At 38.5% G+C, this 144,179-nt stretch overlaps 1 long non-coding RNA gene across 1 annotated transcript; it reads left to right on the plus strand.

The window, feature by feature from the left end:
- The first annotated feature begins 396 nt into the window (after nt 1-396).
- On the plus strand, nt 397-106,793 carry LOC139045130 (uncharacterized). The gene is made up of 3 exons (XR_011502881.1): nt 397-565; nt 88,574-88,718; nt 105,939-106,793. It is a non-coding gene; the product is annotated as an uncharacterized lncRNA (long non-coding RNA).
- The last annotated feature ends 37,386 nt before the right edge of the window (nt 106,794-144,179 follow it).

Raw genomic sequence — 144,179 nt, forward strand, 5'->3', positions numbered from 1 at the left:
TGAAATATTTTCATTTTAAATTAAAGTCATATTAAATAATTTATAAAAATGAAAAACTTGCAATTGCAATATTCAATGTCCATCTGATTACCAACATAAATCTGTATTGCACTTTCTGTATCTCTAGATCGACATCTATGCAAATGAAGAAGAATAATATGAATTGTTTAACATTGCCAAATGCTCCTCAGCCACCATTTGCTACTTCTGCAAATACAATGCTAATTTATGAGTACCTCTAAACCATAAATTAGCACACAAAGAGAAACAAAAAAATGCATGCTGTGCACCAGTGGGAAATGATACTTCATTACGCAAGAATGTATTGCGTTCATACTATCTGAGAAGAAGGGTTTGACAAGTTAATTAATTTGACTTTCCTCTTACCTAAGCACTTCCATGTCTCAAATTCTTCTCACGTTTTCTACCCATTTCCATCTCCAATGTAAGGAGCAACACAACCCACAAATCTCCATGGTCTGAAGGAAACCCTTGGTTTCAGGGCAAGATATGTGGAGGAGCATTTCCTGGGTCCTGAATGGTGTCGGTTAATCAGACATGACAGGTATGTTTCTAGGTAATACTAATGCTATAATAATGCTGAGTGCAGGACAAGTTCTTGAGTGACTGAGGGGCCTGGTAGTTTAATAAATATTTGTGTACGTGTGCATGTGTGTGCGTGTGTGCGGTGAATGTAAAGGGCTCTCTTAAGTATGAGGCCACAGCAAGGGCCCTTCTTGTATGGGTCTAGGGTAGTAAGGCTGGAAAATGAGTGGGAATTCTTCCCTTAGAGGGTATATTTAAAACTGACATATGAAGGTTAACGGGAGGTGACCATGCAAAGAGCTGGGTGGGATAGAAAAGAACAACCTAAGCCAAGGGAACAGCAAATGCTCTGTGGCAGGAGAGCTCATAGTTTGTTCTAAGAACAGAAAGAAGGCCAGTGACTGGGTGCACAGAGAAAGACGAGCATAGTTAGAGATGGGCAAGGCCAGTCTTAAATGTCCAGAGGCAGTTAATAATGCTAGTGGCCTTATCAGATTTTCCAGTTCTCTCTCAATCTAGCATTTATAAACTAGAACTGAGCAAATCTCCAGGTTCTCATACATGTAAAAAGGGGAGAGCAAGGTCTCAAAATAGAGATACTAGATTTCTTCTAATAAAGTGGTAGGGCTTAGAGTGATTAACTTGAAAAATCTAAACTTATATGGCCATTATTGTGTCCAGAACGAGTAAATAGTTCATGATGAGTCCAGAAATTTATTCTAAAGAGATTTCTGACAAATCCAAAAAAGTTGCTATGTATGGATATTCAACACAGTGTTGTTTATAATGTCGATAAACCTGGAAACAACTTAATTAAGTCTGTGCCCCAGGAAACGAACCCGGGCCACTGAAGCAGAGCATGCCAAACTTAACCACTAGGCTGCTGGGGCTGGCCCTTAATTAGCTATTTTTGTAAATCATGAGTGCATGTTTAATTCTTTCCTAAATAAATTGAAAAAAATATATGAGTGATTTCTCTACTTCATGAATGAGTATATTGTATCAATAGATTTCCAAATAGTAAAACTTACTTGCACCCCATAGATAAGCCCTACTCACTTGTGATACGTATTTTTTAAGCTATTGAATTTGGTATGGAAGTGAGATTGGCTTACAATTTTCTTTACTTGTACTACTATGGGCATGGTATGAAGATTATAGAAGCTTTGTAAAATGAATCTGAAAGCCTTTCCTGTTTGTGTATTCACTAAAATATTTTATATAAGATAAGGATTATTAGTGTTTTGTATATTTGGTAAAATTAGCATTAACCCTTCTATCTGGGTCAGGCTTCCTCTTCGTAAGGGACAGGAAATCTTTTGATTTCTTATTTATGCTCTTATGATTATTTTATAGAGTTTTTTTTATTTCTTCTAAGTCAATTTTAGAAATATATATGTTTGGATAAAATTATTGTTTTCATCTAAACTTTCCAATTTATTGGGTTAGAGTAGCCATCATAATATTCATTTATACTATTTTAATCTCTAGTTTTACCTCCCCTTATTATTCATAATTTTGTTTATTTTTGCTTTTTCTCTTTTTCATTGTTCAATCTTATTTTAACTTTTTTCTTTTTCTGAGGAAAATTAGCCCTAAGTTAACATCTGCCACCAATCCTCCTCTTTTTTTGGCTCAGGAAGACTGGCCCTGAGCTAACATCCATGCCCATCTTCTTCTACTTTAAATGTGGGACACCTGCCACAGCATGGCTTGACAAGCGGTGCATAGGTCCACACCCAGGATCTGAACTGGCGAACTCCGGGCTGCCAAAGCAGCATGTGCAAACCTAACCACTGTGCCACCAGTCTGGCCCCTATTTTAACTTTTTATTACAAAAAGTTTTGAACATATAAATAGTATAATGAATTCCCGTGTACCTACCACCTGTCTTCAACAATTAACAATCTGTTTCTGATCCTGTGTTATCTATACCCTGTAATACTCCCATCCCCAAATTGAGAATCACATTATTTCATCTATAAATATTTCAATATGTGTGTTTAAAAGCTAAGGAATCTTATTAAAAGCGTGACACCCAATACCTTTATCACTCATAACCAGTTAATAATTCTTTAATAATATCAAATATACAGAGTTTGAATTTTCTTGATTCCTTCATGAATACATTTTTTTATAGTTTTTAGTTTGAATCAGGCTCCAAACAAGTCAATAGCAAAATGGATAAGGGATACAAACAGGCATTTAACAGAAGGAGAAAACTTAAGCCCTGCAACTAATGAAAAGGTGCTCAATATTATAAGTAATCAGGGAAATATGAATTAAAATCATAATTAAGATACCTTTCACACCTATTAGATCTGACAAAAATTAGAAAGTATGACAAAGACGTGAAGCTACAGGAATTCTCATAATGGATGGGGAGAGTTTAAATTGGCACAACCACTTTGAGGATAATTTGGCACTATCCAGGAAAATTAGAATCTACTAAATTTGAAGATGTGATATCCCTTTTAGGATAAACCCTGGAGAAAATCTAGCACTATACAATAAGGTGAAATGTGCAAGAATGTTTGTTGTTGCATTGTAGTTTGTAAAAGTAAACTTTGGGGAAAATTCATTGTTCATCAAATAGAAAGTGGACACAAAAATTGTGATATATTCATATGATAGTGTTGTGGTCATCTTGCAGCGGTAAGATGGATTCCTCCATTCAAAATGTGGATGGAATGTCTAGATTTATGATACCACATGCATTAAGAGGGTACGAAAAGGTTTATTATTCATATAATGAGGCTTTCTAGGGAGAGCAGGGAAGAATCCCAAGCTGGTCAAAAAATGGCTTGAGATAATAGGGAAAGGAGACTAGCTTGGGGTTTCTCTGGTGATTAACTCCTAACCACATGGATTAACTCTTAACCCACACTGGAGGGGGTAGTGTTTCCATGCATGCTCTAAGGCAGGGGGTTGTGTAGTGTTTTTTTTTTTTTCAAATTGAGTTGAGTTTATTATGAGCCAATCGCGAGCACCACATAGCCCGGGAGAGAACCTCCCCCAAGGAAGGAAGCCCTCTGAAGAAGCAGGGTGCACAGAGTGGTTATATTCTGTCTTGAAATAGGGAACAAGCATCACATGTGACAGGAATATCTCTTTTACTACAGCCACAGATGCTTTGCTGGCACAGCAGGTCAGTGGTCACAAGTTGAGCACAGCAGGTCGGGGGGGTTGCGTAGTTTGACCCTCTCACTGACGCTAAAGGAGTGAACACTGGGCTTTTGTCAGCTTGCCCAGATGTGGGGCAGAAGCGTAAGGGAGAGTAGTGGGGCTTAAAAATTGCCAGCAGTGAAACATCAAAAATGAAGTCAGACTCTTTATTACAAATGGAATATTAAAAATTTCTGGAACTATACATGTATTAACATGAATAAATCTCAAACACAAGAGTGGGCAAACAAAATTGTTTGAGGAATGACATATACATAGATAACTGTGGTATTTCCAGCAAAATATACATATTTTAAAAACAATAGTACATATTATTTATGAAAACATATTTGCACAGTAAGAATGTGAAAATACGTGTGGGAATGACAAACATGGGGAAAAGAGGATGGAATGGGGTGGTTATGAAGGGGGCTTGAAATATATCAGAAAGGGTGTTTAAAGAATATTGAATCAAAGTGTTGCAAATGTTACAGTTCAATAAAGCTCAAGAGTGGGTAAAAAGATGTTCATTATATTCTTCTCTACATATTTGAAATATTCTACTTAAAAAATTAAGAAAGAAACTTTCACACCCTTTAGAGTGGAAGCTTTATAGTCCAAAGGGTGAAGGAGCAATCTTGCTTCCATGGCCAAGTGGAGCTACAAAAAGGAGTCTGAGTCATGTACCACTGCTGCTCAGTATCACATGGTCTTGCCACAAAATCTGGTTCTGCTGCTGGACTGCTTTAGCGAGGTCTTGATGGTACGAGTACCTCCACTGGCCTCTCTTACCAGGAACCAACTCATCTCCTCGTGCCAATGCTCTGATTTCTAAATTTGCAACCTTTAGCTTGCATTTCTTTTGGTTCTCATACACAGTCACTCTTATGGGCACCAAGTGGCTTCAGGAGCACTAAGTAGGGAATTCTAGTATCTCCCATCTTGTGGACCTAAAACTATCATGTTTCTATCTTCCCTAGGAATTCACTTAGGACAAATATCCTTTTAAACCCTCAAAACACTCAGGCTCTAATGACACCCCTTTCAATTCCTCCTAAAGTAAGTGATCTTCAATAATTCTGGGAGCCCTCCCATCAACCCTCTGAAAGAGTATTTCCAAGGATCTAAGATGACTTGCTTTCTTAGCCAAAGTCCCTGATAAATTTGAGGATATCTAGACCTGCCCTTCTAAGGAAGGACATGACAGCTACTTGCATTTATTCTAAAGTGTCTCTCTTGCTGGAGAGGAGAAAAGAATACGAATTTAATTACCAGCAGGGCATTATAAAAAGTATTTCAGCAATAAAGAAAATAAAATTCTCTTTATTTTGGGGTAAAATGTATTTTGTTTAACTAATGTTTTCCATTAGCCGCACAGGCGCTCCTATCAAAAGTGCATGTGTTTATGGAAATTGGTACTGCTTTGGTTTAAAGCTTTCTCAATCCTTCATCCCTGTCAAAGCTTCAGGTTCTGCCTGGCTTGACCAGTGATGGAAGTGTCTTTAACCCAAAGTTGCTGCAACTCCAAAATCAGGAATGTGTAGCAGCAAGATTTGAACAGGAAGCTCAAGAATGTGGTAATATGATCATATGTCTCAAACCGAGATTCCAGGAAAAAAATTAAAATCTAGGATAAAAATCCAAGAACAGGAGCTGATGGCTTAGCAGTTAAGCTCGTGTGCTTCACTCTAGTGGCCCAGGGTTTGTGGATTCAGATCCTGGGCATGGACCTATACACCGCTCATCAAGCCATGCTGTGGTGGTGTCCCACATACAAAATAGAGGAAGATTGGCACAGATGTTAGTTTAGTGACAATCTTCCTCAAGCAAAAAGAGGAGGATTGGCAATGGATGTTAGCTCAGGGCCAATCCTCCTCACCAAAAAAAAAAAAACTCCAAGAAGAGAGAGGGGGCAGGGGGCAAGGACTGGAAGGAGGAGCTATGGAGACAAGCACAAAGAGAATTTTGAAGAACATCTGGGGTTATATGTGTGCTTGAGTTTTAAATCCTTAGCATGTGCAGAGGAGTGGGTGGCTGGCCTCATCCAGCATGGTCAGGCTGGAACTGTTAAGTTATAACTGTGACTTTCCCTGGAAAATAAAACAGGGACACTGAATGCCTGAAAATCTGAAGATCAAGACATGCCAACTCCCAAAGTCCAGTCTTTCCACCTACCTCCCAGTATTAAACCAAACTGGGGGAAGGTACTTAGTGAATATTCAGAAAACCACTCAGAAAACCTGTGGAAGGGCATCTCCAGGTAATTAGGGCAGCTGTGTGACTGCCACAGCAGGGTGTTATTTTGTTTGTTTGTTTATGGTGATCCTTCCTGGTACCAGCTTAGTACCATGTCACCTAGTTCTGAGCAGCCAGCTGCAGGGTCCTCAGGAAATAGATTTACAATCCAGAAGTCTCATGTGATCTGCTGTTTTATCTAAGGCCAGATGCTGGCAGAGAAAAATATGCACAGGGCTGGAGAAAAGGAAGATTAAACAAAATATCAAAACTAAAACCTGTTTCTCTGCCTTCCAGAGGTAAAGAATTTTTTCTTTTTAAAGAACTGTTTTTCTTATTAAATTACAGAAATCTCTATCTATCGCCTCCTTCTAAGCTTTATGATGAGGTAAGTTATCACTTTAATGTAGATCCTTTCATGAGATTTTTCTATTCAAATTTATGATCTTTCTCAGCAAGTTTTGAGATTCTCAGTATCTCTCCGTGTCTTTTAAAAATCTCAGGCCTCTGTCTCCTTCTTCTTGGCCTGCAGCCTTTCTAGATCTTTTATCCCACATTACTCTATCAACTCCGGCTGCTGACAGGGAACTCAGCTGCTCGGCGACTAAAGCTGCAGCTTGCACTGATGCTCAACTACTGGTGCTGATGCTGACGTTGATCACCATCCTTCGTTCTCATCACACACTCTCCACAATAGGACCGTTAGGTCCTTCTTTATATTTATTCATTTTCTCTTTTTCTCATGCTATTTGTGGCAGACACCTGAAAGAGTTTCCATCTCAATTCAGCAATTCAAACATATAAATTCTTTCTGTGGTCCATAAATGTTTATGTTGTTTCATTATAATGGTGTGCTTTAGTACCTGGACAGCACCCTGCTTCCAAAGCAATGCATTCTCATGTCTGCGCAAATTGTTATGTTCATCTTGACTGACTCATGTGGCACAAAAATAAGCTTTCATGCCAAAGCATGGACAGATCCAACCGACTCAACTGACCAAAAAAAGAGCACAAAAACACCATGACACATATCACTGTGTTTTCTAAAGCGTTTCTTTTCTCATTTTTCTTGGCAATGTATGCAGACTTAATCTGACATTCTGTTTAATGCATGTGTGCTGGAGAGTGCAATGTTACAAAGGACGAGTGATGTCAGCCCCAATTACACAACTCACAGGAGATACAGCAGGCAGGGCATAGCAAAAAGGGAGAGGGGCTGGAGACATTTGATAATTTGCAATTATCGTTGTCTGTGTTATCATTTTACTCTCCCCCTCTTTGGTCTCTTATGTGGTATCCTTTTTTAAAGGCCTTTTCCTCCCCATCATCTCTATAAATGCTGCACATACCATAGCATGATGGAATAATGTGTTGAAATATTATTACCTATGGTTGATCCTTCTCACAGTTCTGGAGGTTGGGAAGTCGAAGATCAAGGCACTGGCAGACTCGGTATCTGCTAAGGGTCTGCTTCCTGGTTCATAGATGGCCATCTTCTCACTGTGTCCTCACGTGATTGAAAGAACAGACTTCTCTGGGGTCTCTTTTACAGGCACAATAATCCCATTCCTAAGGGCTCCACCCTCATGACCTGATGACCTCCCAAAGTCCCACCTCCAAATACCATCACATTGGGCGTAAGGATTTCAACATTTAAATTTGGGGGAGACACAAACATTCAGTCTATAGCAGTCCCTCTCATCTTCCCGTTTCCCTTCCCCCCGCTTAAGCAGCTGTGTGGCCCTGAGTCAGTTGCCTACAGGGCGGGCTGTGGTCAGCAGAAGTCAGACATCCAGGGAGTTCCCCAGGCTAAGCCCAGAGGAAGGAAAGGGTTTCAGAATAAGGAAAAAAATGTCGTGGTCAGAAGTAGCAGCAAAGCAAGGGGAAACTCCTCCCCCTCAAAAAAAAAAAAATCCATGTAAAAGGGAGGAGGGAGGACCAAGGGGCAGAGTTCCTCCAAGTCTGAAGAAATTTGAAGGTAGAGACAAGACCCCTTCAGGTTCACTCCAAGGAAATATATGTGAAAGTCTTCTAGAACAAACATAATAATACTAGGAACAATAATAATAGTAGCGTTTGTGAGAATCCTCTGTATGCTTATACTTTGTTTACATCTGTCCTATACTGAGGGTATGAGCAAAGATTAGACCAATCACAGCTTTCATAATTCAAAGTACTTCCTTTTCTTTAATTGTTATATAACACAAAATAAAATCATCATGAACACTATCAATGCATGGTCCGAGCTCCTCAAGCCATGAGGCATTGTGATTATTCAGCACCTTAGATTTCAAAAGCCCTTTTTCCTATAGCAACAAATCATTATTTTTCAGGATGGCAACATTCCCTTTTCTTTATTACACTCAATTTTCCCGTGACCTCCAAGTGTTCCAACATGCGTCTGACTAAAAATGGTGTGCGCTTGACTCCTTGACTTCTAATCAAACTCAAATATTCCTAGATTATTTGAGATATAGAAAGAAACCATTAAGTACTTGAAAGAAACTCTAAATTATGAAGGAGTGAAAATTATTCAGATATTTTAGTGCAGTCTAATACATGCAGTTTCCCTCGTTTATTTTAGATAACTCCCTTATTTACATCCAAGAAGGCTCACCTTTTTCCTTCAGAAAGCGTGTGATATACCAAGCTGCTTCTCTTTTTGAGGTTAGAATAATGCTTTCTCTGCACCCAGCTGCATTTACACACCTTGTAATGCATGTCCTCTCCTGCCAGGACAATGCCTAACTTCCACGCCTGCAACAACAGGGTAATTAATTACACACATCTTGCAGAATGCCCTTTCCTTACCTATGGATAATTAATTCCCAAAGCTTTGTGATACTTGGTTCTTCTCCACAGTCCTGGAACATCCTTGCTCCTGACCCCATCAAAGACCACCTGACCAATGAAGCCTAGGGATACAGCAGCTCTAAATCTATAAACCTGCATGTCTGTGTTTCTTTTCACTTACCTGTTGGATTATCATATATTTGAATTCTTTGGGCCTCGTTCTTTCCCAATGATACAGGGATAATATTTTGCAAATATTAAACTAATCTGTTTTTCATTTCTTCTGTATATCATGCTCCCTTGTTCCCTTCTACCATCGGTGATGAATCCTCATGTGCATTTCCTCAGGGAGGGCACCACCAAGTACCCACAGAACAAAGAAGTTACTGACTGTAGCAAGACAATGGTCTTGAAAAAAGCCAAGCTTTGTAGAGATTTCTAAAAGGGATTTCTAAATTTCAATGCTCTTCCTTCTATAATACAAGTACTGGACCTGGAGGAATCAGTCATTGAATTTTATCTAAGCAAGGGTCCAGCCATCTAAGAAGAGGAAGCGGAAAGCCTCCTTCCTTTTCTTGAATGGCAGGTTGAAGGGAGGCAACATGGTCAAAGATAGCAGCAGCAAGGACCATTGCTTTCCCCCTCTCTTTGAATGGAACCATCTATACATGTGGTACAAAGAGGTAAAAAAAAAATCCACTCCCTCCTTTGTTCCTCTCCACACCACCTTAGAGGAAGGCGGCCTGGCTAGTGGCATACTTCCTTGTGTTACCAGAGAAACTCTACAAGTGGCCACTTACACTATGATGCAGGAAAACAATGCAACAATGACAGTGAGAGTTGAGTAGACAGTGAGCCCGCGTCAGCACTTTTGGCTCTGCATGGTGTGTGTGGTATACAAGGAATTCAGAAATGTTCAATTAATGGGCTGCAAAGATCCTGAGAAGTTCAGTGGATTGCACAGGGACTTTGCACACTGGAGAATATTGCCCAGGACCACCCCATGCTCCCTGAGAGTTGGTAATCCACTTTGTCCACCAGTACTGATGAGGATTATTTTAGGCTGGTTACTGTTAAAAACTACAGATGAAAAGGAGGCTCTGAGGAGTGGAATTTGCTTGCTCTTTGATGAGAGACATTTGCGTTTGTCAAGGAAGTCTCCATCTGTGGGGGTGTGTCCCTCTCTGCACCAGGAGGAAGGGGGGATGACCTTATCTCTAGAAACTCTTAATGGGGATGGCAAGGACTTAAGTCTTGTTTATTGTGCTTATCTGGTAACCTCATGTAGCTGACTGCCCCCACCACCAACATCCTCCTTTGTCTTTAACTGAAGATAATATTTAAGGTGGTGACTTCTGCCATTTACTTAATCTGGTTTGATTCTTATCTAAAAGTTATAGGACCACCCAATAACCAGACCCCACCTGCACTGATACCATTTTAACAACTTTTTTACGTATTCTTTCCTTTGTCTTATAAAGAGATAACTCACATACCTATGCCTTAAATTTAGCCCTACTCTCAACTCATGTTTGCAGCAGCAGCTCTGACTGCCCATTGGTCCTGTCCCCATGCAGCAGCAGCAGCTCTTTACTGCCCATGGTTCCTGTCCCCATGCTATTCCATACTGTTCTCTAAATAAAAGGGCACTACTTTCAGACCTTGAGAGTCCAAGAAATCTTTCTTTCGACTCTTCGGCTCGCCGACCCCACATCAGTACCGGAACTCGGGGACAGCCTCCACCTAAAAGAATTAGTTGGCTCCTCAGCAGAGTGGGTATCCATCCCACCTGGCACTCATACCAATACTCTAGACTTTCAACATGAAAGGAGTAAGGGTGGGAGGGTGTCCTTCATTCTAATAGAAAGACAGGTCATGGGTTTCTCACCCTACATGGAGGTAGTAGTGCACGCTGGGGTCTCAGACGGCTTTGAAGAACTAGGAGCTGGTCTGACAAATCCAGCTTTTTACCTCATCTTAGCTCACCGAGCAATGCTAGGTAGAAGGCCTTGTAGCCCATGATACCCACACCTCATCAATTTGCACAATGGGAATATATCAAAAGGCTGGTATTGTCAATGACAAGTGCGGGCCTGGCTCCCTGACTAGAAGCCGAAAACCCAGCCCTCTTCTGGAAAACTCATTTTTACTCCCTACACTAACTATGCACTAACTATACCCCAATTGCCACTTCTGTGCTTCTGATTCCATGTAAATACATCCATTAACAGGTAATTCTAGACATAGAAGAAGAAAGGCAGAATTTATGACTCGGAAATAACCTCAGGCCTAGTTCCTGCCCAACATCTTTAGTTCCTTTGGGAACCAGGAAGGCTGCTCAGGATGCTCTTTCCTCTCCATACCTCCTTGCTGTTTACATAAGACTTAATCTTCAAGACTCAAGACAAGTGTCATCTCCTCTAGAAATTCTTGCCCTGTATCCTTTATCAAGGATGAGTTAGGGGCCAGCCTCTCTTCACTCTATGCATATTTCTATATAGCAATTAATTATTATATTATGTTGAAATTGTCTTCAAACTTGCATATCTTCCTACAAGATTAGAAAGAATGGTTTTTTTTTAGCTCTATATCCCTCTCTATATGTTAGCACAGTGCTTTGATATTACTATAAAGTCTCAATACATATCGTTACATGACTGAATGAATGATTGAACGAACAAATGAATGACTTCGTAGCAGTTCCATCTGCCAATCCAAATATTGGGGATTCAAAATGCTATGTAAATTTGGAAGAAGTTTTGATTTAAAGTATGAAAAGGTGTGATGGTGCAAAAGACTCTGCTATGCACATAATTTCGCTTGAAGAGAGGCTTAAGCAAAGCTGGAGATTAAAAAAGAAAATGAATAAAATAACCATGAATGAGCTTCAGATACACGTTAGTAGTACAAAACACGTGAACTAAGACGGTATGTATCTTATTGGAACAAATCAAGAGAGGTAATTTAATGGTCTGCTAAGTTGTATGTCATCTTCCCCTGGTGAGGTCTCCTTTGTGGTGTCATTTCATTACCTGTACCTGTTCACTCTTTAATCAATTGTCACAGAGCTCCAGGACTCTCTGGAGTGAATATAAAGCTATCAAACTAATTCTGGAGTCTGATCCTATGCAGGTGGACCTCTTCTTAACACTGCTGTTAAGACTCAAAGCACCAAGGCTTTGAAAATGGAGATTTGGAGATGAGAGGGGATGGCCACAGTTACTCCTTCAAAGATTATACAGAGAAAGGGCTCCCCATAAAGTCAGTGGGTTATCTTGGTAGCAGTATCATTATAAATGAAGCATTGTTTCAGGTTGTTTCTTGGGATGTAAGGGCGTAACGCTTGAAAGAACACCTAGTGGAAATCCTTTCTACTGTGAACTATGTACTATTTTATAGATATGTGACTGTGGGTGAACAATTCTTATATTAAGCTGCCCTAAAAACTATTTTTGATTTTAATCTAATAAAGTTTAAATTGTAAGCCAATTCTATTTAAAATGTCAATATAGCCATAACTTTTATCCCCTCCTGGCACACTATATGTTTGATGTCTATTTATTTTCTTTCTCCACTCACTAAAATTTCAGCTGTATGATATTTTCTTCAGCATCTAGGAATAGTAATTTCTCAATAAATAGTTGTTGAGTAAACAGTACTTTATTTTTAACACACATTAACCACATCTTTCTCATTATTTCACTTTCTTCCTCCCATCACTCTACATTCCTTACATTGTTTTCATTGTGTTCAATTTTGAATCTTCTATTAAATTCCAGATTTTTCAGTCATGCCAACAAGAAACATGCTTCTGAGTATGAGCTTTTTACTGAATACCAAAAAATAAATATGAGGCATTTCTATGTATTGTGTGTATTCAATGTCAAACAACCAGTCAATTTATGGAAAGTAAACTGGTTACGTGGCACATGTAGAAAAATTCTGCTCCAACATAAGCACACATCTACATACATGCCTACTCCATTCCAATTATTTGATTTTTTTTTCTCTTTTAACAGAACCTGTTGATATTGTGTAATCATTGATTCACTTTATCAACATTGCGAACTTGGTTTCCTATCTAAGGAAATAATTGGGGCTCCTCAGCCTTTATCCAGTTAAGTCTTCTTTCAATAAGATATTAACGTTAGTACTTTAATATGCAATGCTTATGGAAATGATGGCTTCTTGAACTCTTACTATTACCTAAACTCAAACAACACAGCAAAGTAGGTACTAGTCCTTGAGGATAGACTAAGTCCCTAGGCACTTGACACCTATCACACTTGAACAGTTGACAGGGCATTTAAGCAGTTGGCACAAGCTGATATGAGAACTGCTTAACTTGCAGAGTATCTAGTGGAAAGTTGAAGTCTGCTGAATTGGATATCAGAAACCCAGAGAGCCAGGAATCCTATTTTAGTTCTGGTTCACACTGTGACAAGCTACATAGCCCTAGGCAACTTGGCACCTTTCTTAACAAGTAGTAGAAATGATGCCCACTGATCTCAGATGTATGGTGAGAAATAGTATTTTAGGAATATCTTGAAATCTAGGCATACACAACATTTTTCTTCGCAAAATATTTTTTCATATATTTATCAATCTAGGACATTCAGTCAGAAATCTTTAAATTTAAAAAAGTCTCCATTTTTTGTACTTCCCTCTTCGTCTCCTGCATTGCTTCCTCATGTTTTTGATTTACAAAGAAACTATTTTCCCTTTTATTTCCAACAACCTTTATGTGCTGATAGATCTGTTAACTTTTGTGTTTTGTTTGGCCTGTCAAGCAAATTCCTGAAAGACATTCTAATGAACTTCAGAAGCAACTGGTCAGCGTATCTTAATCCGAGTTCACCACAGTTACTTGCTGTCTTTCCAAAAGGCCTTAAAATATTTACAAGTCGACATGAGGTGGGGGAGTGCTTATTCAGTGGATAAGTACTTTACATTTACAATGAGGAGTATGCAGGAAGGGAGAGATCCATCAGCTTTTACACACTGAAGCGTCCTTGGGGACTGGAACCATGCTTGGGTCATCTCTGTATACTACTTGAGACCTAGCATAGAGTTTTGCACTAGGAGATACTTAAAATGTTTGAATTCACTTCATTTAAATAAATGCACACAATTTACTTTGCTTTCTTTGATGATCCATTACAATTTTTCAAATATGGTTTTGAGACTTTTGAAAATCCTAGCACAGATGATGAATGAGTCTGTTTGTGTACGTAGGACGCGGATGATTGTTCTACCACTGGAACTGATTTATGGCTCATTTTTGCCTTTTAAACAATTATAATATCCCTTGGAATTTCTATATTCTGCTCCTGGGGTATTGTCTTGGAAATAAGACTATTTCTGTGTCCCATGATTTTCTCAGAGAAACAAACATATCTTGTGTACATGGATTTAATAAAATGACAGCTGTACAAGGCTAGAGGGAGGTAACGCTGATTTAGGAATTCAAAGACAAAAATTGGAATTAGAGCTAGCTGAAATGTAGCATTTCTTATACACAGTTGACTTTGGATTAAGTTCCGTCCCAGGAAATTGCTATTGAAGAATCTTATGAACACTTTAATTTTGTTCCGAATCAGTCACTTACCCATGAGAATAAAACTCTATTGTATTATAGCCACATCTGGTCAAAATAAAAAGCTCAAAAACTACAATATATACTCCATTTTACCAAAATATGTTTCTCTCCAAACTAACCATGCTGACATGTTAGAATCAGTTGGTCATTTATCTTTCCTCTAGACCTAAAAGAAAGTTTTAAAATGTTATTTTTGAAGATCTATGTAAAAAAAAGTTCAGTAATCTGCCTTGTGGGTTTTTAACATAATCAACTTTTTAAAATGTTAATAAATAGGATTAGTATAATTGTCCTAAATCTTAAAAAAAGAGAAATTCCCCAGGTATGTCAAATTTGACCTAGCATCCTTGACTCTGTGATTTGGGTAACCCTGCCCTATAGGAACTTGACTGGAGTCTGCAGTTGGAATTCACTAAACTGTACCTTCAAAGACCTGATACTCACTTGCATGCATTCACGCCTTCCCCTACTAGCTTATAACCAGGTAGAACTCCCCTTGTCCTTATTCTGTCTTTACCCCTCAGGCCACAGATCCAGCTATAGGAAACTACTTTCCGGTCCACAGCCACGCTAGCTTCTTTCCCAATACTGAACATTCACGTGGCTTTTCCATTTACTTAGAATGCTTTCTATACTTTCTTCACATTTAAGTCCCATTGGTCTTGCAAGGTCATTCGGCATAATCTCCTCAGAGAATCCTTCCCTGACTCACCCAGTGTGGTTTAGGTGCCTCTCTTATCCCAATGTTCAACACTTAATACCCTGTATTGTGAAGATTTATTTTCTTGTCTTCTTAAGAGAAGGGACTGTGTCATTTATCTTGCCTTCTATGGCACATAGTGATTAATCAGTAAATGTTTACTGAACACCTCTCTGAAGGAAAGGATACCTTTTCATTTTAAGGCTGCCCTTGACATCCATTTTCTCCAGAATTGATATTATCAACATTTATGGTATAAACAGTGATAGTTACTCCCACCTTTTCACAGCTGGGGCAGTCATCGGGGACGTGGACAAATGGTTATGGGTTCTTGCCCCTTGTCCATTTAATGTTAGCCACTTACTTCATGTGACCATGACAATGCTTATTTCACAAACAAGTACTGAGTCTCTGCTATTAGCCTGGCACTAAGGAAACAAATATAAGATGTCTTTGTTCTCAAGGAGTTTAGAGCTGAGTTGCGATGAACATCAAAACAAATAATCAGTGTTCAAGTGGAAGTGTGTTCAATGAGGATATGTAATGAAAGCACAGAAGAGGGAGCATTATTCTCTACCTTAGAGAAATCAGGAGAAACTTCATCCAGAAGGTAACATTTAAGCTGGGTTCTCCAAGCAGAGAGAAGTGGTATTTCCAGGCAAAGAAAACAGCATGTGCAAAGGCATGAAAGAGTGAAATTGCTGTAGTGCTCATGGCTTGACTAAGAGCCAACCATTCTTTTCCAGCTCAGGCCAACACCTTGTTAAGTTGGAACAGCATTTCCTTCTTATAGCAGTGATCTTCCATGGAGCCGTTATTTATTAAAAGAGTAAATTGGATTTGGTGAAGATTTAATATTTTAATGTCATGGCTTGGAAATCTGTCTCCACTGCATTCAAAGGCAAAATATCTTGGTGGTGAGGAACTATTCTACTCATTCATTGAAGCCTCCTGTTTGCCTCTGATGAGGGAACCAGTGCTGACGCTAATCCATGAGTCAAGTATTGTTGTTATGGGTCACCAGAAGGCTTGACACCAGTCCTCACCTGTTCCCCTTCAGTTGTGCCAACAGTGAGGTGAGAGTGAGGAAGGCAGCATGGTAGGGAGCAGCTACTAGGTTCTGCATCCTCCATCTCCACATCCACCCCCATCCATTTTATGCCAAAAGAGGTCCATGGAGAGGGACTTGGTAGATCTTCCTGACTGTGCTATCAGTGAAATAAAGCATCTAAACAAAATTTAGCACTTTCAGAAGTTAAGAAGGTGGCAAACAATAAAACAAGGTGCCTTGTCATAGTGAGAAATTAAATAACATTGCCAGTGCACAGTGAGCTCAATAAATTATTTTCCAGACTAGTCATGATATGTCTTTGGATCATCAGTCCCCAGAAAGCACCCTTAAGATCATGGTATTAAAATAACTTTTTGTTAAATGAACGAAATGGGTGCCAGGATGGAGGGGTTCTGAAGATGATATTTGTTCAAGATGAAGGTTTTGCTTCATAAGTAACTCAGTTGTAGCTTGAAACCAGTAGGGAAACAGAGAGAGGCAGTACAAAAGTGGTTCAACGGCATCACAAAACTACTTTGTGATTTGTCCTGCAGTAATGAAACTACCTCATAAGAAACACTGAACTCCCTGGGGTGAGGGAGAGCGGCACGTGTGAGCTTTCCTCCACTGGGGAAGACTTGTGCCCATGAGCATGTTATAAAGGGACTCCAGCGTGCCACATGCATATTCTTTCTAGGTTTCTGAGATAAGCATGACAAATTTTCTGGACAAAATATAATACCATATGATAATCCCAAATATCACTGTGACAAAACATACACTTAATGTTTCTCTTCTCCCTGGGGCCTTGCTTCCCTGACTCGCAGGCCAGAGTTGCTGTGGCCATTCATTCTAGTGCCATATGAATCAGGTAAAGCAGAGTCACCAGATTGTCCTTGATTTGAAAGCACGAACAGATTTTCCTCTTTATTTATAAATTCTACAAGTTGTATTTGGGAAAGTGACTGTCAGAGATTAAATCTGGAATATTAGATTGTCATTTTTATCATTACTTTTCTAGCCATAGACACATTAATTAGCGCGGTGACAGGTTGTATGTTGAAGGCTGCCAAAAATGGTCTACACTGCTTTTGGTGGCAGAATAGCCACGAGAGACAGGAGGTGTTAGGTGTTTGAGAACAAAGTGTTCTTAGTGATTTGTTGGACTTGAATTCTTCCACATATTCCTTTTGGATAGAAGAATTCAGGGATTCAAATTTGTACAAAAGACCAGAATGAGATAGTTTTGTGTTTTTAGGAAAAGGATCTGGCCATGTCACCTGAGAAGGGGTTCATTCATTCTGACATTTCAGCCTTTTGTGCCTGATGTTGGTCCTGCTGAATTTTCTCTCTGTCCTGCTTTTTTATTCCCCACTTATTCAAATCCTCTCTGATTACTGAAATATACTGATTTTGCATTGCCTAGCATAAACCCATGAAGCTGCTTCTGATTATTCCAGTTTACACGGATTATTTTCTTCTGCAAATAGCTATTATATTTCTGACTTATAGTACATAGTGTTTAACTTGTAGTATATTCTTAACTGGTTTAAGTGTTTTAAGGTCATCTCTTATAATCGAGAAATACTGCATTATACAAGTTTTAGATCTTCTATAGTACGTAAAAAGGTCCTGTTGATTTCTAGACATTTAGTTTAATAAAAAGAATCTTTCAAGGTCACCAAGAACAGTATCTCATATTTTGTAAAATTCTTTTTATATTTGAAAACATTTTTACATATATCGTGTTCTCTGATTCTTAAAGCAACCTTGTGTTGTATGCAGACCAAATAATTTAATTTCCGTGTAAAAAAATACACAGAGAAGTGAATAGTGATCAGAGGAATTGACAAAAGTTCCAAAATTTGTATGTGGTAGAGCCAGAGCTAAATCATAGGTCTTCTGACACATAATATTCAGGGAGAGATATAGCTAGCCTCAATTTGTAGAGTGGCTTGTTGAACTAGTGTTAGAATACTACCATTAAGTTTGACTTTTGGACATTTAAAAGGACATTTCTTGACAATGAAAAATGGATGAGAAAGTTTTATGTAGCTCTAAGGAGGAAAGGCCTATAGAAACCCTTGCTCAGTTCACCCAACTGCGAGAAACTTAAAAGCCAATTTGAACATAGTCCCAATTTGTCACATTATTATTTTTTCCCAAGAAATTAAGGAAGGAACTATATGTAATTGCCAGGTCAAAATAGCACCAAATGTGTGTGACCTAAAACAGCAAATTGTGGCAAAGCCTTTCCAAGTACTACACACGAGGAAAAATATGTCTTATTAGATCCATATTACCCAAGACAGATTAGCCATACATGGCACACAGGAAAGCTTTTTTTTAAGGGGGAAACAAATGGGAAACAGAAGTCTAGTTTTTTGTAGAGATTAACTGGAAAATGGCATTTAAAACAGAAATCTCTGTTAGTTTTAATTGCTATCTTAAAAAATTATTTTAATACTTTTAGGTTATTTGAACTCCAAGTACATTATAGAAGTTTTTCTACATAAAACTCAACACAATTATTGCATGCTGTGCTCACCAAAGAAAATGTGAACTAATTCTCTATCTCAAATTTTTTTGATGTTGAATCTTATTCTTTGAGCCAAAAAAGATGCCTTTTGTTGGATTATGCCATATCTTTAGGCTGAAGAATACAATAGCTTTAATCTCCCTCCTGGCAAGAGCTATCAATAAGTAGCTAAATTTCCTAATGTAGATTTCATGGCTTCCATTTCTCATAGCGTCACTCAGATGGAGGGGGTAATTAGCAATTTGATTAGCAGCAAAGAAAGAAAGGACAGAAGTGAGTCCTGGAGAAATCACAAACAATACACTCAAGCTTCCAAATAGTTTAGTTAAGATTATTCAATCTTACAATATAAAGGTAGAAAAGTCTCTGAATATCAATGAGTTCAAACTTTCATTTTCAGATGAGGAGACAGAGAGGTTAAGAATCTTCTTCAAGGACAAACTTTTGAACAGTTTTTAAATCTCAGCTACAAACTTAAACTCATTTCTTATCTAGCATTCCATTCCCCTGCAACAAAAAAAATGTTCCCCTGAAAAAATGATCAGTGATCAAATTATGTTTGTAAATAGTATGTATTTACTATTTAGCCTCTCTAGATATTCACAATTCTCATCAGAATTTTATTACAAACTCTCATGCACCTTATAATTCCCCTAATGCTAATTCTGTGGCATTCCTCATGTCTGCAAGTTTAAATTCATTTAACATGATCATTAGATAGATGTTGGTCTCCCTTGAATGGGCTGAAAGCTACATGAGGGCAAGGATATTTTCCTATTTTTGCCCGCCATTTGATCCCCAGCATGGAATATGTTGATATGTTGACACATATCAATAAATACTCTTGTAATTGTTGTCCATATCAAAGGTGCTAAGGAGCTGTACAGTAAAGAAAAAAAATTTTTTAACTCAAAATTTCCCAAAGCTAGGGCCTGGCCCTGTGGCCAAGTGATTACGTTAGTGCACTCTGCTTCAGTGGCCCAGGGTTTTGCCAGTTCACATCCTGGCGCAGACCTAGCACCGCTCATCAAGCCATGCTGAGGCGGCGTCCCACAGAGCACAACTACAATATACAACTGTGTACTGGGGGGCTTTGGGGAGAAGAAGAAGAAAAACAAGATTGGCAACAGATGTTAGCTCAGGTGACAATCTTTGGAAAAAAAAATTTCCCAAAGCTATTTGATAAAATCCCACTTATGTTTAAATTTAACACCTATCAATATCTTGTTTTTATCACAAATAGTGAACATAAATGTCTAATGCATTTCAATGCTATGTTTTCCTCTTCCCTACTCTAATCCACACACATGCTTAAACAAGTGAAGTTTAAGTATAGAGCAGAACTTCTTTTAAGAAAGAGTCTGGGGAAGTCATTAACAGTCAAATTCTTGGTTAATTTGGGGTTAAAAATTTTGTGTACACTAGACGTAGTCACACAATTGATAAATGCTAAATCTTCTATTGTAAAATATTGGCCAATGTCCTTTTGAGATTCAAGTGGATCATAAAGTTTATGTACCAAAGCATACCTGGGTTACCTAGAGGGCAGGCCTAAGTGGCGTTACTTTATTAGAGTGTGCAAATCCAGAGAATGGAAGGGAGATACAAACGCGGCCAAGTAGGAAGGAGAGAGAACCAGCAGGAGGATATCTAAACAAGTTGGCCAAGTGATTTGATCCAGGAGACCTTGTCCCTAAAAAGCCATATAACCTATATCTCAGGACCTTCCCTGGGGGTTGGGGAGGGAGGCAAATGAATAATTTTCCACTAACTTCCACTTCCTACTTCTGAGTTGTGCATGTGTGGCTACCAAGCATGGTTCTTTGGGGTACCCCCATCCATGACAATAGAGAGAGAGAGGATATTAGGGTATGCCGCATGATGCTGTTAACAGATTGCACCTGCATGAGGTTGGCTGGAGCCCACTCAGATCTGGGCCCTGCAGTGGTGTCTAGAACAAGAGACAGTTTGACTGAAAGAATGGGAAAGATATATAATGGATGTGTGATACATCTACAGGTAATGGTACAGTCAGAAGTTAAAAGGTACAATTTCTCATCTAGTATTGCAGGATGTTTAATGGCTCAACTTTATTGCAAAGGTGGACATTTTGATGCAGATACTTTTACTAGAGACTACTTGAAATGTCCTGTCAAAATGTAAAACCTTTAACAAAAACTTCCAGGTGATATAAGCAATAGATATTCTTGATTCTCTTCCTTATTCCTGATTCTGCAGTATCAAGTAGCTCAGGAGTAGGGAGCGGCTAGGAGATATATTGCAAGGAGGAGGGTCAGGAATAGTTTAGAAAAATGAGGTAAAATTGAAGGAGGAAGAGAAGCTCATGGAGAAAGAGGAAGATGTGACATTCAGAGAGAAATAAGGAGAAGAGATTGGGTGAGAATCAGGCACACTATAGCAGGCATTACATGCTTCACCTTTTTGGGTTTTTTTTTTTTTTTTTTTTTGGCTGAGGAAGATTAGCCCTGAGCTAAGCTCTATGCCAGTCTTCCTCTACTTTACACGTGGGATTCTGCCACAGGATGGCTGGTGAGTGGTGTAGAGCCACACCCAGGATCTGAACCCACAAACTGGGGCAGCCAAAGTGGAGTACACTAAACTTAACTACTAGGCCACTGGGCTGGCCCCTTTTTAAGTATTTTTAAGGCAGTCAAATGTCCCTGGTATCCAAAATGTGGTCATTTTCTTTAATAGCTGAGGATAATGTGTCTAATCAGTTATGTGTCCTTCGACGAGTCTTTTTACCTTAACTGGTCATTTCTTTATCTGGAAACTGAGGCATCTGGATCTCACCGGTAATTCCTAAGGTCCCGTCCAACTGTACAATAACATAGTTATAGCGAACATTCCCTGAGAGTTTCTGTTCCAGTGAAAACCCATTTGGTGAGTTTTGTGGTTTAAACTCATTTAGCGATGCCCACAGGACAGGTAGCGTTCGGACTGCAGCCCTGCTGGACCTCTAACTGTTCCTTAAACCTGGGCCAGAAGCATTAACAGTGCCCAGTACTGGTAGACCATAACTCAGCTTCAGTCTGAGAAGCTTGGCCCCAGGGACAGTCACAGCTTGCTATCTGCGGACTTGTGTTTCCATTTTTGTTTTGCTCTAGAAGCCCATGGGAAAAGGCCTTTGACTCCAGTCCTTAAAGCTTACTTTAACAGAGTTCTTCTTGGAACAAAGATTTTCACCTTTTTGCCCTCCTTATTATTGTTTGGAAGAAGAAAAGTCAGAACAGAAAATAAGTAAGATCTGAGAAAAGCGTAGTCAAGTAGACCCTTCCTTAGGTTTGTGGTTTTGTCTTTTTCTCTTTGGAGAAATCTGACATAGATGTGCTGTTGTATGTTTAATGTATGCATGTTTCACACACTCACTCTACATTCCCTACGGTGTGACACTGTCATCCTCCAGCAGTCATTTTAGTTGGAATGAACTTTCCAAGTTAGAATTGGTGCATATTTACCTATAACCCATATCTAAGAGAAAAAAACTTAAGCAAAACCAAATGAAGTTATAGCAATGTCAAATCATGTACCAGTGTGACAATTTTTAAAACAAAACGTTGGTAAGAAAATTACAAATAAGTAATGTGTCTATAAAATAGAAGTAATCAGACGAAAATGTCAGAATTAATTATGAGTATTGTTCTGCATAGTGTGACCCACTTAATATTTGAGAGATTCTGTCTTGGCTTCCCCTAACGTGTCGCATGGCTAAAACTGTTGCTACAAAAAGAAGGTGATGTTCTCAAAGCAGTAGATAATATAAAATCCAATTAAATGACAGATATAACAGACATGAAGCCCCAGCTGCATGCACCAGTATGAAAGGAGCTTTGATTTCTTGTATGGGCGTATTAATATCGCCTCAATTTTTCTTGAAATCTTTCCTAATCAATGGCACACATTTGCAAGGCAGCTGGCTGGAGGTCAGGGTGCAGTCTGTGACCAGAGAATAGGTTTTCTTTCATGTGGGAATCAGACTTGCAACCCTGGCTGCAGTGGCGCTCTTCTCTGACAAAAGTAACTGGTGCTGCTAGAGCCCAATAGGAAGCTCCTGCGAGATGTCCCAGTCCTTTATTATTACAAAATCAAAATGTGTCCTTAAGGGGTTCCCTCTGCTCCTAAGTAAAGAGAATTCTTGGCTGATTTTTATGTCTCTGTTCCAAATGAATAAACACAGACACACTTAGTATTTACTTGGCAGTATGCTATGGAAGTTGCACTGCAAGTTTTGCAAGTATGGAAAAACCACATAATCCAATATTTTAGACCACAGCCTTGAAAACAGCTGAGACTCTAGTGTAGTTACTCTAAAAATCACCTTAATTTAATTCTTACTAAGAAAAACAGCTATCCTCTTTTGATTTCCCTTGGAAGCTTGTTCTCCAAAGTGCCCGATTTCATCCATAGCATTAATTCGTACTCATTGTATACGGCCACAAATATATATTCTTAAACTTCTCTCTAAGTAACTGCTTGCACCAAGGAAGCAACATCCTCAAAGCAATACCATTTTGTGCCCTCACTATTTTGAGATGGTGCATGTGAAAGAACAAATTTTAGAAGTGTATAAAGTGCCACATGAGCATACGGGAACATTATCATTACAAAGCTATCTGTTCCTATTTTTAACTGAGAGAATGCTTTGAAATCTCCACCTAAGAAGTTTGGGAATGGATATAATGTACAGGCTAAAAGTGTTGTATCTATTGTTATGTGAGGCAGTAGTTATTTAAATTTCTTGTGGAAACAACTACCGGATCACCTGAGGATTCTTATTAAAATGTTGACTCCTGGGCTCTACACTTATACCATCTGCATCAGAACCTCTCAGACCTGAATATCTGTGTTTGACGTGACCGCCTGGTTCCCTATGCAACGGAAATCATTCCTCTGAGGGGAATCATGCTCTTGGCTCTCTTTCGGGTCACTCAAGGGCTAGAGATGCTGCCCTAGTGTTAGTCAAATCCCAGGACATCTTGCTGGGCAGGATGATGGAGTTCTCTGCAGTGTTGTAAGCTAGAGGGGGTAAATATTTTTTTAAATTTTTCCCCTGATGAGAGCAGCAAGTGGGCCCAGGCTGCTGCCTCTGAGGAGATCTTGGATAGCCTTCCAACTTACTTGTGACTCCTCCCAGGAGGGGACAGTGGAAAGAGACCCTGGGGTTTGCAGCCAAAGTCTAGCTCATAATGCTGCTGTGTCATTTTGCCCTGCATTGTCCTCAGGGCCAACATTTCCCTCTCTGGGATCAGAAGAGATACAATAGAAGGGAATGGCAGAATTAGGGCCTAACGCCATCATAATCTAGGCTCAGAGGACTCAGGCTTGAGAGGATCATTATTGTTTAGGGCAGTGGTTCTCATACACGAAGATCAACTGCAGGGCTTGTTAAAACAGTTTGCTGGGCTTCGTCCCCAAAGCTTCTGATTTAGTGGGTCCAGATGGACCCAAGAATTTGTTTCTAACAAGCTTCCAGGTGATGCCGCTGGTCTGCAGACTATACAGTTAGAACCACTGGTTTAGAGTAAGCCTCCAATTGCCAGCACATCTGAAACTGATACTCTAGGCAAAATACACGAAATGTGAAGTTCCCCATTAACCAGATGAGTCTCGCCACGAAACAAGCACAGCTGGATTATGCAAGTTTATTTTCTGTTTTGTTCTGTTTTGCTTTTGGAATTCTACCGTCAGGCACTGGAAGTCACTACCTGGTTGACTGCCCTAGATTCTGTCATTCTTTACCTTGCTCTGGACTGTTTTACCATCTCCGGTCAGAGGCAGCCACGCCAGATTCATCTCAGGGGACTCTTGTGGCTTTTCTTCAGCCAATCTGAATCACTCCAACCATGTGCTCTCAATTTATTCATTATATAAATCATGGTCTTCAGAAGATTGTGTTTCGGAGAGTTGAAGTGAAACCAAAACAAAAGATGAAACACATATACACACATAGACACATTCACAAAACAGCCAGGGTCTTCTGTAGCTCTCTTTCCTGATCAGGGCCCTCAGAGACCATTAGCTAAATCCTTTATTGTATTTGTGGATTTCAGAAAGTAGAGTGTGGCAGAGTTAAATATTGAACAAATAAAGAGGGATAGGGCCCTTATTATACTGAGTATGAGTCATAAACCTGGATAGAAATAGAAGTAGAACTCAATGGAATTACCTCGTACTCAAAGATTTAGTAGGAAATAAAAAGATCCATGTCTGGAATGATTTGGCTCCGAGAACTAGGTTTGCTCAGCAGCAGACGGAGTATCCCAGTGAAGGGTGAAAAGCCCTCTGAATCTGTCATATGAATCGACACCTATTGTTGGGGCTTTGAAAGAAAAATCTCAGAAACTCAGTGAGGAATGAAATCAGCTTAAAATTCAGTTTTTGATCTTTTAGTTAGAGTAGGAACTCTGGGGAAAAGGAAGAAAAGTGAGCAAAAAGACTAAGTAGCAGTTTTAACCCTTCATATGGTAGGAAAGAAACCAACCCTAGAAGCAGGCCAAGTTTTAAGACCTGAGCTGGATGAAAGAAGTAGGGACACATTGGAGAAAACAGTAAGGGAGCATAGACAACACAATCTCTTTTCCCATGGAACTCTCTAGGTCAACCCCAGGTGACTTTCCCCTGGCCCAGAGATGGCATTCTTTCTCTTCCTAAGGCATATTGATAGAGCTCCAATAATCTTGCCCTTGCTCTTCTTCATGACCAACGATCCCTGGCCTTGCTCTTTTTGCATCAAAATGGTCAGAACTCAGACAGGACTTTGGAATGGGAATATGTAAAGCAGTCCTGTTTGGCTTCTGGGTCATTTGCAAGGACCACACTTGAGCAAAAGTCCTCCTCTATTCTCTCCACGTACACAAGCACACACATACACATCCATATGGTTCAGACCAGCACGTGGGTTCTGACCAGAGCACACATTACACATTGCAGTTCAGTTTGGGGGCCATTTCTCAACTAATATTAGTTCCTTTGCTTTGTCTTATTGTCTAATTATTTGTTTTAGTCAGAGGCCTTGCAGTGATGGGTGGTTGATCAAGACCAAGATTTGGGTATTAGGATACCTATTGGCATTGCATTTTGACATTCCCTTATTCTCTTTGCTTGGATTCTGTAGAGTTGGGAAACAGTCTTTTTTTCCTGAGATTCTAGCACAGGAAGAATTAAAATAAAAATTATCATTTGCTCCACTCAGAAAGTTTCACTCTTAATATGATTCCATCACTCACCTAATTCCATCACTCATCTGCTGAAGCCCAGTGCTATTAGAAAAATAATAGCATTTTTATTTAGGAAAGATGCTCAGCTATTTCCTTCCATTAGGAAAAATGCCAGGGCCATTTCCTCCCATCTACTGGAATTCAAAGATAAATCTCTCCCTACACCTCTGCACATACAAAGAAAGGACTCACGGTTAAATTCTAACTTCAGAAAAATGACCAGCCATTTTTTAGTTGTAAGTATGTCCCATGCAATATTTGGGATATACTTACACTAAACATTATTCACTGTTTGTAAGAAATTCAAATTTAACCAGGTATTCCATCATCTGGCCACTCCATAGTCTACTCTGTGATTCTCACCCTGACTGCACATGAGATTCACTCGAGACACTTTCAAATAAAACTTGTGCCCGGGGCCCACCCCACACAAATTAAATCAGCAGTTTTAGCAGTGGAGTGCAGAAAAGAGCATTTTTTAAAAAGCTCTCAGGTAATTCTATTGTGCAGCCAGAGTTGAGAACTGCTAGTCCACACACATTTCACCATTACTCAGTTCCTTCCAAGTGTCTGTTCTGGTTGTCTGTAGTTTAACATGTCTTCATACCTTCCTACATCACTTTTTGACTCTTTGAACACTCAGAACCTGAATTATTGGGTTGAGATAAATTCTAATTCCCAAAACAGCAGAAAAGTGTGTGTGTGTGCGTGTGTGTGTGCTCATGTTGTGTGTAGGCTCTAGAGCAGGGCCCAAGCTAGTGTACTGTTCAACAGACAGTGTTACCATACAGCATCTTTGAGCAACGTGATGGCACACTTTGAACTGTATGAACAGCACAAACACTTCAATGCCCATATTCACTTAAAGTATATATGAACATCTGAGTATTTAATAGAGAAGGACTATTAACAACTCCATTCTTTAAGATTGGCTTTGGAGTGCTTTTTGGAACTAGCTGCAAGTTGAGGTCTCCTTAGTTTATCAATTATCCTATCCAATAATAAAAGGTCATTTGTTTGAATTTTACACGTATTTCACAGGAATTATTAGGTTCAGTCCATATTTTCACATGACAGTCAACAATGCATAAGCTATAAGAAGATTACCCTTCACAATAGGACTGTAGATATGAGCCTAATTGAAATGAATGTGCTAATAATTCTTTCCTAATTATGGCCATTAGCTGCTGCTAATCTTTAAAAATCCATAATACGGTCCTCACTGTTTTTTTCCACCTAACCAAGCGCCCTTATACTTGTATGAGAAAACTACAGAACTGAGAATTAATGGGGCATAAATTGGAACTCTGCCTCTCTGCAAGGAGAAAAAATTCTCAATTGTTAATGCTCTTGGTACTCCAAGCCAGGGTGGATCCCGGAATTAGAGGAAGTTTTCCAAAAGAGGAGAGGGGATTTAACAGATTTGGAACGTTAGGCCCAGTCAAGTCCCTGTAAGACATAACTCCTTAACCTCAGCTGCGTTGTGTGAAAAGACATTTGTGCATCACAGAAACTTGTTTTTGTTCCTGAGTTCATTTATGCGATCTTCTGTTTATTTAAGTGAAGTACAAAATTTAGTAATATATAGGCTTCTTTTTTTATGTTGTTAGATTGCATTCTAAATAGATTGATTAGATATATACAACTTCAAATACTTATTTTTTTAATCTCAGATAAAACGTTACTTTTACCCATAGTTTAGACAGTTTGTTCTATTTAATTTTTAAAATCTTCTTAATATGATAGTTTTATGATGCACATAAACTAGAAAAAAATGAACATACAATATTTCTTAATCAGACATGAGAAGAAGGATGGTGTCTTTTCAGACATAAAACCTTCACTCCTCTAAATGATGACACCTGCACTTGAAGCTCCTGTGAGGAGAGGACTGCCTTCCGGGGAAGATAGTTCATGGGAGGGAAACATGATCCATCAGAAAAGCTGCTTACGATAAAACATTTTGACAGCTCGAGTAATTAAACGGGTTTCCCAGGTGCAGAGAAGTATCTTAAATGCCCCTCTGGCTATAATAGTGCGCAAATTTATCCTTCAGAGAAAATAGTCTACTATGAAAACAATGAAGGGAAAGGAAAACTAACTAAAATAATTTTCTCAAGATATTAGCAATTTACTTATTAACACATATAGATAGAATGAACTGGTATTTTGCTTACCTTAACACTGAAAAATTTAGAGTCTGTTCCTTTTTAAGCATTTGGGGGAAAAGAGATGTCAATTTAAGCCACAGGTTTCTTGCTAAGCATGCATGTACTTGCCTTCATGAAGCCATGAATTAGTAAGGAGTGGCCCAGGAAATATTCAGATCTCCCCATTCTCTAGGATCTGGGTTATGCATGTTTTAAAAAATAGTCTGCCAAACCATTTGCTTCTACCTAATTGAGTTTAGTATACTGACCATGGCAGCTACACCAAAGGTAAGGATTACAGTAGGAAAAAAAGGTAAACTTCAACTACACACAGACAATTGAATTGATTGGTTAGAATCCTATTGCTTTTAGCCAAAGGCTGTTGTAGAGCTTATCTAGTAAAGGATTTGTTGCTAGTTGTGCAATTGGCATTCAATAATTGTTTAATGAATGAAGGAACAGAGCAGAAAGATGTTAGGGATTCCCAGGGAATTGCGGTTTTCTTTGTATTTTCATGTTTCTCTGTTTCATTAATGGGGGATTTGTGGAAATAATCCCTTTATTTAGGCATGTCATGTTTGAGAAGCCTGCTTTTGTGTTTTTCAAATATATTGTGCATGCAAGAGCTATTCCTTCAACAAACATTTATTAAATGCCTGTAATATATGCATTTAGATAGTGTAAGGGGTAATCTTTTTGACAGTTATGACTTCAATGTGCATGTGGGCACATGCATAGAGAGAAAAGAGTTTGGCTCATTTTATTTCAAAATTAACTATAGATAACATTTATAGAGAATGGAGCATACATAGGAAGTCAGGCATCATAGTAAGCATTTAAAAAAACTGTTTCAGGGGGGCTGGCCCTATGGTGTAGCAGTTAACTTCAGCGTGCTCCACTTTGGTGGCCCACGTTCACAGGTTCAGATCCTGGACGCAGACCTATACCACTTATCAGCCACGCTGAGACAGCGACCCACATACAAAATAGAGGAAGATTGGCATGGAAGTTAGCTCAGGGCAAATCTTCCTCAGCAAAAAAAAGTCTCATTTAATCCTCCAAAAAATGCTATAAAAAGTTCTCATCAAGATGGCGCTGTGAGCAGACGTTGAACTCACCTCCTCCCACAAACCCAACCAGGTTACAACAATTTTAGGAAGAATCACCCTGGATTGAAAACTGAAAACTGGATAAAAAGAACCCCCACAACAAGGGACAGTCCTGACGAAAGCAGAAGAGGCAGTAACTCCGGCCAGAGAGGAAAAAAGCCAGCTTTGGGAGCAGTGGAGCTTCTCAGCTGGCCAGGCGGGAGCCAGCATAAGGTACGAGCCCTCCCTGGAGGAGTGAGGTCCGGAGCGGGGGCAATACTGCTATAACCATCCTTCGGACTCAGCCCAACTGAGATGGGGGTCTTACTGTCTGGCTTTGCTGGCTATTAACTGCAGCGAGGATGCCCCAGAAAAGCTATCGGCCGAAAGGCAAAAAGATTCGTGTCTTAAAGGGCCCACGCACAAACTCACTCATTGCAGAAAACTAAAATCACCAGAGAGAAGGCTGACTGTCCTTTGGTGAAACAAGACTCACCTGGTGGGCTCTGGGGGCATTTTGGTGAGAGAAGGATCCTCTCCAGGTACTGAGACATTGGTGGGGGCCGTTGTTCTGAGCTGGTCCAGGCATGCTGATACAGACACCGGTGGGTGCCATTGAGGTGCGTCCCTTGGGCTGTTAGCCCAGGGGTCTGCCACACCCACTAGAGCACAGATTTAATCCAGTTCAGCCAGGGCAGGCAACCCACCCTAGGGACTGGCCCCACCTAACAGCAAGCCCTCAGGCTACTTTTCAGCCTGCATTGACTCAGTGCCTTGATCCTCTACAGGCAGGCAAAGGTGTCTGCCTCTGTTGGGGCAGGGCTTGTGTGAGGACCAGGTGAACTGTGGGGGGCATTGGGGCACAGGTGGGGGCCTCTGCAGTGTGGCGGTGGGGTACGCTCCAGGGGGTTGAGAAGTGTGCACGGACCAGGACTGTGCTGACAGTGTATGTTGTCCAGAGAGGGGTGAGGCTTATCAGAGGCAGAAGACTTGTGTTTCACAAATAGCCATAAAAAGGATCAGCCCCACCTTCCAAAGCCTGAAACAACTGAGTGCCTCCAAGCCAAGGGCTAGCCCTACTCAGCCGCACTCCTAAGAGAACTGACATCAGCCTTGTTGGCCTCAGGCCTATCACAACTGTACACCCCTGAGCCTAGCAACCAGCTGCACTGGGTACCAACCCAATTAGGAGGACAATTGCAATAAGAGTGTGCTAATAGGCAGGACCACGATGGCAGAGTGAGTGGTCTTCTTTGTCTCTCCCCTGTCGAATCTACAACTAATTGGACATTCACCGATTAACAAAGGATATCGAGATAGCATCTCAAGACGCCTAAGAGTCTTGTGCTACTATACATTGGAAGGCAGATGGACTTCCCCCCAGGAGGAGGTGGGAATAGGTGAAAACTCTCCGACCCCCAACCACCGACCCCCGATGCCCGGACAGCCTAGTTCCTGCAGGACGCTCTCTTCCAGCAGACTCCCCCATAGCATCACCACACACCAAGGGCGGGAGTGTGCACTCACCAGCAGAGCGACGGTGGAAACAGGTGACAACAGCCCTACTCAAGCCCCCCGCGATTACACCTAAGCCCAGGGGGAATCCCCAGGGTCCTGCACCCACCGGCAGGGAAGGACTCCATTCGCCATTAGCAGGGAGGCTCCGCCCAGAATACAGAACAAAGGGAAGCTCCCAGCAGACCGATTCCCCAGCATGGCACCAGACCGCAAGCTGCTGCTGGGCCCATGGTCTCCAGCACACGGCTCGGTGCAGGGGGCGCTCAGACTTCCCATGGACGTGCTTGGGGATATGGTTGGAGGTCCAGCGCCCAGCTCTGTGGCCCGGGGGAGGCTCTGGGGTCCCACACGCCCCCGGCAGGGAAAGCCTCTGTTCACCATTAGCAGTGAGGCTTCTCCCGGAATCCAGAACAAAGGGAAGCTCCCAGCAGGCAGACTTCCTGGCAGGGCACCAGACTGCAAGCTGCTTCTGGGCCCACAGTCTCTGGTGCACAGGTCGGTGCAGGGGGCACCCGGACTTCCCGTAGACGTGCTTGGGGAAAGGGTTGGAGATCCAGCGCCCAGCTCTGCGGCTTGGGGAGAGGCTCCAGGGTTCTGCACCCCCCCAGCAGGGAAAGCCTCTGCTCACCATTAGCTGGGAGGTCCCGCTCAGAATCCAGAACAAAGGGAAGCTCCTGGCGGGTGGATTCCCTGGCACTGCACCAGACCTCCAGCTGCTGCTGGGCCCATGGTCTCTGGCACAGGGGGTGCCCAGACTTCCTGTGGACGTGCTTGGGGACTGGGTGGAGATCCAACACCTGGCTCTGCAGCCCAGGGGGATGCTCTAGGGTCCTGCACCCCCCCAGCAGGGAGGACCTCTGCTCGCCATCGGCAGGGAGGCCCCACCCAGAATTCGGAACACCAGGAAGCTCCCTAGAGCAGAATTCCCCACAAGGCAGCAGCTTACAAGATGCCGCCAGGCCCACAGACTCTGCCCGTGTCCCAGACGAGGCAAGGGGCTCCCAGAGATCCCGTGAGAGTGGAGTGGGGCAGAGAGGAGCTCCGGTGAAATGGCTACATAGCCCGGGGGGGAACTCCAGGTTCCTACAGCAGCCTCAGCAAAAGCCTCTGCACAGCACTAGTGGAGAGGTCCTGACTGGAAATCGCAAGGCGGGAAGGCCCTGGGGCAAAGGTAGCACAGCTAGGTGAGCTAACAACAGACTGCAGAAGATACCCATAGCTCTGCTGGGACCTATAGTGGACAAGTGTTCTGTTGTGGGCTCTGTTAGGGACAAAGCGGCAATTATAGGTGATTCTGCTCCTGGCTGCTGGGAAAGCCCACAACACTGCTGCCGACCACAAGGAGGGAGCACGTCTAAGTGGGCTGCAACAGTAGGCACCATCAGCCTGAGGCCCCCTTGCAATTGCCCCCACAACTGACGAGGGACCCCACAGGACCACTGTGAGTACGAGGAGGGGTCCAGGTCCAGTCAGTAACAGCTGACAGGGTTCCTGGTTGGTACAATCTAAACAGCTGCCCCCACCCAACATCAGTCACAACAAGTGGAAGCAATGACTAAACTCTATCTCTATGCGGAGGCACAAATCCATGCCATCAAGCAGTATGAAAAAATATATTAAATCTCCAGAACAGAAGGAAAATGATAAGCACCCAGAAAGCAATCCCAAAGACAATGAAATCTATAACCTAAATGATGATAATTTCAAAACTGCCATTATTAAAAAACTCAACAAGTTAAAAGAGAATTCAGATAGACAACTCAATGAGTTCAGGAGCTTTGTCACAAAAGAGCTTGACACTCTAAAGAGGAACCAATTAGAAATACTGGAGATGAAGAACACAATGGAGGAGATTAAGAAAAATCTGGACTCCCTGAACAGTAGGCTCGATAATATGGAGGACAGAATTAGCAATTTGGAGGATAGGAATATAGAAATGCTGCAGACAGAGGAGGAGAGAGAACTAAGACTAAAAAGAAATGAAGAAACTCTCTGAGAATTATCCGACTCAATTAGGAGATGCAACATAAGGATTATAGGTATACCAGAGGGAGAAGAGAAGGAGAAAGGGGCAGAAGGCCTGTTCAAAGAAATAATAGCTGAGAACTTTCCAAACTTGGGAAGAGAGATGGAACTTCATGTGACAGAAGCCAATAGAGCCCCAAACTTAAAATTAACGCAAGAAGACCAACCCCAAGGCATATAGTAGTGAAACTAGCAAAAGTCAATGACAAAGAGAAAATACTAAGGGCAGCCAGGCAGAAGAAAATAACTTACAAAGGAAACCCCATAAGCCCATCAGCACATTTCTCAGGAGAGACCTTACAGGCTAGAAGAGATTGGAATGAAATATTCAAAACTCTGAAGGAGAAAAACCTGCAGCCAAGAATACTCTACCCAGCGAAAATATCCTTCAAATATGATGGAGAAATGAAAACTTTCCCAGATAAACAAAAATTAAGGGAGTTCATTGCCACAAAACCTCCTCTTCAAGAAATGCTCAGGAAGAACCTCATTCCTGAAAAATCAAAAAAAGGAAAGGGGTTACAAAATCCAGAACAAAGGAGATAAGCAGAAGGACAATAACACAAAGTAACAGCTCTCCATCAGGACAAAATGCAAACGAACCGGAAAACAAGTGATAAAATGGCAAGAGTAGGCCCCCACGTTTCAATAATCACTCTAAACTTGAATGGATTGAACTCTCCAATCAAAAGTCACAGAGTGGCAGGATGGATCAAAGAACAAGATCCAACAATATGCTGCCTCCAGGAAACACACCTCAGCCCCAAAGACAAACACAGACTCAAAGTGAAGGGATGGAAGACAATACTCCAAGCTAATAATGAACAAAAGAAAGCAGGTGTTGCCATACTTATATCAGACAAAGTAGACTTCAAAGCAAAACAGATAAAGAAAGACAAAGAGGGGCAGTATATAATGATAAAAGGGACGCTCCACCAAGATGACATAATACTTATAAATATATACGCACCTAACACAGGAGCACCAAAATTCATAAAGAAACTATTAACAAAACTAAAAGGAGACATCATCAGCAATACAATAATAGTAGGGGACCTCAACACCCCATTAACACCAACGGACAGATCATCCAGACAGAAAATCAACAAGGAAATTATAGAATTAAATGAAAAATTAGATCAGATGGACCTAATAGATATATATAGGACACTTCATCCAAAAACAGCAGGTTACACATTCTTCTCAAGCGCATGGAACATTCTCAAGGATAGACCATATCTTGGGAAACAAAGCAAGCATCAATAAGTTCAAGAGTGTTGAAATAATATCAAGCAACTTTTCTGATCACAATGCTATGAAACTAGAAATCAACTACAAGAATGAAGCTGGGAAAGGGCCAAAAATGTGGAGACTAAACAACATGCTACTGAGCAAACAATGGATTATTGAAGAAATCAAATATTATCTGGAGACAAATGAAAATGAAAACACACCGTACCAAATGATTTGGGACACAGCAAAGGCAGTCCTAAGAGGGAAATTCATTGCAATACAGGCTCACCTCAATAAGCAAGAAAAATCTTACATAAACAACCTCAAACAACACCTAACGGAATTAGAAAAAGAACAAACAAAGCCCAAAGTCAGTAGAAGGAGGGAAATAATAAAAATTAGAGCAGAAATAAATGATATTGAAACAAAAAAGACAGTAGAAAGGATCAATGAAACAAAGAGTTGGTTCTTCAAAAAAATTATCAAAATTGACAAACCCTTAGCCAGACTCACTAAAAAAAAAGAGAGAAGTCTCAAATAAATAAAATTAGAAACGAGAGAGGAGAAATCACAACAGATACCGAAGAAATACAAAGAATCATAGGAGAATACTATGAAAAACTATATGCCAACAAATTGAACAACCTAGAAGAAATGGATAAATTCCTAGACTCATACAACCTACCCAAACTGAATCAAGCAGATATAGAGAATCTGAATAGACCAATCACAAGTAAAGAAATAGAAACAGTAGTCAAAAACCTCCCCAAAAATAAGAGTCCAGGACCAGACGGCTTCTCTGGAGAATTCTACCAAGCATTCAAAGAAGATTTAATACCTATCCTTCTCAAACTATTCCAGAAAGTAGAGGAAGATGGAGCACACCCTAATATATTCTATGAAGCCGACATCACCCTGATCCCCAAACCTGACAAGGACAACACAAAGAAGGAAAACTACAGGCCAATATCACTGATGAACACAGATGCAAAAATCCTCAACAAAATTTTGGCAAACCGAATATAGCAATACATCAAAAAGATTATACACCATGATGAAGTGGGATTTATACCAGGGACACAGGGATGGTTCAACATCCACAAGACAATCAACGTGACACACTACATTAACAAAATGAGAAACAAAAACCACATGATCTTCTCAATAGATGCAGAGAAAGCATTTGACAAGATCCAACATCCATTTATGATAAAAACCCTTAATAAAATAGGAATAGAAGGAAAGTACCTCAACATAATAAAGGCCATATATGACAAACCCACAGCCAACATCATACTCAATGGACAAAAACTGAAACCCATCCATCTCAGAACAGGAACAAGACAAGGGTGCCCACTTTCACCACTCTTATTCAACATAGTACTGGAGGTTTTGGCCAGAGCAATTCAGCAGGAAAAAGAAATAAAAGGAATCCAAATAGGCAACGAAGAAGTAAAACTCTCACTGTTTGCAGACGACATGGTCTTACATATAGAAAACACCAAAGAATCCATAGAAAAACTATTGGAAACAATCAACAACTACAGCAAAGTTGCAGGGTATAAAATCAACATACATAAATCAGTAGCATTTCTATATGCTAACAAGGAACTAACAGAAAAAGATCTCAAGAACTCAATCCCATTCACAATCGCAACAAAAAGAATAAAATACCTTGGGATAAACTTAACCAAGGAAGTGAAAGATCTATACAACGAAAACTACAAGACCTTCTTGAAAGAAATCGACGAAGACATAAGGAGATGGAAAGACATTCCATGCACATGGATTGGAAGAATAAACATATTTAAAATGTCCATACTACCCTAAAGCAATCTACAGATTCAATGCCATCCCAATCAGAATTCCAATGTCATTCTTTACAGAAATTGAACAAAGAATCCTAATATTCATATGGGGCAACAAAAGACCCCGAATTGCTAAAGCAATCCTGAGAAAGAAGAACAAAGCTGGAGGCATCACAATCCCTGACTTCAAAACATACTACAAAGCTACAGTAATCAAAACAGCATGGTACTGGTACAAAAACAGATGCACAGATCAATCAAACAGAATTGAAAGCCCAGAAATAAAACCACACATCTGTGGACAGCTAATCTTTGACAAAGGAGCTGAGGGCCTACAATGGAGGAAAGAAAGTCTCTTCAACAAATGGTGCTGGGAAAACTGGACAGCCACATGTAAAAGAATGAAAATCAACCATTCTTTTTCACCATTTAATAAAATAAACTCAAAATGGATCAAAGACCTAAAGATTAGGCCGGAAACAATAAGTCTTCTAGAAGAGAATATCGGCAGCACACTCTTTGACATCAGCTTCAAAAGAATCTTTTTGGACACCATAACCCCTCACATGAGGGAAACAATAGAAAGAATAAACAAATGGGACTTCATCAGACTAAAGAGCTTCTTCAAGGCAAGGGAAAACAGGATTGAAACAAAAAAACAGCCCACTAATTGGGAAAAAATATTCACAAGTTATTTATCAAACAAAGGGTTAATCTCCATAATATACAAAGAACTCACACAACTCAACGAGAAAAAATCAAACAACCCAATTACAAAATGGGCAGGGGACATGAACAGACATTTCTCCAAAGAAGATATACAGATGGCCAATAGACACATGAAAAGATGTTCATCATCACTAATCATCAGGGAAATGCAAATCAAAACTACACTAAGATATCACCTTACACCTGTTAGAATGGCAAAAATATCCAAAACCAAGAGAGATAAATGTTGGAGAGGCTGTGGAGAAAAGGGAACCCTTATACACTGTTGGTGGGAATGCAAACTGGTACAGCCACTATGGAAAACAGTATGGAGATTCCTCAAAAAGTTAAGAATAGAAATACCTTATGACCCAGCCATCCCACTACTGGGTATCTATCCTAAGAACCTGAAATCAGCAAGTCCAAAAGTTCCATGCACCCCTATGTTCATTGCAGCATTATTCACAATAGCCAAGTCATGGAACCAACCTAAGTGCCCAGCAACTGATGATTGGATAAAGAAGATGTGGTATATATAAACAATGGAATACTACTCAGCCATAAAAAAGGACAAAGTCGTCCCATTCACAACAACATGGATAGAACTTGAGGGTATTATGTTGAATGAAATAAGGCAGACAGAGAAAGATGAATTCTGTATGACTCCACTCATAGGTGGTAGTTAACACATGGACAAAGAGAACTGATCGGTGGTTGCCAGGGGAAAGGGGGGTGGGGGGAGGGCACTAGGGGTGAAGTGGTGTACCTACAACATGACTAATAATGATGTACAACTGTAATTTCACAAGGATGTTAACTTTCATAACCTTAATAAAAAAATTTTTAAAAATGCTATAAAATAGTTTGTATTATCATCCCCTTTTTAAGATGAGAAAACTAAGGCCTGGAGAGAGAAAGCAAGTTGCCCAAGGTTACACAACGCTGGAGTGGGACTCGTAACCAGACGTCCTGACTCCAGAGACCAGTGTCTTCATCACCTCAAGGTAGTGCTGCCTGGGAGGACGTATTTATGAGAAGAATGGCACAGCAAGTGTAAAGCAGTTTGTACCATAATTATGATAAGTTTACAGAAGAAGAGCTAGAGAGTCGTAAAAGAGGAAAGTGTGAGAGCACAATAAAACGCTAAGGTGATTATGTTGGTGCTTGATTTTGCACAGCACCAAAATAACTGCAACAAAAAAAGAAAAACCACCCTGCTAGTGGATAGAGTACAGGACTTTGAAATAAAAGATAATCTATCTGAATCGTAAAGTACAAGTACGTGTTTGTTAGTGGACAGTGGCAGTTTCTGCATTCCTGTCAGAGCAAACTGTATGCGACTGGAAATCACCTGGATTCTGCCAACAACGTGAGTCTGACATAAACGAGAGGTGAGAAGGGAGAAAATCATGAAGGCGCCACTAGGGTATGTTAAGAATTCTGGACCCTATTCTAGCCAAACAATAAATGAGATGATGGATGCAAAGGATAAGAGGGAAAAGAGCCCAATAAATGGAGCTATTGTTTTCATTGATGTAGTTAGGATTAATACTAAACACTTGGGGAAAATTGAAAGCGTTTTAAAGAAGCAACAACTAAAGGGAGTAACATGATCAACATAAAATTTGCAGCAAAGAAGGATCAGAACAGAAATAGACATGTACATGTTAAAACTTCAGTCAACAGGTGCTTACTGAGCACCTGCTGTTTGCCATGCACTATTCTAAGTGCTTTCCATGAACTGGCTATTTCCGTCCTCTCAAGAACCTTAGGAGCAGGATACTATTGGTATTTCCCTTTCACAGATGGGGAAAGTGAGGCCCAGAATTCACACAGCTGAACAGTGATGCAATCAAGTGGCCACTCCAGACCTTATGTTTAACAATTACCAGTTGCTGTTCTCAAGCATCTCTGTCTTTCTAGGGGCATAAAAATATTTAGTGACACGGTGAGGAGAGCTTAAGTTGTAGACGTCACTACTTGAAAGTGTCGTCTACCTTAAAAGAATACCCAAAAGGTTAGAATACTCATGAAGTTCATGTGTCTGCTTTTTCTACTATATGCTAGATATTTCCCTTGACCTCTATGCCTTGATCATTGTGAAATTAATATTTTAGCCAAAGAAGTAAAAAGTATTCCGTAAGAGGGCATTTCAACATTAGTACCTGTTTTTCATTTTCCAAGATATGTATTTGAATAAAAATAAAGTGAAGAGGGAAATAGGCCTAATTCTTAAATTATATTTACTTTTTATGGATAAGTGAAAACAATCCTTTGGGTCATCAGGAACGTTCACTGTAAACCCTCCTAACGCTGGCCCCGTGGTAAAGTTTCCAGACCCTCTTGACAGCTGAGCCTCAAATATCCGCCATCAAATTCCCTCTAGATCCTTTCGTCTGCTTATTTAATTGCCCAGCTGACCCAAAGTTCCACATTTTAAATCTCTTAAGTCTGTTTTTACCTAAGGGCATAGAGAGGGACCACTTTAATTTATTCCTGTTCCTGCTCCCGCATCCTGTAATATGCTCTCCGAGCTGCACGTGATCATTTTATCTTCTCATTGAAAGTCAAGGAGACTGCAAAGTCGGTTAGCTTACCAGGAGCAGGTGGTACCAGGTGTTAGAATACGTGACTCCATTACTTTAGGAGAAGATACAAATCACCCAGGAAGGGTCCTTGGGTCCACAGAGCAGCTGGGCTAATAAGGAATAGAGGTCTCAATAAGGGTAGCAATTTTTGTTTTCGGAATGAATAATCTTTCTCACATACATAGATTTCTCAAGGCATCTGTTTATGTTTTTCTTCTTTAAAAAATGTCACAAAGAGACTGGGATTCTATCACTTGCTAAGTGTTAAACATACAGTTTAACAAAAATGGTCTTTGACTCGAGTTTAAGATTCCTCGACCCAGATAATATAAGCTGCAAACACCATGAAACTCGCTCTCTATAGTCCACACTTCTATTTCTGATATATTTCAAGGAAGGGCAGTGGCTCCTAATCATTTGAAACAAGAGGGCACATGGGTCCCCATGAGCTGGTCTGGCTTATAGATGGCACCAAGTGAATCAGCAATATTAATTTTAATAATCGTAGCTACTAATTAAGTACCTACTAAGAGCCAGGCGATGTACACAAACGTGTTTCTATTAACCTCCTGATACGCACTTTACATCCCTGTTTCTAGATGAGTAGATTGAGTTTCAGAGACATTAAATAACTGACAGCCAGTTAAGTATAAGCCAGGTCATTTGTGATTCCTGTGGTCTTGGTTGCATGCTGGTTCCATGATATGGCAGAAATTCCTCTAAGATATGCAATAATACCTATTCAGTGGTCAGCCTGTTCAGATGGAATGGAAGCCTTTTTTTTTCTTTAATAGAAGAGTTCTAGACCCTTAAATCCCACTTTGGAGGATTAGTCTGAATTCCTTCCCATGACGCAGAAAACTCCCACTTGTTAACATGCAACGTGATATCTGTTGATGATCCCTTGCTAACAAAGTGAAATTAAATAGAAAGAAACAAACAAACAATCATGGATGGAGGGGAGATTATTTTTGATCACCTAGTATGTATAGGCCACTACACCAGATGCAGAGACAGAGGAGGTATCAGGGACAGAGCACTCTTCTCTGCCTCCATCTAGCATTAAAGGAGACGGGTGACACGTTGATTATGTGTAAAAGCGTGATTGGGGATACGCAATAGAGGTACCACTGAAGTTCTACAGGAGATTTAAAGACAGAGAAAACACTTGATTCTGCTGAATGGAATCAGGAAAGACTTGTAAAGGAGTGATGTTTGAGTTGAGTTTGAGGGATAAATAGGAATTTAACAGGTTAGAGAAGATGAGGAAAAGGACCACATGTTACACATTTGAAGCATATTTAGGCACTAGAGCTGCAATGTTGAATAAAGGCATGGTGTTGGTGGGAGATATTTGGATGATACTACGTCTCTCATGGTCTGGTGGGAGACAGCTATTTAGATGGTTTGGTGTGTGTCAAGATGTCAAAATGGAACTCCTTCTAAGTCAGTTTCCTTGAAGCCCCAAAGGCCAAGAACAAGTACCTCTACATTTTAAAGGGAGGTACTGGACCATCCATACAGGAAATGGTAAGAGTCGGTACAGTAGGTCTGCCAGCATTAATGATCAACAACCTCCAGGAGGGAGAGAGGGAGAGAGAACAAGAGTGAGACAGACAAAGATAGAAAGACAGAGAGAGAGATGGAGAGGAGAGGAACAGAGAGGAGCAGGGAGAGAGGGAGGGGGTATGTGTCTAGGAGGAGAGAGCAAGTATCAAAAAGGAAAAGTTTGTGGAGATAATTTGCATATTTTTTGTATCTCCCATTCCCTCCAGACAGTCAAATGTCTCATATGGCCTGAGGGACTGGAATCTGGCTCTTACTAAGAGAGTCTAAAGGATGGAAATTGAGGCTACAGTTGCCCCTGCCTGAGACCAAGGTCCTCCGATGAGAGGGAGCTCATTGGAGCCATCTAAAAAGCTATGGAGTGGAAAGCAGGACTGAGAGAAGAAAGCCCAGCAGAGAGGTGGCTGTGCCGGAGGGAGGAGAGCCATGAGTCAGAGGGAAGAGGCATGCCTTTGTCATAGCTATTGCAGCTAGAAGTCCCCAACAGGGTGTCACCTAGTAAACCACAGAGGGGCACCCATGCAATAAAGAAAAAACACCCAGCAGTGATATGCCTACCACAATGTACCACATAGTCAGTCCCCTTTCCACTTATTCTCTTTCCTCCTGAGCTTGACCCTGGAGTGGTCATGACAGTGGGACAGTGGCCAGGAGGCTATTGAGAAGCCAAAGCTAATGCCATCCTGTCCCAGGGCCAACTTCCAGGCCTTAAACCTTGTATATCTGGTGGTAGGAAGTGAGGGGAGAAGCTTTCATTTAAATGAAGTTTGGAGTTCTGATTATTGGTATGGATTGAACATTTCTAATCCTGAAATGAGGCAGGTGCTTTTTATGAAAAAAATTGTCAAGAATACAAATAGTTCCCAAAGCTTTAATCCAAAACAAAATTTAGAGTATCTTGAGTCCAGAGTCACGTTTATAAACCCTGGACACATATAAAATGACCTTGGAAGCTTTGACAAAATCCCAATGTCTTCCAATGAATTAACTGCAATTTTTTCAGCAAGTTTTTCCCTAAATAGTCTTCCTAATAACTGAATTTTGATCCATAATGTGGAGCAATGAGTTCAAGAGTTCTCTTCTGACCCAGAACAGATGTGCTGTCCTCACTATGGTGTCATGTTACATAGTGCTCGAGGCTTCAGCCTCTCCAGCGTTTACTGCGCACAGGAATCATCTAGGGATCTTTCTACCCTGCAGAGTCTGATTCCGTGGGTCTGGGGTGAGGCCTGAGAATATGCATTTCTAAAATGCTCCCAGGTGAAGCCAAAGCTGAAGGGTTAAGAATTCAGATTTTGGGAGCCAGACAGCAGGAGCTGGGTCAAAATTCCAGCTCTGCCATTGATTAGATCTGTGTCCTTGGGCAAGGTACTTAACCTCTCTGTGCCTTAGTTTCCTATTCTGTAAAATGGAGGACACGGTAATAGTATATGCATCACAGGGGTGTTGTAAAGATTAAATTAGTTAGTAAATATAAAGCAATTCAAGAAGAAAATACTGTGTGTTTGCTATGTCTTAATGGCTAAAACTGCTTCCTCTCCTAGGAAATGTACTTATGTTTTTGTTTTAATTTTATTTTTGTTTGTTGTTAATGAATCCACACACTTCAAGATTTAAAATACCCTAAAATGAAGTCCGCTTGCCATTCTTTTCTTCTGCCTCCCACTTCTCCTCCTACCTTAACAAACTTTACCAATTTTAAAAGGACTTTTTAAAATGGGCTCAGCTAAGGACTTTTCTGAGTTTTTCCTTCATTGGCCAGGATCCTCATTGTGTAGATTTCCAGAACCTAAGGACTATAAGAGCCTAACCTCTCCACCCACTGACTACACTCCATTAGGATAAAAAAGTTGATTCTGGTCTCTCTGTCTTACCTGAAAAAAATCCACGTACACAGGGCAGCAACCGAACTGGGATTTTCTCTCTCTTCAAAAGAGAGCTAAGGCTATTCAAATCACCCTAGGACAATCTAATTGACTTGCAGGACTGAGGCCATGCTGTTGATCCTAAACTTTTATAAAGCTCTCTCTGAACCTGAACCCAAAGAACCTGCCCCAATCCAACTGCTCTCACCTTCCATCTGTTAGAAGTGGCATTACCTTTGATCGTGGAGCTCCTTGGGCTGTAGTCCAATCCCGCTTTCCCTAGGAATGGTCCCTGATTATTCTTATTCCACTGATTTATTAGTGAGCTCCACTGCTGCACAGGAGGCTTGATGCTGCAAGCCAGTAGCCTCCACTGCTCCTGGGAAATGGCTGGGCTTTCCTTACTTGGTGATGGCTGAAGTAGTTGGGAGATTCAGGACAAGCTACTCAACCAGAATTGGGGCTTTTCATAAATGCCAAGGGCACACTCACAACATAATCCTTTAGCTGTATTCTTTTATTTCTGAATGACTGAGATGCCTCATTCTAGAATATGGTGGGTTGAGATCATTAAGCTGAAAATTCACTGTGCTGGGTGAATAAGCCATTTTAATACTTCTGAAAGAGATCTGCGCTCTGAAAAGTAATTTCCTTATGTTCAACATTACAGACTTTTTGGATTTTGTCCCAACCCTAACAAGACATGTTGGTCAAGAAACGGGTAAATGGGCTGTATCTTTCTCCGTCAGCCTTAAGGGAACCTGCTCCAAATTCCTCAGCTGGCACACCAGGAATGCTTTTGTTGGGATTCAGGTCCCTGCTAAATTGGATGTGATTTGCCTTAACTTGTCCATAACCTGCTGTCAAAGTGCATGCTACCTGTTTAGATGGCTGGTCACATTTTAAAGATCTTTTAACCTTTATTTGTTCTGTCAAGTTAATTATTTGGGGGAGCTAAACGCCGAGATTGGCAGCAGATCTAGTGGGACATGACCTGGGGCAAGTGAGAAGTAAAAGAATTGCTTTCCTCTGGGGAAATGTAGTGCAAGGATAGACTCTGGAGGAAACCTTATACACCTTTCTAACATGGAAGTCCACACCATTGATTGAATAATAGTTGGCCCTGCTGCCTTAGGTTGGCTGTCCTGAGCTTGGTAAAAAATATCCTTTTCGTCATACTTTAGCCTTTAGCATAGACTTTCTGGAACCATTTTCCACTCCTAGCTCACTTCTGACATTAAGGATATGAAAGAAAATGAGAGGAAGGAAAAAGCTTTCAAATCTTATTAAGGACCTTTAGTTATCCAAGGATATTTTATCATCTTTATGCTATACACTGGTTTACTTTATTCAAGGAGTTCTGTGTGGACATTTGTTTTTACGTAAAAAGCACAGGTTTTTATATAATTTGTTGCCAATATTTATTTTTAAAGAGTTCATGATGATTGAACATTTGAAATTGAGCGTTCACCTAGCAAACTTGTTCATTCAGGATTTTGTTTTGTTTCGTTTGTTTTAGCTGCAAATGAATTATTCCATGGAACTCTAATATATGACTCCACTGGAAAAGAAGGGGTGTGGGGAGGTTTGGCACCCATCCAATGTGCTTCGCTTTTGCTTTCTGACCCTGGGGCAACCTCTCAGACAACGGGTCTGCACCCTAAAGGCTTTGTGGAATACAGTTCAAAAACCATTGTCTTGATATGTGTATGATATGATTCAATTTACCAAAATCATTTCTGTGTAGGGTTACAGGAACACTTCTGTTGGTGAAGTTAGACAATTTTGTATTGTTACATATGAGTTGCAATAACTCAATGAGCAAAGGTGGTTCCAGAGTATGCAATTTTTAAAGTTTGTCAGTTGTTGCATTTGGTACATTGCAAGCTAATGAAAATTACTGATACTCTGGGAGAAATAATCAGAGGACTGTTTATTGCAATGACACAATGTAAGGAACACACTAAGGCAAGCTATTTCTCACATTTCCATTCTTTTAAAATGCATTGCTTTATCATGCATCCATTCTTGTTTCTACAGAAACTGATTTGTACTTGCAAAATAATAAATATTCATCTCATATGGATTTTTAAAGGTGACTTATTTGTAAAAATCAATAACTGTCTTTTGCCAGCTCGTGGACTGACATGATTGCCTTCATTTTCAGACATAAAATGACTGCATTAAAATAACATTAAGAGGGAAACATTGGCTGACACAGGAAGAGAAATTCTTAAATGAAAACTGCTTCAGCCAGCTTTAATCAGTTACTATCATGCTTTTTATTATGGTGCAAATGGGCTCTATTAAAAGGAAAGTCAATTCTAGAAGATGATGCAAATAATTATAGCTGCCTTTAGTCTCTAGTTAGTGTTACTAACTAATGGTTTCAAAATACGAGCTTTATTTCAGAAAGAACATTTGCCTTTAACAAAGAAATGGAAAAATTGGGCTTTGTCTATCTAACGTCAAATATGCAGATAAAAGCTGAAAAAATAATTAGTGTATTTTTTGGATGTTTCAAAAAATTGAAGCAATTGACTAAATTCCTTCATATGGGTAAAACAAAAGTTCATTAGTTCAGCAATTCCCAAACTGCCCCTTCCACTATTTGAGATTATAATGTATATTTGCGTATTAAAGACCCTGAGAAATTTTCCAGTAAGATCTATATCTATCTTGTTTATCCTATATTTTTTCCTCACTAGTTTGAGCTTGGGAACATTTTTAAACACATAGGTTAATATTCTGTGTTACAGCAACCCATGAATTCCCTTTTGAGAAATTCTGAATGAATTTATAATTCATGGGTCTATCTTTTAACAAATAGCAATAAACTAAAGACCCAGCCACTCAATCATAAAAGTGAAATTATGGAATCAGAAGTTTTGAGTAAAAACAACAATTTAAAAATAAAAAATATTTTCTCTAAAAAGTGTTGATCATTGAAACATTCCTCTTGAAATACTTGGTTTTCACTTTTCTAAGTTCTAGTGAGATTCAAATTGGCTTGTGCTCAATGATGCATTGATACATTAATTCAACTGCTTTAGCTTATATATTTCTATTAACTCCTGTGTCACAGGAATTGCACTGTTTTTGCCTTTGTCTCCTCTGGAAGCTACAGAAGTGTGCTAGTCAGTAGTTCCTTCAAGAGAAAACTTGCTCAGCTGTAAGGAGTGTCACGAGCTGACAGCCTCCAGCTGGTACCCTTCAGGATCTGCCTGAGCTTTCAAGCCAAGGCCACGCTTTTCCTGGGCAGCTCCTAGTGATCAAGCTCTGCAGGGGAACTGGGGCCTGGCCATTTCCGCCCCCTGTAGGCCTTCACTAACAGGCCAGATTTGCCCTGGAGCTCCCCAACGTGTTGACCAAGTTTTTGTCAGATCTGCATCATGACTTGAAAGCTCACCCTGCCGAGTCAAGTCCTGCTTCCTCCTTCTCCTTTTATCACCCACAGGCATTACTTCCAATAAACCTTTTGCACTCCTGCCTCAGCATCTGCTTCCAAAAGGACCTGACTGACACTCTCCTGTTAGTCTCCAAGATACTTTAGAGGCAAGATCTTATCATTACATTTTAAGTATCTATCTATCATACAAGGGTTAAGTAATAAGCACTCGATAATCAGGTACATTTTCAGTATAATTTAGGTCAAAAAGGAAGCATAGATATAGGTATAGATTCTAATGGAGATGCCATATTTGAGACATTTTTGTTACCTGGGTCGTATGTAAGTACCTGAGTGAATGCTGTGTAGAAATTAGTACAACGTTTGTGTGAAAGAGTTCAATTTATTATGGTTCAAAGTAACCTTTATACCTATTTCTCAAAGGACTTTTAGTCTGGGTGACCCCAATGAGAAAATTTAGTCCCCCCACCACCTATGGGCTCAGGTTATTAGAATATTATATCCCATCTGTGCAACTGGAAATCATTTTAGGTATTTTAATTCAGGAGACAGATTTTGAAAAGATATCATAGGAGGATTAATTTAACATTTGTGTGCAAAACAGATGAAAGAGAGAAGAGGAAAAGCAGAATCATTCTGGGAGACAATTACAGCAATCATGGTTTTGGAGTATCATCATCAAACAGATGCTGCCTGATGCCTAAAACATGCCAGACATTTTACATACATTTCCATGTTTAATCCTTAGAAAAAGCCTGAAGGATAGGTATTAAGATTAAGGGAAGAAAGGCTCAAAGAAAAACTTTGTCCAAGTTTTTTCTGGTAGAAAGTTGGTAAGTGAAGATTTGAACCTTGTTCTATCTGATTCCAAAGCCCATAGTCTTTCATGGATGTCACACTGTCTTCTGTGTGTGGAAATAAGGACTTCTTTGAGACTAGCATTGTTTTCAATAACTTTGTCTAGTCAAAAAAAAAAAAGCAGAGGGGAAGCTGGCCTGGTGGTGTAGTGGTTAAGTTCACAAGCTCAGCTTCGGCGGCCTGGGGTTCACTGGTTTGGATCCTGGGCATGGACCTACACACCGCTCATCAACCCATACTGTGGCAGCATCCCACAAAGAAGAACTAGAAGGACTTACAATCAGTATATACAACTATGTACTGGGGCTTTGGGGAGAAAATGCAAAAAAAACAGGAAGATTGGCAACAGATGTTAGCTCAGGGCTAATCTTCCTCACCAAAAAAAAAAAGCAGGAGGAGGGGGATGACTACTCTGGGGCTTGGGCTCCAGAACAGATAGGTAAAGAAAGACAGGCATGATCTGACAGGTAATATGAATACAGGTAAGCAAGAGGTCATCGCCAGGAAGTCTGGAAATTTAGAAAAATGAAAGTCCATAGAGAGAGCTAAATCATGGTACTTGATAAGGCAACAGAAGGGTCAAAAATGCTGTAATAAGTAAACTGAGTTGAGAGAGACCAAAGAAAGATATAACGGGGATCAAGTACAAAGATCAAGTTCGGATATGAGAGCAGTCTTCTGGAACAGGGGTGGGCCAATCGTGACCATAGGCCAAATCTGGCCTCCTGTATGTTTTTGCAAATAACATTTTATTGGAAAACAGCTACACTTATTCATCTACTTATTTTCTGTGGCTGCTTTCACATTACAACAGTAGAGTTGAGTAGTTGCAACTAAGACCATATGGCCCAGAAAACCTAAAATATTTACTCTCTGACCTATCACAGAAAAGTTTGTTGACACCTGTTCTGGAAGGTTCTTATAATTGGGCTTGTGATCGTAGATCTAAAGCAGGGGTCACTAAGCATTTTCTGTAAAGGGCCAGATAATATGCATTTTAGTTTTGGGGGCCACAAATGGTCTCTCTACGTAATCTTCTTTTTTGTTTGCTTTCAATCATTTAAAAATATAAAACTATTCTTAGCTCCCAGGCAGTGCAAAACAGGCTGCAGGCCAGATTGGTCCTGTAAGCCATAGTTTGCTGATCCTCACATAAAAGAAAAAGCTTTGTATCCTCTGCCCTTATCTCATGCTTTGTATTAAACACAGGCAAGAAATAGGTGAGTGCCTTTAATCAGAGAGAAGCTGAGTTCAGCAAGTGCTTAGTTTCAGATTACAGCTGAGGCGATAGACTAGGCCATCTGGGAAAGAAAATTTTGCCATTACAAACCAAATTCTGCTTTTATTTACTGGTCACGTGAATTTATAAAATGGCATTCCTCTCCATTGGATTAATTTGACTGTCTTACACTGACTTGAGACTTTATCACCACTCCGTATGTGTATCCATCCAAAGGTTATTCCACCCTGCTCCGTCTTGGAGGATTTAATATGCTTCAACAGGATGGGTTTGGACAATGCAGGACCCTCGAAGTGAGATGTGACTGCATCGCTTGAGAGTAAGCAAGGTCAGCTTGGCTTTTGAGTCACAGCCCATCCTTTGATCTCCTTGCAGGTATCAGGCACAGTTAAGTGTCCTGCCCTGAGGTCTATCCACGCTACACTCCTGGAACCTCCTGGGGGCACTTTTTCTATCAGACAATCACCTTTTATGGATCAAAGCTCAGTTGTATAATAATTAGGGAAGCAGATAGAGGCAAGAGAGGTCTTACTCTCCTCCAATAGCTGATCACTCTACCCTTCTTTGTGATTCTAGCATTGTAAAACACATAAGAATTTTTGTATATCCACATTTTGAACTGGTAATTCATCTACAATGATGATATAAACAGCTAAAATTCATTGAATTCTATGTGCCAGCTACCTTACTCTGTATTTTGTTTCTTATCTTATTGACTCAACAGAGACCTCCCGTTAAATGGTCACTGTTCTTATCCCCACTTTACATATGAGTAAACCAAGGCTTAGAGAGATAAAGCAACTAAGTTGAAATCTAGCAAGTGTCAGTGCTTGGATTTGAGCCAAGGCTGTATGATCCCAGAGGCAATCTATTTCCCACCATGCTGGACTACATTTGTAGTGAAGTATAACAATGTCCTTTGTCAATCTGATGCCCTTCCTGAAGGGGGTTTTATGACATTTTAAATGACTCTCAAATATCGTGAAAAAGAAAAGATAGAAAGAATTAGGCAAAAAGAAAAAAATATGGTATGTTTTAATAATTTTTTTTTTTTTTGAGGAAGATTAGCCCTGAGCTAACATCTGCTGCCAATCCTCCTCTTTTTACTGAGGAAGACTGGCCCTGAGCTAACATCTGTGCCCATCTTCCTCTACTTTATATGTGGGATGCCTGCCACAGCATGGCTTGCCAAGTGGGGCCATGTCCTCACCCAGGATCTGAACTGACGAACCCCGGGCCACCAAAGCAGAACACGCGAACTTAACTGCTGCGCCACCAGGCCGGCCCCTGTTTTAATAAATTTTTGATAGTTTTGAAAACATAAATTTATGAATTATCTTCCTACTACATTACTGAGACTCTCTAGAGGTTAATTGGTTAATTACATTTAAGAAATTAGAGAAATGTCCAAAGTATGTAATATAAAAATGAATTACTGTTGAATTAAAATGTCCTTTATTATATCATTAATGACATTTCTCAGATCCTTTAATTGTGAAAAAACTTGATCCTTTCATGTAGTATTCCTACTTTGTTATATATATATTATCTCACAAAAGGTAACAGAATGTCAGAGACAAGTTATTTGGGAAGAATTAGACTGATGCTAAAAAATTGAGAAATAGTCTGAATTAGAGGTGATGAAATTCAGTAAGAACAAATGCAAGGTAGTGCACTGAGAGCTGATTGATTCTCCCCACAGACATAAAATGAGGGTGCATTCGGAATAACAGTATAGGAAAAAAGACTTAAGAGAGACCAGAAACCAGGTACTGAATCATAATGTATTGAATTTCATATGTAGACTCTTCCAGTGAGAGCACATTGACAAAAGATAGCAGAAATATTTTCCTATTCTTAAGTATTGAAAACTCCACAAGGAAGAAATTTGGTAATGAGTTGATATCCATGACCGTAAAGCATACGTATACCCTTACAGTATGTAAGGCATTTTGCCTCATAATTAATATACATTATCTCATTTGATCATCGCAAAAACCCTACATTGTCCTTGTGCTTGGTGATGAGTAAACTAAAGCTTAGAGAAATGTATTGGTATCTTTGTTAAAATATGATTATCTGAAAGAACTGAACTGAAACCACAATGGTCTAGTCTTCTTTAGCGATGCCAAAGTACAAATTTTTAAGTGAAAATAGGACTGTGTTACAAGATAAACTGAGACATATTAAAAATTTTAAGAGTTTGAGTAAAAGTTGATTCGAATCAGACTGCACCAAACCAGAAGCGTTAGAAGGGCTTCACTGACAGGAGCTAGGGGAAAGACCTACAGAGAAGCAGTGAAAGGAAAATAAAGCAGTTATTTGATTGGCTATAGCTTAATGTTGGCTTATTTGGGAAAGCCTAGTCGGCTGCGTGTGATTGGTTGTTCTTAGGTTTCAGTTTCTTAACCTTGAGTCATTCAGGCTTAGAGACGGGTTGGCTCCTGTAGGGTACTAAGACATCAAAGTCACCTCAGTCTAATGGCCTCCTTGTTTAATTAATTTGACAACTATTACACAAATGTAGAATGAACGTGCCAAAGATCTATTAAATCATTAAGGAAAGGACCAATAAGATGGTAAAACATCTTAAGAAACTGGATATTTATAAGCATTTTTAAAGGGAATTTTAAATCAAGACTTCTAGGATAAATACAAAGCTAGATAAAGTCCTACAGAGCAATATAAAAAAAAATTTTTAAAAATAGCCTTTCGAGTTATCATTCTACTGGACAATTTATTTGCATCTCTACCAGACAAGGTCTACAAATCAATATGTAACTTCACCAAGTATGAGCCCTTAAATAACAGTAAATAACAAAGTCAAACACAGGTACATCCCCTAAGCACTTAGATGACCTTTGGGTGTGCAGGGTGACCACCTTTCCTGGTTTTCTAAGAAGTGAGGGGTTTCCCAGACATGGGACTTTCAGAACTAAAACCAGGAAAGTCCTGGGCCTCCCAGGACATTTGGTCCCTCTAACGATGCCTCAGTGTGACATTGAAAGGACATACTGCATCCTCTTGACATTATACCGAGATAACTTTTCTTAAGAGTTAGATTGCAATAGTAGTATTGTCTTGTTAGTGATTTCAAACCTTGAAAAAGCTTAAAATAGATAGGCATCTTTCTGGTTTACCATAATTTGCACTGCACTCACAAAAAATAATGCTTTCTTTTTAGTTATTTATTAAAATGCTGCTACTCAGGATAGCAAGTCCTGTAAGAAGTGCCATCGTAGGTTTTTACCACTGCACGTGAGCTGAATTTAGTCATCAGTGAAATGCAGCACGACATGTCTTCTTTATTCAGGTGATGTCCAACTTCTCATACTTTTTGTTCACTTGCAATGCAAAACTTATGTGTTGTATAGTAATCACTGTGACTTAGTTACTATCCTTCAATGGAAGAAACTGACCCAAACTAAACCAATGAAGCTTATCAGGTTTTTTCCTTTTTTTTTTTAAAGGGAAAAGGAGGAAAGCCTAAGAGAGATTCTCTAAAGCCACCAAATTCTAGAATACTGCAATCCACAATTGCCAAATTTATGGCTATCCACCTCTTCTATGCTATTTCTCCCTCCATCAACTCCAGCACTCCTGCCATAGGTTCGAATTGCTGCACATTCTCAGGTTGTCATCCTGGAGACTGCAGGCCCCATGGGGAAGTCCCGAGCAGTGGGTGAGGAATGACCGAGGGTGGTAACCAGGCCGATGGACCTACTGAGAGCAGCTCAGATTGCAGAACCTGGAGACCCAGGATGGCACAGGAAATACAACTGAGAGTTCTTGAGACCCCTAGAAGGTGGAGTGCTCCATTAAGGGCTGAGAGCTGGCCTGCTGGAAGAGGCTCTGCTATGGTGGCTGCCTCCCAAGTACAGAAATTCTTCTCTACCTTCCACCAAACTTGCATACCCAATAGTTTTGTTAATGGTCTTGCCATTAATAGAAACCACCCCTGATGGAGGGCCATCTATAGTCAACTATTTTTACTTGCACCTGCACATTGCATAATACAATTTGAATCAAATTACAGGATGACACCAATTATGGAGAGAGCAATGAGAGAAAGTAGACAAAAATAAGGGAAAGTAGAATGAATCAGAAAAAATATTCTTGCTAATATTCTCCAGTTGGAGAGTGGGGCTGGGGCAAGGGTGGACCGAGGGTGGACATAAGTATTACCCTCCTTGCAGTCACTTTTCTAACCACAGAAAAATAATACTAATGATACTAAGACCAAAGAAGGGGAACTAGGATTGCTGTTACACAGTGAATTTTTTTCTTCTCTTTTCTTTTTTTTCTGATCTAGCACTAGCAGGAGAGAAAAATAATAATCTCCTAGGAGCCATTGTCATTGCTGAGGACCAAGAACAACCAAAAAAGTGTCTGTGTAGGAATAATAAACTCAAAGATAAGAATCACAAGACATCTCCGCAACCCAAATTCTCACCAACTCATCCATCTATTCCCAAGTCAGGGAAACAAGTGAAAATCTGAAAAGCTCCCAGCTCAAGTTTAAGGACCGTCCTTCACCCTGGCTGAGCCGGTTCCCAGCTTCAATGAACTTGAAGGAACCGTATGTGAAGATACAGTTCTCTGACCACAGTCTCCCCAAACAGTGGAAGAGCAGAACACACACCAGAAAGTGTCTTCACTAAACCGTCCAGTCCAATTTCCAAGGGGTGGGGCCAAAGGTTTCCAGGTCAACACGGAAAATAAATCTACCCAGACTATTTTTAGGCTCACACCACTTTCCAGGATGCAATATCAGGGCCTATTCACCTGCCCAATCTACCTTCATTCTGTGCACTTGATGGTTGGAGTCACAAACTCTGAATGCATGTAGGACAAGATAGCGTGACATCTAACCTAACTCTACCCCCGCCCCCGCTCAAGGGTACTAGCCACACAGCAGAGGGAAAACTGCCCAGTACTGGGTCTGGAATCAAGCTATGATGGGGTGGGGTTGCGGAAGGTGGGCTTGAAGAACCATCCTGCTTTTTCCAGGAGTACCAACCTCAGGACTTTATTTCTCTCATGGCAATTGCCAACCTGGCTCCAGTAGCCTTGCAGTTTAGAAGATTGCACCCCTAAATCAGAGAGAGGTGAACTGGCAGACCCAGTTGTTGGTGCCACTGTGACTTGTGTTTTTCTCTGTCCTTTTAGGTATTTTATGGGGAAGTCAAGAAAGGATACATCAGGAGCTGCTAGACAAAAGTCATTAGTTAGCTTTAAACTGCCTGATATTGTCATTTGATACTATTTGCCCATTAAATATGTTTATGCTGGTCAGGAACATTATACATTGTGCTCACATTAATCTTTCTTCCCAAGATCAATGTTTTTCTTTATTTTTTGGCAGCCTCTAGAGGGGAAAAATCAATAAATAAACTGTTTTAATTAAGTTTAAAAAAGAAATGCCTCTTTAAGGAAAAACCTTAATTGGTTAATTTTTGTCTTTAGGACCTCACCTGATGTTATAAAGAGACTGCAGCTGAGAGAAAAAAGATTCATCAAATGGGTACAAATACTACTTACACTAGCCTTAGAAAGTAGAGGCTTAAGTGGGGAATATTGACTTCAAATTTCAATTTGTCCCCACTTATTTTTCCCCAGCAGGTCCACATCTTCAGTGTCCTTTGTACCTGTTAGTAGATGTTCCGATAACTATCTATGCCTTTACTTCTTTTGGAAGCAAAAGAAGATTCAGTTGGAATCCCATCTTACTTCCACCGTCCAGATCTAGACAGTCCTAACTCCACCCTCTGATTCTCCAGAGAACCTTCTCAGCTAAATATCACCATGCTGTTATTTCTCATTTCTGCAATAGTTATTTAATTTATATTATTTCATCTATACCATCTTATATTGCCTATATACACACGCACACATTTTCCACCCAAGAATATGGAATACTTTCTTGAAAAAGGACTGAATCTTTGATTTACTTCATATTCCTAAAAATACTCCTTAAAACAATGCATTATTTTTTTTCTGGATTTGTAGAATAATGTGTTCAAAATAAATAGACTTTCCAGATAACTTGAGTTTTTATTCTTTGGAATTTCCAAGGACGATGGTTGAAAATAGAGATGATAGGGATGTTACTTAATTGGACAAGATGCTGGCTCATTTGACTAATTACCCTGCTTCCTTTATTTGAAGATCGCCTCTACCTTATGATTATTTGCTTTAGTTTATGGTTTTACTCTTAAAGGAAAGTTGAGGAGACTCATGGGGCACGAGACCAGTTGCAACTTACAAACTTTCAGTTAAGCATGATGCCTGCAGCAAAAGATAAAAGTCAGAAGTAGGAATGTGGTAGTGGAGGCAAGGATGGTAGGATAGAGAATGAAGGCTCCGCCACAACCTTTAAAAAGAAAGAAAAGACAAGGAATCCTCCATGAAAAAGGGCAGACAGAGAGAGGAAACAATGTATGGGAACCAATGAAGGAAAAGAATAGATTTCACATAATCATAAAGGTTTTTTTACTAGACAGGAAAAGAAAGAAAGCTAGATAACAATTCAACCCAAGAAATATGGATGAATAAATTAGAGTAAGTCTTGTATCTATCTGTCATCTTGAGATTTCTCTTGGACTACCTGGTCATGGCTTTCATTATTTTCTCTTACCTAGTAACTTCCAGTTCTCAGGGAAAAGTTTTGATTCTCTGACTCCAAATATCAAGTATAAACAAAATTATTCTAGATTCAGGACATCTGGATTCAAGACATCTGTGTTAGCATCCTAGCTCTGCAACTTATAGCTGTGTCTTTAGATCATTCCTTCAACTTATTCGAACTTCAGTTTCTTATTTGTAAAGTGGACATAATGATAGTGCCTAAACTTGAGAGGATCTAACAAAATCACATGAGAAAATACCTTGAAAACATAAACCTTTACGCAAGTGTAAAGACTCCTTGATACTTACTTTTTAAATTTAATATGGATGTTTCATTGTTATCTAAAGTGTAGTAAGTCTGAAAGCACATTACATCGCTTACCACCCAGAATTGGTTATTTTTCCTTATATTTTTAATGCTATCATGCTATCGGTTTTCTATTATTGTCCGAGTTAGGGTTCTATTTGAATCCTTCTCATCTTTAAATGTTCCCTAAGTCCTGCCCATTCTTTCTTTGCAACATCGGAGGAGGTGTGGGTCCCTTTCCATTTTTACTGCTTCTGTGTCTCTCTTTCTCTGGGAAATTACCTTTCCCTCCTGGATTGGAGCCCATCTTGCACACCACTGTTCAACTCATCTGCCTAAACCACGGCTCTTTCCATCTTACCTCTCTTTATAGACTCTTTCAGTAGTTCCCCCATTTAAAGTAAAATTCTGTGCCAGGTTTTATGACCAGCCACAATTTTGCCCTTCTGTAATCTTTCAGAGAGTGTTCCCAATATGAACCCTCTGAACCTTCCAAATATTTTGCTTCTGTCTAGAATAGCAAGGAAACTGATTAATAGTAGTATGGGAAAGGGTTGGGTTTAAGACCCTGAGACCATTGACTGTTAGGAGTGGCTGAGATGCAGCATAATGTCATGGGATCAGGGCTTCCTGAGGATACCTGTGCTTTTGCCTACTTTTTCCATTTTTTAATATATAAATGATCTATATAATTTTAATTTCTTTTAAAAAATCATTTCTAACTGCAACAATGGACTTATGTCCAGAAACAATATGGGAACTTGGATATGTAGAGTTAAAACTCATCCAAATCAAGTAATTATAGTTTTTAATATAAGTCCTTATATAAAACTAGCCCACAAATACAAAAACACACACACACAGAACCTTTTAACATTATAATTTTATTTCTCTGAGTAGTACAGAGAAGAACACTCAGCAGCATTGTTGCAGCATACTAAGTCTTAATTTTTAGGTTGCTAACCAACACCAATTTGCACCAAAGGAACAGAGTTATACTTAATGAAAGAATTAAATAGATGGATGTAAGTTTGATTTTACCACAAACAACAATTCTATTCCCTGGGATGTAATTTTTTTTTTTGAAACAGCTCACTGAACTCTATTTATTTTATAGGTTTTTTTGTTAAACCATATTGTCCTGCAATTTAATGCGGACAAGTTGTTAAAGATATCTTAATCCAACCTGTCACTTTTTCTTCTCTAACTGGTCCCCAGATGGTGTCAAGTCTACCTCAGAGATGGCTTCAGAATGATGGCCATCTATCTGGAGATAGGCCAAAAGAATGCCTGTAAAGCATCAATAAGTGTCTCAGAAAGTGGCAGTATTCCACCTTCAGCTTGTGGAAAAGGTCTCAAAGTTTTTCATAGATTATGATGATTACCGCCTGGAAAGTTTTCAAAGCAGGAATAATCAATAGTCCAAGAGAAACTAAAATCCCCTCCTCTGGTAATGTTGAAATTAGGAAACAATGTATTTTTATTAAATCTTGTGCTATATTTAAAGGTCTTGGCTACTGTTAAGTTCTATTCTGAACCACTGTCTACGACACCTGGCTTAGACAGAGATAGTAGATGGAGTCTGGCACCCAGCGGTGGAGACTGCAAAAGATGGTCTCTTCCCTCAGTTACCTTGGAGTCACATAGGAAATCTCACATCACATAGGTGTGAACGGACGTTGAACTCTTTGACGCTACACGAATTAGTGATACAGATAACTAAGTGGTTGTGCAGAACTAACGACTGAGCAAATGATGGAAAATTTATCAAAGAGGTTTGAGTATGACTCACCAGGGTTGAAGAAGGTGGTGTTGGGGCTCAGTCAACCTTAAAATTATATTCAATGCTTTTTATTTGATGCCAAAATGTAACTGAACATTGTTTATTATGATGTATGAAACTAACCAAAATATTACCTCCAGGTTTTTTTGCCTTTATGAATGAAATTTAACTTGGTAAGACGATATCTTTTTTTTTCTTCTTCCTTCCTTCCATTTCTTCCTTCCTTCCTTCTCTCCTTCCTAAGTATACAGAAGGACATTCTGGCCATGAATTGTTTGTGAAAGTATATTGTTCCTGGATCATAGATTGTTTACAGGAGTCATGCACCTTGTACATATTTAGCTTTAGTCATTAGGCCTCTGGAAATGATACAACATAAGATCTTGTGTGAGACAGACATTCTTTTCTGTGTTATTTTGTGTGTGTGTGTCTGTATTATTTATGAAAGGGATAGATTGCTCCTGAGTTTCAAATCATGAGATGTAATGCTTATAGGGATTTTATATAATATTTCAAAACATGGGCCGATAGCCAAAGAAAGTATTCCCTGTTATGATATTACTGCTTAATAGTAAACCACTAGGAGTCTCTCTGCATCGCCGGGTGGTACTAGGACTAAGTCAGCACACGCGAGCTATGGGAATTCATTTAGATGGGGTTCTATTGGATTTCAGCCCCTTGTTTCTCACTGATTCTGAGGTGAGGCAAATGGACAACAGAGATGTTGCTTTTCAGCAGATCATTTAGAGTCTTCAGGGTGGGTTTCCCCTCAACTGTGTGAGAACATAAATTAGTCACAGGAGTGCCCCCGTCACTGTTGATTGGTCTAGTTTCTTCTACGGGAACCCCATGATGGCTGTATGTCACAAGCCCCTGATTAGGCAGACTGAAAGCTCCTTGGGGAAGAAAGAGGGTATGTCTTTCACAGATGCTATTACTCAACTCCTATGTCAGTGTTCTGCATACAGTAAGGGCCTAACAAATGCACCTGTAAGGATAACTGTGTTAGCTTCTCCAAAGACAGTTGCCAGGACTATGTGACTTGAGACTTTCTGTATTTTTCCCCCAAACAGTATTCACTAACGAAACCATGACCCAGTAAAAGTCTGAACAGAAGTCCAGTAACAGGGCAGTCTGTGTAGCTGCTGCTGAGAATCTTTCTCAGTTACATCAGAGGCTTGAGAAGGCACCAGCTCGTTGCTGTTTGGTTTTTGTTGTTTTTCTTTGGTTTGTAACATGTGGAATTTCACCTGAAGTCCATTTGGCAATGTCAGTAGTGTTTCTCTCGCATACTGTAAATTCCTATGGACATTGGTTATCTAGCTGTTTTTCCTTTATACCACAGGGAATTCTCAAAAGCAGAATAATGCTTTAATAATAGCTGTACTTTGTGCTTTAAGAGCATCAAATATTCTGTAATGTATTTGTATTACGTTTAAGAGAAAAGAACTTGAGGGGTCAGGAAGAAAAAGGAAAGACATGGCTGAAATTTCAGCAGAGGCCACCCAGGATGAGCAGCTCTTGCAGCTGGAGCTGGTTCAGCCACAGTCCACTAAGGAAGCCGCTAAGGAAGATGCGGGAGGAGGTTAAAGCATGAGTTGGGGGAATCAAAAGATCTGTGTCCTAGTCTCTCAGTGAGCTCTTCAACTTGGAGAAATTACAGAACTTCCCTATACCTCCATGTTCTCCTTATAAAACATCTTTTTAGACTTTCTTAGTTATAACACAACCATTTTTCTAAGTACATTTTTTTTCTTCACAAAGTACTGAAGTAATTAAGCTAGCCTCTGTGAAAGTCCTGGAACAAGAAGGTTCTTTACCAGAGTAATCTCTTCATCTGCTCGTTGTAGTCATCTATAGGATGACACATCTCAGAAACCGGAAAGGCAGGAGACAGAAAATACAGCTGAGAGATGAACAGGTTATTTAGTCTAGCTTATGGGAAATGCAGAAAGCCAAGGCCAGCACATTATAAAACTTCTAGAATTTGTTGATTCGTGTGAGCATTAAAGCTCTTTATTTGATTTTAAAAATGAAACTTTTTATTTCAAGCTGCCAACCAGAAGCATTTGCATCCTAGACAAATAAAAGAGGACCACATGGCCTTTTTATTGGCAGGTTACGAGCTGTGATAGAGAGATGAGAAACTTGCTTCTACAATCACTGTATCTGCGGCTGTGATCGCCTCATGCTGAAGATGATTTGACATGATATAATTGATCATACAAATTATTATCTGATCGATCTCCCATACTTTGTTGAGCTGCATTAAAAGATATGGATGTTTTCCCACTTGTTTGTTTCTTTCCTTTGAGAACTACAACAAATAATCATTTTATACAAAGACACCTTAAAAGATCAGCCATTCTTAACCATTCATGCAGAAGAACATCTCAAATTGTTATCAAGTGGAAAATAATTTAACTCTCCCTTCTTTCACAAAGAAAAATAATAATCATTGGGCTGAGAAAAGGTATCAACAATTTCTGGTAAATTTTTCACAGAAAAAAGTGTATGATATAAAATTACTAGGGTAATACTGATAACATCTGCTTGGACTTTGGAAATAAGATAAATTTACAAAACATTATTTTAAAACGTTTTTTTCTAAATTTATTGTAAATAATATTTTCAGTCAGCAGCAATATTTTTTTTTGCATTTTTAGGGTGCTCATCTCTTGGATTTTTTTTTCCAAAATTTTATTGGCCCTAAAAAGATGTTTACATTTTGTCAGAAGCTGTCGAGATGAAAGTTTGTGGCTTTTTAACAAGTACAGTGTTAGCGTTATTCTTTGTTCACTGAACATCCACAGTTCTCCTGTGACAGGCTGTCAAGAAACATGTCTCTCAAAAGACAGGTTACCCCCTCAGAGACAATGAGTGACGCAATCCTCAGCGATGCCCTAGACCCCGTCGGAATGCCCCTTTCTGCTCCTGTGTGCAGTGATGTGCTGTCTGAACTGTTTGTTTGCTCTGCCATACGATAGCATTAGCAGATGTAATGGGAACAGATCAGTCATTTGTGGAAATATTTACAGTAGTGCTTTCAAAGGACCATTCAATCCACATTGCAACTGATAAATCATGTAGCAAGGACTATTGCTAAAACCACGTTGGCCAAAATGTCATCGTACAAGGCAGTTAAAATGTGTTAACGTAATAGGTGTATGACCAAAGATTAGAAAACACTGGCTGTCATGTTTGAGCAGATTCAGGCACACGGATTTTCAGTAAAGTCGAAGTAAGTAAGCATCTTACAATGAAACGGCCAGGTTAAGTTGCTTTAATTTAAGAGGAAGGCTTCCCTGTCACCTATTTTATTCTGCCAGGCAAGGAAACTCTTCGTATCCAAAATGCACCCTCTTTGACCTGACAAAGCCTTTTTAATATTATAAATATCGTTTTCTGAACAGGGCTTGAAATCACACTTCACAGCACTAGAATGTGACACATTGCAATGTGAAACTGAACCAGTCTTATCTTTTAGGTGCTGATAAATTTTCTATCAAAATGAGAAAAGCTGTAGAAGATGAGTTAATTTAGCAGATGCACATAGTGTGATGTCGGCCACAAACAATCGTTTGCCGCCCTCCTCACCAACCTTGCATTCTTTTGCTAAGCACCTCACTGCGCTCTAATTATTGAATGTCTTTTAGTCCCAAAGCTCCCCAGAAGCAGGTCATGAAATATTAGTCCCAGCCAAAAGACGCTGGCAAATCTTCGTCAAAAGTTTGCCAAAGGTATTGAGAAATCCTCAAAGGACAAGGAGAGAATGCTAAATACATTCAGCTAAAAGCTCAGGAATACCACAGGGATGTAACTTTGGGGCACTTTTTAATATTTTCATTACTCTGGGCGACTTAGCACAGTGATAATTTACTAAATAGGAGCAATTTACTAAAGAGACTCCAGAAATGTAAAAGAATTATTGTACCTCTGCAAAAAAGTACACAGCGTTTGCTCTGAAAAGACGAGACCCAGCATCTCCAATAAAGTTGATTTACTACTTAATGCACATCTGAAACAGCGTGGTGTTGGTTCAGAGAGCAGTTTGTAGCAATTTGATTTACACTAATCAAATGAAATGGTGCATTTTCCTGACACATAAATGAAGTACGCATTTTAAAAAATTACTTAAGAAAATAGCTATTTGAAATGTTTAGTCATCATGATGGAAGCCCGTGGACATTTCGCACATTAAATTGATGAACTTTAGTTGTCTCTAAAGGTACGTCTTGGAATCATCCCTCTTGTAAGTGTGCTTTAAGAAATAAGAAGTTCACCCTTCTAATTTTACTTCACTTCATATCAAAAATATTTTTTAAATGTATGAGACGTGGAGGGTAGATGAGAAAGTTCAGCCAAATAGGAGTTCTAAAAGAAAGAAAACATTATATAAGAAATGATGCCATTAAATGCTTTTCTGAAAAGATGGGTTGGGTGTTTGTGTGAAGGCAGAAATTTTATCAGGTTCGCGTTCCACACACAGGTCCTGAGCACCGGCTGTAAGCCAGGCACAGCGCTAGCTGCTCAAAAGGCAGCATTGTATACTACTTGGTCCTTTTATTTAACAAACTCTGACTTATTATTGGAGATAACTTGACGTTACAGAGTCACCTAAGAGGGCACCCAAACCAGATCTGGCAGGTTAGGGAGATCTCCCAAAGCCTGAGCTGAGCTGGAAGAACAAACATTTAGTCATTTTTCTGGTTAATAGTAGTGTGTGTGTCTGTTTGGGGACAAGGGACAGTGAGCATAAGGAACAGTCCAGGCAGAAAATGCGGCTTGTAGAGGAGCATGGGTATGTGAGTATGTCCTCCAGATGAGATGGGCCTCCTGAGGTGGGAGAGGACAGGGCAGATTGGGAGAGACGAGAGACAGAGTGGGGTTGGGGGGGTCGGGTAAGCAAGTGTCACACCATGAAGGACTCACAGGCTTTACCAAGGAACCCAGAACTAATTCCGAGGGTCCAGAGGAACCATGGAAGGCTTTTAAGCAAGGCAGTGACATGATCATATTTGTCTTTTAGGAAGAGGAGTAAAGAAGAATTGAGATGGATAAAAAAATGGAGGCAGGAAGCTACATTAGAAGGCTGATGTAGTAAAGAAGGAGAGAGAGATTGGACGGATATTAACATGGTCGAATCAAATTCAACTCAAGACAAATTCTGCATGGGAGATGAATGAGAGGGAGAACTCAAGTGAAAAATCCAGTTTGGAGTTTGTTTGTTCTTTAAAGATAACTAGAGGGATAACATTGACTTTAACCAAAATAGAAGAGGAGTGTCAAGTTTAAGGGGGGAAGACGATAATTACTTTGTGTTTAAGGCAGGTCTGGAGATTATCAGAGAGATTTGGGCTGGGATATAGATTTTGAAGTCACTGAAGTGTGTTTTTATCCCCCACCCCTGTGGTTTTTTTTTTTTGCTGAGGAAAATTGGCCTGAACTAACATCCATTTCCAACCTTCTTCTTTCGTATATGAGCCACCGCCACAGCATGGCCACTAGCAGATGAGTGGCGTAGGTCCACATCCAGAACGGAACTCAGGCCGCTGAAGTGGAGTGCACCAAACTTAAAACAACTAGGCCACCAGGGCTGACCCCGGTGTTTTTATTTTTAAGAAAAGAGAGGTTCAAACAAGTTCCTATTCTGAGAATGAAAATGTAATGTAATGAAATATAATGAAATGAAAACATGACGGAAAGTTTGAAGATAAAACCAAAACAGAAGATGGTGATGGTTCAGTCTCTAAACAGGCAAGTGATGATGCTACCCAGGGAAGGAAGAGGTGGACCTAACGCTGAGAGGAACAAGGGAGGAAGAAGAGACCTGACGCAGAAGACTTTAAAGGTTGAGAGGATCAAGGCACAGAGTGGGAGTGGGAGAGGGGCATTCACACAGAAGTGAATAGATTGGTGTTTTACTAACAAATGGACTGTAACTCTAGCCACATCTCAATCCATTTATGCGTCTCTAGCCAGGTTCCTTAGCCCCTGATTGGGTTGCTCTGAAGGTGATATTCTACACTGGCTCTTAGATTTTTCCATTTTTCCCAGACTTTATCTGCAGGGCTAACGTGTTTATAATGCACACTTTACTGGATGTGTTCCCTTTCCTGTTCCTCTTCTCCACACCCCACTAATGTTTCCTGAAATCACCCCGCAAATGAATGATTTTTATTCAAATCCTTTCTTCAGGTTTGGCTTCTGGGGAACTCAAACTGAAACAAATAAGGTGCATAAAATAATGCCTGGCGTACAGTAAGCACTCAATAAGTGGTTTTATGTGTAAATCATAAGGGAAGGTAAGAACAAATCATATTATCTACAGAAAGTGCTTAGTTTAGTGCCTGGCTAGAATGTGCTCCATAAATAGCCATATTATTGTTCAGAGCTGGGAAAGGTCATTTAGTTTCTAGGATCTGTGCAACACAGAGTTTAAGAGAATCAACGGCTTCTATTCTGGGATTAGTCAAGAGAGGCGCGGGCTGCCAGGAAGCATTCTTTGATTGGGTTGAGGAATAAAACGTCATGTCAGATGCAACAAGGCTTCCTTAGAGTGCTGTGGGCAAGTCTGTGAAGCCAGTAGGGTAAGAGAGGAGAATGTGCATGTGAGCAGGGGAAAATAGAGATAAGCAGAGGTTTTCACTTTGGGTGAGTGACCAAGGATGACTGGAAGGCGAGGCAGAGCAGGATGAGCTGACCCCATGGTACCACATACAGTTTCTTCACTGTATCCCAGGCTGAGATGGCAAACCTAATGGAGCTAGCAGTTGACAGAAGGAGCTGGAGTTGGAAGGCAGAGCCTGTGGGTCGGACAAGTAATAATATACATTGGCAGGTGTGTGTCTGCAGGTTGAACCAGGACGAACAGTGATAACATAAAGGAAGAAAACGAGAGCATGCTTGTGAACCTGTCTTCTCTTGGTTCTATTGTGCATGATATTCATGTCTAGGCTCCGTAACCTCCCGTGCTTTGAGAGTAATAGTCTGTAATTACAAGCACACATGGACTGACTTCCTACTATTGCAAAACCAGTTATGTGCAGTGATTCCTTAAATGCTCCATTAGAGAAATTTGGACATGGAGATGCGGGGGAGAATTTAGTCCCTACCATTAGAATCTAAGTCCAGGCCCATGAAGACAGCCCCTATGTGCTGCCTCAGAGAGCTGCAGTGAAACGATGGTTCATCAAGCAGTTATTTTGCACCTACTAAGTGCATGGATGAAATGTGTCCGGGAGAAAACAGCGTCAATGGGGCAGGGTAGCTGCAGGTTTGCAGCCGGGATTGCTTTGCTCGTGCAGCACTGTAGCCGTTGGGAAAAGAAGGGAAGCCCCACTGCTTCCATAAGGCAGTGACAATTAGAGGATATTGCTACCTCCCTCTGTCCAGCTGTGACAACTCCCCTCCCAACCCCCACCCTGAACCCCACCACACGTGTCTGAGGTAATGGATTGCAGAAATAAGGGAAGACAGAAGGAGAAAAGCTAAATAAGATTTTTAAAGAGAGAAAAAAAGTGACAAGAAAGGAAACAGTAAAATAAAAGTGAAGACCCAGGAGTGACAAAAATAGAGAGAGAGAGCATAAGAAAAAGATGGTGTTTGAAAATGTGCCTTTTGCTTATGTCAGGATACTTATTTCTACACCCATAATGCAGAATCGACCTAGAGGACAAAATAGCATGTCATCTAGCCACGTGGAGGGAAGGAAGTTGCCGATATTTTCCCAAACCCATTAGGGAAAATGTGACCAGCAGAGGCCTTACATTTCTACTCCTGCTGGAATAATCTTTCAAGTCAGAAAAAGTGGAAACAATGTTCAGCGTTTGTAAAACTACGTGGGTGAAGAGAGCTAGGTTCTGATTTCAGAAACCAAATCACAAGCTCTTTGCATTTAGCTGTGATGAAAATGGAAGGTTTTTATTAGGTAGGTGTTTGTAAAGAAAAGTTCAAATAAGCATTAGGGGATTTTAAGCCCCTGATGAGGTAGCGACCTGCTACATTATTTAGAACACTGGGCACTCAAACTGCCGCCCTTTTGTGTGCCAAGCCGCTGCCGACTGATGTAAGGGCCTCAGAATTTCTCCCTCAGGAGGTATAATCAATGAAAATCCTTTACCAAGACTAGTCCCTGAGGTGTGTCCTCCCCCTGCTAGATGGCTAAGAGATGATTTTTCACAAACCATATTAGCTCACTGGAACAATAACAGTAACGCTCCTCGTAAGCTGCTAAATTTTGCAAATTAATGAATGACAACATGATGACATAAGTCAATGATACATATTATGCTTAGTTTTAATTAAGTGCTTGATTTGCACGTTGTACCTCTGCGCATCTGGATAAAAAGGCGATGAAAGTTGAAGCACCAAACATCATTAGACCTCCATGATATATATTGCGTTTCTGTATAAAGTGGAATGAAACTTTCCGATGTTTTATAATTACTACAGTATATTAGTAACATTTTATTATGCAATTAAAACATTAGCTACAACAAATATAAATATGTTCATGTGTTCTTAATTAGAGCACTTTAATAATCACTGTTCAGCTGTGTAAAAGTAATTCACATACAACTGGAAGCACTTCGCATGAACTAAGTTAATATAAAAGTAGGATTGCAAACTTTTCAATCTGCTTTTTCTGTAAATGGAAATTATTATATGATTGAAATGTATTGTCAAAGGGATAAAACTGACACTGAACATCAATCTAACCTGGTGGCTCTCGGTCTCCTGACTCTTGGTTCAAATCCTTGCTCTCCCACAGATGAGCAGGATACCCGGAACAGGTTGCTTCACTTCTCTGTGTCTCAGGTTTTGATATCAGGAAAATAGGAATGCCAATGGTATTTAAAACCCTTCCTAGTCTTGTTGTAAAGATTAAATGCATTGATTTATCATGGCACTTAGAACAGCACCTGACACAGAATAAGAGCTGCATGAACAACGGTGATTAATATCATTATTATTGCTTGATTGTCAGAGGAGCTATTAATCTAAATTATCAAGATTGGGGTCTTTAATAAGCTTTCTCAAAAGATCTCAAAGAACCTCTAGGTAAGCAAAGCAAGTAATCAACAGAAAATTTTTTTTTCTCTCAGAGATGCAAAGTAGGAGCCTGATGAATCAATTATGTCAGGTCAGTGCTGAAGGTCTGAGACTGCCATGCAGAGGGCGGAATGAAACAGTCAGCAGAGGAGAAGCAGGGGTCAGCTGAAGAAAGAAAGCTCTTCGTTCCTCTCCTCCCTGAGGAAGTCCCCCACCCCTTCCTCACTCCTCCTCTAGAAGGGGTCTAATGGTTTAGAGTTGAGGAATCTATTGGGGCCATCTTTATCAGGGGGCAATGGGGAAATGGGGCCACCGTGCATGGCATTCTTCTTGTAGTGCAAGGGAAGGGCTGACTCAGAGCCTGTTTTCTTGAAGCGAAACCATCACTTGCACTCTCTTCTCCAGTCTCTCTCAGTCAACCAGAGTGTGGTAAAATTCTGCTTCAGGCTTTTAGGCACAGGAAGAAAAAAGGCCCTGGGGCTATGTGTTCCAGCCTGGCTTACCAGAGCATGTCTTGGACTTTGGGACAAGAGCACAGCTCACAGTAAAGTGATAATCTGCTCCCGTGGGCTATTGTTCCTTGCTTGTATCTCTCTGGTCCAGTTGGCTGTGGTCTGGGATAGGATTTACACATTCCTAGATCCTTTCACTGAATCCTTCTAAAAACATGCCAATTGCAACACAATCCCTAAAATCCTTAATGGGGAAACTAAGGCCCAGTGGGAAACAGTAACCTGCCCAAGGTCACGTGGCAGTGAGTGGTAGCACTGTGGTTTGAAGTCAAGTTTCCTGGTTCCCAGTTTAGTATTCAAAAATTGGGTATAATAGTTACAATAAAATAGGCAGAATACAAAACACTCCCAACACTTGGAAATATAACTTTTAAAGTGCGCAGGCATACCATCCGCTTTTGTATGGAACTGAGGCCTCAGCCACGCTGTATTCTTTCCTTCCAAAGTCCTTCTCTGAAGAGCCTCCTTTTCTTAGCCAGATTCCCACTTAGGCAATTACATCCTGCTTATATAAACTGTCTTTCTGTCTCAATTGGACAGAGCACACTTCCATCTAATTTATCTTGCTCCCTTAATTGGCTTTGCAGGATTGCTATGTGAGCTTCCAATCGCTGCGCTTCCTCTCTGCACTGCAGGCTGCCCTTAGGGAGCCATTGAATAAATTACTTTTTTCAGTGTGCTAAATCATGCCCTAGTGCCCGGAAAGAGTTAATTCACCTTAGAGGTGAGCAGTTATTCACCCAAGAACCAGGACTGTTACTGACCCAAAGGGGGCTGTAACAGTCTGGGCATATGGCCAACTAGCCGCACACTGGCTCAGCAGACATTTAGGAGGTAGATGCCCAACCATTGTTCATGCCCCACTGGAAGTGACTCAATGATGGGGAACTTGTGACTTGTTCAGTGGAATCCCAGGTTTCCCTACGAGTAGAGGTTCGAAGTAGTTCTGCCTAAGGACGCCTATTTAGATTCACACCTGACTTCTTTGTCAGGGTGCCCTGTCCAATTGAGATGTAAAGACTGTTTTTGTTCTCTTCTGGCCGTAGGAACTCCTGAGTGTAGAAGTTGGCTCTGCAATGGCCCTGCCCAAACAAGGTATCATATTCCTCAAAGGGGCATCTCAGGGGTTCCAACTGTAGGAAAAAATTAGTAATTATAAGGTGTTATTTCATCCTCTAGGACTGTTCAATAGAAATATAATACGAACCACACAGTATAACTTTAAATTTTCTAGTATTCATATTAAAAAAAGTAAAAATAAATAGATAAAAGTAATTTTAATTGTATATTTTATTTAACCCAATAAATCCAAAATATTGTCATTTCAACATGTAATAAATATTAAAATATTATTAATGAGATATTTTACATTCTTTGTGTTTGTACAAGTCTTTGAAATATGGTGTGTGTTTTACAGTTAAAGCATATCTCATTTTGATACTAGCCACATTTTAAGTGGTCAATGACCACATGTGGCTAGTGGCTGCCGTATTAGACAGCACGGCTCTAGAGATCACCTAAGTTGGTCTAGCCTTGGAGAGGACCACATCTTCCTCAGCTCCCTGCCTGTTTGTTTGTTTTATTTTTCCAGGCAAATCCAAATGCCCTGAGCTTGTTCAATTATTTGTAAGTTTGGTCCTGCATCTTCAGAATGTTCTACAGACTTGACCTGTTTTTCACAAACATGTACATTATGAGACCTTTGTATGCTTTTTATACCCCAGAACCTCAATTGCTGAAATAAAGGCCAGACTGGAAAATTACAAAAATAGAGCTATGGCATTTCCAGAAATGTAGAAACTGTAAGAGGCAGAGAATCTGCTTTCCTTTTTTTTCCTGGAGGTGGAGGGGAGGTGAGAAATATTGGGAAAATTAACTAAAATGAAGTTCAACAGTTCCAGGAAACATTAAGAATCTACTATTTGCCAGGCCCTTATGGGCACAATGATGATCAAACCATAATTATAGCAACTGAGAAGCTTGTAGTTTAGCAGAGGAGACTGTCCCAGAATGATTTGATATGATATAGAAGTGGTCAATGAGAGGTAAGCATAGACTCTATTTGAGCAAACGATGTGGTGTGTAACCTAACCTGGGATATAGAGACACCTTCCTGGAGGAAGACGGAATAAGAAAAGTAAAAGGTTGGATGCTCTAAAGAGAGGAACTGGAAGCAGGGCACCACCTGAGAACTAGAGCTTGTAAGTCATGCTGTGAGCTCAGACGTCTTTCTGTAAGTCATGGGAAGGCATTGGGAGTTTCTAAGAGAGTCACTCAATTATGTTTGTGTTTTGGATGGATTACCCTGCCTGCTTCATGGAGGATAGATGCAAGGGATGGAAGAGGGGGCATTGGGCTGGAGCACTAGAAAAGAGGCAAAGAGACAATGTTGGGGGCTGATGACAAGGGACTGATCAAGTGGAAGAGGCTAACCTAAGGCAATGGTTGACATACCCGAAGCATATCAGTAGGTCTGAGTTATCAGTTAGATCCAGCAGGTAAGATTCAAAGCAATTAGCAGAGATTTCAAAGAGAAAGTCAATTGAGATGTGAAGACAGTGAGTTGTGTTTTTGAAGAGCTTGAATGTGTTCTGCCTCCGCAACCTCACCGTGGTCTTTGCCAACAGGCAGTTAAATCCACAGGTCTGATGCTCACATGTGTAGATAGTAAATAATGCCTGCTATTTACAGATCATTTAACGAGGTCAAGGACTCTACATTCGTAAGACCATTTAATGACCAGAATGACCTTATGAGGCATAAATTATTACGACCAATTTTACAGATGTAGGAGATCAGGCATAGCTGTCACAGTTAGTAAGTTAATCGGGTCACACAGTTAGGAGTCGGGATTTAAACTCCAGGCAGTCCGAGCCCACAGCCTCCAATCGTACTCAAAATTTTATCCATAGAGAAAAATTCATGAGTGGAGATGATATTGCCCAAGACGAAGAGGAAAAGAAATCAGGAGGTCAAGGACCAAACATTTTATCACTCATTATAAATCTAAAAGTGCATTGCTTTTCACAAACATTTAAATATATGATGAATAACTTATATGCTTACAAGTTTACCATGTTTGGTTTGAAAGCTTGAAAGAAGAGATTGTTAATAAATTATAACTTTGTCAATTAAATACATTTCCCTTCTAATAAGTTTTAGTTATAAAGTAAGGTATAATTAATTGCGGTAATTTATTTTATATCCTTTTTGTAACAAACGGTTCTATTGTTGAGTATTTACAATATCTGGAATATCTTTATTCTTGCCAATTTATAAAGAAGCTACATTTTTAGAACAAAGGAAACTAATAATATACAACTAAAAAAGTAAAACTTAAGACAATTTTAAGACTTGATAACTTCCATAGTGTGAAGTGGACACAGAAGGCTATCACTGTCAGAAAAGAAACCTCTTCAACCCACTGTCTGCCACCAATCTCTCCACCCCACCTCCTGCCATTCTTGTCTTTTCAGTGGTAAGAAAATAAATGATGATGAAAAAATCAGTTACATGTAACTTTCCCATAGCATGATTGTCTATATCTATTTATTTTCATTTTCTGACAGTCACTTTCAGAGCTACATGCTTGGTGCCCCACTTGAACTTGAGCTTCTGAAACCCAGTGCTTTATAGGACCATGGTCCCCACTCTCCCTTTCTGGCTCCAGTTTCTATTTTCTGTAGCAGGAGTCTATTTAGATACTGTCAGACATTGCTATCTAGATACAAAGCAACACACCACTAAGGACCCCAACACTATCACCCACCTGCCTAAGCGTTGATTGTCACCCCCTTACACTAATGCCACCCTCACCCACCTTAGATGGCCTGGCGAGAGCTCCTTTCACATCCATGACCTTTGGATATTGTAATTAGATGACTCTCAAGATCCAACTCTTACAGCCTGATTAGTCCTCTGAGAAATGTTCTCACATACTTCTGGCTTCCCTCTTTCAGTACCAGCCTGCCATGGAGTTCTCAACACAGCTCTTGGCAAAAGATGTTCATACTTTTAGTGTAATTTCATTGCAATTGCTTTCACTGTACAGGAACTATAATCACACAATATTGTGTCTATTATAGAAAATCTTCTTATTTGCAGGCATTTCAGAAAGTATTTTGAAGAAGTATATTCCAAGTGACAAAATAAAAGAATCTTTTCTATTTGCTTAAAACTCATAAAGCAAAATTTTCCTACTTATTTTTTTAGTAAAAAAGAAGAAGTGGCCTTAATAATTCAATGCTAGAATCTCTCCTAAAATTCAACGAAGTTATATTAAGTTGTTACAGGACTGATAACTACAAATGGAGTGATAGGTTAATCAGCTAGGCTTATTTAACACAATTGTCAAGGCTCTTTCTGGCTCTTTCTTTTTTCTTCTCAGTTCTGCCAATTAGCCATCTCAGTAACTCATATCTAGTCTTAAGCAGATTTGGAATTTTTCTATTCATGAGTCTAGTCAGGTAGCTGCCCAAGCGACATTTTCTGAAGGAGCCCAGATCTAACAAACTACCTCATGTGTCAGGGTCCCAGTGCATCTGTAGTCACCATTAAGTAGCATTGGGAACAGAAACCTATGACTTACTTAGCTAATAGAGCTGTGATTCATTTGCATGAGCAACCACATTTGTTTACCCCTCATTACAACTTATTGCCACCACAGCGAGAAGTAGAGTCTTCCATTTATTTTTAGGATGAACAAATATTTATTGAGTGATTATTGCCCATACTCCAGGTAATGTGCAGGCACTGAAGACATGCAAGAGAACATCACAACATAGACAAGATCTCTGCCCTCAATGAGTCTCTATTTTCACGTACACTGATGAGGTGAGAGAAGTATTGGACCGTGTATCAGTGTATAGGCTAGGTTATGCTACAGAAAAATACATCCCTTAAACTTAATGGCTTCTGAGAACAATGGCTTATCTCTCACTTTCACTTCATGCCCTTTGCAGGTGAGCTGGGGCTCTGCTCCCCATCTCTTCGCTGCGGGACTCAGGCTAATAGAGCAGCCAGTATCTCAAATATTACTGGTCATTAGAGCCTAGAAAAAAATAACATAAAAAAAAACACTCTAGAGGGTCTTGCACTAGTAATTCAATGCTGTGGCCTTGAAAGGATACTTACTTCTGCGCCCAACTCAAGGACCAAAAGTAGTCATGTGAGCTTCCCTAACCACAAGGAGATGGACATGATTGGGAGGCAGAGAGCTAGAATATCGGAAAAGTTTTAATGGCTGCCAGAGACCTGCAGGTTCTGAGGTTGAGGAGGAGACAAGTGGAAGCCTTCAGTGTGGCGAGCTGCCCAGGCCCCAGAGAACAACCACCGTGGAGCTCTAGGCATCTAGGACGAAGCCTGAAAGTATAAGGTGCTGGAAAGGGGGGTAAAGGAGCAGAGGAAGAGGAAATTATGGTTATGGATTAGCCACCCTGTCTCAGTCACTCTCATTTATTTTATTGTTTAAACAATGAAATTTAAGGCATTGAGGAGGAAACCCAAAATGTTTTGCAGCGAACAAGGAGCTAGAGGTATTCCAAAGGTAAACAATTTAGAGCAACCTGACTTAGCAACACGGTACCAGATATGACATGGTACTTGCAAACTGATAGCTGTGACTCCTAACTAGGTAAATACTTTCTCGAGGTTTACCTGAATATTCTAATGGAAATCTAAGGAGAAACTATAAGAATGTAACTCATAGGGCGGGCCCGGTGACTGAGGGGTTAAAGTTCCGCACTACACTTTGGTGGCCCAGGTTCACGGGTTCAGATCCTGGGTGCGTACCTACTCCACTCATCAGCCATGCTGTGGAGGCATGCCATATACGAAGTAGAGGAAGACTGGCACAGATGTTAGCTCAGGGGTAATCTTCCTCAAGCAGAAAAAGAAAAGAGGAGGATTGGCAACGGATGTTAGCTCAGGGCGAATCTTCCTTACAAAAAAGCTATGCTTTCACACCCACAGCTTTAATTCAGAAACATATTAGGACTTTGTGTGACTCTGTGTGACTTGCTTCCAGCCTTCTGACAATATTCTTCCTACTTCCATTATACAAAGTGTTGAGAAGAGAGGCATACAGCTTGGAATGAGGCCAGCAAGAGCTCTAGATTTTCCTTCACTTTCCCTTTTTTCTCTTTTCACTCATTTTTCTTCCACACTTGGATTCCTAAATTACTTCTTCCTATGTCTCTCTGATACCTCCTTCTCCCTAACCCATCTGTTCATTCTTCTTCTGGTACTGAAAGGATAGAGCACTTTTTGAATTTTGCTTGCAGTAATATATTTCTTCATTTGGTGTTTTTATTTTCTTGAGATTTTTTACAAGTATTGCTTTGTTATATCTTAGAATTAAATAATACAGTAGAAAGTTAAAAGACATGGGTGATGTTATGAAGTAAACACATTTTGGGGTAAAGCACTAGTATATCGATTGGTGTGTTAATATTCAGATAGCTCTAAGCATTTGGAAACAACTCCCCAAGGTAAGACATCAATTTCAGGCCAGGTTTCTTGGATTGGATATGAAAAAAACAAAGATGAATTTGGACGGTTTTACATTGTCACAGGAATGTCACACTGAAAACAAATAGGACTATATCATAGGATTCCTGAAATGGAATGAATCTTTGGAAGATAAAACAAAACTGCTTAGAATGCTGTGAAATTACATTTTTAGGAAAATTTGGAGGAGAACATATAATTACAGTCAATAATTGATTATCAGAGGTAATTTTGGAGGGTGGATGGAAATAAAGTAGATTACAAACAACCCAAAACCATACGCAGTTCAAATAAAACCACAGTCAACTCTTCATTGCCTCGAAGTAGATAAGCCCGTTTGTAGATCAATTAAACATTAGATAAACTACAACTGGGATCTGGGAACAATCTCATTTCCCAGTGTGGCTGAATAATTAGGTAATTATGGAATTAGAGTTGAAGGATGGCTCTCCAAGGTGTAGGAGCTGAGGAGCCAAACTTTGAGTAAGGCTGTTAATAGAGAAGATCAAGTGTGCCAGATTGTGTGACTCCAGCCCTGGAATCCTGTCCCCCAACCACTGGGGACTGATAATAGAGCTAATGCCCCAGGGCTTGATTACACACCCCTGTAGGATAAGTGACCTGATCCCAAATCTCTGCTGGCAACTTAACCATCTCCATCTGAAAACTGGCTAATCCACAAACTCATTACTCCATAGCCAGCTAAACCACCCTCAGATAACCAAGAATTAACTGGATTTGCCTGTGTGTGTGTGTGTATATTTTAATACGCAGTAATTAGAAACAAAAGGAACTATTTTCCATACTTGAAGGCCTAGAAATTCTACGTAGGATAAAACAGAAACATTTCTTGGTCCTTATCTCTTAATCCAGATGTAAAAATACATATAGTATTGAAAAGCATCCCTATTAATTGCTTTCTTTACTCCAAAGTTGAAAACTTTTAAGTCTTCTGAAACTGGTGGTTATTTTCTAAGTGAACAGAAATTTACTTTTCAGTGTAATTTTATCATTAATTGACTCAAATAACATGCATTGAGCACCTATTTTACATCAAGTCAAAAAGCGTCTACTATTAAAGAATATAATGGGTTATGGCTTTGTAATAAGAAACCTATATTCTTTTTTTATTTTCTCTAAAGATTGGCACCTGGGCTAACAACTGTTGCCAATCTTTTTTTTTTTTTTCCTGCTTTATCTCCCCAAACCCCCCATGTACACAGCTGTACATCTTAGTTGCAGGTCCTTCCAGTTGTGGGATGTGGGACACCGCCTCAACGAGGCCTGACGAGTGGTGCGATGTCCACGCCCAGAATCCGAACCCTGAGCCGCCACAGCGGAGCGCGTGAACCCAACCACTCGGCCACGGAGCTGGCCTGAAACCTATATTCTTAACACCAAGTATCTAGGACATTATAACCAAAAACTGACAAGTGCAACAAAAAGCATGTACTGCGCCTGTAGGACTTAGAATAAAAACACTACAGGAGTAATGAATCAAGGGTTTATTCTCTAAAACATGGAACTTGTTGTAAACACAGATTTTATAATAAAGGGCAATTTGATCAATATAACCAAATTTCAATCTTATTGAAATAGAGCTTTTCTATTTGTGATAAAACAGTGAACTAATTAGTAGTATCAGCCAGTACTTTTCAGTTTCCTTCTCAGACTGAACCTTCTCTCCTTCTCCTTGCTACCCCAAAGGGGATATCTTAATCTAGAACATGGGATGGAACAAACCGTGGCCTGTGAGCCAAATCCACACTCAAACTATGAATGGTTTTTGCATTTTTACAACATTATAAAAAACAAAGACTATGCATGTGACTGACAGAGTCTAGAATATTCATTAGCTAGCCCATTATAGAAAAAATTCACTGACCCCTAGTCTAGAATATTCCTAAACTCCAAATTAGTGCCTGCCAACTCGTATCTCTGCCACAAGTCCTCCGTCTCCATCTCTCTTGCTAACTATGCTAGTTTACAATTCCATTGCCTCTTGTCTAACGTGGTTCTCTGCTTCCAATCTCACCCTTCTCCAATGATCCACGGTAATGTCACCAGAATAATCTTTTAAAGAGCAAAAGTCACCATGTCCTTCTCAGTAAATCTTTTCTCGACATCCCACAACCACTACAACATACGTGCTTGCTTCCACTACTCCTTCCTCTTACACGGATGTCTATGCAGCACACTTCTACTAGTCCTTGCTCTTATGTGGATGTCTATGCAGCATACTTCTTGTAAAGGATTAACTTGCATATCACCTTTCCCACTAACCTAGGAGTTCCCTTGAGGGTAGATGCAGACACAACGTCTGCCACACAAAAGATGTGTGTCAAAGACTAAGTGAGTGAATGGGTTTAATTCAGTGTTTTCTGAGTGTAGAAAAGATCCTAGGACCTTCGATGTCTTTGGAAGAGAAGAGGATAGGTATGTGCTACCAAGAGAATGGTTGGCAAAGGACAGTACAACTAGGAGAACTGAAAACCAACTTCTCATCTGCTTTTCAGCTAATGTCTCCTTTCATGAATGCATTTGAATATATAAAATTTTAAAAATGTTTAAATTATGCACGAGGCTAAACTGTGTACTTTACATGTTTTCACAGTTATTTTCACTTCGTAAAGTTGGCATAGGTGTGAATATAGAACTGAAAATTGACAGAATGGGTGCATTTTTTGTGTGTGGAGAACAAGGATTAAAGGAAGGCAGGAAGACAGAAGGAAAAAAGGAAAGCCTACTGCTAGCTGCTTCCCTGCTTCTAATTTTTTTCCCCCAGCTCCAGAGACAAGGCAGTTGCTTTGCCTTCTCAGCATCCCTTTTTATTAGCCAGGGTTGACCAATCTGCACTACGATAGAAATTCACTCTGAAATCCCATGGCCTTAACATAAACAAAGCTTATTCTTTGCCCATGTTATATGCTCACTTTTGGTCAGCAGGGGCTCTCCTCCACATGGTCACTCAGGGTTCCAGACTGGTGGTGGCCCCACCGACCAGACTTGTACCATCTGGGATATGTGGTCTTCTTTTAAGAGAAGAAAGTACGTGAAGACCTTCTACCCTCCTCTTCTATGCTTCATCCCATTGCTCAGAGCTCCTCTCATGACCCTACCTAAGTGCAAGTCACTGGGAAATACAGTCTCTCTTGTCTCAAGAATGAGAGAAGAACCATATCCTAGTAAACACTAGCAATGTCTACACACTCTTTCAGATAAACTAGTTGTCTTGACTAAGGCAAAACTCCCCAAGTTGTAGTATAGAATTAGAATTTCTGTTTATTCAGTTTGAGGGAAGTTCTGCTCAGGGATTATTGATTTTACACACATTTGGCCAGCAATCCAATAAACTCTTGCTTTGGTTCCAGTCCCATCTTCCTATGCCTTTGGTTTATGTTGCCATTTTTTTCCCTAAGCACTCAATTAACTAGTGAAGAAAATAGCAAGTATTTACTCCTGGACTAAGTACCTTCTCTGATCTTCTAAACAATAGCTCTCTAGGAGTTCCTCAATTCTCCTGATATCGCACTAGAATACTAGCCTGAAAATTAGAAATTAGAGAAATAGCTCAGGACCCTGAATACTTTTTTGTGTATGTGGTGAAGACTGAGATATAAGATAGGGTGGAAATAGACTACTGGGAGATGGAAAACCATGAGATAGATCTCTATACTTCCTCGTTAGTATGAACGCAGGTGGCGAACCACCACTTCACATCCCAAAGGTTTTGTCAACCATCTTGTAGTCTTCCTTTTCCTTTCTTGGCTGCTCATTTTAACATAGTCCCACCTACAAATGTAGGGAAGGAGAAGGTCATGTCTTATCAATTGTTGCAGGCCTCCCAATCTCAAAGGATTGAGTGGAAAGACAACTTTTATCTGCGTGCTCCGCTTTGGTGGCCTAGGGTTTTCATGGGTTCAGATCCCAGGTGCAGACCTACTCCACTCATCAGCCGTGCTATGGAGGCATCCTGCATGCAAAGTGGAGAAGGATTGGCACAGATGTTAGCTCAGGGCTAATCTTCCTTACAAAAAATAAAAAAGAAAGACAACTTTTAAAATTTGTACCCCCATTCTTTGCCCAGATATCTGAAAACCTGAAAGTAGAATGCATATGTGTTGGGTAAGAGGAGATTATCACAGTTTATAACAGCCCAAATTGAAAGCATACATAAGCATAATTTGTTAATCAAATGGACTCAGTTATTGTTCCTCCTTGGGACTATATGGTTAATTCAGTTCTTGCTTTGGCCAGATTTCTGGCTAATCACGCCTCCTGAAGAAAAAGAAATCAGAAGACCCTACCGGCTTTAAAAAAAGGAAAAGTAAGTGCTATCCCCATAGCCTAGTGGTTCAGTTTGGCGTGCTCCGCTTCTGCAGCCTGGGGTCGGTTCCCAGGCCACTTGTCAGTGGCCATGCTATGACGGCAGACAACATACAAAATAGAGGAAGATTGGCAACAGAATAGCTCAGGGCAATCTTCTTCACCAAAAAAAAAAAAAAAAGGAAAAGTAAGAAAACAGGTGCGTAGAGACTTAGCAACACAACCTATTTTCTGGGAAGAAAACCAAGGCTTCCTGCCCCCTGAGAGGAGGAAGATCTTACATGAGTTAAGAGCATAATGCACTCCTAAGAAGCCCAGATGCCAGCCACCAAGCTAGTCTGCGGATGAAGACATTTTTCTCTGCTTGCCATATTTGCTTAGGGACATTTTCTCTTTCTTCTCTGCCACGTGTTTGGAGATGGACCTGGGATAATCTCCTCTTTGTGAAAGTCTCCCCAGTTACTCTGTCCTCCGCCACCTCTAGGGAGGGCTGCCAGGGAGATCACAGGATGCCTCATGTGTACACTTAGTTTGGCCCTCACTGTGTCGGCCTGCACAGCACGTTTCAAAAATTTGAGTTAATTGTTAATGTTTAAAATTCAGACTTCAGACAAAATTCAGAATACCTGACCACTCTGGTCATACTAGGACTGCATGCCCAGATGGGAACTCTTGGCTGGTGCTGAGTAGCAGCTGCTCCCTTTAAAAGAGGCAAGAGCCCCTGCATACTCGAGTTTCTCTACTCCACTTTGTCTTGCTAACAACGAGGCTGGGCATCTAATGTCAGATTTGTCTTCATGTTTTCCTTGGACTCCCAGCCTGTTTTACTTCATCATTTTTTCTGCCTGGCCCCTTTAGATATTTGAATTTGTAACCTCTGGCTAGTAGAACCAAGTCTTAGTCAAAGCATCAAAGATAGGGTATTTTTGGAAATATTTTACATGCCCTAGAAGGCCAAGATCCAGGTATCAGCTTAGAGAGAAATCTAGGAGATCACTTTCCTTGCCTCAAGCTTAGGCAAAAAGAATCCTGCAGGTCAACATGTGGTCTAGCCCAATGTGTCAAGGTATGCAGGAGTGTGGAATTAAGACCGAGCTACTGTGCATTTGACAAAAGAATTGCACATGTGTTATCTAATTTATTATGGCCTTTGGTGGCATGTAACAAATATGAACATAATCCAGAATGGTCGGTCTAACCAAAAATGGATTCTGTTGGCTCTATAATTGAAAAGTATAGGAGTCTGGTTTTAGGTATAGCTGGACCAAAAGCTCAAATGACACCATCAACATGAGACTTCTGTCTCTATCTTTTGGCTTAACTTCCTCTGACTCCATTCTCAGACAGCCACCCTGCCTCATGGTCACAAGATGGCTGCCAGCACTCCCAGGGCTACATCCTTTCAGATCCATGTCCAACAGGAGAGAGTACTGATCTTTGTCCTAGCATTCCAGCCAAAGCCTAAATACATCACATCAGCTCTGATTTGGGCAGATTCGTCTCAGTCTCTGTGGTCAGGGGAATGCTAATCAGGCACAGTGACAGGTCAGGTGCTCTACCAGAGAAGTAAAAGTGGCTTGAGGTGCAGTGTAATCCCCCAGATGGAAACCCAGCTATGGTCCCCAGGAGAGGAATGAGTGAATGATGGATAGATAGCATCAGTAGCTGATTTCAACTATCTCTGGGCAACTTGTTAAACAGCGAATTCTCACTGCTCGGATATTCTGATTCATGAGGTGTAGAGCTGGGCCCAGGAACCTTCTTATTTAACAAGATCCCCGGGGATTCTGGTGCAAGAAGTTATTAACTCAAACTTTGTGAAACACTTTGAGACTGCAGCATCTTACAACTAAAAATAAATCTATAATTATATGCCGGGAACTATATTAGGTATTTTACAGGCATTATTTCAAGTAATCCTTAAACAGCTCTATGGAAGTACAATCCTTATTATCCTTGCTTTTGGATGAGGAAGTAAAGCTTAGGAAGTTAATTTTCCCAATGACACATAGATAATAAGTGGCAGAGCCAGGATTCAAACCCACAACCATCTGGTTCTGAAGTTATTGTTGTTTCTACTCTGTCATAACGTCTGCATCCCTGCAGGTTTCTGTGCTCGCCATAGATTGAAGGATGATTCATGACTCCAGGAGTCTGATCTTACCATTCTTTGACAAGAAGAACAGACAACTTACTGATGTTCACCAATATGAGTCACTGTGTTAGGCGAAGTTATGTCAAACTTCAGTGTGTTGTTCCTACACTGCTGTATGCTATATGTGGCCTTTGGCAATTACATCAGCTTTCTGAGCTCAGTTTCCTTCTCTATAAAGGATTATTGATATTATTTCATAAGGTTGACATAGGAATTAAATGAATAAGTAAAAGTGCCAAGACCATCCCTGCCCTCAGTAAATATTGGGTATTTTTTTCCATCTGTGTGGTGAATCATAAACGATCAGATAACAATTTCTTTTCCTATCACTTTGTTGCTGCTGCTGCTGATCTACTGAGAAGTTTCACTGTGGGCCCTCATTACCCTTGGCATGGATGCCAACCAATTCTGGCCAACCTGTAGACTTTAGAACGTTTGTGATGCGCACGGCAGCTGGTATTTCAGCTTGAGACAGGTGCTCTGGCATAAGAAAGAGAAGAAAGAACAAATATTTATTAAGTGCCTATTATGCAGCAAGCATATTTCAGAAAATACTTTGCTAAGTTTTTTTTTTTTCCATTTAGTAAGTGACATATCCCATTATATTAGTTTCAGGTGTACAAATAATGGTTCGACATTTGTATGCGTTGCAAAATGATCACCACAATGAGTCTAGTTAACATCCGTCACTATACATAGCTACAAATTATTTTCTTGTAATGAGAACTTTTAAGATCTAGTCTCTTAGCAACTTTCAAATATGAAATACAATATTATTAACTACAGTCACCATGCTGTGCATTACATCGCCGTGACTTACTTTATAACTGGAAGCTTGTACCTTTTGACCTCCTTCACTCATTTCGCCCATCCCCACCCCCCACCTCAGCAACCACCAATCTGTTCTCTATACCTGTGTGCTCAGTTTTTTGTTTTCTGGCTTTTTTTTTTTTTACTTGGTATTTCTTGTCTTTTTGATCATGGCCATTCTAACAGACATGAGGTGGCATCTCATTGTGGTTTTGATTTGCACTCCCCTAGTAATTAGTAGTTTTGAGCACCTTTTCATGTACCTGTTGGCCATCTGTATGTCTTCTTGGGAAAAATGTCTATTCAGGTCCTCTACCCATTTCTTAATCAGATTGTTTGGGTTTTTGCTACTGAGTTGCATGAGTGCTTTATATATTTTGGATATTAATCCCTTATCAGATATACGATTTGCAAATATTATCTCCCATTTTGTAGGTTGTCTTCTGGTTTTGTTGATGGTTTACTTTGCTGTGCAGAAGATTTTTACTTTGCTGTAGTCCCACTTGTTTATTTTTGCTTTTGGTGTCAAATCAAAAAAATTATCGCCAAGACCAAGGTCGAGGAGATTACCACTTATGTTTTCTTCTAGGAGATTTATGGTTTCAGGTCTTACATTAAGTCTTTAATGTATTTTGAGTGAATTTTTGTGTATGGTGTAAGATAGAGGTTCAGTTTCATTCTTTTGCCTGTGACTGTCCAGTTTTCCCAGCACCATTTATTGAAAAGACTACCCTTGCCTCATTGTATGTTCTTGACTCCTTTGTCATAAATTGACCATATATGTGTGGGTCTATTTTTGGGCTCTCTATTCTGTTCCATTAACCTCTGTCTCTATTTTTATGCCAATACCATACTGTTTTGATTACTATAGCTTCGTAATATGGTTTGAAGTCAGGAGTGTGATGTCCCCATCTTTGTTCTTTCTCAAGACTGCTTTGGCTATTTGTGGTTTCATACAAATTTTAGGATTGTTTGTTCTATTTCTGTTAAAAATGGCATTGGAATTTTGATAGAGATTGCATTGAATCTGTAGATTGCTTTGGGTAGTATGAACATTTTAACAATATTAATTCTTCCAATCCATGAGCATGGGATATCTTTCCATTTATTTGTGTCTTCCTCAATTTCTTTCATCAGTGTTTTATAGTTTTCAGTGTATAGGTGTTTCACCTCCTTGGTTAAATTTATTCCTAGGTATTTTATTCTTTTTGATGCATTTGTAAATGGAATTATTTACTTAATTTCCTTCTGATCGTTCATTGCTAGTATATAGAAATGCAACTGATTTTTGTATACTGATTTTGTATCCTGCAACTTTATTGAATTTGTTGATTAGTTCTAACAGTTTTTTGGTGGCGTCTTTAGGGTTTTCTATATATAATATTATGTCATTTGCAAATAGTGACAGTTTTACTTCTTCCTTTTGATTTGAATGCCTTTTATATCTACTTATTGCCTGGTGCTTTGGCTAGGACTTCTAATACTTTGCTAAGTTTTAACAACAATGCTACATCATGTAGATGAGAACTCTGCAGTTTGGAGAAGTTCTTTGCTCAAGGTCACTCCCCCAGGCAGGTGGGGGATCCCAAATTTGAGCCCCATCTCATCCTAGTGACTCTGCAGCCTTTGGGGTTTTCCACATGTGTTACTTCCTTGTGAAAGTGAAAGCCTCATCATCGATGTAAACTATTCACCTGGTGTTGCAAACTATTCACCTGACTCTACTTGCACAGACTTTATTAGTGAAAACTTTGGTTTACTTGGCATATTAATGCTCAAAACCAGAATGGAAAGAAATCGTCAAATATGAAGGAGCCATGGCAATTTTACTGATAAGCTTTACAACACTGGAGAAGTATTGGTTATGACAATAATAAATACATTTTCTTTTAAATACAGTCCTAGCTTACCTTTTATTATTCTAGGATAGAAATTAGGAATTCAAATTAAATGAATGCTAATATAAGTTATCTAACAAGGAAAATGTCACATGGTTTTTAATACATATCAAGTTTTTCTCTTTTCCCTGAAAAGAGAAAAATCTTCTGAAATCCTCAGCTGAATTAGATCAGGTTCTTATTAGAGAAATGGAATAAATTTGTGATGAAGATAGGGCTTTGCAAAGTTGCCTTTCTCATTTGCTTTGCATTCAGTTCCTTTAGAAGAATGGTGGAAAATTCAGTTGAATGGAGAAAAAAATACTGCAGTTCCAGAACTTGATCAGTTATCTAACAATATTAATGAACTGAATATATTTTCTCATGCAATCCATTTTATCTTTCCAAGTCAGTTATCATTGTTCTTTCTGAGGCTCAGGAAGAGATTTTTGGGTTTTTCTAAAACTTCCTAGAGTTGAAATACTCTATCCCTTCTCTCCATAGGCCATCAATATTCTGAAAATGGCAGTAAATTTTATTTTCAACCTATAGAAGCCACTCTCATTATGTATCTGGAAGCAAAACCAACATTTTTTTCAAATAATGGATTTCAAATATTCATTCAAAAAATATTTCCATCATTATAAAATGCTAAGTGGCTAGAAGTAAGTTACACATTCTCGAAACGACTAGAAGTTACTTCCAAATTTTTAGCAAAGGTGTTATGGAATGGTACAAACAACATGAATGCTATGCTCTTTCTTCACAGCCCAATCTCAGATTTTGAGGAGTATGTATCCAACATAAATATATACATATATATATATTCCTCAAGTTCTTCTAAAAGTCAATATTTTTTCCCTGGAAATAGAATTATAAATGGCAATTGCATTCCCAGATTAGCCTAGAGAAGCCTAACCGTTAATACCCAGGATGTGAATGCTGGAAGTGGGGAGGAGGCAGAAGAGGACAAGAAATGATCCTCTCTCAGGCACAAACTTACCTTTATATAAAGCTGTTATTTAGGCAAAGATTTCCTTTGACATTCTTATTCTTTTTCCTCATCTCCTCAATGACACCCTAGCTCTCCTCTTTCCCGAGATCTAGAGCCTCTGTGCCCACGTTCTGTCTCATGTGGAATCCTGCCTGGACTTGACCTGGACCTGAATGATTCTGGGCTCAGGAACTCACACACTTCAGAATGGTAATCTTTTATTCTTCTAATTAGACTGATCTGTGGAATCGTATCTCTCCAACCTTCCTAAAATATATATCCACCTTAAATCTAAGGCACACTCTGATATAGTGGTTCTTCAATGTTATTATGCTTAAGAGTCACTTGGAGAGACTGTCAAAAATGCAGATTTGCAGGATTCTGCCAGAGATGCTCTGATTCAGCAGGTCCAAAACAGAGTCCAGGAATTCACCTTTTCAACAAAGACTACAAATGCTCTTGATGCAGTAGTTCAGCAAACTAAATTTTGAGAAAAACTATTTTTATTAATGAAAATAGGAAAATAAAATAAAACATTTTGATGGACTAGAGGAAGAAGTCTCTCTTCGATGCCCTCTCCATCTTGGCCCTCTCCGCCTCACCCTTGTCCTCTTTCTCTTGAGGATATGACACCAAGGCTTCCTAGCCTAGGACTCTGCCCCTGAATCGCTAAGTGGTCCCTACTTTATCTAAATTGTTCTTCTTTGTGTCTCTTTGAAATCAAATAGAGTACCCCCTTACTCCACTCCCATCGCACATGTTTCTACTTTTGAGGGCTACTGTATCTGCAGTGAAAGAAGGTATTCTAGCGTTTGGAAAAAGAAATTGAAAATATGTGAAATAGTTGTTTAGCGAATTGTGTCTAAAAGGTATTCAAGTATTGTTTATGCTTTTGTAACAATTTTTGCAAGCTACAGTCTGCCTTAGACAACATTGTTCCCAATCTACCTGTACTGGGTTGAAGAGTTTCTCCCCAATTTCCATCCACCTGGAACCTCAGAATGAGACTTTTTTGGAAGTAAGGTCTTTGCAGATTTAATTAGTTAGGATGAGGTCATAGGTCTTACCGTATTAGAGTGGGCTCTAATCCAATGACAAGTGTCCTTATAAGAAGAAAAAATAGGGACATAGAGACAAGACACAGACACAAAGGGAAAAGGCCATGTGACAATGGAGGTGGTGATGCATCTAGAGGGAAATGCTGGCATTCTTTGGAGCTAGGAGAGAGACTTGAGATGGAGTCTCCCTCAGAGTCTCTTCAAGGAATCAACCATGCTGACTCCTTTGCTTTGGACTTGTCTTCTCTAGAACTGTGAGAGAATAAATTTCTGTTGTTTTCAGCTCCCTAGTTTGTGGTCATTGGTTATGGTAGCCTTAGAAAACTAATACACTATCTTTTCAGTCCCTTATCCTCATCATCAACTTGGGGAGAAGCTGCCACATCCTGTCTTTCTCTAGCCACCCTCCTGGAAGCGCCTTCCCTTTCTTTCAGCCAGTCAAATCCAGGTAATCCCTCAAAAAGGACTCAAATAGTTCAAATAGGACTTTTTAATAAAACCGTCCCTTATCACCCTGCTCAAACTCAGATATTCAGATATTTCTCTGATTATCTACAGTAAGCATTATTTGAACAAACTGTTAATTACATAAACTCTTAGCATTATGACACTCTTTGTTGACTTGAACCATTAGTTGAATCATGTATTGTTATTTAAATGCTTTGCTTTTATATATTATCTTCTCAATGAGATTATAAATTGTGCAGTGAAGGATTAACTGTGAAAAAGCAAGGTTTGACCTTCACACTTGATTCCTGGGAGGTAACCTCCAAACCCTTGGAATATCCTGCCTGATTAGAGTATCCTTGTTTACCTGGGGCCTTGGTCTATGCCTGACAATCTGCTCTAACCATGTAATGTATGGTGAGGGCCTTTGGCCACATGGCATCAGCTCAACCTCTGGAGAGACTAGAGATGAAGATAAGCCACATGGATGATGACTAAGCCACAATAAAAACTCTGGACTCCAAGGCTCAGGTGAGCTTCCCTGGTTGGCTAAATTTCCATGTGCATTTTCACACATTGTTGCTGGGAGACATAGGTACTATCCACCTGACTCCACTGGAAGAAGACAACTGGAAGCTCCAGAGCCTTGGTGACTCCTGAACCCTGCCCTATGCACCTCTTCCCTCTGCTGATTTTACTCTGTATCCTCTGGCTATAATAAACTGTAATCATGAGTATAACTGCTACTGGAGTTCTATGAGTCCTTCCGGTAAATTATCTAACTTGAGAGTGGTCTTGGGTACCCTCAACTTCCAGTTTGTGTGAGAAGTAAAGGTAGTCTTGGGGACTCCTGAGCTCTGCATATACTAATAAAGGAAAGGGATTGGGCAATGTCTTATTTATACATATATATAACCATAACACCTAACACAAAGTTTAGTACACATTGTTGAATAATTATTTAATTCTAATAGCAATTTACTGTTTAATCTCTCCCCCAAACTCCACTACCATAGACCATTACATAAAGATGACTACTTAAATATGGAGCAATGAAGAGTGGAAAGGAAAAATTTTCTGAGCAAGTGTGCTAAGTGTAAGGAATTCTACATGATGACAACAATGATCATTTACTAAGAACTTAGGAAGCACCAAGAATGGTGCTAGTCCTTTGCTTGCAATACCTCTTAATTCTGATACTGACCATTGGAAGTATTGTTGTTAATTTTGCCTCCTTTACTGATGAGAAAACAGAAACCCTTTAACAAATATGTATAACTAACACACTAATATCGACTTTTTAAAAATCCTTGAATCCCTTATCTTTTTCTAGCTACCACGCTATTTCTCCAGGCTGCCTCACAGTCAATTTCACAGAAAAATTCCTCCAACAAGTTGACTACTTTCCTCATCTCCATTTCCTCACTTCTCACACATTCCTTCACCCACTTCAACTTACTTATCTCCACCTTTCAGCAGAATCGTTCTTGTCAAGGTCTACGAGTATCTTCACGTTGCCAAATCCAACAAAAGTGCCTCAGTTTTCATAATACTGATTCTCACAGTTTACTATGTCCTCCTTTTAAAAGTTTTTTCTCTTTTGATTTTTCTATGTTACTTGTTGATCCTAATTAGTCTCTTTTGATGACACCTGTTCCTTTACCTAAACAAACTTTTAAATGTTGGCATGACCCAGGGCTCCTTTCGGGGCCTTATTCTATCAATTGTCTCTTTAGGTGACCTCATTCCCTTGATTTGCAAACATCTATAAGCTGATGATGCCCAAATTTACAATACCAGCCCTGACTTCTCCCCTGCGCTCCAAGCTCAAAAATCTTTGTTTCCTCCTTTATGCCACTGGTCACACCGTCGTGTGGAAGAGACTATAGATGTGGAAAAGGCTGAAGTTCACTCTCCTGGTGCTTCTATGTTTTCATAGCATCAAAGAAATCTTTGCTTTTCTTGCTCTAATCATCACCCAGGATATTTGTGTTCCACTGGAGTGGATAAGAAAATTGTGAGTCAGCACAATTGTTTTTTAATAATTAGGGAAATTTTCATGTACAACACATAAATGTACATGAGTAATATATTGGTATTTTATGCAACATTTTGTAATTTTTAAATATTTAGATCCAATTTAACTTTCTAAAAGTGTATGTGACAGCTAAACAAAGTCACCAGTTTTGATATTGATCTTAGAATAAAATCCAAACCCTTTTAGTTGTCTTCACCATTACCAAGTACAGCTCTTGCTCCCCACTCCCCAACCCATATTCTAGGCACACGGCCCTTCTGTTCCTTGAATGTTATTTCCTACTCAGGACATTGGTACATACATGCTTTTCCCTCTGCCTGGCATACACTTTTTTTCCCTGATCCTGCACAGCTGACTTCCTCTCAATCTTCAAGTCTCAACTCAAATGTCATCCCCTCATCAAGGCTTTTCCTGACCCCTCCCCAACTGAAGTAGGAGCCCCCACTTACTCTGTATCACATGACTGTGCTTACTTCCTTTACAGAAATTACCACAATCTGTAATATTTTCAATTTTCTGCCCATGTCCTGCCTTCTTCCATTACTATTAGAATGTAAGCTTGAGACAAATAGGTTTCTTGTCAGCCTTACTCACTACTGTACCTCAGCACCACAGCTGGCCCTCACAATTACTTTGTTCCATTAATTTGTTTTATTAAGCACTTGTGCCAGGATTTGAGTTGAACTTGACTCCAGAGCCCAAGCTCTTAAATACTCTGCTTGACTAACATTTCACCTGAAGCACGTGACAGTAGACAGTGAAGGATGACAATGGTTGGCATCAGTCAAGAAAGATTTCTTGCAGAAGATGTGAATGATTTGGTTATAGGCAAAAACTTAAAGGAGAACATTACAGAACAGGTGAACATGTAAAAGTGGAAATAAGCTGGATTTACCGAAAATATCAAGTAAATATATATATTTAATTTTAAATAATATTTAACATATTATATAATTAATATTGCTATATTATATTAATTAAATAAATTATATATATATATATATATATATATATATACACACATACACACACACACAATGGGCAAAGCTACAACCTTCAAACTCAAGTTGAACTTAAACCCAAAAGTTGTTTAAAATAAAAAACCCAGTAACTGGGAATCTTCCCCTTTATTCATGTTTGTTTTGAGCTATTCCATAATATTCAGGATTACTGGTACCTGGTAGAAAGAGTAGGTGTGGGGGCCAGCCCTGTGGCCAAGTAGTTAAGTTTCTGTGCCTTCTGCTTCGGCAGCCCAGGGTTCACAGGTACAGACCTATTCCACTCATCTGCCATGCTATGGAGGCAACCCACATACAAAAGAGAGGAAGATTGGCACAGATGTTAGCTCAGGGCTAATCTTCCTCACAAAAGAAAAAAAAGAAAGAGCAGTGGGAATTGGGGGCAAGGGTACGGTCAAAGATTGAACAAATAAAATGTTTTCACTTTAAATCCAATCAGTCTCTGAAACATTGTAGCTTATATATTTTCATCTTGTTTCCAAGAATATTCCACTTTCGTTTTGAAGTCTGGTGTTGTTAAATAGGAAAGCCTAATTAATATATAGAAGAAAGTATTATTCACCTCACTCAAATGCTTAGAAAAATATACTTAGCTGTACAACCCATGATTCACAAATGAAGCTGAGAGCCAGCGACAGGCTACAACTCCCACTCAGAGATAATGAAGCATGAAATGGCACTGTAGAATTAAAATTACATTGAAAGAAAGTGTCCTTCCAAAACTCAAGCAAAGAAATAGTGTTGAAATATTGAATAAAATTACATAGAGTACGCTTTACACAGGTTATTAGCCGATAAATAGTATGTTGTTTGTAGGAGTTATTTTCTTTTCACTTTATGTGTCTTTGCTTTTCCTGAATGTTACAATATTTCCTAATAATTTCTTGTGGGAACAATTTATTGATATATTTGATTTAAAATCATTTTCAGAAAGAAATGCATCTGGGCCCGGAGTTTTATTAAATCAAGTAGCTATTGGGGTCAAATTCTAAATGTACATTCCTTTGAGTTCCCCTCCTAAGACATTTCAGACCTCTCTGCTTCTTGAATTGTCATATGTTTTGGTTGTTTGAATTTGTTTATTTACTATCCCATCAATAACCTGAAAACTTCAGCTGTTCCTTAAATTTTTTCCAGATATTGAAGAAATTTGTTCATGATCCAACACGTAAATAACTTATGTATACCAGGCTCAAAGGAGTTCTTCATGGCTCTCTGATCGTGTTACTTAAGAAAGAAAGAAGAAAAGTATCTTTATTCCAATATTTGATTTAACTCCCAGGTATGTCATATTATGCTTGCAAACTAATTTTATTCTTATTCTACTTGATTTTGCTGTTGTAATCATAGAAAAATTACATATACCCATTCATGAATTTTGCTGATTTAAAAAAATTTGCATAAGAATAATACATTTTGTGTAGTAGGATATAAAAAATTAATAGTGATTTTATTTTTCTCCCTAAATAACAGGAAATGTTTCCAATTATTTTTTAGAGCAGGACATTTGGTACAGATTATGTTGCTATAGCAACTTTAGAACAGGTTTAATTTGGGCCACAGTGAGTGCACCCACTTGTTTTAAATTCCTCATTCAGTCTAGTCTGGTATTTATATGAAGAGCTGCATTTATAAACACTGCAGCAGAAGTACCTAAGTGGAAAGTTGTCGAGGGATACTGTGCCTCAAATCTCCACTTGCATTCATGGCATTTATTAAGAGTGTTTATCATGGTACCAAGAGCTATAATATTTATTAAGAAAAAAATTAAAACTTTCTCTAATTTTACTCAAGATTAAAAGCTTTGAAAATCATGGGGCTGGCCTGGTGGCTTGGTGGTTCAGTTCATGTGCTCTGCTTCAGCAGCTGTGGGTTCAGAGGTTCATATCCCAGGCATGGACCTACACATCACTGATCAAGCCATGCTGTGGCAGCATCCCACATAACGAAAATGAAGGAAGATTGGCACAAATGTTAGCTCAGCAACAATCTTCCTCAAGCAAACAGAGGAAGATTGGCAACAGATGTTAGCTCAGGACCAAACTTCCTCAGAAAAAAAAAAAACTTTGAAAATCAATTTAACCTTAACAGATCTCTGAAAGAATTTTGACCCTAAAACAAACTTTACTTTCTAGTGTTAAGCCTTACAAAAGTCTTGGAAATGAGATATTTATTGTGTTTGCCTGAAGAAAGATATTTTCACGTATTCTGCAGTAGCTTATTTCTACTGTAATGATAGCATGTACCTGAAAGAATCTTGCCAGTGTTTACACATATTTGGGATCAAGATGGTTTCAGATGAGGATACATGGGGTTTCCCAGTTCTAGGAAATATGTACTAGTCTTCAGGTTTTAATCTCATAAAGGCTAAAATCTTTAACTTGTTATTCCAGCTAAGATTCAACCTCTGTTACAATTGAGGTACTGTCTTATCTTCACACCCTTTTACCTCTGCCTAGAATTTATTTCCTGTCCCCTTATGTTAGGATTCAACTCAGAAGTTAGGTCCTCTACCCAGCCTTCCCTGATTTGTACTGCAGAGTCACCCTCTTCTCTAGAATATTGGGTCTGGACTGGGCTCTGCTATTTCACATACCTATTTGCATATTTCCCATTTCTAGACAGAGAGTTCCATGAGGAATACCTGCTTAAACTTTGTGCCTTCTTTCCCCCAAACCAAAACAAATTGAACAAACATTTGTTTTAATGAATCAATGCATAGCTACTGACCACCTGCCGTGAACCGTAATGAGTGTTAAGGATTTAACTGGGTTCATTTGGAGCACTAGGACATATGTACATCCTGAAATGATACGAAAAATACAAGGCAATAAATTCATCCATAAAATGGATAAAATCAACATAAAATAAGCCATATAAGAGTTTAAAAGACAGTCAACTAGGGAGATCAGAGAAGGTTTTAAGGAAACAGGAAGATTTGAGCTAAATAGTAAGTCTAATTGGGAATTGGGCAAGTAGCCAAAGAGTATGGAAGGTTTTTTTCTGAGACAAGCAAAAGCAAAAAGCAGTGGAAACAGGATAATCAATCCAGGGACTGTGAATACACAAATGTGGCTGGCTCTAAAGCTATCTGAAGAAGAGAGATTCTTTATATTCCAGAAGAGTGGCTTTTAAAGAAATGACTGTGGAAATTATATAGACACGTTTTAAATTATACACTACAGAGTTCCAGTGTCCAGACCTAGAATTTGTTCTGATATTTATTATTAACTATTACTTCCCCCCCGGGACATTTTTAGAATAACAACGAATGAAAGAGTCATGACCAAGTAAAATAGGAAATAACAAATTCTCTCTCAAATCTACTATTTCTTGATAAGACAGTAGTTAATAGACATTTCACACAAGACAGAAATGCAATGAAACAGTATAATTTAGGAAAAGGTAAATTTAGTTATTGCCTCTGCCCTGAGCAACTAGTTCCATACTTTTAATTTCAATTTTTTAATCTCTTCATTGACATGACAAAAATACCTAAAACAGAAGCAAAACATAACTGTTTACATAAAGAAGAATTGAGCTAATGATAGAGAAAAGATTCGAAGATCATCCCCATGATTCAAGAAATATAGCAAAGGGAGGTTCTTATACTTTGCATTATATAACTACTACAGCAAGAAAATAAATTTTCTAGAATAAAAAGAATAAGCTATTGACATTTTTTATCTAAAGTAGTCATTATATATGCTCAAAAGTAGTAGAAAACAGGTGAAATTTAAAAGAAATCATTTAAAGGAAACAGTGTGGGAGGCTGTAAATCTAATTTAATGAGAGGTCAAGACATGCAACTTTGTATAAAAGACTGATTCTGAGGAGAAACATTAAATAAACATTACATGAGAGTCAACTATTACAGCAAATAAAGATTGGATTTCAAAAATAGTAAGGAACACAGGTGTAGGTGTGACAAATGCAACAAATATAAAATCCTAATGTTTAACCTTTAAATTCATGACCTAGGAGGCTGAAACACACTATGCTGGGTATGAAAAGCATAAACAAAATAGCATAAAAAATCAAGCACCAAATTATCAAAATATTATGATTGAGGATCAAAAATTGCTAGTCTATTACCACAATAAGAAAAATAAAAGGTAGGGAGCTTGGTTTTAATAACATGATATTAAACCAATTATGAGAAGTAAAGTCAATATAAAATGGGATGGGTAATTCTATACTCTTGCCTCCCAATAGCATTGAGGCTTAATGAGATGACAACACATTGTTGTTTGATACAAAAGGTAGGTGATGAAGCTTCAATGGAAAAGTGTTTTATTAATGAGGAAATATGTTTTGTTTGAACATTAAAAATTCTAAGCTTGGAATTTCCCATACTAGAGCCCCAGGAAAATAGTCTTGCTATTTTAGAGGTTTACATTGCTGTTTCAAAAAATAATCACAGGCCAGGATTCTCTCTAACCTATATAAAGCAAATAAGTAATAGTCAGTTTGGGGTTTTTTTTTTTTGTAAGTCTATGGAGAATAGACACTGTCTCATCTTTCTGAACAGTATCCATTGTCTCACATCTCTTTGCATCATTAATTAGAGTCCTAGCTTTGTTTAACGATAAAATTAGAATGTGATGTGTAGAAAATATGACAATAGTATAATACATATGAATCACTTACCATACTCCAGGCACTGGGCTAAAAACATGTTCAATGTTGACATATGAAGCATGCTCGTTACAATACCTCACATGATTCTCAGTGTGATTGCGCTATTTATTGATTCATTGTCTCAGCTCCAAATTTACCCTTTTTTTCCTGTTCTGAAAAAATAGAGCTGAATCCTGCAAATATTTTTCTCTGGCAAAGTGGCACCAGGTTAAGCTTTGTCAGTAGAAGGTGTCGGGGGGCCGTGAAGGGCAAGGGAAGCTCCCCTGCTGGGTCTGGAGTGCTCCCCTTGCCACGCTCCAGGAGTGAGCACACCTTCTCCAGCGCCTGGCTCCAGCTAGCAGCACAAGTGGCCAGAAGTTTTCCCCAGCACCCCATCATTCAGACAGCTGGACAGTGAAGTGACGCAGGAAGGACCTGCCCATGGACGGCTTTCCAGGGACCTTCTTGGGCCACTCTGCAGCCAGCAAATGCCCCTGGTTCTCCCCTGGGTGCTCTCTCTCAGCCCTCAGGTAGTGGCTGCTCCTTAGAACTGCCTTTGCTGCATTCTGTGGCCATCTCTTTACTTCTGACTAGCCAATCTTCTGCTCCCTCCAAGCCCCTGTTAAAACTAATAAGCCTTTATATTAAACTTACTCTATTCAAGTCTGTGAGGCTTCTGTCTTCTGCTTTGGAGCCTGACTGGCACAGTGCCTGTGAGGTAGCAATTAGTAAGCCCATTTTATTGAGAAAGTAACTTTTCCAATATCATGTAGCTGATAAATGGAAGAATGGGATTTGAACCTTGTTTTTTCCTAACTTCACAGCTCAAGTCCTCAACTATTTATGACCAGGTATAATTAAAATTAGCTCCACCTTTTATTCTTAGAAGTGTCCCAGTTTGTTTGATAAATTACATGGCCACCCTAATTATATTAGACATTTCTCATTTTGCTTAAACCAGCAGTTCTCAAGCCTTTTACCTCATGACACAAATGAGAATAAAAGTCACATGCATGTCACATTCTCTGTCCAGTTCCTTTAACTCCTTTCTCTCACACTCTAGAAAGCACATGCCAAGAAAGATCCAGGAGATGTCAATATGGAGATAACCTCGAATCAACTCTAATTTGTTATGAAGGCAAATCTTCCATGTATTGTGGTACTTTGTCTGCCTTCAGTAATTAATTACTTATGATACCTTATGGCTGATTGAGACACTATATGTGCTGAAAAAAATGGTTGTTCTAATCCATTCACTAAGGAAATATCCTCATATGTAAGCAAAAGCTTCTCAATTGCTTTATATAGTGTGCAATTTATTATGTACAATAAAACATACAAATTTTTAATATCCAACATATGCTTTATTAATATACAAAGTGTATTGCTTTATTAATATACATTAAAAAGTGATTATTCCAAGGGTGCAAAGTTACATCTCAAGCAGGACAAATGCTTTGATGCTTTATCACTATCCTCAATATTAACTTTTTACATGTAAATAACTCAGAGTGGGGACTCTAGATAGCAAAGACACACACAAAACTGTATGCCTCACCAAGAATATCCTACAGCAAATTAAAAGAAATGTGATGGGACCCTGCCTTTACATCTTTAGATAGGCTATTAAACATTTTCCCAGTAAGCCAGGAATAAAGGTTCCTTATTAATATGCTAAGAATTTCCAAAGCATTCCTATGGTTATAAAATGCAGTTTATTCTAGCTTTACACCTGATGACAAGGATTTGAACTCCACTGAAGCTGTAGGTCCCCCCACTCCAAGGTTTAGAAACCAGAAGATTCAGAAGAGAGATTGGATGTGTGGTAATTTGGGAGGACAGCAGTGGTACATCGTAGTTGCTCAATAACTAAATCAATGTTTTGGGTGGATAGATGAATACTGTTCCTTCATACAACCATTGTCTGCAGTTACCCAATGTGCTTACCTCAATACTGTGTGGCCTAAGCATCTAAAATGGGCAAGGCATTGACAATCGCAGACTCCCATTTGGAGGTGGAGAAGCACTTGGAGAATCCAACCTTGTCACCTTAAGGATTGTGTGCCCCATGTGTTTGAGTGGGGATAAAAAGACTGACATTGGGCCTTGCTTCACCAAGAGTCTATCCTCGGACTAGCAACTATGACCCATCACTCTTCAAGGCTTTGCCACCGGGCTTCTCGACAGAGCTTTGGCTTCCGTGAGCCACCGCATCTGCTGCATACTAGTGAGATCTGCCTCCCTTAAGATATTTAATATCTGTCATAGAGGCACCAGATGCCTGACAGCAAAAGAATACTAATGAATGCTGTAGAAGCAGCTTCAGGAAAGATTATGGAAATGTTTACAGAAGGCTTAAAACGGATGTTATGTTAACTGTTCACGTGGGTTTTGTTTGATTGCTTCTACAAATAAGATATCGTTGTTTATGTCATTATTTGGTATTATCTGGTGATTTGGATTCTTGCCAGATATTCCAGATATTCTCTACTCTTTCCTAGAATCACAGAACAGTTGATAGATTGACTATTACCTGGATGTTTAGCAGTGTATCTCCAGTTCTCAAGCTGCAGCTCTCAGCTGGGATATTCATTTGAAAAATACTTTGTACGTTTCAACTTAGTAGCTGTTTGTGCATATTAAATTGTGAGAGTTTACTTCTGTTGTTATGCAATCTCGTTTTAGTAATATGTGTTTTTGAACACAGGACCATAATATTCTCATAATAAAAATAAATATGCATGCAGTGACAATACATTATATGTACCTTTTAGAGTTGTTTCCAATAGAGTGTTTGTTCGTAAAGATCTTTGCATATTTAGAGCCATTATTTCTCCAAATTATAATCAACAATTTTTAAAGAGAAAATTGGAAATCCATACTATGGATTGTATAGAGAATAATAAACTTAACATCATAACAAGAGCTACTGCATTTATCAAAGGAAGTTGGAAAGTATTCAAATAAAACCTTAGCTGGATTTGATTTTTTAAAAACAGCTACATGCCTTTTATTCCTCTAAATTAATTGACATCTTCTTGATTATAAAAGCAATAGGACTAGGAAAATCAGTTCTATGTGCTTCTCTTCTGCCACACTTTTACTGAGATGACAAGAGAGTAACCTCCAGGCCCAGTTTTGATCCCTCAGCCTGGTGCTTAGGCAGTACCAGTTTTTGTTTGTTAGATTATTTCAGTGTCAAAGCCATGCCTGCGTGCTCCAAGCATTTCAGCTAGTAGTAAGGTATAGAGAGAGGATGAAGGAAAATTTTTATTTAAAGAGCATAATATCAGTAACACACATATGGGGTCGGGGACTCAGGTATGAATACCTAAGCTGTTAAAGAGAGTGAAAAAAGCAACAAGCAATTGTTAAATCGTAAACTTTCCATAATTACCAGTCCCTCTGCCTTGGCTATAACAGGCAAAATATTCTGCATCCCATTATATATCCTGCAATCCATCCCATCCCCCATGAGACAGAGATTAATGCTGCAATACCAAAGAAGGAAAATGTGATTACACTAGATTTTATTGTAATACCATTATCGATTTTTTGCCAGAACAATGTAGGATGCGCAGTGCTTTACTTCAGTAAGTTTTTATTTTGCTACATTTCTCCCTAGAGATTTGAGAACCTATATGTCTATAAAACTGCAACCTTGAGTCTGCAATTGGAAAGCCTGTCTGTTGTTCTAAAATTTCCTTTAATCTGACTATACAGGTAGGCATAAATTATCATAATAATAGAATGTATACACTTAGTACTATAAATTTTCCGTCACTGGGCTCCTGTCTTAAGCGTATCTTAATATTTAAGGTGTGTCTAGACACACTGAGATTTTTCCTCCATCTTAGTCATTTTTATTCGTGTGATGAAATGGATTCTGCAGTATTATAGATCTCTAACTTACCCCAAAATTAATGATGCCAGCCTTCCTTGCACCACCCTCTTTAAAATAGAAAACATATTTCAGTTAGTCTTATTGAAACAAAGCAAAAATGTTTTCAACACTTTAGAGCTTTCTGTCTTCCCATCATTGATTACCATTTAAAAGATACATTTCCCTCTCATATTTGTGCTTCTTCCGTTGCCAGTACTAATATTTTCTTAATACAGTCAAACTTCATGATAAATTATTACTTACTGTGTGGATTTCAGATGTCTTCTGAAATCTTACATTTTCTGTAACAGGGAAATTTTGTTAATGCAAGTGTTATTCCTTGCCCACTCTTCTATTCTCTCCCTTCACTCTCTCCCTAGGCCACTCCATCTATGCTCAGGGCTTTGTATACTACCTACATGGGCAGAGTTTCCAAGTTTGTGTCTCTAGCTCAAATCTCTTTTCTCAGTTCGGACTCCTGCAGTCAACTGTCCAGTTAACATTAGATGTCTCGAAGGCATCCCACGCGTCACACATCCAAAGTGAAGTTCTTGGTTTCCCTTCAAACCTGCTCCTCCTCCTCTTCAACATTTCAATAAATGTTGTCAGTCTCCACCCAGCTGTTTATGCCAGAAAGCTAGGGATTACCCTTCTCCTCATTCCCCACATCCTGTCCTTCATCAAGTTCCCATGGTCTGTTCTGCAAATATATTCTGAATCCATCCACGCCACTCCATATCCACTTCCACTATCCCTGCCCTAGCCACCACCTAGAGCCTCACACTTGCTCTCCCAGTGTCTGTTTATGGTCCTCTTACCCATTCCCCACATAGGAAGCAAAATATTCCTTTAAAATACAATTTAGACCATGTCACATCTAAATTTCACTTAGAATAAAATGGAAAACCCTTGATGTTATATTTCAGATCAAATCTAAACTTCTTTCTCTGGTTTGTGAAGCCTGGCCCCTGATGATCTCGACAATATTACTTCCTGTTGTCTCCCCTCTGCCAGATACACACCAGCCGCACTTCATCTCCCACCTCAGGGGCTGTGAATGTGCTGTTCACCTGCTATGAATGCTCTTCCTTCTGCTTTTTAGATTCCTGGCTCCTTTTCACCTGGCTCCAGGCCTCAGGTTAATTATCACCTGCCTAGAAGGGTTTTCTTCCTGACCACCCTATTTAAGAATGATCCCCCTGTATCACCACCATTAGTTTCTTTCACAGCACCCCTTCTGTTTTCTTCATAACGCCTTCAAAAATCCATAATTATTGAATTAATTTATTTACTTTGAGTTGCCCATCTTTATCTCTAGGCTAAAAGTTCAGTTAGGGCAGGGATATTGTCTATCTTGTTTGTCTTTACAGCCCCAGAGTCTAACACAGTGTCAGTCACATATGAAACAATAAAGAAACAGACAGACTGATGTTTTCCTGGATCATCACTTAACATAGTCTTGTCTATCACTGCTCATTCACTTCTGGCCCCATCATCTGCTTTACTTCCTTTATTCAAAGTAAACATTTAAAAGTTATTTCAATTTCTATCACCTATCACTGTCAACTTATAATTGAAAAATAACCTTTAAGGTGTTATTAGTTCACTAATCTTCTAAGTATTTTCTTCTATAACTTAGCTCATTTCTTCACATACCAAGTATGTTGGTTTGTGTTCAGTAACAAATGGCCACAAAATATCAGTGGCTTAATAGAGTGAAAGTTTGTTTCTACTCTTGCCTGTAACTCAGGCACATCAGCGAGGTCTCCGCTCCACATAGTCATTCGGGGATGTGAAGAGACGGGCAGAGGTCTCACTACCTTGGAGCTGCATGGTGCTTCATTGTGCCTCCTCGGTTTTTGTGGAAGGATAAGAGTGACATTAGAAACCGCACATACTGGACCCAGCCCCATGGCCAAGTGGTCAAGTTAGCATGCTCTGCTTTGGCAGGCCCAGGTACGCCGGTTCAGATCCTGGGCATGGACATACACACTGTTCATCAGGCCATGCTGTGGCTGCATCCCACATAGAAGAACTAGAAGGACTTACAACTAGGATATACAATTATGTGATGCAGCCCTTTGGGGAGAAGTAGAGGAAAAAAATAAATAAATACTATCTTAAATGTAATTTGTCCTTTCAATCTGACAAAAATATGTATGCATAAACATATAAAAGAAAAAAGTTCCAATGGATTCCCATTGCTCTGTAGACCAACTTTTCACTGTAACTGTCTGTCTTTCCTCAGTAAGTAATGTCTTGTCCACTCTACTCTTTCAAAAATAAATCTTTATTTGTGCTAAAGACTTGGCTTAGTATTAGCAGTGGAAATCTGAAAAATATATAATCCCTGACTTCAAGAAATCCATATAATGAGGGAAGGCTGACTTGTAAATGGTTAAGAACAGTGTGATAATGCTTGCACTAAAAATATCCACAAGAGCTCTTGGAACAAAGAAGAGAGATAGGAAAGGTTTCATAGAAGCCACAACATTTGATGAGAATCTTATAGAATTGTATAGGAGGGAGCAGGGAGAGGGGAATTCAGTATAAGTCATTGGACCAAGTTCCAGAAGTGTGTTTGTGCCCAACTGTATTGCAAACCAACAAATCTCATGCACATATCTTTAGTCAGGCCAGTCACTCTTCCTGGGAAGCACTCCAAAGAAATCTTGGCAGCCCTGATGAGAAGTTCCTTAGGGGTAGAAAACAGTTAGAGGTGCTCTAAAAGAGAGCACAGCATGTACGAAGTCCCAGGAAAATGAAAGAGCATGGTGTGTATCAAATTGACAAATACCAAAAGTTTGCCCTTACCCTCTGTTGGTAAGGGTGTGAGTAGATAGACCTCTGACACTTTGCTAGTAAGAAGGCAAAAAGTACAACACCTATAGAGAAGCATTTGCAACCTCTAGCAAAATTGCATACACATTGTTGATTGACCCAACAATTCCCTTTCTATCTCAAAATTGACACTGGCAAAAATGTGAAAAGACATTATATACAAAACTATTGATTACAGTGCTATTTTTAAAACCAAAAATATAGAAACAATACTTTCAATTAACAGGGACTCGCTGAATAAACTATGATCCATATCTGCAGTATAGACTTTGCACCTTTAAAAGGAATGGGGACTATCTTTATCTACTCCTATGGAAGATCTCCAGCATATATTTAAGTCAAAAAGCAAAGTGAGGAAGAGTGAGTATAGTATGCTGCCATTTATCTAGGCAATGAGTGACACGACTATTTATATTATATAAATTGAACATTTGAAGTTGCCATTTTTAGATTAAAAAGCAGTCAAATGTCAATTTGATGTTGTTCTGTTTAATGTATATGCGTTACCCTGTATTTTTAAAAGTGAAAAGTAGAATGTAAAATGGTGTCTTAAAGACAGAATGACATATTCCCCAGATTTGCCCTAGACAGTCCCAGTTTACACTTGTTTCCAAGGGGTAACTATTAATAGAACCCCTTTTCACTCTTGAAAGTGTCCCAATTTAGACCAAAATTTTTTGGTCATGTAGGGGGGATGGAGGAAGAAAAAAGGTGGAGAGGACACATGGGAATGAAGAAATGAGGGTGGAAAGAGCACAGATAGAAATTTGACTTCTTTGAACATTGTTTTGTCAATTTAACATTGAAAACATAAATACTTTAAATCAAAAGTTAAATGAAATAAATGTCTAAATGTGTTGTTGATACTGTTGATATTATTCTAAGATAGCTTTGTGTGTAGGGCAGAAGAAAGCAAATGAATAATTATATTGATGTCATTAAGAACCAGGATTTTAGCATAGGAGAAAAGATGGTACAGGTATAAGATCAACAGGTTCAGTAAATATTCAATAGCTCTCAATTTGAATTCAGGTTTTCAGTATGAACTCAGGATGTGTTACATCTTTTAAAAAATATTTTCTCAGAGCAACTATAGATTCGCAACAAAACTGAGAGGAAAATACAGAGATTTCCTATATGCTCTCTTCCCTCACACATGCACAGCCCCACTATTAGCAACATCACTCACCAGAGTGGACTGTTTGTTACAGTTGATGAACCCATACTGACAAATCATAATCACCCCAAATCGATAGATTACATTAGGGTTTACTCTTGCTGTTATACATTCTATGGGTTTGGACAAATATACAGTGACATCGATCCATGATTATAATATCATATAGAGTATTTTCACTACTCTAAAAATCCTCTGTTCTCTCCCCATTCATCTCACGCCTGTCAACCACTGATCTTTTCACTGTCTCCATAGTTTTGCCATTTCCAGAGAGTCAAATAGTTGGAATCATACAGTATATGGCCTTCTCAAATTGGCTTCTTTCACATAGCAACATGCATTTAAGATCCCTGCATGTCTTTTCATGGCTTGATAGCTCATTTATTTTTAGTGCTGTATAATATTCCACTGTCTGGATGTACCACTGTTTATTTACCACTCACCTACTGAAGGGCATCTTGATTGCTTCTAAGTTTTGGCAATTATAAATAAAATTGCTAGAAATATCTGTGTGCAGGTTTTTGTGTAGACATGTTTTCAACTCCTTTGGGTAAATACCAAGGAGTGCCATTGCTGGATCATATGATAAGAATATGTTTAGTTTTGTAAGAAGTCACCAAACTGTCTTCAAAAGTAGCTGTATCATTTTCTATTCCAACCAGCAGTGATATCTCATTGTTGTTTTAATTTGCATTTCCCTGATGACAGATAATGTATAACATCTTTTCCTATGCTTATTTGCCATTTGTGTTTCTTCTTTGGCGAGGTGTCTGTTAAGATCTTTGGATCATTTTTTAACTGGATCGTTCATTTTCTTATTGTTGAGTTTTAAGAGTTCTTTTCATATTTTGATAATAATCCTTTATCAGGTGTATCTTTTGTAAATACTTTCTCCAGTCTGTGGCTCATATTCTCATTCTCTTAATATTATCTTTTGCAGAGCAAAATTTTTAATTTTAGTGAAGTCTCACTTTTCAATTATTTCTTTCATTGATCGTGCCTTTGATGTTGTATCTAAAAAGCTGTTCATTGCATGACCTAAAACTTTCGGTACATTGTTGAAAAGTAGTAGTGAGAGGGAACATCCTTGCCTTGTGCATGATCTTAGTGGGAAAACTATTCTGTCATCATTAAATGCAATGTTAAATGTGGGGGTTTTTTGAAGATAGTGTATCAGGTTGAGAAAGTTCTCCAGTATTCCTAGTTTACTGATAGTCTCTATCGTAAATGGGTCAAATGCTTTTCCTGCATCTGTTAATATGATTACGTGATTTTCCTTTTTAATCTGTTGATGTGATGGGTTACATTAATTGATGTTCAAATGTTGAAGGAGCCTTGTACACCTGAGATAAAACCCACTTGGTTATGGTGTATAATTCTTTTTATACTTTTGGGGATTTGATTTGCTAATATTTTGTTCAGGATTTTTGCCTGTGTGCCCATGAGAGATATTGCTTTGTAGTTTTTTTTCTTATAATATCTTTGCCTGATTTTTGCATTAGCTGGTCTCATGGAATAAGTTAGAAAGTATTCCCTTTGCTTCTATCTTCTGAAAGAGATTGTAGACAATTGGCATAATTTATTTTTTAAATGTTTGGTGGAATTCACCAGTGAACCACTGTCCCTGGTGCTTTATCTTTTGGAAGACTGTTAATTGATGATTCAATTTCTTTAATAGATATAGGCCTATTTAGACAGTCTATTTCTTCTTGTGTGAGTTTTGGTAATTTTTATCTTTCAAGGAATTGGTCCATTTCACCTAGGTTTTCAAATCTGTTAGCACAGAGTTGTTCATAGTATTCCTTTATCATCTTTTTAATGTTCGTGAGACCTGTAGTGATGTTCACTCTTTCATTTCTGATATTAGTAATTTGTCTCCTCTCTCTTTTTTGTTAGTTGATCTGGCTAGAGGCTTATTAATGTTATTGATCTTTTCAAAGAGCCAGTTTTTGGTTTTATTGATTTTCTCTACTGATTTCCTCTTTTCAATCTCATTGATTTTTTGCTCTAATTATTATTTCTTTTCTTCTGCTTACTTTGAGTTTAATTTACTCTTCTCTTTCTAGTTTCCTGATGTTATATCTTGAAAATGAAAAAACAAAAAACATATATCCTAGCTCTGTGCATTTAAAAGACCTAGAAATAATAACCAATTCTGTAGCACTGAGCATCCCTACTGTCCACATTGTGGTTGCTGCCATGAATTCTTCCTTAAAAATGCCAACGATCCTTAGAGAAATAGATGCCTCCAGGTCCAGGATAGGAAAAGTCCAAGAAAGCCTGGATTGCTTGTTATACCAGAAAGCAAAGAAGCTATCAATGACTACTAGAGTCTAGTAGAAGGATTCAGAAGGCAACTTAAATAGACACCCACTGGCAAATGGGGGTGGAAAGAGGGGAATCATGCATTTAACCTGCCTTTCTTTAATTAACTGTACCTCAGGGTAAACAATTACTTCATGTTGGAAAGCTTCTTTTTATGGAAATGTTCCTACTAATAAATAAAGGAGGGTTTTAGAATTAGGATATTACTATTTTGCAGTTCTTAATTAACTAATGGACAATGGTCATCAACAGCTAAGATTACACAAGGAATTGCAATCATTTATCATATCTCCTGAGGATGTACAAAACATCACCCTCTGAAGTAGTCTGATAATGCATTTAGACTTAATAATCAATACACAGGAAACACAGGGGACACCACAGGGAGGCAACCAGCACATTCCAGACAGTGGGAAATTGTATAAGAAAATTACCTGGGTTTTTGAATGAACAAATGTAGGAAAAAAAAGAGAGAGAGAGATGGAATATAGATTTAAAGATACTTAAGAGACATGTCAAACAGTTGCAATGTATGTACTTTTTTGTATCTTGATTCAGACAACAAAATATACAGAATAAAAAATACAGTCACTTATAAGATAAACCAGAGAATTGTGAATACTAGCTGGATACTGAATTATGTTCATTTTTCAATTTGTGATAATGATATTTTGGTTGCTTTTTTTTAAGAGCACATTTTCCATTACCCAAAGAATGCAAGCACTGTAAATAACCTCCTTTGTGTGGCTATCTAACGAAATGACTACTTTTCTTAAATTACTCTAAAATAACACTGATTCTGGAAGGCTTTATCAACTAACACCATAGCTTCAAACATTCAGTGCAATCTGATCTTCATAAGACACTTAATAGTTATATCATATAACTATGGTTAACGTCCTTTACGAACAAACAAGCAAACAAACAAAATCATCAGAAACTCTGTTGGTATTTCCTAGAGGTCAAAAGAAGTAATTTTTTCTTCCATGGAGCACACGTCTCTTGGCCTTGCTCCATTTTCTCCTCCTGAAGTATCCCATCTCCACCGAGGGACCCAGAAAGGCTAACAACAAAAAGCAAAGGTTTAATTCTGGGATGGCTGTGAGCAGTGGATGTTGTGGTGTCACCTTGCAAATAATGACCAGAGAAAAATCCAGAATATCTGAGGGTAGTTGGACCAGATTGCCAATTGGAATATAAGAAAGTCAGTTTACATACCAGAATGGGGTGGTTACAAACAGGAGGAAAGTTGAAACAGGTGTTGGGAAACTAAGTTTAGCTGAGTAATAAGAATGGAATCCAGGTTAAAGATAGAGTCAGGAGAAACAGATGGAACGAGAGTTGAGCAGTAAGCAATGTTGAATAACCAGAACAGGCACAGCATCAGAAGAAAAACTAAGAAATAGAAATCAATTCTCTGAAGAAGCCACAGAGACCAGAATCTTACAGGCTTGTAAAAGAAATTTCCTGGAGGCACAGGGTAATTTTTGAAGCATTGGCCAGAAACTTTTATTCAAAACTTTACTTGCCTTAAGAGAACTTTCGTTCTGAATGGCCAGTAAATTATACATTTTTTACTACACACAATTATACATTATTCATTATACATATTGGCTGTGCAAAAACTTAATATTGCCATATCATAGAGTTTAGGTAAGGATTAAACAAAATTAGGTATTTAGAGCACATAGCACAGGGCTCCCTACAGGTTTCCTTCAATACAGTAACAACTTAACTAATGTTGAAGGGAGATTGTGTACGTAAATTACATCTTATTGAAGGAGGTCACTAAATCCTGTCATTTTTACTCCTTTAAGGTCTTTAAACTTATCCTTCCTTGACATCTCTGCTGACACGACCTTAGTGTAAGCCAGTGGTTCTCAAAGTGTAATCCAGGGATCCCTGAGGATGCCCAAGATTCTTTCAAGGGGTCTGTGAGGTCAAAACAATTTCATAATAATATTGTTGTTATTTGTCTATTTCAATCTCATTGTCTCCCAAATGTTTAGCTGAATTTACCAGAAACTACAAGAATGTGATGACATCATTACTCTGATGACTAATAGAATATGAATTTATATGCTCTTGTGCTTTAAAATTCCCTCACTTTTTGTTTATAATACGGTAAGGATCAGTAGACAGAACCCACATAACCATAAGCTCTTTGAAGTCCTCATGATTTTTAAGAGTGTTAAGGGTCTGAAAACCAAAAAGACTGAGAACTGCTGCTTTGAGCCATCCTGTGTTGCCTTAACTTTCACAGCTGCCTCCTAATCTATCCCCACCTCTTTCTAATGTCTCCAAAGTGCTCATTCAAAAGTGCAAATCTGATTGCATTGCATCTCTGTTTAAAATTTTTATATCTCATAACATATAAGATGGAGAAGTGGCAGAGCACAGTGGAACAAACAAGGGAGCCTTAGGTTTCACTTAGGGCTGAATTCAAATTCCATGGATGGCAGACTTGGCTCATTGCCCTCCAGTAACCATTTCCCTTTCATCATTTTTCTAATAAATCTCCTGAGCTTTAGCTTAACACATGGCGTTACCACTAGAAATTACTCCCTTGAAGATGAGTGTGGTCATATGATGGGCATTGGGAGGTGAATAGAAGTAATATATATGTGCAACTTCTGGGTCAAGGTGTCCAAAAAAAGAAGCTGGTTTCCTTCCACTGATTTCCTCTTTCCTACAAGCTTCAAAGGGGGCTACTGGGTGCTGAGCCAGCTTCAGCCATGTGGATGAAGACCAGACTTACCTTTCATATTGTCTGCCCAAGTCTCTATTGTATCATGGACAAAAACAACCTCTGTCTTGAGTTAATTTTGACCAAGCAGGCAAAAACTTGGGCTTACCCTCAACCAAATGCCTGCATGACCTGAACCCCTGAGGTAAATTTGTATAACAGGCTCTTTCTACATAAAAATTTTTATCTTCCTTCACTGGGTTCCCATTAACCTGACCATGGTCTGAATAATCGTTTACTTTTCATTTATTCTTTTATTTAATATTAATAAAGTATGCTGAGCACTGTGCACAATAAGTATAGCAGTATTTAGTCAGCATTCAATACATCCATTAACACCATGGGATCCAAAATGAAGAAAACAGTGTCCTGGTAGTCAAACAGGGCAAAGTGACACTTGATGAGGTCCTGCTACTTGTGGACAAACCCAGAAACAATGTGACTGGGCTCATGGCTGTTGATCCTCAACAAGTGATAGGGTTCCAGACTTATTAGAGGGGGATAACTAAGAGGAAAGTGGGACACTAGTTCTTTGCTCAGTACATGAAGTGCAAAGTGGAGTTTGTGCAAAGGGGTACCTGTGTGTGACTAAAATAAAAAGTGAGCACATCTTTCATCAAGCCTGGGCTGTTCTAGAATCCAGAGCAAGACTGAATGTGCAAGGAGGAGATGAATGATCCGAGCTCATCAAGAGCTGAGGAGGCCAAATAAGAAGAAACTCTTCTGCAATAACAGGAGATACGTGGGGGTTGTTGGAATTATACCTTTCATAGACATATTTTCCAAATGAAAAGGGTAACTGTTTTCCTATCCCATTTTGTTTAAAATAGAATGTGGCCCATCTGGGGGATTTACAGTGTTATTATTACACTTTTACTGAAAATAATTTCAAATGTTATATTGTTTTTAGGTCAAGCCATATGAAATTGCTGCTTTGTGGATCAAATGTGAAGCTAAAGACTCACAGGACTGTAGAAAGATAGGCAGAGTGAAGGCCAGGAAGGCCTCCTTTGGGAAATCTGGATATGCAAGAATTGCAGGTAAGCCACTGCCAAAGGTCTTAGATACATGCAGCTTCGAAGCGGCTGATACTCAGGAGGATATCCAAAGGCCGAAGGTAAAATCTGACCCCTACCATCTACCAAATGCTCGCTCTAAAGCTAAAGGAAAACGGCTTTTCCTTCTCTTCTTCCCTACAAATCTCAGGCAAGTGCCTCTTATTGATAGTTTCTAACTAGCATCCTGCTGGCAAGGAAGTCTGGGGAGTATAGCTTCTAGGTTTTACACACTGTGGAAAGGTGGGAAACCCAGAAGAACTTGAGTCTATGTTAGTGTCATTTTTACTAATTAGATTACGCATAGAGTTTCTGGAGTAGAATAAATAAGAGTCCAAAGCAGAAGGAGAAGGTAGAGGAGCTGTGTGTCAACTCAGACTCTCTCAAGGGCTCCGTCTCCTCCAGCTCGTTCTCTGTTGTCAATAAACAGAGATACTGCTAAGACTCAGACCCCAGATGGGGGCGTGTGCGTGCGTGTGTGCGCATGCATCAGCATGTGTGTACTTCCTGTAGGATCCACAAAAGAGAGACTTTCAAAGTCATTTTTCTATTATTCTCTACACCTCCTTCATTCAAGGAATAAAAGTCACATCTACAATTTTTAAATTGAGGGAGTTAGAATTGTTTGAAAGTATATAACACATTAACTGAGAAAGAAAAATATCTGGGATTCTAGGCTATGACATTAAATACATACTTTAGTCATTAATGTCCATTTAAAATAGTAACTGATGGGTTATTGCTAATGAAAATATAATTTTCCATTTGGGAATTATGCCCCCAGATTCGCTATTTCGACTTTTCAGATTGATTATTTAAGAAACTGGTGGCAGGTCCAAGCCATGGGGCTTTCACTGCAATTACATCTGATTCTTGGACATTATATTAGTTCTGGACTATTAGTATAATAATGGCTACCAATGTACTTTTCACTTGTATTTTCCTAATAGCATCTATCTATGGAAGGCACCTAATTTGTCATAATGGAAAGTTGGTGTTTTTATGATACATTTAAAAAGGGTAATTCCTTATGACTTGACCACAATAGTTCATGCTGGGAAATTGTCTCATTTTTTTTCAATATGTCAATGTTAATCCATTTTGCAATCTGTTTAAGCCTGGTTTGGTAGTCAGTCATTAAAGCCATAATAGTAAATGTCTCACCCATTGTCCTTTAGAATACATATATATCAACATAAATATACATATATTATAGAGAGACATAAATTTGAGGAGAATTATCTGTGAGGATAGTTTAGTGTTTCTTGGAATTACAGAATTGTTTATATTGACATTTGATATAATTTTCAAGATTTAAAAAAAGAGAGATGAGTAAAATTACTTGGGAGAAATACCAATGTATAGCTCTCTTCAGATTACGTACTTTCTTTTTCTTTTTTCCTGGATCTAAATATTCAGGCCTATTGTAGAATGTATATTTTAAAATGAAAATTCAAACCACATTTAGTCCTGTTACCTAGAAACACCACCATTTAAAAAACCTATCTTTTCTTTTTTTTTTTTCATTTATCGGTGTGTAGAAGTAGATATGTACATTGTGGGTGTGCAAATGTGAGTAAAAATTTGTGTGTTTTCTGTAAGAATTCGAATTAGGCACATACTGTCTTTTATTTGCCATTTAAATATAGGCGACCTCATCAGCATTTAATGTTGGGAGGTGATATCTGAGGGGCGAATGCTTTTTACTGCTTTTTGTAGATAATCTAAAAGTTTTATAAATCTAGGATTTTCTTGATATGGGTGAATTATATCAATAGGTTTTCAAATGTTAGGCCAGCCTTGAATCCTTGGGAAAAACCCCATTTGGCCATGGGCTATAGTATCTTTTAGATATTTCTGAATTCTGTTTGCTAATATTTTGATGAGGATTTTTGTGTCTATATTTATGAGGGACATTGGTCTATAGTTTTGCTTTGTTTTGTTTTTGTACTGTCTTCATCTGATTTGGCATAAGGTTAGTTAAAACTGACCTTATCAAACAAGTTGGGAAGTGTTCCCTACTCTTCTGTATTCTGAAAGATGTAGTGTAGAATTCATGTTAATTCCTTTTTAAATGTTTAGTAGCATTTTTTTAGTGAAATCATTTTGTTCTGGAGATATCTTATTCAGGAGCTTTTAAACTATGAATTCAATTTCTTTGATGCTTATATGGCTATTCAGATTCTTTTGACTTGGTTGAATTTTGGCAGTTTATGGTTTTCAAGTAATTGGCACATTGCTTCAAGGTTGTTGAATTAAGGAACATAAAATTGTTCATATTATTCCCTTATTATCTTTTTAATGGCTGCAGGATGCTGTAGTGATTTTTTTTAATCAGGTAAATTTTACAAAAGGAAAATGCACAGATCTAAACAGCAAAGTTTGATAAGTTTTGACAAATATATAGCAAAATACCATTGCCCAAATCCAAATGAAGACTATTTTCCCACTCTTGAAAGTCCTCTTGACTTCTTTTTCAGTCAATAATTAGCATCTCTAAGGAAACTATTGCCATGATTTCTATCATTCTAAAACAGGGGTTGGCAAACTACTCCTCAGGCAAGTTAAATCTGGCCCGCTACTTGTTTGCGTAAATAAGATTTTATTGGGACAAAGTCACATCCATATTTTAGTGTACTGTGTACTGCTCCTTTCATGCTATGAGGACAAAGTTGAGTACTTGAGACCGGGGCATTATGGCCACACCGTGGAAGTTGGTCTTTTCTGGATTTTTCAGTATTCTTGCAGAGACGCAGCCTCCTGAGCAATGGAAACTGACATGCCATAAAAAAGGAGAATGCCTCCTTTTGTCCCCTAGAAATTTGCTCTTCACATTTGAAGAGCATGTGTTTACATTCCAGAGGGAGATGAAACTGGAGTCATTTGATTTCACTTCAAAAGATTGTAAAATAGAGACCATCCATCCTCTTTTCTCCCCAGTGAAGCTTTATTTACGTTGAGGACATAAGATTCATGTCCTTCTCTCAAGAGTGGAGGGCAGCTATATAGCAGTTCCCCTAGAAACTTCCAGAGTCGTAATTCTGGGGTTCCTCTCCTGTGGTAAGAAAATTTCCTTTTTGTATTGTAGGCCTAAACTTCTGGCTTTCATCACATTCTCCTGAAAGGAGAAAATGGAGTGGGGAACCTACGCAGTGATTTTTTAAGTAATAATAGTCTGCTTTTGATCTAGAAACTTCGTGTTTGCTTTCAGAACAAAACAAATGAATACAGATACTAAAAACTTATCACCACAAAGCCTAAAATATTTATCATCTGGCCCTTTACAGGAAAAGTTTGCCAACTCCGTTCTAGAGTAGTATTACTCTTCTTGAACTGAAATTCATGGAATTAAAAGTTTACACGCTCTCCGGTTTCTTTTGTTTTAGAGATATATCCATATTGTTGTGTGTAGCAACAGTTATTCTTTTAATTTCTAAGTAAACTCTATTATGTGACTATTCCACAATTTGGTTATTCATTTTCTGTTGATGAACATTAGAGCTGTTTTCAGCTTTTGGTTATTATAGACAAAGTTATTATGAACATTCTTGTACAACTCTTGTAGACATATGCTTTCATTTTTCTTGGGTATAATTTCTGAGTCATAGGAAAGATATATGCTTAACTTTATTGAAAAATCTCATTTGGGAGCTGGCCTGGTGGTGTAGCGTTTAAGTTCTTGCACTCCGCTTCAGCAGCCCGGTATTCGCAGGTTTGGATCCTGAGCGCGGACCTAGCGCTGCTCGTCAAGCCACACCGTGGCAGCCTCCCAAATAAAATAGAGGAAGATTGGCACAGATGTTAGCTCAGAGGCGATCTTCCTCACACACACACAAATCTCATTTGCCAAAATTGTTTTTTACACCATTACTGTCAATGTATTAGAATCGTAGTTGATCCAAATTTTTATCAATATTTAGTATGATCAGTCTTTTTGATCTGAGCCATTCTATGGGTGTGAAGTGGTATCCTCCTAGATTTTAATTACATTTTTCTGATTACTAATGATGTTGGGCTCCTTTTTCTGTGCTTATTAACCGTTCATATGTCTTTTTGAAGTGTCAAAGTGTCTACTGTTTGTCTTTTTAAGTTTTATTTTCAGCAGTTCACTTTATATTTTGGATGAAAGTCATATATCAGACATGTGTACTGTGAATATTTCCTCCCAGTCTGGGACTTGCCTTTTCATTTTCTTAAGAGTATGTTTTTATGAGAAGTTTTTGCTTTTGATAAAGTCTTATTTCTCAAGTTATTATTTTGTGTTTAATGATTTCTGTGCCCTAAAATATCTTTGCTTACTCTACAGTCAGGAAGATACCCTCTTATGTTTTCTTCCAGAAGCTATAACCTTAGATTTTACATTTAGGTCTATGAGCTACTTAGAATTAACTTTTTTTAAAAAAAAAATTGGCATCTGAGCTGACATCTCTTGCCAACCTTCCTTTTCTTCCTTGCTTCTTTTCCCCAAACCCCCCAGTACATAGCTGTATAGTGTAGTCGTGAGTGCCTCTGGTTGTGCTATGTGGGACGCCGCCTCAGCATGGCCTGATGAGCAGTGCCATGTCAGCGCCCGGGATCCGAACAGGCAAAACCCTGGGCTGCCGAAGCGAAGCACGGGAACTTAACCACTCGGCCACGGGGCCAGCCCCTGAATTAACTTTTATGTATGGTGTTAGGAACGGTGTCAAAGTTGTTTTCGTTTTCCTGTAGAACACCCAGTTTTTCCAGCAACAATTTGTTGAAGATGGTTTCCTTACCTGCTTTAATTTCTTTGGTACCTTTATTGAAATTCGGTTTGCCATATGTGGATGAATCCACTTCTGAACTCTCCATTCTGTCTGCTGATTTGTTTGTCTATTCTTATGCTAATGCCACACTAATTCAATGTTTGTCGCTTTATTGTATATCTCAAAAGTAAGTTGTCTTCTAACTATTTTTCTTCTTCAAGATTTTCTTGGCTATTATAGTTCTTTTGCATTTCCATGTGAATTTTAGAATCATCTTGTCTACTTCTACAAAATAGTTTGCCAGGATTTTGATTGACTTTCTAGATAAATTTGGGGATAATTAACATTCAAAAATTACTGAGCTTTTTCAGCCAAGGGTCATAATATACCCTTTCAATTATTTAGATGTTGCTTAATTTCTCTAAGAAACATTTGGCAGTTTTCAGTGTACAAGTCCAGTAAACCTTTCATTAAATTTATTCCATAATAGTTTGATGGGGATTTTTTTAATACTTTTTTTTTAAAATTTGCCATTAGTCTTTGCTAGAATGTAAAGACACTGTTTATTTTTGTAAATGGACCTTGTCTCATACAACCTTACTAAACTCACTTATTAGATCTAATAGTTTACTTATAGATTCACCTGGGTTTTCTCTGTACGTAATCATATCTTCTACAAATAAAGACAGTTTTATTTCATCCCTTCCAGACAAAACACATTTGCAGGCTGGATGCATCTCACAGGTCACCAAGTTGACTCCTTGAGGAGTCTAAACTTTTCAACGTGCAAGTGAAAAAACTGAGGTCCAAGAAATGACACGCTTAGTTAGTGCTTCTCTGAGCCTCGAACATCATCCTCTGATTTGTAGGCCAGGAGTCTTTCTGTGACAAAACCGCCATTATGAGTATAGGACAACTTTCAGAGTAAATGTGCTCCTTCTATTCCTGGGAAGATAAGTTTAGCCAACTTTCCAAAGTGGCTCCAGTCCTAGGATGCCTCTTAGTGGTGTCTGCTCCTCTATACTAAAAAGGGTGACTTTCCTAAATTCTTGTAAATATTTTTTTTTATTTTTAGAATTCAAAGAGAATCCTGAAATATCTGTAGGTATCGGTCTCTTGCTTCTGTCTCAAATTAGCAGATAGCTTTCAATCCACATTCACAAATCTTATTTTAGCCCAAGAACTTTTCTTGGCTTGGTTTTAATTTTTATTAATTTTCCTCTGGTTATTCCTCTGGATTTTAGTTCTTACTAACTACTTCTAGCCGTTCATTGAAAAATATTCAGTCTGTATATTCCTGGCACTGTAGTAGCTCCTGGATTATAAAGTGTCCAAAAAAAAAAAAAAAGGTCCATTTCCTACCCTTATGATACTTGAAGTTGAGTGAGGGGACCACTATTCAGTTTTGTGCATGGCTCAAATTCTCAATTTCTAAACTACAGCTCAGAGAATAGGGAATAAATAAAATATTGCCCCTCTCCCCACCACTTTTTTTTTCAAGCAGGGGACTCTGCTGGGTCACACAGGCAAATATAAGCTTGCCATTAATTTCATGTTTAGTGGATCTTATCCCAAATTCCATTAATGGCATATCAGACAGCATCGAGTTTTAATATTACTGAGAGTTTTCATCTCTTTTTGATGGGAAATCAGGAGATGTGTCAAAACCTATAAGACAGACATTATTTAAAGACAGAATTTTAAATTGTTTTAATACAATTCATTTTTCTGAATATTATTCCTAATTTCTAATGCTTTCTGATATCTTTTGTTAGATTTTATTTTAAGTTGCCTGGAAATGAACATCTTATTGTTCAAACCAGTAATTCTTTCTGAACGACTTTGTAATGTACTGCTTTTTTTTTTTTCCCTCCCCAAATCCCCAGTACGTAGTTGTATACTCTAGTTGTAGGTCTTTCTAGTTCCTCGATGTGGGCCACTGCAGCATGGCTTGATGAGCGGTGCTGGGTCCAGGCCCAGGATCCGACCCCGCAAACCGCGGGCCCCCGACGCAGAGCACATGAACTTAACTACTCGACCACAGGGCCAGCCCCATGGAATGTACTGCTTTTTAAAATAGTATATTCTTCTATAACTATTACTATCATTATTTCTAAAATGTATTCCTTGTTTTGAATCAAAAACAATGACTCCATAGAGGAGCTCGTCCAAACTGACAAGTTATCTGCAGAAGAGATTAATTATAGAAATCAGAAGAAAAATTCTTTACACAAAGTCACGGAGCGTCTGATTTTTGCTAACTCCCTTCAGTGGAGTACCCATTTTCTGTGGATAAGTTTTATACTCATTTTTTTAAAGCAGAAAATACTTGCTGCTTCTATAGATAACTTTGAACTCTAGGTGAAAATGATCTGTGCGTCAATTTCAAGTCTTTTTTTGGCAGCTTCCTCTTCATTTTGGTACCAAAATGGATATATTATTAGCAGAAGAATTATATGCAGATTACTGCATGTAGTGCCATTTATTCTTTTTCAGATTACACATTTATTCCTCCGTTCGGAATCATTTACATTATAAATGTTCAGGAAAGAATAATTCAGGAAGGAATTATTAATTTGCTTTTATTCTAAGCAGAAAAATCCTCGGTCCTATTGCTATGTCACTGCTTTACCTACGCCTGACCTTGACCTCATCAGCAGGGATGAAAATGTGAAAGGAATTTCCTCTGTCGAAGAAGTCTGACCTGCAGTTCTGGAAGATCATTTAGTAAGAGTAGAGCATTATTTTGTATTTTAGTTAGCAGGAGAAAAAAATGAGAGAGAACAGTTTGATGTAGTTTAATGCTAAAGATTACTGTTTCTGAGATTCTGCTCTCAGCAGAAGAACAGATAACCTATTTCAGAATTTAAAGAAAGAACTTATCAGTTACATACCCCTCTCCCAGCCCAAAGCAAACTTACAGTTTTTCAGTTTCTCTCCCTACTAATTCTTTCTGCTAATTGGTTTCTGATTCACCTGAAGAGAAGAAGCATAATCTAATGCACTGTTTCTTAGCCAATGAGTTTCGATGTTTGCGTATGTTGAGAAAGAATTGATGTCTCAAAATATTCATGAGTTTTTCATTTCTCCTTTCTGACTTATTTTAGGGGTACAGACTTATATGTCTATAGGGCCCAAACGGGTAATAAAAAGTCATGATTCCAGCTTGGTATGAAATACTATATTTTTGTGGGTCCTGGAGATTAAGAGCCCCACCAAAAGGCCCTCAAATCCTAATTCTTAAACGTTGTTTTAGCTAAACCAAACACTTTCGGGAGAATGATGGGGGATACTCAAATTTCAGCCATAAAGACACCAATTTCTTGCTCTTTTCTAGGTGTCTGGCACTAAATATCTTCTCTCTTTAATTCTATCAATGGTCCTGACGGGGAAGTATCAGTGTTGCCACTTCTTCAATGAACAGAAAGACCAAGAATGAGTGTGTGTACTTATAAATATGTGTAAATAAATGTCTATATCCACTTACGTAGATTATTTTATATGCGTAGCTACCTGAGAGGTAATTATGGAGCAAAAGTAACATCAAATCTAGGGACAGTCAAGCTGGACTTCAATATCAGCTCTGCCACCAATTCCATTTACAATATGGCAGTCACTTAGCCCCTCTTTGCCTCATTTTTCATCTGTGAAATAAGTATTTGTCACACTTTTTAAGAATTAAGAGAGACAACATGTATGAAAATACTTCATAAACATAAAAGAGCAAGAGTAAACCAAGGTATGAGTTGACTTTCACATAGCATGAACACACAAAACTATACGAAGACAACATGGTGGTGGGTGGGGAGAGGGGTGGCTATAGAACTGTGTTAGGCAGAATAAAGGTCTCCCAAAGATGTCCCCATCCTAATCCCGGAACTTATAGACATGTTATGGTACAAGGCATAGGGGAATTAAGATGCAGATGGAATCAGAGTTGCTAATCAGATGTCCTTCAGATAAAGAGATTATCCTGGGTTTTCTGAGTGGGCCCCTGGAATCACATGGGTCTTTAAAAGTGGAAGAGAGAGACAGAGGCCAAGTCGGAGTCTGAGAAGGAGATGTGATGACAGAAGAGGAGAGTGGAGCAATGTGATGTGAGAAGGACTCAGCCTGCCACCGCTGACTCTGCTACCAATCAATACAGACAGCTTCTAGAAGCTGGAAAAGACAGGAAGTGGATTCTCCCTAGAGCCCCAGAAAGGAATGTAGCCCTGCTGACACCTTGATTTCAGTTCAGTGAGACTCATTTCGGAACTTTGACCGCCAGAACTGGGAGATAATGAATTTGTGTTGTTTAAGCCAACCAAGGTTGTGGTTTAAGCTACCAAGCTGTGGTAATTTGTTACGGCAGCAACCAGAAACTAATACAGGAAGCGGCTGACAGAGAGAGGCTGCGTGATGTTCCCTGCCTGTGTCTCCAAGACTGCCAGCAATTCACAGGCACGTCAGAGCCTGAATACAATTGGACTAAGTCTTGTCCTTTGTATCTGCTGGCTTTCTGGCTACTTTTCTTGGGCTACTTCACCACTCATAAAGATGCCCTATAGAGATCAGAGAGAATTCTCTGACAGGAACTCATGAAATGAGGAAAGTTTTAGGGGTGATAAATATGCCACTCTCTTAATTGCACTGATGTATATGCATGTTGAAACTTATCAAATTGTATGCTTCAAATATTCGCAGTTTATTATACAGCGGTCATACCTCAATAAAGCTGCTTTAAGAAATGAAATGTGGCCTCTTCTGATTTTCAAGCGTCTCTAGCTGTGCCAAGGACAGCAGTGAGCTCAGAAGTGCCGATGGTGCTGTCCTGTGACATGGGCCGTGAATTTCACATGATTCACTGCTTGCTTCCCAGTGTGAGTCCTGAGCTGCAACCTCTTGGTGGCTATAAAAATAAGAGTTGGGGTTTCACTTGGCACCTCATTTTCCTAATGTAGCAATAGCTAATTCTCTCTTTTCTCTTTATAGCTCTCATGTGGTACAGAGGAGCAGAAAAGCATTCGTGTGCCTCCTCCTGAGTTTCCATTGTCCTCTACTGCCATGACCAGGAGGGAAAAGCTGCCCTTGTTTCAGGAGGGGTGTGCAAGAAATAAATTAACTTCCAAGTTAATCCCACTTGCCTGTTGGGTCAACTCCACTCATTGACTGTCAATCCTTCTGGGCTCTACTTCATTTCCAGAATTTGTAGTTCAAGGCGTGCACAGGGACTGCCTGGTTGTGCGGCAGTGCTATGATATTGGAAGAAACCAATTCCTTGTATTCCCTTTTCTCGCCCTGGCCCCCAAGGACACATCGCTGGCTTATTTTCCAGTTTCCAGGTTTTACAGGTGCACTAGTGAGCTTTGGGCTAATCTAGTCACAGAATTTACTTTCTCCACCTGCGCGTGTCCACTCTGGGTCTTCTCTGTGGAACTTGAACATATCAGTTTCTATTCTCTTGTCTACAAAATGGGAATGATATTTCCTGGTTGTTCCCTCCTTCGTAGTGGTGAATGTGATTAATAATGGCAGCTGAAAATATCCACACAGTCTGAGTTCCTCGGAGATGTGGCTAAATAGAAATTATGTGATACACATAAGTGTTCATCACAGACATGCCTGATGAAAAAAAAAAGCTAAATGGAGAAGGAGAGTGCTGTGGACATTAGGGAGAGTTATTACAAATTCCACAAGTCCCTTTTAAAGCTGAGATTAAGCCTGAGTCTCATTAGCAAAAGTGCCTAATCCACCCGATCGCGGAGACTCTAGAGACTCAGACGGTAGTGGTGGCTCGTCTAGTTCCTTCGCTTCCTCTGGATACCCCAAATTTCATTCAGGATTTGCACAAATAGTTGCATGCAGCCCAATATTTTTCTCTTTTCATCATATTTTTTTGTTGAATATAAACTATTGCTTTAGACATCCTTGTATCAGTAAGCATGGACTCACTGTTGTTTTTCAGTTATATTTTGTATTAGTAAGTATATTAGAAAAATTGTGTTTCTCGTCCCTTTTTAGAGGCAAGAAGAGCAGCATTTAAAACAAGGCCGTAAGGCAAACTTTTCTTTCTCTCTGTCTCTGATAGATGCAAAAGCACTTGCGTGCAACAGCCGCCCCACCCCTCACCCCCAGAAATAGACAGCTGTATACTGAGCTTGAGGAAAAGCTCAGCTAGCACTCAATCTTTGAAATCTTTTGTTTGCTTATGCCTTTAGAGTTCAGAGTTGTTTTTATCTGCTCTCCTTCCAGATAATGAAAGAGATACACACAACATTCCGTATATTAATGCCTAAACGTCTGCCTCTGGCAAAGCCTTAATGTATGAACAAAGAAAGGAATTGTTCGCACAGCAAAACATATAAGGAGAAATGAATATCAGCGGTGGAAACCTCTCTGTTAGAGGGAATTTCAGATCATTTCAGTGTTTACATTTGCAACTCAAGCATATTGACAGAGCAATGCAAATAGACGTACACTAGGAAATGCAGGAAGAAAATTATTTGCACAGATACTGCAAAGATTTTCTAGCTATGTGAGAAATGAAAATGCATTTTTACCATATTTGGTAAACTGAATGTTATTAAGAGGACAAACCTCATGTAAAAGGGAGATAAGCAGAAATTGATTTGAATATTATTGCAGAGCAAAGTAAATAATCATGATGCATTCAACCTTTATAAATGTGCAAAACCAGATTAATTTTCCCAATTACAAACCTTAATAATATTAAATGACTTTTAAAACATGAAATAGGATAAGAGATTGATGGTTATGATAATCCACAAATGTATTCTAAGGGATATTAATAAATGTTTGGTGAAGCAAAGTGGGAAGGGGATGGAGAAGAGAGGGAAAATGCTGTGTTAAAGTTAAAGAGATATCCTCACGACTTCTCATATCTTTAAAGGCTATGTCCTGAATCTCTAAACGGAAACAGAAATGTACGACATTTCCACACTTCTTAGACCTGGAAATGCACAAAGCACTTTGAAGGACTAAAAGTTCTGAGGAACACATGAGTAACTGGATGTCTTGCCAATTGAGTTAGACTTAATCTGCACTGCACGTTCCATTCTAGACATGGCTACAGTGGCCAGTGTTGAAACCTGATTTTCGACAAATGAATAAAGCGTTTATAGAAATGTGAGTGGAGACATCATTGTTCTGCAGTTCAGTTCCAGGTCTCCATTGCTGAGAGCTGTAGAGGTTATGCCAGAGAAACGTGGACCAGATAGTCGCAAAGAGGCATTACCAGGTGGTCTCACAATATATTGGTGAAGTTGTCATGATACAGGCCCAGAAACTTGACTTTCTCGTGACCAATATCATCATATCAGTCCCAAAGGTATAGGCTCAGATTAGTTCTTAAAAATTCACTTATTCACAATGAAAAACAAAATGGTCAAAGCATTTAGGCATCCATATCTTCCACTAAGTACTGCTTCTCGCTGTAGTTCACTCAATCTGGGAAGCCAAATTTAAATCAGAAGCTTATTTGGTGACCATGCATCAGACCAAGAGGAGTTAGCAATATCGCCTATGTCATTACTAGCATGAATTCCAGCTTCAGTGTAGAGTATCATGAGAGCACTGTCAACGGCTTCTCCTTTCACGCCGTCCTTCAATGGTTTTTTTTTTCCTTTCCTTTTCTTTTCTTTTTTTGCTAAACACCTCATTTAGATTGAATCCATGCTTTTTAAGTTAGGATAATGCAGTTTAATCTGCGTCAGGAGGCTTAGATATGATGCTATAGGCAGACTTCACCTGAAGCTACAACCTAATAAATAGGTCGAAACCTAATAGAGAAACCTGTTATTGCCCACCATGACTTGCCATAATATCATTCTCACAATCACCTTATTCCTACATTCTGAGGATATCTTGCTATCATATTGTTTTACTCGTTACAGCTAGAACCTGGTAAATTCAGACTTCCTCATTGCACTACGACTCATCTAGAAGTGTTAATTAATTATACACTACTACATATATATATCAGTAATATAACTGAGTATATACTACCCACTTCCATTAGAATTTCCTCTAGTCACAGCTAAAAAGAAAGAAGATCAGAGGTGCTGCAGTGCCAAACCCTCTGGGAATAGCCAACAACCAATGACAAACAAATTCCAGCCTCTTCATCCCCAGATATGACAGCTCTGAGGTTTATTTTACATCATCTCCCAGAAGTCTCCTGTGGGACCAGGTCACAATTGCCTGCAGTGGTAACCTGCTCATTAAACATGTCATGGTCTTCTTTTCCCTGTCACTTCTCCACATCCCAACTGGGGCTTCCTAAGATCGCTTCTCAAATAAGCCCCCTTCACCTCAAATACCGGTCTCAGAGTTCCAGGGCAACCCAACCCAAGATGATACGTAGCTATAGAGCTGAATTAGAAATCTAGTCTGAACCCAGAAATGTTTACTTGCTTCCTGGCAGCTCAATTCATTTTAAATCATATTAATTACCTATGCTTAGACTTATGTAATTCTGTAGAATTTCAATTTGCTTATATATTATTGACCAATCCATGACATGTAGTGACTACTTTACCTTTCTCGGAAAAAATCAACCTTATATCAAATGACTCAACATTCTACCTGTGGTTTGATCCAGTTGTACAAGCTACTGCTTGCGTCATGAAGGAAAGCCAAATGGCAATATTCAAAACAGCTTGGCTGACCAACGGTGTAGGTAATATGGCGATAAAATAGCTCTGAAAAGCAAAACCCCTCTTTTCCATCGCCCTTGCCTGTGGATCAAGTTTTCCATAAATGTTTCAATTTCTTTTTTGGTTTTTTTTTTTTTTAAGGATTGGCACCTGGGCTAACAGCTGTTGCCAATCTTTTTTTATTTTCTGCTTTATCGCCCCAAACCCCTCCCCCACCCCCGTACACAGCCACATATCCTAGTTGCAGGTCCCTCTAGTTGTGGGATGTGGGACGCCGCCTCAACGTGGCCTAACAAGCGGTGCCACGTCCGTGCCCAGGATCCGAACCCTGGGCTGCCGCAGCAGAGTGCGTGAACTTAACCACTCGGCCATGGAGCCAGCCCCTCAATTTCTAATTGTAGTAAATTATTTTCAGTAGAATATAATTTTTATTGTGTTATACATGCTTAGGGATTAATTGCATTTTTTGAAATTTGAGCAAAAGGTAAATAAATGACTTCAGCATAGGATGAGTCTCAATCTAGACACTGCCCTCGCCATCCACAAATCTGTTACCTGGCTTATAACAAAAGACAATTGCATTTAGTGTTTTTTAAGGAATCTTTCTAACCCTAAAATTTTAATTTCTGTGACTCTACCAAAAATTATTGACTATTATTGTAAAATTCTTGGAAATAATTATAATTAAAACCATAGGGGGAAGATTTGCTTTAGATTCTGAAAGCTAGAATATGTGAGATTATTTGTACTTTTTGCGCATTTAAAAATTAGCTTTAGACTGACATTGTTTTAAAAATAACTTCTTATTGAGGTGAGGATGGAACATCAGAAAGAGTATGTGTATTTCTAATTTATTTTAAGTTTTAAACTTAAATATCCAAATTGGGAAGTGTATTGCAATGATTCCTAATATTGATATAAGAAGGAACAAAGTAAATCATGTTTTGATTTAAACAATTGCTAGTTTGGTTGAACCACTAGTCTTCTATTGAAGGACAAGGAGCTGGACCCTGGGAGTAACATAGTTGGTTGCTATGTTAAGGTAAATCTCACCTCTTTAGCATGATAGTTAAGGATAGGTGGGACTAATTTATAGCATGAAATGGCCTTTACAATGGAAAAAAAGTATCAGAATTATTAAAGGGCCTGTAGAAATTTTTTAAACTTTAAATGGCTCTGAATTCCTTTATGTAAATTAATCAGAAATACATGGATTTTATTATTTTTAAAAGATACTTTTATTTTTAAAATGAAGAACTATGCCTTCCAGTTTTCTTAAGTCGGTTTCTTTTTAAAAAACAAACTCATAATGTTTAAGAAGCTACCAACACAGCAGGGAGCAATTCAACACAACAGAGCTCATCCTTTGAAAGGTATTGTTGCTGACCATGGGAGACTGTGGCATTTTATTTTGTAAGCTTCAATCTTCCCCAGAGGATGAAAGACCAACTTTGAAGTTGATATTTTCCCATAGCCTGTAAGTAGAAGATGGTTAAGTAAAAGATGCACCCAAGCTGGTATTCAGTGCCCTCAGAGAGAACCCTATTGAGACTAGATTCTAAATGAAGCTCACCCCTGGGCCCGTCTGGCACCTGCTGGAATGTCCAGTGGCCTTGGTGGAGCTGCTTTAGTTGTGTTGTTCTCCAGAGTGGCTTTCAGGATTCTAGTTACGTCAGGCTTAGCCCCACTTCTTTGAACAAGTATCTGTATAACCTACTGTGTTTTCTCAAATAGTCCAAGTCTTTGTCCTATATTTCAACATCTCTTAGCAAAATAAGCCACTTCTTCTTCGAGAACATCTGTTTGTGTTCCTACGTCTTTTCACGTATGGAATGTAAATTATAGAACTACTTTCTGGATTCTTTCTGGACACAGGAAACAGATGCCTGCCAAATGGCTTCCAAAAACAATTACTCAATAATGAAAAGCAATAATTATTCTGATATTCTTTATTTTGTTTCACATAATCATGAGACTCCCATGGCCTTTCCTCACTGCTTAGGATATATGGAAACATTTCCTGGAAGAACCGAAGGAACAAATTTATGTGCCTGGGCTCTCATAAATCCTAGATTAAATGATAGATGGCTTTGATATAGAATCATTTTTACTTACGTGTTATTTTTTTTCTCAGACTTTTTCCTGGAAGCTGTCCATTATCCTGCTAATTTAAGCTTTTCAGGACTTGACATCCTGAATTTGGTCATTGTGTGATTTCAGAGTTATATTTGCTTGACCCCTTGAGGGTTTAATATCTGGATGTATTCAAACTAGGCTGGATAATAACAGCAGGTTACATTTATTGGGCACTTATTATTTATAGGCAAGTACTATGCTAAGCGTTTTCCACATATTATCTTACTTAATCTTCTCCCATAACCTTGCGAGATAGGTGTTTATCAATTAATCACATTTTACAAATACAAGAACTAAGGACTAGCTTATAAGTATCGTGTCCAAGGTTGCACAGCTAGTCCTATGTAGAACTGGAACTCAAGTCATAGTGACTACCAATCCTTAAGTAGGGAATTTTATCTAACTTCTCAATTCCTCCTGAACAAATAATTTCAAAGAATATACTTGGAAAATATTAATAAACTAGAAATAAATTACCAGCTGTCATGATCCTCTCATGGCTCACAGATTGCACCCTTCTATCGTATAAATACACATCAACAACAAACATTTGGATATGTTCCAGTGTCAATTAAAAGAAAAGGCAGAATAGAGAACTCTACGTGAGCGTTCCCAACTCAAGATCATATTCCATTATTGTCCCCACAAATGCCTTTTCTTCCTCTAAACCAGTGTCAACTGAGGGTTACTCATTCACTTTTTCTTTTTTTTTTTTTAACTATGTTTCAGGTCATGTTTGTCAAACATTTTGTTTGCCGCTTATATGACCGAGATGATCAAATGAATCGGTTGCCCTCACTGGCATGCTGGGGCATATGGGGATGTACCACAAATGTTTCCTGAGTGTGCTGCCAAATTTTGAGCAATGTGCAAAATGTATTTTGGTTACAACTAAGGATACATATGGTCACTGAGATGTCTGTCAAGTGGAACGTGAAGCAAAAGAGGTCCTGTAATTTGCTCTGGAGCGGGTCGGGACTCGCTGAAAGGAAGAGGTAAAAGCTAGCTTGTGTGTTTTCAAGCTGGCTTCAAAGTAACATGGAGGGTTTCTTAGTAAATCCCATATCCTTGCCACTTAGACTTTTAAGAAGGCATTTATCTGCAATAATCAGTTACTCTCAAGCTGACACCCAGTGCTGAAGGCCAACTTTGAATCCTGTGATGACTATGGCTGCTTTTATAGGTTGGTGAGATGTTATAATGTGAAAGTGATCATGTGGTAATCATTGTGCGTGGTGACACATCCAAAAAGTTCAAGAACCACTGAAATATTGACTTTTGGATTTTGTACAATAGGACTGACTTTAGAAAAATTATCTGCCATCTTTGTCCTTCTAGTGACTTTCTTATATTTCAGAAGTCCAGTGCCCTCTTGCCACCCCCAAATTTTCCGTGTCCTCGCTATTTTACCACTTGGGTCTGACCTCTTGAATAGTCATCTTTGTTGTCATACCACTTTCTAGTTACATCTCAACAACCCAAAACAATTTAACTACTTGGCATAATTGACTACCTGATAGTCTGTTAGCGTTAGTAACCTAAATATCTGAACTCTATGGGTTTCATAATCAATTCTAATTTGTCACTTAGACAAAACAGTCAAACTGATTTTGGACGCCTAAATACTGCCATTGATTGAAAGGTGCCTACCTATCCAAGCCACAAAAAAATCAATCCAAAAATAATCCACATTTATTCAACTATCTACTATTCTGGGGACAAAACAATCACTCTTATAACTTTATGAAGAAAGTCTAATTCTTACCTATATTATTAAATGTTGAATGATTGAATATTTTCTCAAATGTTAGAAAAGAACGTGAACACCATTAAAAAATCATGAAGCGCATGCACCTTTTTTTCAGATCGCATTTTGACACACTTGTATACCTGCCTTCCACCTAGCCTCACAGAGGCTTTCACTTCCACTTTTTTATCAAATACAGAAACTGCTCTGCAAAAGTGAGCCTATATTTCCCTATAAATGTAATGTTATTCTTAGCCAAAAGCACAAAATTGTATTTGTATGGCTCATCTCCAAATCCTACTAGTTGCCCTCAGTCAATGTGCTAATTATGTTTCTTAGCTATCCATTTTCTTATCTTAGCCTTTGTGGTTTCATGCACATTTTACTAGATATTACACTTTCTTGTGTTTAGGTTTTATTTGCATGACACCAGTGTGAGTCTGTTGGCTCGTTGCATTTTGCATACATTGTGCATAATGAATACTAAAGTGAAGATTATCTTTTCACGGAGCAAAACTGAAAACACGTGTTTCTCTGCCAGATCTGCTTTGACGAAACACAGAGAAACCTGAAATGTTTCCGTATTCAGTAAAGTATATGGCAAAGTGATCTGTCTACAGTCCAATCTTCATAGCCATTGGAGGTTTTCTCCCTTGTCTTCTTTTATATTGTACGTACCTCAATATTCTTTAATTTCAACAAGTGAGATCAAAGAAAACTCTACCTGAATTCTCCAATTTAATGTCAGTGTAAGGTGTAATGTTTGTGTATGAATGTGTATATGTGGTTGCCATAAGACTTTGCACTTTGGTAAAATATGCTATATATGTTACATTATAATAATTCAGACTTATTCTTAAAAATATGGAAAAGAGAAATAATTATAAAGAAAACTAAAATAACCCCAAATCTTAATAGCATTAGCACAATTTTTTTAAAAACATATCATTTTTCTTATGCTGAATTCTCATCTGCAAAAAGGCCTTCTGTCTATTCTTGTCTCGCTGTCTTGCTTTCACTATTTTAAATTTACAATATATTTTAATGTCTAAGATTTCAAGTACCTCCCTCATTACTTTCAATTGAATTGCATTGCATATCTGGAATTATTTGGGAGAGAACTTTGTGCCACCATCCAATATAGGAAAATACCCTACCTGGGGGCTTCCTGTTGCTCCAACTTCCCACTTTAGAAAGAAACTCGGCCTGTACAGGATTTCTTCTTAGAGAGGCACCTGCCATTGTGTTTTCTGTTTGCTGACTTGCTTGTTGTGGCCCCTGCATCCTGCTCCATGACCGTGCCCTAACCTCACCAAATCATAGGCTGTTCAGGTTTCCTCAAATCATTGTCCAGGCACCCCGCAGTTTCACAGGAAGGAGAACATAAGCCTCTTTAATCTGGGTCCCGCAGCACAGTTCCAGCAGAAAGTCCCTAAAGCACAGCGTCTGTAGATAGTAACTTTCAAACTTTACAGCATGGATGCAACTTGTGGTGGGTAAAATAACGGCTCCTCAAAGGTTTCTGTGTACCAGGAACCTGTGAATATGTTACCTTGCGTGGCAAAAGACACTTTGAAGGCATGATTAAGGTAAGAATCTTGAGATGGAGTAATTATCCTGAATTATACAGGTGGGCCCAATCAAATCACATGCATTCTTAAAAGTGAAGACGTTTTCACAGGTGTGGTCCCAGGGCAATGTGACTAGGAAAAAAGGCTTAAAGAGATGCTTGGAAGACAGAGAAAGGGGCCACAGGCCAAGGAACGGGGGAGGCCTCCCGAAGCTGGAAAAGGCAAGGAATGGAATTCTCTCAGAGTCTCCAGGAAGGCATGCAGCCCTGCCAACACCCAGTAAGACCGGTATTGGGTTCCTAATTTATAGATCTGTAGATAAGTTTGTGTTGTTTTAAGCCACTTAAGTTTGTGGTAATTTGTTACAGCAGCAACGGAAAACTAACACACGGGTTTTCTCCAGTTGTTTTATTCTGTTGGACATTTCTCTGGGATTGCTGGATACAAGAGGAAGTACAAGAGAGTTAGATACTTGTGCTCCTTGGCCATTGTTCCAAAAAGTTCCATAGTGAGAGCATTCAGGAAGGGAGGGAAGGAGAGAGGAAAGAAGAAAGAAGACAAGAAGGAAGAAGGAGAGAGGGAGGGAGATTCTTCCAGGATACTGGTTACGTTTCAGTTTTAGGTTTTACCTCCAAGAAATAGAAACTTGCCAAATAATCTTTTTAATTTTGGGGGGATCTTAGTCTGACATATGGCAGCAGAGTGGTCTCACAACAGTAGTTGTATCACTGGCAGAGAACACAAGGGATCATATTCTACATTGTCATGTATACAGACTGGACTGCTAGTTTTATCAACACTTATCATTGAAAGGACTCTTGAATTCCATCTGTTACCATATTGAAACATACAAAATTCTGTTTTCCAAGGTTATCAGCATTGGTAAAAATTTGTGTCATAAATTACAAAATAATATTATTTCTCTCCAAAGAACTTCCAAAGAAATAATCTATGACCTTTTATTATAATAGTCATAATTTTTTAAAAATTTTATCCTGATGAAAAAATTCTAAAATGTAATACTTCCTTTCTGTTAAAAAAAAAATTAGCCAAAACTTGAGAATAAGAAAAAAAAATGGCAGCGCGTCCTTTCAACGTCTTGCTGGGGCATAGTCTGACAGGCGCACCTAAGGACTGTTTAGTTCTGTGGGGGTGTACTTTTGTTGAACTTACTATTTACTATTGATTAGGGCCCAACTCTGTAAATTACATGTGAAATTGTATATTTTTGTCCAATAGAGATGCAAGTTACTTTCTTACGTTAAAAAGAAAAACCCACAAACTTGATATTTTATTGCCTTATAGAACATTAATCAGTTTTGTCTCTAACTTTGCCAACTTATTTCAGCATTCTTTCCTGACTGATAATATAAACTGCTGTTCATCAAATTCTCCTCTCAATCAGTTTGCCATTCTGCTTATTTACCCTTTAATGGGTTAAAAAATCCTCGCCATGTGTTCATTTTATATTTGTATGGGAGTCATGTTTTTAAATTTTTGAAAATTATATTTTGACATTCCAAAATATTTCAGCTGTGTGTGCATGTGTAAAATGATTAATGATGTCATTTAAGCAGTATTAATAAAGGGATTATATGTTGGTCTTAATTACGTATGTTTATTTATGTATATACATACATATATATGTCAGGAATGTTAAGAAATACTACAGAAGTCTAGACAATACTTAATGTCTGAAATTCAGTTGCCAAAAAACTGCTAAATATAATAAATTATGTAGTTTTATACTATTTCTTATTCTGAATTTAAACTATTTATAGAAATATTTTTTGAAGAACCACAATGTAGAATCCAGCTTTGGAGTTTGAAGTCTGAGAAAATTGTTTCTTATTCTCTTTTACCCTTCATATAGAGTATGTGCAACAGTTTTTCATCAATTTTTAATTTATAATTTAAAAACTAAGCAATGAAGAGATTTACATAAAAGATTTTATGACTGTAGTCATTTGCAGTGTAAAAATGTGGTTTCTTATTATTTCCAGCTCTTAAAATGTTAATGTAATACATAGCTGTGTAATTTTACAGGACAGTTTAATTTCCCTTGAAAATATGGACCTCAGTGAAGAGTCCAAATTAAAAAGAAATTAATATGTTTCAAATATTAAGTTATTTTTCTAGTCCTCTAGTTCTGTAATATCTAGACCTGGAAAAAAATTGTACTTAAAGAAAGTTACCAGTAAGCAATACTATATGGGGATTTTTCACATTACCAGAAGATAAAAACGCTTTTAGAATGGATATTCTGTATTTGTTTCATTATATTAATTACCATCAAATATCACAATAATCAAAATTCTGTTGGCATGGAAACTGGTAGAAACATATTCACCAAACACACCAGCTCTTTACAGGCTCTCCCTACATAGAATCAAAATCTTCATCATTTGCTTTGCCCAGAATCTTTCTAGTTTGGGACAACGTGCTATTTAGAAGGTCAAGTTGATCCACATATGAGAAAAATTTACCTGATAGGTGCTAATAATGGATAATATTCAAACTTCAAGTTTGAGGTAACCATTTTATAGAAGGAAGAGTTATGTTAAAATTCTAATAATAGATCATGGCTTTAATGACAAGCTTGGAAAAGCTACGATTCTTGGCCTGCACTGTGTAAAATGGTAACCACAAGCCACATGTGCTATTTGTGCATAAGATTAAATTAATTAAAATTAAATAAAATGTATAATTCAGTCATTTATTGCACTAGCCACATTTCTAGTGCTCAATATCCTCATGTTGTTGGTGGTTCTTGTATTGGACAGTGCAGATATAGAAGATTTCATTCTTGCAGAAAATTCTACTGGGCAGTGTTGTTCTAGACTTCTGTCATCTTGATCATGCTTCTTCTTTTCAAATCTTAAGGATAAATTTCATCTTATCTAAAACTTAAGCAGTATAAGATTGGACAGATAAACAAGACAGCAAACTCAGCATCCTTAATTTATTGAGCAGGAAATTTCACTGTGCTTCATATTTACCTATGTTTTAATTAAGTAAAACTTTCTTTACTTATTCTTTAGATTAAAATGCGTGAAATGTGCTTCATTCATTCTTAAGATTTCCTAAAGGAGTTTTGATTTTGAATGAGAATCATCTATAATATTAATTAAAATTAATAAACAGCCAATAAAAGATCAGTGAAAGAGACAATCCATAGAAAATAAATGGCATCTTACCAATTTAAAATTCATTACCCTTGTGGTGGATTGGATTTAAAAAAAGACCCATATATATACTGCATATAAGAGACACACTTCAGACCTAAAGACACTCACAAACTGAAAGTGAAGGGATGGAAAAAAGATACTCCGTGCAAATGGCAATGAAAAGAAAGCTGGGGCAGTAATACTTACATCAGAAAAAATAGACTTTAAAACAAAAACTGTAACAAGAGACAAAGAAGTGCACTACATAATGATAAAGGGAGCAATCCAACAACACTTGTAAATATCTATGCACCCAACATAGGAACGCCTAAATACATAAAGCAATTATTAACAGACATAAAAGGAGAAATAGACAGTAACACAATAATAGTAGGGGACTTTAAAACTCCACTTACACCTATGGATAGATTATGCAAACAGAAGATCAATAAGGAAACATTGATCTTAAATGACACATTAGACCAGATGGACTTAGTAGATATATACAGACTATTCCCTCCAAAAACCATAGATGCACATTCTTTTCAAATGCACATGGAACATTCTCAAGGATAGATCACATATTAGGCCACAAAACGTGTCTCAATAAATTTAAGAAGGCTGAAATAATACCAAGCATCTTTTCTGACAGTGCACCTAAAGGAACTGGAAAAAGAAGACAAAGGCCAAAATCAGTAGAAGGAAGGAAATAAAAATCAGAGCAGAAATAAATGAAGTAGAGATGAAAAAAATCAATGAAACCAAGAGCTGGTTCTTTGAAAAGATAAACAAAATTGACAAACATTTAGCTAGACTCACCAAGAAAAAAAAAGGGAAGGCTCAAATAAATAAATCAGAAATGAAAGAGGAGAAATTACAATGGACACCTCAGAATACAAAAACCTATGAGATAATACTACAAAAAGCTATAGGCCAACAAATTGGATACTCTAGAAGAAATGGATAAATTCCTGGAATCATACAACCTTCCAAAATGAATCAAGAAGAAATAGAGAATTTTAATAGACCAATCACCAGTAAGGAGATCAAGACAGTAATCAAAAAGTTCCAAAAAAATACACGTCCAAGACCAGACAGCTTCCCTAGTGAGTTCTACCAAACATTCAAAGAAGACTTAATACCTATCCTTCTCTAAGTCTTCCAAAAGTTGAAGAGGAGGGGAAGCTTCCTAACTCGTTCTCCAAAGCCAACATTACCCTGATGCCAAAACCAGATAAGGACAATACAAACAAAGAAAATTATAGGCCAATATCAATGATGAATATCAATGCAAAAAACCTGAACAAAATACTAGCAAGTCAAATACAACAATATATTAAAAAGATCATACACTGTGACCAAGTGGGATTTATTCCAGGGATACAGGGATGGTTCAACATCCACAAATCAATCAACATGATACATCATATTAACAAAATGAAGAATAAAAATCTCATGATCATCTCAATAGATGCAGAGAAAGCCTTTGACAAGATACAACATCCATTTATGATAGAAACTCTGAATAAAATAGGTATAGAAGGAAAGTACCTCAACATAATAAAGGCTATTTATGACAAACCCACAGCTAATATCATTCTCAGTGGAGGAAAACTGAAAGCTATCCCTCTAAGAACAGGAACCAGACAAGGATGCCCACTTTCACCACTCTCATTTAACACAGTGTTGGAAGTCCTAGCCAGAGCAATCAGGCAAGAAAAAGAAATAAAAGAGATTCAAATTGGAAAAGAAGAAGTGAAACTGTCACTATTTGCAGGTGACATGATTTTACATACAGAAAATCCTAAAGAATCCAGCAAAAAACTTTTAGAAATAATAAGTGAAAACAGTAAAGTTGCAGGATATGAAATCAACATACAAAAATCAGTTGCATTTCTGTATACTAACAACAGAGTAATGGAAAGAGGAATTATGAATGCAATCCCATTTACAATTGCAACAAAAAGAATAAAATACTTAGGAGTAAATTTAACCAAAAAGGCCACAAGAACTGTACACTGAACACTATAAAACCTTGTTGAAAGAAATTGAAGAAGACACAAAGAAATGGAAAGATGCTCTTAGATTGGGATAATTAACCTAGTTAAAATGTCCATACTTCCTAAAGCAATATACAGATTCAATGCAATCCCTATCAAAGTTCCATAGACATTTTTCACAGAAATAGGACAAAGAGTACTAAAATTTACATAGAACAACAAAAGACCCTGAATAGCCAAAGGAATCCTGATAAAAAAGAACAAGCTAGAGGTACCACCCTCCCTGATTTCGATATTTACTACAAAGCTATAGTAATCAAAACAGCATGGTACTGGCACAAAAACAGACACGCAGATCAATGGAACAGAATCAAAAGCCCAGAAATAAACCCACACATCTATGGACAGCTAATTTTCAAGAAGGGAGCCAAGAACATACAATGGAGAAAGGAAAGTCTCTTCAATAAAAGGTGCTGGGAAAAGTGGACAGCCATGTGCTGGGAAAACTGGACAGCCACATGCGAAAGAAGGAAAGTAGACCATTATCTTACAGCATACACAAAAATTAACTCAAAATGGATTAATGACTTGAATGTAAGACCTGAAACCATGAAACTTCTTGAAGAAAACAAAGGCAGTACAATCTTCGACACCAGTCTTAGCAGCTTATTTTCTAGTACCATGTCTGACAAGGCAAGGGAAACAATAGAAAAAATAAACAAATGGGACTACATAAAACTAAAAAGCTTCTGCACAAAAAAGGAAACCATCAATAAAAGGAAAAGACAACCTAACAATTGGGAGAAGATATTTGCAAACCAACAATCTGATAAGGGGTTAATACCCAAAATATGTAAAGAACTCATACATCTCAACAACAAAAAACTAACAGCCCAATTAAAAAATGGGCAAAAGATCTGAATGGACATTTCTCCAAAGAAGATATACGGATGGCCAACAGGCACATGAAAGAATATTCAACATCACTAACTATCAGGGAAATGCAAAGCAAAACTACAATGAAATGTCACCTCATAACCATCAGAGTGCCTATAATTAACAAGACAGGAAACAACAAGTGTTGGAGAGGATGTGGAGACAAGGGAACTCTCATACACTGCTGGTGTGAATGCAAACTGGTGCAGCTACTATGGAAAACAGTATGGAGATTCCTCAAAAAATTAAGAGTGGAACCACCATACGATCCAGCTATTCCACTGTTGAGTATTTATCCAAAGAACATGAAAAGACAAGTGCATAAAGATATACACACCACTATATTCATTGCAGCATTATTCACAGTAGCCAAGACTTGGAAGCAACCTAGGTGCCCATCAAGGGATGAATGCATAAAGAAGATGTGGTATATATACACAATGGAATACTACTCAGCCATAAAAATGGATGAAATCTTGCCATTTGTGACAACATGGATGGACCTTGAGGGTATTATTGCTAAGTGAAATAAGTCAGAGGGACAAAGTCAAATACCATATGATCTCACTCATCAGTAGAAGATAAAAACAATAACCAACAAACACATAGAGACAGAGATTGTATTGGTGGTTACCAGAAGGAAAGGGGGGAGGATGTGGAGGGCGAAAGATTAGGCACATGTGTGTAGTGATGGATTGTAATTAGTCTTTGGGTGGTGAACATAGTGTAATCTACAAAAAAAATCGAAATATAATGATGTCCACCTGAAATTTATATAATGTTATAAACCAATGTTACCACAATAAAAAGAATAAATAAATAAATAAAATTCACTACCTTTGGACCAAAGCCTAAGAAAAGTCATTCAGAATATGGATAATTTATCTCATGATATCTTGTTTTTAAGCCTAGAAAAATATTTACTAAGCTTTTTAATATACATCTGTGACTTCCATTTTTCAGACCAAATTTTGTAGTCATTACTCAGATAACTCAGAAAGAATGAAAGCTTAAATCAGCAATTGCTCCAGGCATGTGTTTTCCTATCCATTCTAATCAGAGGCAGGTGAGTCGTACTGATGATGAATAATGACTGCTTTAAAATAATTTAATTTAAATAATCCCTGATAATGTAAAGGTAAAGTGAAATATCTACTATTTTACACCTAGGGATTTGACATGACATTTATCACTTGTGAATATAAATCCTGTCTTAATCTTTTTTGTAGATCAAGTTATGTTTTTACTCAACTTAATGGAAAGAACATAGAAATGCTGTAGATTTCCTGAAGGAAACGTCCTTTTATGAAAATTTATAGACTCATTACTTAGATTTTTAATGACAGGGATTTGCACTAAAATTAATATAGCTTGATAAACTATGGAAAATTGTTTATATGTTTTCAGTTTTCAAGCAGTCAAGGCAAACTTCTGTGCCATTTTATTGAGAAAAATATAAGAAGAAAGGGATATTACTGATATCCTACGCTTCCCAAATCAAGACAACTCAACATTATGTGTAAAGAAAAAGTTAATTTAAGTCTTGAGCTAGAGATCCCGATTATTTAAATGTTATTCTCGGAGACAAGATAAATGGTAAAATGATAACAAATTATATTTAAATATCTCATGTGTGTGTGTCTAATGTAATCTCTTATGTAAAGAAAACCTAACTGAGTAATTTTAAAACCAATTATTAGCAACGGGGGAAAAATTTAACCTAAACTAAAATTAAGATATGGGCTTTTCATTAAATTATATTGATTTAAATAAAACCACTTTCATTCAAGTCACTGTTGTCACACTGGAAGTTGCATAATCTTACTTAATTACAGCAATCAAAAAGTGAAGTTCTGAGCCTGAGAAATGATCGTATCTCTTGTAGACTACATGAAACGCACATAATCTTGAGTTAAACGCGCTCTAATTTCCAAGCATGTATTTCAAACAAAACAAAGTGCTGGCATGAAAGGGTGGCTAACTATCAGAAGATTTATCAATGTAATTAACTACATTAACAAATTGAGGAGAAAAATCGTGTTATTTCATAAGATGCAGAAAAAAGCATTTGATATAATAGACATTCAGCTATGACTTAAAAAATCTTAGTAAACAATAAATAGAAGGAAATTACCCTACCCTTTAAAGTATATTTAGCAAAGCCCTATGGTACACCCTTCAAGTAATCAGTAAAATTTTAGGAGCAGTCCTATCAAAGTCAAGAGGAAGATAATTATGACTACTAAATCCAGTACAATAAACATTCTTGCAGTAAGACCAGACAAGGAAAAAAAGTAAAGAGAAGAAAAGAGGCAAAATTTTTGTGTTCAGGCAATACGATTGAATGCAGAAAAAAAATCAAAAGGCACTCATAAATAAACTTTGATTAGTAAGAGAGGACAGCAATGTTCTTGGATGCAAGACCGACATTCAAAAATTAATAGCTTTCCAGTACACAAGCAGAAACTAATGAGAAAATATCATAGTAACAGCAATCAAAAGGGACCTAGCAAAAAATGAGCAAGACTTTTGTTGAGAAAATTGCACCCATTGTTGAAGGACATAAAAGAAGACCTGACTAAATGTCAAGATGCACGAAGTTCACCAATGGAGTGACTCAATATTGTAATTAAGTTAATTCTCCACTAACTCATATGGAAATTTAATGCAATTTATTGAAAATCCCACAGGATTCTGTGTGTAACCAGACAAACAGAGTCAAACACTCATATGAAAGAATAAGGTTCCAAGAATCGGCCAAACAATTTTGTAGAAAATGAAAGGAGAAACTTGTTTTGCTAGATATCAAGATCTATAATAAAAACATACTAAGGAAAAAAGCACATCCTGTTTATTGAGGCAAGACAGACAAATAGCCTAATGAGCAAAAAAGCACAGCAAGGCCCATACACGTGCAGAAACTTGGCACATGAGTGAGTTAATAATTGACTATCGTATGGGAGAAAAAAATAGGTATCCACCTCATAACATAACAAAAATAAATTGCCAGTGCATTAGAAACCTAAATGTCAAAACCAAAACTTTTAGAAAGCATCAAGTTAAGGAAGAATTTCTTAAACAAGACAAGAAGATCACAGCCATAACAGAAAGTGTCAGTGCATTTATCTATATTCAAGTTTTAATAAAAGTAAGCCCCATTATGGGGGTACATTAAAAGACAAATTACTGCATACAAGAAGATTTTATAATGTATATATTTGGTAAAGGATACATGCCTGGAATCCATAAAAAGTTCTTCCAAATCAAGAGGCAAACAGTAAATGACTGGATGGCCTGCAAATATACAAAAAGATGCTCAGCCTCACTAGTAATCAGCAAAATGCACACTAATACAGTGAGACACCATCTTATAACCATGAGATTGGCCACACTTAAAAAGCTCACAATATCAAGTTTTGTCAAAGATGAAGGAAAAGAGCGAACTCTCCTATACTGCTTTGGAAATACAAATTAGTTAAAGTCACTTTGGGGAGCAATTTTAAAATATCTAATAAATGTGAGGTTGTGCATATATTATAATCCAATAACTCTACATCTAGGGATATAGAACTCTCAGTATGCAGAAACTGTCGCTTGTGCACATAAGGAGAAATATTTAAGGATGATTGTTAAGGTATTATTTGTAATACTTTAAAGCTAGAAAAAACTTCAACATCTAATAACAGGAAAATAAATAAGCAAATTGTTTTATGTTTATGCCAAGGAATACTGTTCAGCAATGAAGTTAATGAATCAGAAATAAATGTCTGAGTATGACTACATCTTAGAAACATGATTGTTTTTTCTTTTTTGCTGAGGAAGATTTGCCCTGAGCTAACATTTATTGCCAATCTTCCTCTTTTTGTATGTGAGCCGCTGCCACAGCATAGCCACTGACAGAAGAGAGACATAAATCTGCAGCGGGGAAAGAACCCTGGCTGCCAAAGTGGAGTGCACTGAACTTAACCACTAGGCCACCAGGGCTGACCCAGAAACATGATTTTAAGTAAAATTTTACAAAATTTCAAGCTTCTTCAAGGAAGGTTATCAGACACTTGAACAATAACGTAAGAAAATGCTTGCATTCCTCCCAGGCAGTAGGCGACAGCGACTGAAACTCTGAATTGGCTCCTGTTAGAGAGAGCATATGCTCACATTCACCTTCCCATGAAAGAAATAACTGATACACTGGACTTCATTCAAATAAACAAGTTCTGTTCTATGAAAGACACTGCTGTCAAGAGTATGAGAAGACAAGCCACAGACTGGGAGAAAATGCCTGCAAAAGACATATCTGATAAAGGACTGTTATCCAAAATACACAAAGAATTCTTAAACTCAACAATAAGAAAGCAAATGACCCAATTAAAAAATGGGCCAAAGACCTCAACAGACACTTCATCAAAGCAGAAACACAGATGGCAAATAAGCATGCAAAAAGATGTTCCACATCATATGTCATCAGGGAAGTACAAATTAAAACGAGATACCACTACGCACCTATTAGAATGGCCAAAATCTGGAATACTGATGACAGAAAATGCTGGCAAAGGGGTGGAGCCAGAGGAACTGCCTTTCGTTGGTGATGGGCATGCAAAGTGGTACAGCCACTTTGGAAAACAGTTTGACAGTTTCTCACAAAACTAAACATACTCTTACCATAAAATCGAGCTATAGTGCTTCCTGGTATTTATCCAAAGGAGTTGAAAACTGTGTGCACCTAAAAGCCTGCACACACAGATTTAGAGAAGCTTTATTCAAAATTGCCAAAACTTGGAAACAACCAAGATGTCCTTCAGTGAGTGAATGAATAAATAAACTGTGGTACACCCAGACAATGGAATATTGTTCAGCTCTCAAGAAGGTTATCAAGTCACGAAAGACATGGAGGAAGCTTAAATGCATATTACTAAGTGAAAGAAGCAAATCTGAAAAGGCCACATACTGTGTGATTCCAACTATACGACATTCTGAAAATGGCAAAACTTTGGAGGCAGTTAAAAGATCAGTAGTTGCCAAATGTTAGGGGGAAGGAAGGCACGAAAAGGTGGAGCACAGAGGATTTTATAGCAGTGAAAATAGTCCGCAAGATACTATAATGGTGGATACGTGCCATTATATATTTGTCCAAACCCATAGAATGCCCAACACCAAGAGTGAACTGCAATGTAAAGTACAGACTCTGGGTGATAAGGGTGTGTCATGTACGTTTATCACTTGTAACAAATGTACCACTCTGGTGGAGGATGTTGATAATGAGGGGGGTTGTGTTTGTGTAGGGGTGGGGGTAATATGGGATACCTGTATGCCTTCCTCTCAATTTTGCTGTAAACCTAAAACTGCTCTTTAAAAAAAGTTGTGTTTAAAAAAAAAACCAATAAAATGCCCAAGCATGGAATAACTATTTGAACTCGAATATATGCTATCCTCTGACAGCACCTCCTTGCTTATCATCGAGGTGCAAACTCCTTAGGCTGGTCTTTAAGATGTCAGTGGTATGAATCTGGTTTACCTCCCACTGCTTTCCACTACATCCATCCCTTATCGTCCACCCCACCTGAGCTAATGATCTCACAGTTCCTGCCTCTGTGCCCTTCCCAGTGGAACTTCTTGCACCTCTTGCTTCCCCATCATCTCTACCTGTCAAGGTTTTGTCCATTCTTCAACGCCCTGCTCACCTGCTTCCTTCTCCCTGAGGCATTTCTCTTCACATAAACCAGAAGTTGTCCCTCCTTTTCTCTCAACACCCTTCCATTGCTACTGGATTTTTTTTATGTCACCAACAGATAAGACACTCCCACGTGCGGTGTGTATCTTTGTTGGGGTGTGTGTGTGTGTGTGTTTGTGTTTGGCTGATTTTTGTCTATTTTTTATCCCCTAGCAGATTTCCTGGCACAGAACAATAAATATTCATTAATTTAAATACCTTTTAAAAAATGTGTTTAATGCATGGCTTTTTTTCTGGATGATAGTTTCCTACAGAGGAGTAACAATTTCTTGGACTTTTTAACGGAACTTAAAATACTGCACTGCAAATGGGATGGAAATGCCACAGTGTAAAAATAGTAGCATGCTCAATACAACTAGAACGGCCACAGCGAAAGGGGATGCACAGCTTTAGCATTTTTTGTGTCATCTGAAATATTTTCATATTTAAAAAATTCTTGGTGGCATGTTTGGAATGCTTATCCCTGGCAACGTTAAATACAATTTCTCTTGCATAACACGAAGGAAAATACAAATAAAATATTTTGCTGTGACTACTAACAAAGAATGATTTTATGTGTTATGTAAAAGGAAGTAAACCAGCAAATCTGTTATCTGCGTTATCTCTGTGTGACTGTCATCATTCATATCAGTTACTTGGCTCTGTTCATTTTGCTTCTCTCCATAAAGCAGATCAGGCAATTGTCATTTTATTGGAACAATGCATCGTGCTGGTGGTGCTTTGCTCGTCATATAGCACAGAGTTACTTAAGATTTAAAATTAAAAGATTTCTTTCACATTATAGATAGTTCAATTACCAGTCACTCATACGTTACAATAATATTTTGATACATCCAAGCATATATATTATTGAGAATAAGATATTTATCTATTACATTTGGTAATAAAATATTTTAATCGCCTAGGAAGCTTACAGTCTTATTATTTTCCTCATTATTACTTTAGTTTTATAAGTTGACATAACCTGGCATAAATATAATAGTGTGGATCCTCTTGGTCAGGAATACTACAATATTCTATTTCTGGAGTAGACTTCTTCAGGTTATATGGAAGGATCCAGAAGAGTTACCATCTGAATTGTTGCTAAAACTGCATCCTCCGCTCTGGGAGTTAAATGCCTAGAAAATACGAACTACCCCTCATTGTCAGGATAACTGGCTTTACTTGAGTGTGCCTTAGATGTCTTAGTTACTTTCATTGGTCTGTCTGAGTTAAATGCTTGTTATTTTTTAAAAAATTGACACCAAGTAAAGCCAACATAACATTAAGTTCTTCTGCCTTATTAACTTCAACAGTGTAAGTGTTTCTCAAAGCAACACTGCAACTAAAAAACTTGAACAACTTAGACTTAGATCCTTCTCCTATCCAAATGCTTTCATTTATTCACTCATTCATTCATTTATATAATATATTTATTGTACCTTATAAATCCCAGGCACTGGGATATAGAAATGTCCTAGTATTCAAGAAATTTACTCTAAGGGGCAAGCTATATTAACAGAAAAATTATAATACAATATAGTATGTATAATTCATTAAACTATTCAACAAAAATTATATTGAACACTCACTATGCATGTCTGGTATTGTGGGATTTAAAGAACCAGAAATAACATCACAAGTGAACAACACAGCCAATGTCTTTATGGAGTTTATAGTCTAGAGATTTATTTAAAAAAAATAAATAGAAGACAAAATTGGTAGTTATCAATAGCCAGGTTATATAATGGATGAGCAGGGGTTTCAAGCCAAAGAACACACAATTGCTTTCAAGGATCTAACATGAGTTTGTTTATTTGATGATTCATTTATTCATATTTAATAGATACCCATATAGAACTTACTACATGGTAGGCTCTGTTCTAAGTACTTCATTACTTCATTAAATGCTCCATAACAGCCCTACTATTATTTATCCCTAGCTTGTGAACAAGAGGCCAAGTAACTTTCCCAAGGTCAGACACTATTATGTGGTAGCACTGGAACTCCCACCCAGGCAATTTGGCTCATGAATCTGTATTTCTAACCACTAATCTAGGCTGCCTTTCACATGTCACATGTACAGTAGGAATGTTCCATTGCTTATTGCCAAGGAAAATAAAAAGAAAGGGGTAGCTGTGGTGGGGAAGATGTCAGTCTGAGCCACTTGGAGAACATCTTATTGGTAGGTAGCTTGCTGGATGTAACTCTTAAATTTAAGGAAGAGGGCTAGGTTAAAGATAGAGATTCAAGAGTTGACAATTTATGGATATTAGTGAAAGCCTTAAGAGCAGGTGAGCCCACTTAGTAGTTGCCAAACACTAATCCACAGGCCATTCAGGTGCATGTTGAAGCTCATAACAGGTCTGAGCAAAGCAGAGAAATAAGGATTGTTGAAGGCTAGTACCTGTGATGCTTATTATTATGTGACAGCTGGGCTGGGCTGAGGGATGCCCAGAAATCTGGTTAAACATTATTTCTGGGTGTGTCTGTGAGGGTGTTTCTGGAAGAGATTAGCTTTTGAACTAGTGGGCTGAATAAAGCATGTGATTCTCCCAAATGTGGGTGGGCCTGATCCAATCCATCGAGGGCCTGAAAAGAACACAAATGCTAAACAAAATTGAATTCTCTCTCTGACTGCTTGAGCTGGGACATCAATCTCCTCCTGCCCTCACCGCTCCTGGTCCTCAGGACTTCAGACTCAGACTGGAATCTACACCATCACATCTCTGACTCTCAGGCCTTAGAACTACAACACCCACCAGCTTTCCTGGGTCTCCAGCTTGCAGCAGACAGATTGTGGGACTTCTCAGCCTCCATAATCACATGTGCCAATACCTTCTAAGAAACCTCTTTCTAGATAGATAGTAAGATAGATAGAGAAAGATAGGGATAGACTTAGATATATAGATATACCTCCTATTGGTTCTGTTTCTCTGGAGAATTCTGACTAATTCAGTGCACAAATTGTATTTTTCACCCTTTTCCCGTTACATAATTATAGTCAATAGAGAATACACACAAAAAACAAACAGTCATTACAACCTGGCTAAGACCTAAAGTTAAATGGACCCTATTGCTCACTCAACATATCCACAATTTGGAATCCACCAGAGGAAATAACTGCAACAAATGAGACCCTGTCTTACCTACCCAGTTGTAAGCTAAGACCCTAGGGAAAACGGCTGCTCAGATTAATACCATGTGAGGAGAATAATGCAGTAGGTCTAGAGAATGGTCAGTCCAGGAAAGACTTCAGATGATCATGTTAATAAAGGATCTTATATGCTTGAACATACTGAGTGATACTTACACACTTGGTGAGAACTTAGAGTTAAATTAGTGAATGGACATAGAAAATTAAGTAAATAAAATAAACATAATTATTAACCTTATAGAAAACACAGTTGTCATGCAGCAAAAGTAACCATAGCAGTCCAGCTTTTAAAGATGCAATAATGTAAATAATATATGTTTTATAACTAAAATTATTATATAACCATACTGATAGGATGGAGATGAAAAATGTGTGTTGGGGAAGGAGGGAGAGGTTATGGGATAGAAAGGCAAAAGAGCACTAAATTTTTATCCCCCAAATTATCAAGTCAATAGACAATGCTTAAAACTCAAAAAAACAAGAACTGGCATATTTTATTTAGAGATATGGGGATAAATACCAAATAATCAGTTAAGAATTAAATGTGGTGGTTTCCACTTAGGAAGAAGGGCTGGGGACTGCTGTTTTTCATAACACAATTTGTGGCACTATTAAACTCTACTTAACTGTGTATACAGGTAATTTTGGTTTTTTTAATGCTTTTTTTATTTTTTGATGAGGAAGATTGGCCCTAAGGTAACATCTGTTGCCAATCTTCCTCTTTTTTCCTCCCCAAAGCCCCGGTACATAGTTGTAAGTCATTCTAGTTCTTCTATGTGGGATGCCACCACAGCATGGCTTGAGGAGCAGTGTGTAGGTCCACATCCAGGATCAGAACTGGTGAACCCGGGCTGCCAAGGCGGAGCACAGGAGCTTAACCACTTGGCTGCAGGGCAGGCCCCCAGGTAATTTCAATTTTAAAGCTAAATGATATGTAAACTTGTAGCAAGAAACCAAAACGAAAGCCATAAATGGCAGAATTTGTATGGGCAAAGATCGAAATTATAAGCTCCTAGAAGATGCAATTGAAAAATTCCACCAGAGACAGAAAGTTCCAATATCCAGAAACAGGATTTTCTAGAGAAAATAAAACAAAATAAAGACTTAAAAAGATTGAATGGATTCTTAGCATGACAAAAATGATAGACAACAAATATCCTATACCCTGACTAATTATAGTGAAATTCAAGATTATCAAAGACCAAGAAAAGTTTTTAAAAGCTTCCAAAGAGAAAGAGCAGGTCACCTCAAAAAAGAACGTTAACCAGATTATCTGACTCCCCAGCAAAAAGCCCTGGAACTAAGACAATGGAGGAATGTGTTCAAAATGTGGAAGGAGAACTCTGATTTTTCAATATGACGTCTTTCTAAACTATCCTTTAAGTGTAAAGGTGAAATTAAGACATTCTTACGCATTCAAGGCTTCAAAAATTTTGTGTAACAAAGATGCTCTGAAAACATTCTCTGAGGAAATACAACAATATAAAGTATAGTACTACTAGAAATATGAAAGGAATTGGTGAACTAGTTACTTAGTAAAGTTATTGTGATCTAAAATAGCAGGGACGAAACTTTTTAAAAAATGAAAACGCAAGCAAGAAAAAAAGAGAAATAGAAGAAAAGCAAAAAGAAACAAGAGAGAAAGGAAATCCATTTCAACACAAAACTAAAATTCTAGAACTTAAATTCTGCCAACACACGCATTGCTTCTTAGCAGAACCACAGGTGGAGAGGTGAGAAGGTATAAAATACTTATCTTATTTGAGGGAATATATAGATTTTGGTAAATTCGTAAAATTGGCAAGAAAAATTAACCTTACATGTGCATTAAAATCTTAGTGACAACAATGGAAAAAGAGAAAATATATATTGCCTTTTAATCAGCAAAAGAAAATTTGATTTATCCAATGCAAAACAGGAAAGAGTGAAAAACAAAAATATGTATAGTAAAGAGAATATATAAAATAAGATGGAATTTTTAAAGTCCTAATACAGAAACAAGTATAATAACTATAAGTAAATTCAAATCTCCAATAAAAAGACAGAGGCGATCAGATTAGATTTAAAGAGCAGTATCTAGCAATCTGTTGTCAGAGCAATGCAAGATAAAGTTACAAGTTCTATGACACTTCTTTCTAAACAGCAAGTGGAAAAAAATACCATTTAATAACAACAAACACTCTACTGTACATAGGAATTAACAAAGAATTTACAAGACGTCTTGAAGAAAATTGTAAAACTCTCTCGAAAGACATGAAAAGTTGGAATAAGTAAAACAATATTCTATGCTTGTGTAAAGGATGACTTACTATTGTTAAGATGTCTGTTCTCCACAAATTATGTGTAAAAGCAATGCAATCACAATTAAAATCTAGCTCGATTTTTCAGGGGGATACAACATGCTTCTAATAAGACCAAAATAACAGATTATTGATCAATGAATAACGATGTTAACTTTTTCAAAAGTCTGCAAAACTGGGGAGAGAGGGTCGGTATCTAGCCTACCAACATTTGGACATACCTATGGTCTTAAAAGAGACAACAGAAGTATAATCTAAGTAAAAGGATATTTTTCAATGGATTTGAATGCATCAAAATGAGGATATTTGTTCAAAGAAAGAATATCCTAGACAAGGGTAACAAATAATGACAATACAGGAGAACAGATTTGCAACATCTAAAACTGACAAAGGAATGACATATGGTGGGAGTTAGGAGGAACTACTTCAGGAAAATAAGAAAAAGAGAAGAAATTTAAACTTGGTTAACAGGTGTTTAAGAAAAAGGATAGCCCAAATATTAATTATATGAAGAAATACTCAATTTCCTTTGTAATGAGAATAAAGTAAATGAAAACAATGAGATTCTACTTTAAACCCTGAAGATTGGAAAAAATGAGAAAGCGGACAAAGGTGTGGGGAGACAGAAACCACCGTGGTTCAGCCAGGGTTTTGGAGAACGGCGTGGTTATTCTGTAGAGCAATATGGTAGTTCTTAGTAATGTTAAGGACAAGTTTACTGTATGCCCAGGAACCCCTCTGTTGGAGTTCCTTCTCTAAAGAAATTCTCACGTAGGGGACATATGAGAGTACACATATTGCAAGGGAGTTGGGGGCATCTAGACATCCCCCACTGGGGGAACTGAGCAGGATAAACGTGGTGGATTCATACTATGGAATATTATTCAGCATAAGAAGAAATAAGCTTCTTAAGATATATCCTGAGAACAAAGATGTATCCTGAAAACATGATGTGGAAAAAGTGAAAAACAAAATGAGATCTATAGTGAAATTAACTTTATGTAAATTAAAAAATATTACTATATATTTTGCATATTAAAACCATTGTCCAAACAGGGGAGAGCAATTGAAGGATAATAACATAAAGAGGAATATGCTAACAAAACAAGAGGGGGGGTCTTGTGGAGACCAGTGCTGATGCTGTTCCATAAACTAAAAAGACCAACTCCATGCTCTTTAGCAGAGAAGGAAGGAAGGGGAGAAAGGAGGGAGGGAGAAAAAAAGTAAAAATTTTAAAATACAGACCAGAAAGTATCAATCATTTTCTAATTAAATTAGTCTGGTTATTTTTTATTTATGATGTAACTTATGGATAAATTTTCTTTTTTTTTTTTTTAAGAATTTTCTGTTTTAAAGATTGGCACCTGAGCTAACAACTGTTGCCAATCTTTTTTTCTGCTTTTTCTCCCCAAATCCCCCAGGTACATAGTTGTATATCTTAGTTGCAGTTCCTTCTAGTTGTGGCACATGGGACACCACCTCAACGTGGCCTGACGAGCGGTGCCACGTCCGCGCCCAGGATCCCAACCAGTGAAACCCTGGGCCGCCACAGCAGAGCACGCAAACTTAACTACTCGGCCACGGGGCTGGCCCCTGGATAAATTTTCTTACTCTCTTAAATTTATGGAGTTCCTGAAACACTCAAATTTCTGTCACACTGTGGTTGTATGGACTCTCCTGTTTTGACCCAAACCATGGGGCAAGAGCCTAACAATAGACTGCAGACATTCCCCTCATGGGCCCCAGGACTCAGGGGTTGCCATGTATATGAAGTCTGGGAACCTTGAAACAACTATATTAAGAGTCTCAAAAGCCATTAGCCATGGACTAATTTAAGTGGTAGAATCTCTAATCTTCGGGTGTATTACCATGGTTCCATCTTATTATACCATGCAAGGCAGTAGTCTCCTAAAATACGCTTTTCTTCAAATCCTTAATTCTTAATTCTTTCATGAGACCATCATTTTGGATTGGTGTCAAATATTGCCAAC

The sequence above is a fragment of the Equus asinus genome, chromosome 4 (genome assembly GCF_041296235.1).
Source record: "Equus asinus isolate D_3611 breed Donkey chromosome 4, EquAss-T2T_v2, whole genome shotgun sequence".
NCBI classification, from domain to species: Eukaryota; Metazoa; Chordata; class Mammalia; order Perissodactyla; family Equidae; genus Equus; species Equus asinus.